This window comes from Oncorhynchus nerka, linkage group LG10 (genome assembly GCF_034236695.1).
Source record: "Oncorhynchus nerka isolate Pitt River linkage group LG10, Oner_Uvic_2.0, whole genome shotgun sequence".
Lineage (NCBI taxonomy): Eukaryota > Metazoa > Chordata > Actinopteri > Salmoniformes > Salmonidae > Oncorhynchus > Oncorhynchus nerka.
In genome coordinates, this window is record NC_088405.1 from 33257602 (window position 1) to 33401780 (window position 144179).

General features: G+C 42.5%; 4 protein-coding genes across 4 annotated transcripts in view; 2 read left to right on the forward strand and 2 right to left on the reverse strand.

Annotated features, from left to right (window-relative positions):
• The first annotated feature begins 1537 nt into the window (after positions 1–1537).
• LOC115135177 (collagen alpha-1(XIII) chain-like) lies at positions 1538–53918 on the forward strand. The gene is made up of 38 exons (XM_029669573.2): positions 1538–1560; positions 5433–5468; positions 8475–8501; positions 13140–13190; positions 16442–16477; positions 17278–17304; positions 17592–17618; positions 19384–19410; positions 19552–19578; positions 19719–19745; positions 21526–21567; positions 23948–24028; positions 24182–24223; positions 24335–24352; positions 24966–24992; positions 25487–25522; positions 26965–26991; positions 32042–32077; positions 32168–32221; positions 33048–33134; positions 33238–33264; positions 33451–33486; positions 33585–33641; positions 33743–33766; positions 33996–34094; positions 34248–34382; positions 35287–35358; positions 35546–35590; positions 35749–35799; positions 35921–35947; positions 36106–36192; positions 37201–37236; positions 38350–38403; positions 38531–38584; positions 39068–39103; positions 41636–41722; positions 49583–49621; positions 51753–53918. The coding sequence occupies exons 2-38, from the start codon at positions 5448–5450 to the stop codon at positions 51780–51782; spliced, it is 1716 nt and encodes a 571-aa protein (XP_029525433.2). The 5' UTR covers positions 1538–1560; positions 5433–5447; the 3' UTR covers positions 51783–53918.
• Positions 53919–56128: 2210 nt separating this feature from the next.
• Positions 56129–76264, forward strand: LOC115135178 (cGMP-dependent protein kinase 2-like). Its single transcript, XM_029669590.2, has 19 exons — positions 56129–56326; positions 56988–57524; positions 58835–59001; positions 59455–59568; positions 60411–60516; positions 61800–61863; positions 61960–62037; positions 62229–62323; positions 62714–62782; positions 64704–64802; positions 64979–65129; positions 67085–67221; positions 68643–68732; positions 68853–68994; positions 69090–69253; positions 69543–69665; positions 70317–70379; positions 73120–73186; positions 73295–76264. Exons 2-19 carry the CDS (start codon positions 57055–57057, stop codon positions 73388–73390), a joined length of 2295 nt encoding a protein of 764 aa, XP_029525450.1. The 5' UTR covers positions 56129–56326; positions 56988–57054; the 3' UTR covers positions 73391–76264.
• Positions 76265–84890: 8626 nt separating this feature from the next.
• Positions 84891–114683, reverse strand: LOC115135179 (uncharacterized). Its single transcript, XM_029669591.2, has 8 exons — positions 114291–114683; positions 104396–105231; positions 95552–95713; positions 91962–92127; positions 90956–91089; positions 90646–90767; positions 86979–87083; positions 84891–86787 (listed from the first exon to the last, which is right to left on the reverse strand). The coding sequence occupies exons 1-7, from the start codon at positions 114364–114366 to the stop codon at positions 87017–87019; spliced, it is 1563 nt and encodes a 520-aa protein (XP_029525451.1). The 5' UTR covers positions 114367–114683; the 3' UTR covers positions 84891–86787; positions 86979–87016.
• Positions 114684–143135: 28452 nt separating this feature from the next.
• LOC115136348 (uncharacterized) overlaps positions 143136–144179 on the reverse strand; it is a 10312-nt gene continuing 9268 nt past the window's right edge. Inside the window, exon 5 of the mRNA XM_029671936.2 lies at positions 143136–144179. This exon is cut by the window's right edge and continues 1233 nt beyond it. The gene's annotated coding sequence lies outside the window, so the exon portion shown is untranslated.

Here is a 144179-nt window from a genome sequence, read left to right on the forward strand (position 1 = left end):
CACTCAGTACTTGGCCCTGCACCTCACCTCAGCTCTGCCCCAGACCTCCAGGACCATGCAAGGTGCTCCACAGAAGCACCAATCATTAGGCGTTCTAACAGCAGCCACTTGATTCACTCCCCAGATCAATAAAATGTTGCTCAACTAAAGAAGATGAAATAACATTCTGAGAGGAGGTGGGGAGTGTGGTAGCATATCTTCCCTTTAGGATTTTCGAATGGATTGTTGATACAAGATGAATGACTTCCTGTCTGGAACTGTTGGCCAATAGTGGCCCACACACTCAGTATAGGAAGCAGACACAATCATGACTCTTGTTGGCTTTTCAGGGAAGAATAGAGTCAAAATGTCAGTCTGTAAGCCCAAGAACTCCTCCATAGAGATAACATACTCCTCTGTGGACAAACAATGGCCAGTGGCTTTGGGAAATGTCAAGGGTTCCTGTTCCGTCCGACCAGTAATTAGTTCTGTGTCCTTTGCTGAAACAACACAGACATAAGGGCTCTTGATTTATGTTTCCGTAGCTCACTGAAAACAAAACACACAATATTGGAGGAAATGTTCCTTTGGCAATATTGAACACCGTATCGGACATCCTTATGTCTTTGTTGGTTGTTCAAGACGCTAAGCCTAAGGGGAACATTTGTTTTCCATTCAACTTAGCCACCAGATGAATAAAGAACTTGCATAGATGAATCCATGGCATGCCTTCTTACAAGACCTGTCTTTGCATGCTTTTACATGCTGATTGAAATGCATTGAATTTATGGTATGTTCTTTAATGTTAATGAGAATCTACAGTATATTATAGATAGTGAATACCTTAAACTTCAACTGCTATGGTTTATGATTCATCCTCAACTTAAATAAGCATGTTATCAGCTCTTTAACCTGTTCAACTCTGACGCCCTCTGGTGGCATTTTTTAAATGATGCATAATATTGTATACTACCCTCATAAAGTACAATTAGGTTCAAAAAAAGTCCTACAAACACATGCTTAGTACTGTTGGAAAGAAATGTGGGATTCTGATAACGGTGTCCGACACAATGTGACTCATACAGAGCCTGAGATATAGCAGTCTCAATTGTTAAATGTTGGGGCATAAGAGATTTACAAATCTAGGGTTGACATAAAAATATGTCCCCAATTACTGTTCGAAAAGGACGTAGCTTTGAACAAAACAACTGCTCAGAGTTAAACAGGTTCAAATCAATTAGGTCTATCAAATGAAATGAAATGATGTATTGTTTGATTTGTTGTGGAATGGTGTGTTTTCTTTTCTTTTATGGCTGCTTGTTATAACTGACCCTGCCAAAATACAATGAGCACTGAGAAACACATTTTTTTAAATGATCAAATACTCTGCAATGAGAAAGTTAAATAATGACATAATACTGTAGAAAACTATCCAAAAACAATTGTCTTTTTTGACCATTTTATTCTGGCCTGGATCAGTGTGATGTGAACTTTTTCTGTAATAATGTCAAGTTCACTTTCTATTTTGTATCCATTTCTCTCACCCCTTTTCAGGGTCCACCCGGACGATCAGGCTTTCCGGTAACTGTCTTTTAACTGTCTGTCTTTCGTTCTGTCTGTGTGTTTTGAGATCTCTCTGATCGCTCTACTGAGAAGTTGTTTTTGTCCCAGGGTAATATCCCAATTCAATGAATGTTCATTGGAAACACACACATAGAGGACAATCAACCCAGGAGTTTGATGACTTCAAATGAATGAATCTGTACTGGGATCGACAACTTCTCAGCTAAGATACCTCGGAGATATCTGCTCAACAGAGGGACTGAGTGCATTATACACTCCTTTGTGTGAGTTTGAATACCTTTGTAGACATACAATGCATTCAATAAGATTTGCAGTTGTCTTTACTTTTACTACATTTAAAGATCGGACATATAATTTGCATTGAAAAGGTTATGCCCCTTTTCATGAACAGCCCATTAGAAACCCAATTGTATAAGAATTAGAGACTTCCACAGAGCATCCCAGACATAAGTACTGTAGTTTTGGTATCACCTCAGACCCTCTTTTGCCTAGCTCTTTGCTTACTGTGTCCCTGTCAGTTTCCTGGTTACCCAGCTCTAACATGACTAACTCCCAACCAGCCAAATCCACATGGTCTCCATCATAGAATGGCAACAGGAGGCCATCTTAGATCTGACCTTTGACCCAGCTACCAGCTCAAACCTGTGAACCCTCCTCAGTCCTTTCGGGCTCACTGGTGAAACAGGCCCATAAAACAGTCTGAAGTTGAATAGACGGCTCACAGGGCGAGCTTTTCAAGGGAGATTAGCTGACAGGTTTTGTCAAAGTTCAGATGTGATCCCTTCCAGTTTTTTTTGATTGATGATGCTGTCAAAGAACTGGTAATTATATCAGAAGTGCTCTCTCCTCTTCTTGGGAAGGATGTGGTTTTGGAGAGGGAACTTGTCTGCATTCGAATCAGTCATTTCTCCCCTTTTTCCATAGAGTGTTGTATGTATAGAGATTTGAGCTTTGAACAAAAGCGCAAAACCACCTTGTGTGATGTATGAACTCTAAGCGCTTTTTCCTTTTGTGATTAATCAAAGGACGTGAGCTCCGTACAGTCCTGTCACAATGACACTACACCTTTTTCTTCTTCTACTTCGAGCCTGATCTATTAGCACATTTCACAATATCGTCACGTAATTATCACATTAAGATGCGCGTTTACTCTCATAACACTTTTGAAACCCTATACATCCTCCTTCAGTCACGCCTCATCTAAAGTAATGCAGGGGTCTGAGTTGTGTGCGTGTTGAAGCAGAAGCCGTGCTAGCGGTGGCGAGGGGAGCCGCTATGACTGCGGTCAGTCTGGAGAGTGAGAGTGTGCTGGTCCCTAGGCTATAGTCCAGCTGAGTCTCATTACTCCTGCTAAAGGAAAAGTCCACCCAAAAACTATATTTTGGTATTTGTTTCATTAGTCCATTGTTGACATAGTCCCAAAATGTTTTGCTTGTCAGCAATCAAGTTTTCAAGTTATATGACTTTCAAAATACAGAAATCATCCCCGTATGGTGCATTTTGCATCATCTGCTGCTGCGTTTTGCGTCATATGATGCAGAATACATCATACGGGGATGATTTCTGTATTTTGAAAGTTACAAACTGTATCTTGAAAACTTGATTGCAAACAAGCAAAAGATTTTGGGACTATGTCAACAATGGACTAATGAAACAAATACCAAAAGATCGTTTTTGGGTGGACTTTTCCTTTAATACACCTGAGAGGCCTCCACACTGCACCACTGAGGCCCTGTGTAAATCCTCCTGTCCTGAATCCTGACTGTACTGTGTGGGTGGGTGTAGGGGGAGGTGTGTGTATGAGTGTGTTTGGAGGGGGGGTCAGCAGTGTGGTCAGAGACCACTGAATTTGAGACTGCCGCAGCCCCAGCAACTCTATCTCCCAAACTGGAAGTGACAGGCGCTGCAGAGGGAGAGAGAGATAGGGAACAGGGGGTGGTGTGTGGAGAGAAAGTGGTCGCTCCAACTCTTATCTTTTTTTTTTAGGGCAAAAGACTTCAACAATAGAAGGAACACACATTGAGTAATAGAGTGGGGAGCGTTCAGATTTCTGTCTGAGATTTCTCGGAATGCTGCCTAGCACAATAACAGACTTGGCCCTGTGCGCGATAGAGGTTAGAGAGCCGGCTGTTCATCTGATGCTCGGAAATCAACAGTTTGAGGGAAAGCACCGTTAAGTGACCATAGGAAATGGTTTGTCTCACTTTTGCTCGTTCTGCTCCTTATAAAGGCATTATAGTGAATCTGGGGGAATTTTGAGCAGTTATGATATTGCACGGCCTTGTCTTGAATCAGGACCTTGGACAGGGCATATAGAGCACTGCCTTAAACCAGCATATCTCCAGAGACCTGATAGCAATGCTCCCATATGGAGATCCTTGTTTTTAAATCACAGCGAGCTGTAGCTGTTTGTTTTTGTGTAATTAGGCAACTCTCTTTATTTCCTCAAAATAGCCATCACCTTTTTAAGGAGTGGAAGATAGTCAGCTTGATATTCAGATGCACTGAAAGATAGTCAGCTTGATATTCAGATACACTGAAAGATAGTCAGCTTGATATTCAGATGCACTGAAAGATAGTCAGCTTGATATTCAGATACACTGAAAGATAGTCAGCTTGATATTCAGATACACTGAAAGATAGTCAGCTTGATATTCAGATGCACTGACAGATAGTCAGCTTGATATTGATGAACACCCATGTTAGGTTATTAATTAGGTCCATACTATATTGGGGGGGGTGCAGAGAGTGGAAGTTCAACCCAGGCCTCTCCACTCAACACCCCTCACAGATTCAGGTATCCAGCACATGTTGCTGTGCCTTGTGATGACTTATGGGGCTGGCCCCAACCTGGAACTTGTTTCCGTAACACGTCATCGGAGTGAGTCGTCAAAAAGCTGTCATCGCCAGCCTACTCCAGGATGCCTGTCATGGGAGTGAGAGGGCGAGTTGCTCCTACTAAGAGGCTTTAGGAATGAACACCTTTTGCATAATAAATCATTTCAGCGCGTCCAGAGTTTACGGTCATTTAGAAGAGTGTGAACAAAGGTTATGCAATGGCAGATGGACAAGGGCATGACCTGGGGGAGGAAGGTCATTGTGGACTGTCACGTCCACTGGTGATGTTTACAGTGTTGCAAACAAAACAAATGGCTGTTAAACCCTATGTGTCCCAAATTGGACATGATACAGTATTTATGACTTCCACCCAGATGTCTTGTAACCCTCTATGGGCGAAATAAGAAAACGGGGCAATTATGTTCCAGCAATTTATTTAGTTATACATGAGGAACTAGAGAGTTCCATAGCTGTCACATAGGGAATGTCACTGTTAGTTGTGGCCTCCTGGCAAATTGAATCTCTGACAAGTATCTGATGTGTAAGTATTTAGTGAAACTAATACAGTATATTAGGTAGTTATGACATAATGTTTACCTTTTTGATTTGTTTCAAATAATCCCTGATGAGGCTTGTTCTCTGACCACCATTAGTTCTCTGCTGCACTGACTTCTTTCAAGGCCTGGCATACTGTAGCTAGCCATGGGCCTTAAGGGAACCTACAGTTCTGGGCATGGCTGCATCAAAATTGCTCATCCTACCATAATGTTTAGGAATAGTTCCATAGTTCCAAAGCTACACAGTGGCTTGACTTTATCAGACTTGACGTACAGAGCCCGACCGTCTGCCATCAATTTAGACACAAATACATACTGTAATCTGTGTTTGCTGAAACAGCATAATATTACATTTTGATGGCATGACAGAATGAAAGCTCACTATAAGTTAAGCTGTTGGCTATGATTGTAGTAGTGCTGGAGCATCTCATAATTTGTTTACCCCTTTCTTCTTGACTTTGCGTTGCTTATTAGGGTGACAAAGGAACAATGGGAATTCCTGGAAGATTGGTGAGTGACATGAGAATGTGCAACCGAGTAGTGTGTAGAAACAAAGGGACTTTGACCAAATAGAGGACACTTGAGTAATCACTTGAGTAGCATGTCTTCAACATTTTAAAGAAAAGATGGAGGAGAAATGGCACCAATGTTTAGGTTATGACCAGATAAAGATTTTTCAGATTTTTTTTCCTGACATTCTTTGTTAATTAATATATTGTTTAATAATGCATATGGGATTTTTGTGAAGTTTAGTACGGCCCATTGCAGAATGCAACCCTTGGTGCCCCTTCATAAATGATAAAAAACTGATATATGAGGAATGGGTTTGGTATAGTTTGCAATGCAAAGATGCAATGCATTCAGAAAGTATTCAGACCCCTTGACTTTTCCATACGTTTTTACGTTACAGCCTTATTCTAAAATTGATTAAATATCTTTTTACCCTCATCAATCTACACACAATACCCCATAATGACAAAGCAAAAACAGTTTTTTTGAATTTTTTGCAAAACTGAAATATCACATTTACATAAGTATTTAGACCCTTTACTCAGTACTTTGTTGAAGCACCTTTGGCAGCGATTACGGCCTTGAGTGTTCTTGGGTATGACGCTACAAGCTTGGCACCTGTATTTGGGGAGTTTCTCCCATTCTTCTCTGCAGATCCTCTCAGGTTAGGTTGGATTTGGAGCGTCGCTGCAAAGCTATTTTCAGGTCTCTCCAGAGATGTTTGATCAGGTTCAAGTCCGGGCTCTGGCTTTTGCCCCAGTCTGAGGTCCTGAGCACTCTGGAACAGGTTTTGATTCAAGGATCTCTCTGTACTTTGCTCCATTCATCTTTGCCTCGATCCTGACTAGTCTCCCAGTCCCTGCAGCTGAAAAACATCCCCACAGCATGATGCTGCCACCACCATGCTTCACCATAGGGATAGTGCCAGGTTTCCTCCAGACATGACACTTGGCATTCAGGCCAAAGAGTTCAATCTTGGTTTCATCAGACCAGAGAATCTTTTTTTCTCATGATCTGAGAGTCCTTTAAGTGCCTTTTGGCAAACTCCAAGTGGGATGTCGTGTGTCTTTTACTGAGGAGTGGCATCCGCCTGACCACTCTACCATAAAGGCCTGATTGGTGGAGTGCTGTAGAAATGGTTGTCCTCCCATCTCCTCAGAGGACCTTTGGAGCTCTGTCAGAGTGACCATTAAGTTGTTGTTCACCTCCCTGACCAAGGCCCTTCTCCCCCGATTGCTCAGTTTGGCCAGGTGGCCAGCTCTAGGAAGAGTGTTGGTGGTTTCAAACTTATTCCATTTAAGAATGATGGAGGCCACTGTGTTCTTGGGGACCTTAAATGCTGCAGAACTTTTTTGGTACCCTTCCCCAGATCGTTCCCTAGACACATTCCTGTCTCGGAGCACAATTTGGGTCTCATAGCAAAGGGTTTGAGCTCAAGCTCAATTTCGGGTCTCATAGCAAAGGGTTTGAATACATATGTAAATAAGGTATTTTTGTTTAAAAATATATATAAATATGCCAAAAATGTCTGAAACCTGTTTTTGCTTTGTCATTATGGTGTATTGTGTGTATATTGTGGAGGATTACTTTGTGTTTAATCCATTTTAGGATAAGGCTTAAAGGTAACAAAATATGTAAAAGGGGGAGGGGTCAGAATACTTTCCAAATGCACTGTATGTACAATAGTTGTACTGTAACTTGGCATGTTTGCATGATGCTGACAATTTAACTTCACAAACAAGGCTCTTATATACAGTAATGGCATTTATAAGTTGCTCATATAACCTAATATTTGCACTTGTAGTGTGTGTGGAAGTGACCTGCTTTTAAAGCGTTGTGTCATAAATGCCTATGACTGCTTATAAAGCCATTTAACAAACATTGTATCGTGTTAATGGAGCTGATTTTGTTACAGTAGTTACATACAAACATGCCAAATCACTGAAAAGTCTTAGAAATATCAAAAAGGCACCGATCGGAAAATGCTCCGTTTTTTTGTAAAACATCATCCACTATTCCATTACTCGCCCCTCCCCTCCCACCCTCTTTCACACTTGTAGCTTTCAATTTATTCATTAATTTATTAGAACACAATGATTTTGTTTTAGGCCAATTGTTTATCAGACATTTTAAAAATATATATATTTTAGAAACACAACTTCCCCATATTTCAATTCTGTTTCTTTTTTGCCTTGATACTGAATATATTCACATGTTTTTGTGATTCCATGTGTATTTTGTAGTTTTCTGAATGCCTTTAGGGAAATGTTCAAATCAAATGCTACTTGTTTACCCGATTTGGAATTGCCTGGAGACATTACATGCACACATTCTTTATTTTAAAGATGAGGAAAACAGGTTGCGCTGACATGTTGCACGCACACTTTTAGTTTTCTCATTTATTTAGATGTGTGTATTTTGGATATGGCCATATTTCAAGGCAATTTTACCACCGCAACATTTAGATAGATACCAGCACCTCGGTTCTCTCTGTTTTGCTCAGTCATCGTACTGGAAGTGAATTTTCACAAATCCGACTCCGGTTTGTGGGCTTGAAATTCTGGCTTTAAAAACACTCCCTCCTTCCCCAACCTGGGGCGTTCTACAGTGTCGCTCCAACTGTGAGGCCCATGCAGAGTACGCAATATTTCACACAGTGTAGAGGAGTTAAACTACTTTGTGGTCCTCAAGCGCCTCAAAGGAAGTCCTTTTTTCTGGCCTGTCCCTCGCTCCCAGGCTCACTGCCTCTCCCCTCCCTTCACTCACTACTACTTCTGTGAGAATGTACGTCTCGACACCAGACAGCTCCCCGTGGCCCTAGACTTCAGTCAAGCCCAGCCTCCTCTCCCCACCCCCCATTCCCTTCCCTTCCTCTCCCTGTGACCACTTCTGAGGCTGATGCATGCCCTGTGTCTCTCTGTGCCTGTCTAACCCCGGTTCCTCTCTCTCTGTGTCTCTCTCCTCCTTCACACTTTGCATGCGACTGTGTCGGCTGTGACTGACCAGGGGTTAAAAGGATACGCAGGGGAGAAGGTAAGTCTATAGGGACGTCAGTAGGAACAGCCACCCTCCAAAGCCTGCAGGAGACAAGGCGGGGAGAGAGGCTTCAGCAGACTTAGTGGGTGGTGGTGCTGGCGGTGGTTAAAAGCACACACTTGTTCACTGTACAGTAGTGTATGGAGGTTATAGTTGATTTATTTCAAGGGCCCTAGGTCTGTATTTTTAAAGGGTGTTAGGGTCACATTCTGAAAAGCATTTCCCACCCTGGTTGGATTACCTGTGCTTTTTTCTTTCAATGAAACAGAATAGCAAAGAATTGTCACATAAGAGTCTCGGAGTTCTAACTTAAGGCTCCCTCTAGAACTTTTATGACTTTTATGGAGATCATGGTGTCAGCAGATTCCACTATAGGTTTCAGAACCCTACGACTTGGAATTATATACAATGATGACAAATCTGCGTTGGTGGTGGTGCATTGCATCACCATGTGATCTTATTTCAATCTCCAAGATCTCAATATGTGTTCACTCCCTCGAATGGCCAATAGTAATCTGACCATGCAGACGTTTCCAGTCCACTAAATGGCCACATTTGCAAAAGAGATCAGATTTATCCACAAAGCAACCACTTGTGGATTCACTTTCATCAAACCTGAGGTGATTTGTGATGTGCAGAGCTGAATGTGTGACTAGAGGAGAAACATGCGTTGCATTCTTAACTGTCGTGCTGTAGAGAGTAGCAAGCTAGCCAAACAACTCCAATATGGCTCAGCCAGTCTGCCTGCCGGCGGAGAGCCTCAGGAGTTATGGGTAGACTAATGTGACCACCAAGACGTTAAACGGAGAACCAGACAACGGCACTGGCTTTGGGAGGTCTCAACAGATCTGGGTCCAAAACAATCCAATGGCTTTCCTCATATTTCTCTGCACCGATTGTTTTAGGAGTGTAATATTGTGGCCCATTTCCCTCTGTGTGTGGTTAGCTCTGGGTGCCAGGAGAGAGGATGAGGAAACACAGGGGTTAGACAGGGAGGCTTGGATGAAGATCTTCATTAAATATGAAAACATCCTCTCCAGAACAGACAGAGCCAACACAAGGGGAACTGGCAAAGTCCAGCTCCGGCTGGGCAGATTTTATATTCTTCTCTTAAAACTTTAAAACAAACGAGTTCTGTGGGTTTGGTGGTGGGTCGTAATGTATGAGGCAAGTGACTGGCAGATATACCAGAGAAAAGGAAAACAATGGTGAATTGGTTAAGTAGAGAGAGAACCACTTGGCCACTTACGGCTGACTTTATGGGTATGGGAGAATTTCATATGGGAGGAAATTAAATCTCAAAGGCAGTCTCTGTCCTTGGTGTTTCATAGGCCTTGGCTGTAAATGTATGTATTTTTTGGGGTGGTTTCTGGTCTTAGTCGTGATTTTGGGGCTCTTGAGTTTGACCCTTTCCAACACCAGTAATCTGACCGCTATAGAAGGTCATACATTTTGTTACGTTACAGCCTTATTCTAAAAAGGATTACATGTGTTTTCCCCTCATCAATCAACACACAATACCCCATAATGACAAAGCAAAAGCAGGTGTTTAGAAATGTTAGCAAATTTGGAAAAATAAACAACTGAAATATCCCTTTCACATAAGTATTCAGACCCTTTACTCAGTACTTTGTTGAAGCACCTTTGGCAGCGATTACACCCTCGAGTGTTCTTGGCTATGACGCTATAAGCTTGGCACACCTGAATTTGGGGAGTTTCTCCCATTCTCTGTAAATCCTCTCAAGCTCTGTCAGGTTGGATTTGGAGCGTCGCTGCACAGCTATTTTCAGGTCTCTCCAGAGATGTTTGATCCGGTTCAAGTCCAGGCTCTGGCTGGGCCACAAGGACATTGAGACTTGTCCTGAAGCCACTCCTGCGTTGTCTTGGCTGTGTGCTTAGGGTCGTTGTCCTGTTGGAAGGTGAACCTTTGCCCCCAGTCTGAGGTCCTGAGCGCTCTGGAGCTGATTTTCATCAATGATCTCTCTGTACGTTGCTCCGTTCATCTTTCCCTCGATCTTGACTAGTCTCCCAGTCCCTGCAGCTGAAAAACCTCCCCACAGCATGATGCTGCCACCACCATGCTTCACCGTAGGGATAGTGCCAGGTTTCCTCTAGACGTGATGCTTGGCATTCAGGCCAAAGAGTTCAATCCTGGTTTCATCAGACCAGAGAATCTTTTCTTCTCATGATCTGAGAGTCCTTTTAAGTGCCTTTTGGCAAACTCCAAGTGGGATGTCATGTGTCTTTTACTGAGGAGTGGCATCCATCTGGCCACTCTACCATAAAGGCCTGATTGGTGGAGTGCTGCAGAGATGGTTGTCGTTCTGGAAGGTTCCCTCTTCTCCACAGAGGAAAACTGAAGCTCACCTCCTTGACCAAGGCCCTTCTCCCCCCCGATTGCTCATTTTGTCCAGGAGACAAGTTCTAATAAGAGTATGTATGACCTCCCCACAATGCCTGGGCATGCTCCTGATGAGGTGGCGGATGGTCTCCTGAGGGATCTCCTCCCAGACCTGGACTAAAGCATCCGCCAACTCCTGGACAGTCTGTGGTGCAACGTGATGTTGGTGGATGGAGCGAGACATGATGTCCCAGATGTGCTCAATTGGATTCAGGTCTGGGGTACGGGCGGGCCAGTCCATAGCATCAATGACTTCCTCTTGCAGGAACTGCTGACACACTCCAGCCACATGAGGTCTAGCATTGTCTTGCATTAGGAGGAACCCAGAATACAACCGCACCAGCATATGGTCTCACAAGGGGTCTGAGAATCTCATCTCGGTACCTAATGGCAGTCAGGCTACCTCTGGCGAGCACATGGAGGGCTGTGCGGCCCCCCAAAGAAATGCCACCCCACACCATGACTGACCCACTGCCAAACCGGTCATGCTGGAGGATGTTGCAGACAGCAGAACGTTCTCCACTGGCGTCTCCAGACTCTGTCACGTCTGTCACATGTGCTCAGTGTGAAGCTGCTTTCATCTGTGAAGAGCACAGGGCGCCAGTGGCGAATTTGCCAATCTTGGTGTTCTCTGGCAAATGCCAAACGTCCTGCACGGTGTTGGGCTGTAAGCACAACCCCCACCTGTGGACGTCGGGCCCTCATACCACCCTCATGGAGTCTGTTTCTGACCGTTTGAGCAGACACATGCACATTTGTGGCCTGCTGGAGGTCATTTTGCAGGGCTCTGACAGTGCTCGTCCTTGCACAAAGGCGGAGGTAGCGGTCCTGCTGCTGGGTTGTTGCCCTTCTACGGCCTCCTCCACGTCTCCTGATGTACTGGCCTGTCTCCTGGTAGCGCCTTCATGCTCTGGACACTACGCTGATAGACACAGCAAACCTTCTTGCCACAGCTCGCATTGATGTGCCATCCTGGATGAGCTACACTACCTGAGCCACTTGTGTGGGTTGTAGACTCCGTCTCATGCTACCACTAGAGTGAAAGCACTGCCAGCATTCAAAAGTGACCAAAACATGAGCCAGGAAGCATAGGAACTGAGAAGTGGTCTGTGGTCACCACCTGCAGAACCACTCCTTTATTGGGGGTGTCTTGCTAATTGCCTATCATTTCCACCTGTTGTCTATTTCATTTGCACAACAGCATGTGAAATTTATTGTCAATCAGTGTTGCTTGCTAAGTGGACAGTTTGATTTCACATAAGTGTGATTGACTTGGAGTTACATTGTGTTGTATAAGTGTTCCCTTTATTTTTTTGAGCAGTGTATTTCATAAATAATAATGCTGTAATGTAACAAAATGTGGAAAATTTCAAGGGTTCTAAATACTTTCCGAATGCACTGTATGTAGATCTTCATTTGTCCAGTTTGGTGAATCTCTGTACGATGGGAGTAACTGTAGACCTCTGCACTGGAGCAAACCATTTTTCTTAATGGTTTGCCTTTTGGCCACTGTGAGGCACAGGCACCATCAGTCCATCTTCTCCAGTACCACTGCGAGGTGACAAACCCACCTAACCTGAGTGTGAAAACAAATTCCTCCCCTCCCCTCCCCTCCCCAGTAGGCATTTGTTGAGGAACGTTAAAATCACCTGCGTTTTATGATGGTTGGTTGGGATATCAAAGATGTCCCAGTGATAAGGTTTCTGGGGAGAATGCTAATTAGGGAAAGTGCTGGAAACCCGAGCAGGCCCTGTCTGGCCCCAATGGGTTCTGAGATTTTGCTGGAAGGGTCCGTAGGTATGGATGGGGCTGACACTGTGCAAATCACCCACTTTGTGCCAAAGGAGCCCAGAGGGTTTCCCCCTGTTTTTACAGCAGTGCTGCTGACCTTCTGAGCACTGCTGTCAAGGTTTAAAGTATGGCTCTGAAATGAGAACTTTTGACTTTGCTGGAAATGTATAGAAATAAGAACACTTTTGCTCTTAGGCTTGTTTCCTTAAAATGTGGGAAAGATTAAGTGTGTGTAGGAACCAGACTTGCTATATGTGTTACAGATGGTATTTAAAAAATAATTTTCCTAATTTACCATTGTATTCATTTGAGTGTTGTACATATTATACAGAATTACTAAGGAGAACATCTGGTGAGCTGACTAACACTTTGAGAGAGGTATTATTTTGTTCCACTGTTGGTGCGTCTTCTCAATGTCTGTCTGTCTGTCTGTCTGTCCATAGGGAGCGCCAGGGGAGCCAGGCCTGTCCATCATTGGGCCACGAGGATCTCCTGTAAGTGTCATCACTTCTTCCTACAACTAATAATACTGTGCATGACCTGTACTGTTCACTTCCGCTTTAAGTCTTCAGTTCAGTGACTCATGACCTTTCACTCTGAATAAGCCTGGCATGATAGTAATGTCATGAATTTGTCAACATGAAGAGTATATATTGTGAACCCCATACCCATGACCACATACTGTAGCACAAATACCAGAGATTCTACGTTTGCCTGTCAGGACTTTCCAGAACAAGTTCTTGAGCTTGTCCACCACCGTGCTAATGGAGATTGAAGACTGATATTTACAGGTTGTTTGAGAGTACTTTGGCATTTTCTGAGGAAACCAGAGCTTCGATTTGGCTGTAATCTGGATCATTCCGTGTTTCCTCAGCATGAGAAGTGAAAACATTCCTATACCTCTTAATAAAGTATTCCAGACACCAGAACCCAATGGTCCCTATTGTATTAAATAATTGATGTTCGTGAGATAAAATAAGACTTTATCCTGATTCAACTCCTTTCTTCTCCATTTCTCTTCTTTTTTTTATCAGTAGACAGACAAAAGGCTTACTGTGTTGGACCTCACTTTTGCAATTTCCTTTTTGATTATGCTGTGAAGAATTGGACATGTTTTATTTAGGTTTTCTTGTTCCGTCCTGGTTTTTGGACTGCGGGGTTACAGTACCTTGTTGTGGAGCCAATAAACTGGCTACTCAGGAGGACCAGACATCTGTTTTCCCAATTGACAATTAGCTACATACCTGTGTGCCCACTACCCTGGCCGGTAATAAGGCATTTCTAATGAACACCAGGCTACAAAGGAAGTAAAGCACAGCAGGAGAGTGAAGAAGGACACAGAGAACCAGTCAAGCAAGGGTACTTAAAAGGTGATTTCCCACAGCAGGTGAGGTCGATATGAGAGACTCACTCTTGACCTTAGGAGAGGGAGTGGATTTGGTGGCGAGGTGGAGAGAAAAGAGTGGAAATTGCAGCTTAGGTTGGCCAGGTGGTTCCTCTTATCTTGAATGACGACTCACCCTGCCATCCTAGAAGTTGTTTTTGTGACTTCAAAATGAGTGGCGTTGTACAAAACAAACTCATTCGCAATTGGATCTGTAACCAATAGGAGTATCAAAGTTGATAACATCGTCACGTAGGCCGGTTCTGGCCCAATCCATTGGTTTCTGGGACCAATCAGAACGGTCAGAATGTGTTCGCATTCTAGAAATCGTCGGGGAGGGACGCAAATACAGACTCATCGGGGAGGAGAAACATTAGTTGGCCAGAGCTATGTGGATGGGTAGCCAGGCCGCCTGTTATCTGCCCGTGTCCTGCACACTGTCATTTCACAGATGACTAGACAAGACCTTGTTCTACTGCAACCTGACCACAGGGAAACAAAGGGAAAGGACCCATGCAGTTGTTTCAGATTCTAACAGTGCAATACTGAAACACAAATAATCCCAAGAAAGTAAAAATGAAGAAGGAACAAAAAATTAAGAAATACCCGCACGAGCAATGTCTGGAATATAAATGTGTGTATAGACAGTATATACAATAAATAAGAAAAAGGTATGTACAGCAGTAGATATGTAGGATGAGCTATGTCGACAATACAAAATGTACAGTGAGCTACAAAGTATTGGAACAGTGACATATTTGTATTAGTTTTGGCTCTGTACTCCAGCACTTTTGATTGGGAATGATGCAATGACGATAAGGTTCAAATGCAAACTGTCAGCTTTAATTTGAACCATATTGGGTGAGCCGTTTAGAAATTACAGTGCTTTTTGTACATTGTCTCCCCATTTTAGTTTGCTGTGGATGTCACCATGATTACGGATAGTCCTGAATTAATTGTGAATAATGACGAATCAGAAACTTACAGAAGCACATATATCATACCCCAAAGACATGCTAACCTCTCAGCATTACAATAACATACTTTTTTTGGTGGGAATGATATTTGTGTGTCTAACTTTCTGACTCATCATTATTCATTCAGGACTATCCTTAGTCATGGTGGCATCCACATTAAGGTAGAAGTGTTTAGAAACATATTATATTATTATTTACAATAAAAGTGACTCCAAAATGACACAACACATTATTTACCATGCATTTCTATTGGGCACAAAATAATCTGAAACACAACCAAAACAAACAGCATCCAACAAATGTGTAGAGTCACAAGTTGGATGTAGTCATTGTGTGCAAGGAATATGGGACCAAATACTTTTTAGCACTTTATACACATATAACTGAATTTGTCCCAAGCCTAGTGGTTAGAGCGTTGGACTAGTAACCGGAAGGTTGCAAGTTCAAACCCCCGAGCTGACAAGGTACAAATCTGTCGTTCTGCCCCTGAACAGGCAGTTAACCCACTGTTCCTAGGCCGTCATTGAAAATAAGAATTTGTTCTTAACTGACTTGCCTAGTTAAATAAAGGTAAAATAAATAAATAAAATAAACCAATGATGAAGTCAGTTGACCATACATACAGCTCAACACAAAACAAGCACAAAACAACAGCAAGATTGAGAGAAAACGGTCCCATATTGTGAATAGTTTTTTTGATCAGTGTTCTAGATTGTCTGTAAGGTTCATGTGCAAAGCATGTCATAAGCCGTGTCCTTAACTGTCTTTTCAACACAGACAATCCCTTTCGGAGGAAAAACATGCATAGCCTCCAACAACTAGTCTGGTCTCAGACATATAACCTGTTTCATTAGGAAAGTTCACCTCTTCTTTGGAATTTTCTCCCAGTTTGTCTTTACTGCCCCCCTCTCTTTTTCCTGGGATATTGAATGGCTTCCTCTAGTCCCACAGGCCGGGTAGCATATCCACACCTAGTGCAGAATGTCTTCAACCAAAGCATTTTCATGAATCATTATTGACATTTACTCATTCAGTTTATTTGGCTTTTTCTCATTCGCAGTCGATCTTGATTCGATCAGAAAGCGCCATCCTTTGTTTCTTCCATTATTCTAAGACTTTTCAGTGTTGGGTTTCTCCCTCCTTATTTCCTTTTTGTTTTGAGAGTCAGTTGGTTTCCCCTCCACAACTCCCACAGCAGGCTCTCCCGGTAGTCTGCGGTAGCACTCGCCCTGTCAAGGTCAATTACAGCTCTGCCCAAATGTATTACTATGGAAGAGAAAAATGGCACCCTCTCACGCTGACCCTCATTCACCAGATTTTCACCTCAATCTTCCAGCAGAAAAAGAATCCCTGTAACTCAACATCTATTTCTGATTCACTTTAGGGACAGCCAGGAACTAGAGGCTTCCCAGGCTTCCCGGTAAGACTTTGCAGCTTCCCCAGTCTTTAAGTCTTTATAATCTGTGTTTTTAATGTTTTGGTTACTATTTTGCAAGTGGCGCTTTATTATGTAGTCGAAGCTCCCAAATGTCAAAACGTTAGAAATAAGTTGTTTCCTGGCTGGTGTGAGCAGATTCTGCGTAAACACGAAGTTGACCAAATTACTTGAGATTTTACTTTTGGCTTAACCCGAGATTCCCTGGCTGGTTAAGTGCATAAGTGCCTTGATTATTGGTCGTGTTTTATTCAAATCTGCAGCCGTTCTACTGTCTCCTTTATGCCTCCTAATCAGGAATAGCACCATGTCCAATAACAAAGCTTGCTCTTTATGTCGAGAGCTCAGGACTATAAGGTTCTATCTGCAAAAAAAATGGTTCTGATATAATTGGCTTTAAACTTCTCCAAAGCCTCATTGGTTTGAATGGGGTCAGCAATTGTTCTGTTGTGTTATTTTGAACGTATCAACATGAATTGGGGTATTTAGAGGACTATATAGGTAGAGAATATTGAACAGGACAAGGCTATGTCAACGACTCTATTTTGACAAAAATGCAGAACCTTGTAGTTCCAAGCTCTCTACGTTTTAACGTGCTTGTTTTACATTTTGTGTCAAGTTTGAAAACAAAACATGCTCTATTCTCCATTTTTGTTCTTGACCTGGAAATACCTCTCTTCCCTTCCTTAAGTAGGTTCATGTCAGTGCCATGGTCTGTGCAGCCATGTGCGTTATGACTGCTTATAACCTGCGTTGAAATGTCTTCCCCTCTTTTTTGATCCTAGGGTCCGATTGGGTTGGACGGCAAGCCCGTGAGTTTCGCCCCATTTCTGACAAATGTTGAATAATTGAGTAATTGAAGTACTTTAAGAGCCTAGAATCTATCACCTTATGATGATGATGAGGATAATTAAGTTCATAATGATTAGGGTCATGATTGTAATAAAATCTTATTAGTATCATTATTGATATTATAGGACGGAGGTAATAGTGTTATTTATATTTCAAAACAGTTTCCCCAAGCAATTCAAAGAGTCGGAGCTGTAGAAATCGATTTGATTCTTTTACCACATGCATTCACTCTTCTATGCACACACAGGGGCAGAACGGCTTGAAAGGAGACTTGGTAAGCATCGTTTTACAACACAGTTTTGCAGTTCATGTGAAACTGTAGGCATTTTGCAGTCTGTAGTGTAGACATACACTCCTGCACTTCCAAAGGACTCAAACACTGTCTTTATGCGTTTTGAATGCGTTGTAATCACCATACACGTGCACGTCGGTCAGTTCTGCTTAAGCACCATTTGTTATCCAAGTGAACCTCATAGCAGTTTGTTTACCTTGTGCCCTAAGTGTAGCCACTAAATCCATTGGGAAAACACTGTTGTGGCCTGATTTTTTTTTGTGGGGGGGAGTAATGGGCTAGCAGTGGGTTGCCTGTTTTAAGTGACAGGGAGAATGTCTGGCCGTATTTAACTAGATGGGGTTTTCAGCTGTAATCCACTCTCGGGTTCTCAATCAGAGGTAAAACTGACCGAGATAAAGCACAAAGGAGCAAAGGCAAACAATCGGTTGACTTGTGCATTTCATGCATATGGTGATTCCAATTCTTCGAGAGTCAAATTCTTTGGAAACACTTAAATGCACCTCTAAATATACAGTATAAAAGAACCACAAATAAAACAGGCAGACCACAGAAAGCATCAATTGTTGCATAAAAGGCTAACCATAAATATCTCCTCTCCAAAAGGATCACTCAAAAATGACTTATTTAGGCTTCAGAGATATACACATTTCTCCACTGAGGTGTCAGGGGATACAGATGATATATCCCATTACTCTGACATCGTTATAGGCCCACATGAATCCTGTGAGGCTTCTGAATGAGACACAATGACTGTTGAACGTCCCGTACCCCTTCACCTCCAGCCCTGTGACCGCTGGACAAATCTCCTCTAGGAGGTTGAATCCTACTTTTATTGATCACCTTTTTCTCCAATCTCCTTTTTAAATGGAGATAAAACCCAGTTCACCTAAAGACTATATTCTTCTTGGACGATGGTTGTGGTGCCCCTGAAGGCTGTTTCTACGTCTGGTCCTCCAGGCCAGCGGTCTGGCTTTTATCAGGCCAGCTGCCGGTTTTAGGGGCCTTTGTGTCTCTGTTAGAAAGCCATTACTCTTTGTTGGACTTGGAGAGTTATCACGAGGGGGCTTTGTTTTATAAGGGGTTATTCACGTCGGCTGTCTTTCGCTCGGAGCGTGTTTGGAGTGCTGCCTTCCTACAGAAGCTCACATGCAGGGAGCCGGCCTGGGCCAACACAAATGGCATGCCTGTCCTGGTCCAAGTGGGTGGATAATGTTCAATGTTGATTAATGTTAATTTAATTAGCCACTTTTCTTCTCCTCCCACACTCCCAAAAACTGTCAAACAATATTTGAACGGGTACCGAAGGCCAGTCTGTTAAATGCATAAATGATGTCTTTCCAGTCTCCACAATGCCTTTATGGAACTCCTATGCGCCAGGGTCACGGTCGTGGAGTGTGCTTGATGTGTCCAACTGTGCACTTTCCCTGGGTTCATTTATCAACTAGTCCTGCGCCACTGACAGATGTTAGACAGCTCTCCCCAGGCCTTGATGTGTAGTCAAACGGAGCAGAGCAGGCTATGACAAGTGGTTGGTGCTGCCCTTTGGTTGGTGTGCCTGTTGGATCTAGTTGAATTCTCCGCGTGTCCATTTATCCTCTTAAAACAAAAACCATTTATCCTCTTTTGTCACATGCATTGTACATTGAAATGAAAGGTTGCACTTATGAAATGGTGACAGTTTGAGAACATTATGTTTTAACATGGTTTTAATCTGTTGATTGATGTACTGTTTATGACTTTTTAGGGTCAACGTGGTCCCAAAGGAGTTCCAGTAAGTTTTTTTTCTCCCTTTCAGGTTTTGACAGCTTTTCTGTTATTTGACATCAGTTGATTAATGTGTCTGTCTCTCTTCACACTGATCTGTTCTCTCCACTCATTCCTCTCTCCTTCTTCACCTCTGTTTACCTACTAGGGTGAATCTGGTCAGAAAGGAGAAAAGGTGAGTTTTTCAGTGACATTTTCCAAAGCTGTGAGAGCTGGATTCACCCATAATGTTAAGTGGTATAATCGACTGTAAGCCAACATACAAGTGTTTATTACAAAATGAGTCTCTAACTCACTATCCGTCTCTCTCTCTAGGGCGTATGTGGAGACTACAGTCACAGGGTAAATGAATCATCTCATATTAATTCATGTACACCTTGGAATGTTTATAGAGTGACTCTAGATGACCATGCTAAACTGTAATCATTTTGTTGCTGGGAAAATTGCCCCTCGGCGATCGGTTACCGTAGCACCGCAGTGGATGGTGCTAAAATGTAATTGTATGCTGAGTCGGAGTCTCTGTGATGTGTTCTCTGTAGAAAATAACATTGTTCTCTTCACAGGTACAGACATAAACCAAGTTAATTGTGGGGTCTGCACTGTAATGGTAGTGTGTGGAGAAAAAAAGGAGGCAAGACAAATGAGTCTGATGAGTAGCACATGCAGCACATACTGTTAGAGAAAGGCAGCCCCATTATGCAAATCAGGCCTTCTCTCAGGGGCTTGGCTGTTTGAGTGAAAACAAGGCAATTACTGGTAGCCTGCTGGAGCACACACTACGTGATAAAGGTCTATGTGTGGGGGTGCCAAGAAAAATACTCTCCTGTGTGCTCAGGGATTGTTCAGATAGCCATTTCTAATGTCCATTTCCAATGTAATTCAACCTCCCATTATGTAATGCCTTCTGTGAAGTCTCTTGTTTCCCCCAGTAAAAAGCATACTGTAAGAATCAAAGAGCTCATGACAACAACTCAAAGCATGTGGGAAATAATGCTTATTTGATATACTCTGCAATGTGTTTAGGCTAAATAAACAAGTATAGCAGAGATTGTGTAGTTGAGAGGGAGAAGGTCAGAGCATTTGGGGTTGTTTAAAACCTTCAACCTGTGCTGGTGCCCCCGCCATACTGTGCGTGCATTGGATTGTTTTCATAAACGTCTCGGGGGCCCCCGGCACACACACTGCATGGGAGGTCCCTGCCAGCGGGTGGTTCCACTTGTCCTACAGGGGGAGCTGGGGGGGGGTGGGTTGGTGTTTTTAGTAGTGAGACGTAGATATCAACAGTTATTATATGTGGGTGTGTGGCCCATGTGGGTGTAGGGCCTCTTTGTACAGGATCGTCCAGTGAATACCCTGGCTGCTGTAATTTCCAGTCAGGCTCTGACGTTTAAGGTTTGCGGGTGACCCCAAAACTGTGTCCCAGTCGTGCTGCGAAGACAGCCAATGCTCCACTCCCAGGCGTCCCTAAGCCTCTGTCCTCCACCGGTGGGGTCAACAGTTTACAGTAGAGTAGTGCTGTTCTCCAAACCAGGCCTGGTTCTCACACTGTCCACTGTTTATCTAGATTCAGAGTGGACATATTATGACAGACATCGGCCTCAATTTTCAACTCTTTTCATTCATTATATTTCTGAATGCCAGAAAATGCAGCACATACTGTATTTTACTCTATTGCCACTGAATGTGGTGAAAATGGTTTTGTGTCAAAACGCCATTTTACGTCTACTTTTTGGGGAAATTTAAGGTGGTGCAACTTACGGCATGTGGGTGTGTACGGTGGATAGCTCCTGCAATGGTTCCTGTCTCTACTTATCAATAATCACATATTGTACATATTTCCGCATTGATACCTCAGCATATAATTTTTCTTGATCAATGTTATGTTAAATTTAGTTTCAAACGTCTTTGACACGGAAACATTGCTTTGGCAACTTCAGATAATATGGTGGGGACATAGCTTTTTTTTTAAACCGAAATATACCTTCCATCAAGTTGGAAATATATACTCTCTGTTAAAAGTAGTCAAGTTGTACAGATCAGGGTCTGCTGAGAAAGCAATGGGACCATACGTATTGTAGCCCTCTTTAAAGCTGTACTTGATAATGCTGGTGAATCTCAACAGAAGCGGCGTATTGTACAGCCCTGTGTTGGAGGATTGGCCACAGTAAGTCTGTACTCTCTTTGTGGCAAGACTGAATCCTGCCTGATCTCCACTCAGCTACAACAGGACAGGGGGCAGGAGTACAGTTGATCTGGGAGATTGATGTCTAAATAACTGCTGCTTTTATACAAACACCCAATGGGGCTGCTTATTGCTTAAACTGGCAGCATTTTATCTGATCAATTACCATGTTGTACAGTATTTGACCTGAAGTAAGGTAGTGTATATCGTGGTATGAGTATCCATTCTGACCATCGAGGGACATCAACACTCCCTTTTGACACCAACTCCTGGCCCCTAATTTGCACTGTTGTTACTTTGCTCGCTCTCTCTTTCTCTCCCAGCTCCTCTCTCCTCTCTCCCTGCCTTTGCATTTTCTTGCTGTTCACGCTCATGTTTTGTTTCTATTTCTCTCCTTCTTCTTCCCTTCCCAACCCCCCCCCCCCCCCCCCCTTCTCATTCTGCCCTGTTTCTTTTCCCTGGCCTCCCGGTGAACTTGTTGCCCTGTGACTTTCTTACACCGCTGGCCACCTGTGCTTTGTGACCTCAGCAGATGTTGCCCATCACCGTGCGCAACATGCCTCAAATAAACCCTCTAATCCTAAAGCGCCTCAAGGTACATTTCTCTCTGTCCCTTCCGGCCCCTTTCTGCCTTTCTCTGGATGCCAACCGCCTTCGACCTCCGCCAAACCCCCCGTAATCCTCTGTTAACCCTCTATGGCACCTGGTTGTCTCAAACCTGAATTCTGTGATAAGAGGACAAGGATAGAGTCTGAGATACACTTGGTAGATACAGTTGGAACCCCAAAAATAAACAAATCAATACTATTTACTTTGAGCATATTCGTGACCATAGAGGGTATATGAAGTGGATTATGTAAATGCCCCAGGCTTCAAGGCCAATTTAAATTCCATTAAGGTGAATGAAATGTAAAAAAATCCCAACTTGGCTTGTTACTTGGTCCAACAAATCCTGCTTTTCTGTGGGAAAAATGATTTTTTTTAGGCAAACATAAAAAGCCTAACTTCTATGATTTCCATAACCTTAGCAAAGATATGAAAAGAACAGGAAAGAAAAGTCATTTTTCTGGCAGGAAGTGAGTCTCCAATCCTCTGAAAGGACCTCAGTGTCCCTTCCTGTGCCCAGAGTCCAGCCTGCTCTGTTAGAAAGAGGGCCCCTGGCACAGGTGGACCTCTGTTGGCATCCCTCCTCCATTTTGTTTCCCCCGGTGTGCAGTCTCTCTGTGCCAGGATGGAATACCTTGTTTGGAGACAATGCTACACACTGTGGTAGATCCAACACTAAAGACTTAGAGGGGAAATGCCACTCAGATTTAGGCGGAATTGGCTCTGCTGTTTAAAATGAGCCCCTGGAATCAGCATAACGGAATGTGTTCATTTAATGGAAGTACACCTGGATCATAAATCATAGCTAGACACATCCGTCCTGCATGGAATTGATAAAATATGGATTTATTGTCGATGGATGTGTTCTGGGTTATCTGAGCCTTGATGTCCGGCCTGATCACAGAAGCTCAGCTTGAGCTAAAGACGTGCTCCTTGTAAACACGGTGCAGTCTACTCCACAGTGATTAGGAAGTGTTTAAATTCAAGGCCAATATTGTGTATTATGAAGTTTCTAAAGTTAAACCACATGTACAGTAATAAATAATATGTTTGCGTATTTTTTTCATGTCATATCTAGACAGTCCTTTGTATAAAATGGAAATTACCTTGGAGATATGGAGAGATATGGACTTAGTGTGTAAGACAATAAATACATTTCTAAGAAAGTGTATTTTCTGAGTTTGGTCAAATAAAGAAAGTAGATGTTTGAGACATAGGTCAATGGGATCGTAAGCTAGACATTGGAATATCAAGACATGGTTAGTTGAGGTGTAGGCCTCTTTCCTCTTCGTATCTGTTCCTCGTAAATATGTTCATCTTGATTTTGTTTAGTCTTCTATTTTGTGTTGGTTAATTCCCCTGGCTCACAGTTGAGTTTCTTCAGAGTGACACTAAAGAGAGATCAGTTGGCGCTTTTGGTGCCTTGAAGTTAACACGTCACGTCGAGATCGTAAGATGCTGCAGAAAAGACAGCGTGTGCCTTTTTTATTTCAATGAGTTGGTACTGTTGAAAACACAAACTGGTTTTTGACAGGATAAATCATTTGAAGCACACAAAAACACAAATATATCCTCATTTGAACTCAAAGTGGTATTCTCTCCAAACATGGTGCTTAATGAAAAGAAACACCCGATAAGTCTAGATTCTTGCTAATATTGCCCGCCATAAAACTCCCAGTATGTGGAGTGCTTTGATGTGTTGCGTTGGCATGGCCTAGCATCACGTAGCAGATGGTAACTGTAGGTCTCTCAGCAGGGTGAGCCTGGAGCTCAGGGCCCACCAGGACCTCCCGGCCCCTCAGGGACCCCCGGACTGAACGGTGCAAGTGGACCACCGGTGAGTCCCCTCAGCCAGCTGACCACCACAATCAGGACTGGACCAGCGACTGCATTGAGGCAAAGGCTATGGCCATGGAAGTGGAAATTCTATGAGTGTTTGCCCAGAAAATTATTGTATCGGTGATGTATATTTTTTCTTAATCTGGTGTAGGGTAAACCCGGTGAACCAGGAAAACCTGGAAAAGATCCAAGGGTGAGTTTGGTTTATGCCTCTTGCTATTTCCTGGACTTATGTATTTTCCTAATGGAAATTTGGTATTGACATGCTTGTGACTTCTTTATCTTCCTTTCCCATTTTCTCCAGCTCCTGCCAGGGATGAAGGTAAACGTCATTTCTATTCTCCATAATCAACACCATTATACATAGACTACATACAAGTGGACACGTATTACCACTACTTATAGCTCCACGTATGAAACGCAAATGATCCGTGATTGGCCCATATCTCTCGATTGTCACGTGTAGCTTCGTCATTCTGTATCTGATGTTCATGTTGGGAAGCCTTCAGGGTGTTTATTCCTGTTCTCTGTGTTGCTATTGGACTAGAGGACTATATTTCTCCTGTTTATTGCCATGGATTATTAAGAATGGGGAATTTAGATTGTGAAGCATGGAAACAGACAGGAAGGGCTTTTTTGTAGCAGCTCGCCCAACCAATTTCTCCATTAAAAACTAAACCAAGTTCATATCACAGCCAGAAGTTGAAAGAAGTGTGCACTGTATCTTTTGATTGGCTTTCACAACAAGGAATACCTTCCCTCAACTGGACTGTGGCAAGATATGGCCATCTCAACCAGTCTTTGAACTCCCCAAATTGAATTAAAGTAGTGCTTACTCTTTTGTTGACCTATCCATGTAATGAAAGAGGAGGCGTGTCTACTATACATGTGCTGTTTGTTACAGTGACTTTATATGAACCTTTTTGTCATTTTAGGGTGAGCCAGGCATGCCAGGAATAAAGGTAGGTTTTGGATCTCAATTTAAGCTTAAACACATAGTTCAATTGGAATTTGTGGTCTCTAGAAACTCACAAATTGTGCCGTGCATGATTTATAGGTATTTCACGATAGAGGAAAAGTAAGGACCGTCTATTTTTCCTTTAGTAGTGGAATTATTTTGTATTTATTATCAAGCACCTGCTGGGATTAAGGCACAACCAGAGGGAAGATATTTCCTTTAATCATCCCACGACTTGATGAATAAACACTCTGTTTGCTGCTTGTCAGAAAGGCTACATTCATACAGAGAATGTGCCGATCGCCAAAGGGCTGTGTTCTCTAGCACAAGTCACAGGAAGTCCAGTTGCTGAACGGTGGATTGGTAAAATCATTGTGACCTATCTGTCTTGCTGTCGTCTGCAGTTCTGCATCCGGTTACCTTTTCATTCATTCATTTTCACCCTCTTCTCTCTCATTCTGTGTCTCCCCGTTTGACCTCTGTGTCTTTCTTCCATAGGGTGATGTTGGCCCTGCTGGTCCCGAAGGCCCCAAGGTATTTTTTATGAACATTATTACCTGTTGATCAGTCTCATTTGACCTGTACCACTGACCACACTATCAGCAGGATCAGAAATCAGCATGCAGCCATTCCTGTACCTCAGTCTACTTCCTGCCTCACTGAAATAGCCCAGGTTTTGTATTAAGAGCTTAAACTACTCACAGTTAATTCTATTTATATACCCAGGCCCAACTGTAGCCTTTCTCCCCACTAAACATGGGCTCTTTCTCCCTCTGCTCTCACATTCTGCTTTAGTATTATACTATACTGTATAGGAAATCCAGGGATGGACACAGTCTCATACCATCATTGGTCAAGGGACCATTCTTCTCACACAAACCCATACACACTCTCTCCCACTGGGCTGCTGTCGGAGCTAACCTTGGCTTTGAAGTACTGTGGGGGCGGAGAGAGCCGTGCCTCTTAAACTCTCCACGTGCCTGTCCTTCTCCACCTTTCCGTGGCTTAATGGACTTCCTCTGGAGGGCTCACTCTCACAGCCTCTGCCCTTCACTGAGCTGGGTTCAGCCAGCACACAGTGTGACTGCACAGAGAGGGGGGGGGGGGGGGGGGGGGGATTGAGGGAGAGAGAGACCGCAACAGCCTGCATGGCTCTCACATCCCCCAACAGAACGGGGTCACATCCACACGAGCCTCTAGAGCAGGTTAAACGTCTTAGCCATCTGGGCAATGTCAAACTGTTTGGCTGTCAGCAAACCACAGCCCCTCTATGATCCATGCTCAAAGTCATTAGTACACTACCTCAAGTGATATATTGAAAGTTTGATTCAAACTGGGCGAGTTTGTAAAAATAGATATTTCTGTATGACAATTGCCATTTAATGACTTATGTTTGACCCCTATTTTGGGGAACTCTGGAAGAACCTACAGCTCCAAGCTCCCGGTTATGTTATAGCCTTGTAAACTCCAGCTTTCCTCAATCGCACTGTTTTCCCATGACAGAGCCTCAAAAAGCTCGGCCCGGTTTATGAGGAGGTTGGTCAACCCTACAGCAGGTTACCCGGAGGGCGACCAAGACTAAGGCCATGTCCATGTTCTTATGAGGAGCATTTCACCCCTTTGAAAGTTTGTAATTGCACTTTAGATGTTCCGAGGTGTTTGAGGTACTGAAATGTGAAGGCATTGAAATACAAACTCTCCCATGTTCCCACTGCACCCTGTTCCTTATGGAGGTCCAATACCTTTCTGTAGCTGCGACAAACGTTCGTTCACAAGTCCACTGCTTTCAGAGTCTATTGCACCACCTGGTGGCATTCTACAGGAGTGCAACTACATTTACAGAGGCAGAAGGAGAGAGGGTCGACCTCTCAACTTCGACTAGCTGTATGTTCGTGTATTAAAAAATAAATCAAAGGAATCCTTTATAATATGTAACTGTTTTGTGTGTATCTGTGTCGCTCTCTCTCCTTCCGTAGGGACTGAAGGGAGACCTAGGGCTGAGGGTAAGAGCCTTATTATGTCTCTCTCTCTCTCTCTCTCTCTCTCTCTCTCTCTCTCTCTCTCTCTCTCTCTGTGTTGTTGGTTAGATAGGTAGTATGAGCAATGGTGTCTCACAGGCTCAATGTCAATTTCTCGGACTGTCAAAAACACAATGTGGGAGTTCTGGCAGCTTATTGTTTAGCCAAACACCTGCTGAGGCACAAATGCACCCCAGAGACCACACCCCACTGGCTTTGGTCCGTTAATATATTTTCATGAATGGGCTGAATTGTCTCACGAAAAGCCTCATAGGAGAGGAACCTCCCAGTGAAAACATGTGGTAGTGGGTGTACAGCAGCCAGGTTGTTAATATCTAAAGTAAACCGGGAGTCTTTATCTGTAGACATAGACAAATCCTGGGCTGGTTCCTGAGTCTGGTCGAGATATCATCCCAGTTCAAAAAGCCCAAGTGGCACAGCCTTCTCCTGTGTAATTCCCTCCTGGTTAGTCGGGTGGAATATTCACCTCCCTCTTCAGTCAAGGGACCACCATGACAGGCCTCAGAGCCCAGAGGCTTAGATGCTGATGAGTGGAATACTTATTTCCCTTGGTACCATTGGTTGTCTTTTGATTTCCTCTATTTGAAATAGCATGATTGCTTTGCCCATGTATTCCTTCTGATGTCGTCTCCATCCACACTGTAGGGAGATGAGGGGAAGACAGGTCTCATAGGGGAGATGGGAGGGAAGGTCTAATGGAAGTCATATGTAGAGTGTGGCATCTTAAGAAGTTATTTTCGTCAATATCACCTCGCATGGCAAGATATCGAATGCAAGAATTTTAAAGAGAATTTGATCACTGTGGATGTCTGACTTGAGTTTGTTATTGCTTGTTTAAGATACTTACCCTAATAGAGTTTGCGCTGTTGAAATTGCAAATCGTCTTTAAATGATCTTACCGTTGATGCTTTCCTAAATCAGAAGGCAAACGTTTATTTCAGTCATCACAATATGTGGGCAAATGTGCATCGGATGATTGATCTTATACATCATGTCGTGCAATCAAAGAAACAGACCAAACAATCCTAGAATGAAAAACGCCTTGTCAGAGAAGGCGCCACATGTTGGTGGGAGGAGCCTTCCAGAAGAAATGCGTCTGTTTTGCCCATCGCTGCAGACCTCAATGCTTCAACAACAAAAACTGGGCTGCTCTCATCCACACCATTCCCCTATGGGATTTGAACACATGTGGCCCCCAGGCCTTCTCAGTCTCTCATAGACACTGGCCTCTACGTGACATGACCGACTGATGCAGTCCGGCCACTTGTTTTCTTATCTGTCAGCCCCCTGCCGTACTTTAAGTCCCACCCGTTTCCATGGTGAACATTCCCACACCCTCGTCCCGAGATGCCCGACACAGTAGTAGAAGACGGCGTGTGTTTCCCCCATTAGACTCCACATATGGAGGGATTGGGAAAGAGAGGGAAAAACACTTCAAGGAAGGGTGCTTTTAGCAGAGACACGGTATCCACAGCAACAGTGTTCGAGCCATTCCTCTCACAGTGGGTTGTGAGAGGAATGGCTCAAAAAACATTATACTAAAGAGAAAGTGCTTTTGCAGGCAAACACTTCAAAGCTGCACTAGATTCACCTTAGGATATGGGGTTTGCCTCTGCCCAGGGGAACTTTGTTCTATATTTGTACTCACAATGTTGGATCAGGATTACTGTATTGTACAACCAGATTGTAATAAAAAGAACAGGTAAAGGTTTGTGGCATGGGCCATCATCGTTAATGTCCACATGGTGCCGACCACAAGTCTGACCGAGCTATATATCTCTCAAGGCCCTCACTCAGCAGGTTACAGTCTCCAGGCTACAGTCGTCAGGCTACAGACGCCAGGCTACAGACGCCAGACTACAGTCGCCAGGCTACAGATGCCAGGCTAGACATAGAGGAAGTAGACAGGACAGCCATAGACCTCCTCCTCTGCTCTCCTCTGCTCCGCCTTCATAATGGCTAGCTCACCATTACTGTACAGTGGTTCGCCATTAGGCCTGTAATGACGGATGTCTCTCCCCCGGTCTAGAGGGCCGGTTGATTTAATGAGCCTGTTAGACTGTTAGAAAAGCCTGCTTTTCATCTCTCCCTTGGGTCAGAGCTGTGTGGGCACTCTGAGACGCTCCTGTCAAGGTAAGCAGACGACAGAGACCCAGAGACAGGATAAGGTGACAGTGGTGCTCAGAACACAGGGGGGGAAGAGGTGTGTGGGGAGGTAGGCTTTGCCAAGCCTAGCGTTTCAGACACAGACTGTCTGTCTGATTGACTGAATGGGGATCTTCCCTTCCTCTACCCTCACTCTCCCTCAAAATCAGAGAGCCCTAGACCAACACAGCTGGAAAGCACATTAGAACTGAGAGGAAGACAGAAAGTAGGCCTCTCTATTCACCTACCTAGTGCTATTATTCCTTTCACTTGCCTCAGATCCGCTCTGACAGTGCTTGTAGCTGCGGTGGCCATTCTAAGGCCATCTTACAGTATCTCACACTGTTTACGCCCTCTTTACTGGTGTATCAGAGGGATCATTACATTTTGTTTTGAACAGATGATGAATCTATTCCCCTGTTACCCTCAGGGCATTTCCTCTGAACTGGAAAGGCCATGTCCGCGTCGTTTCAATGAAGAGATTAGCGTATTGATAAATCAAGCAGCAGGCATGTCAGTCGACAGATTACGCCCATGGAGTATCATACACACACACACACACCGGTGTGAATATAGAACCAGGGGGTGGAGAGTGACGGTGACGGGAAGGGATAGCTAAGTAGATGGGAGGAATGGTGTGAGCTGATTGGAGAAGCAGGAGGATCAAAGCTTCCTGTTTCTGTGCTGTGTTTGCTGGGGGCCCCTGAGGGCCCCTCCATGTGATTAGAGCCGTCACCGCTCACCTGCCCTGATCCCACCCTGGTCAGGGTTCTGGACAGGAGGCCCGCCCGGTGCTTTCATCTTCCCAGAAACGGATGGACACTCTATCCCCACGTTTCGATCCCCTGACAGGTTGGTGTGAAAGCGTTCATGGGGCAGCTGGGCAGGCTGTGGCTGCAGGGCCGGGCTCTGGCTCCAGTACAGTCTGCAGTCTACTGACGCACCACCCTCACCCTCCCTCCGTGGTGAGCCCCAACCACAGCACCTGTCAGAGGCTCCAGCAGAAATGCACTTGCTGTGTGTCTGTCGGTCAGGAGGGGGAGAGGAGGGTAGGGGTTGCCAAATTGGGCGATGCCACCTGCCCCTTTGTCAGACCCTTAGGAGTCAGCCTGCCGCCTTTACTCTCTCCGCCAGGGACGTTCTATCACTCCTCCCTGTGTCTCTGTTCTTATTTGTTCATGTAATCAGGGTTTATTCTTAAGGATCTTGGTCATGGACATTGATCATTTGTTTTCATTACTTTAAAACATGATATGGCAAACAAAGAAGTATGTTTTGGTTGGTTGATGTGCTTCCAATTAGTATGTTTCATTTGAGCTTCAGTGTGTTTCGTCAACCCAAACATGCAATACTGTATGTGTGTTGTCCCGCATCTTGTTTGAGAACGCTGTGACTGTAGTTATTGATAATCAATGTGATCTCTTAGAGGGACTTTGGTATACCAGGAATGCCTGGGAAACAAGTGTTGAAGGTAGACCACCATGTGAAAGTAGCCCCTGACCTTTGACCCTTGTCCTAAACCATACAGTGTTTCTGAGATTAAATAATTGGGCCACTCCAGTATCTTCCTCCCTCCAGATTGTTCCTCCCCAGACTGGTTGATCTATGAATACTTTTGAGAATGCCTTATATACAGTTGAAGTCGGAAGTTTACATACACTTAGGTTGGAGTCATTAAAACTCGCTTTTTAACCACACCACAAATTTCTTGTTAACAAACTATAGCTTTGGCAAGTCGGTTAGGACATCTACTTTGTGCATGACACTACGGTTTGCAACTACACATGGAGACAAAGATCGTACTTTTTAGAGAAATGTCCTCTGGTCTGATGAAACAAAAATATAACTGTTTGGCGATAATGACCATCGTTATGTTTGGAGGAAACTAAACTGTATGCTTAAAGAACTACCAGCCTTCTTTCTCAGTATTCTGTTGGATTGTATTGTTGCCTGACAAAGCATTTCCTAATCCAACTGTTCCCTAAAATGCATGTCAAACCAATGATGAATAGTGCATGTCTTTTTTGGCTCTGAATAATACTCCCAGGTCCAATAGTTGTTCTTCATCTGGATTTAAGAACCATATCTTGACATTGATGATTAGTAATTTGAAATGGGGCATAAATGTTACGAGAGTAACAAGTCACCCTCGTAACTCTCTGTGACTTTTCAGTCTCAGCAAGCCAAGTAGATATAGTAAAAGCAAGCGAGAGAGACGGATTGTGTCCCAAATGGCACCCTATTCTCTATATAGTGCACTACTTTTGACCTGGGCTCTGGTCAAAAGTGGTGCACTTCATAGGAAATAGGGTGCCATTTCGGGCGCACCCACAACCTTCCATAAGCGCTATAAACCCATGTGGGTCCTGTGGTCACAGCTGTGACCGTACATCATCCGCCGTGCGTCCGCTCGTTAAGCTGGCCAATTGAAGAGGGGAGCAAACACAGAGATGAATTAAATAACTATCATGTGTTCCTTTACTATTTATAACAACCAATTTCTAGGGTTAATTGGCTTGCGGTGAGCTAGAAGCTCTTGACGAATGACAATCAGCGACAGTTCCATGTCCAAACCTAGACCAGCTATATGCGAGCATAGAATGCACCAACTCCAACATGCCTTTCCAAATATTGATCCCATTGCATGCTGTACTGAGGGAATTCTGTTCTTCCAAGAAAACTGACAAACACATGGATGTAAACAGGCCCGATGCTGTATCAGACTATTACAAAATGAATGAAAAATGCTTGTTTGGAAGATGTGGCATGGCTACTGATGAAAAGAGCCTTACTGAATAACAACTTTCCCTATTTCTGTCTTCTCTCATTTCCCCCACCTTTGACCTTTGTGCCATCTTGGCCACCGTAGGGAGAGCCAGGTTTTCCAGGCACTCCTGGAAGAAAGGTAATTTCCTTGAAATGGTGTGGCTAACACAGAGTGTAAAGGCCTATATTTATCTGGGTACTAAAACTCTGTCTTCCTTCCACTGTAAAGGGTCAAGCTGGTACCCCTGGAACACCTGGTATTCATGGAAAGAGGGGCTACAGGGTAGGCCTGGAATGGGCATTGTGTTTGTGCTCTGTGTCTGTCAATCATGAGTGTTCCCATAACAACCAGAGCTCCATCAAGTCAATTGTCTATTATCTTTTCATTGTTTGTCTTTGTGACCCACTAGAGCTGCGATTCGTCTTGAGTTGCTTCTTTAGCTTTCTCCTCTGTTAGGCTGCCCAATCGGTTTCTGTAGAATTACTTTGATCTTTGCATTACTTATGGACTGAAACATCTGGGCCTTTAATGGCTTTCTTACTATAGCTGCTTGTACTGCAGTGGTGTGGCGTCATCATAACATGTCCCATGTGACAGTGGAACATTTCAGAGAAGTCATTAACTAACATGACCCACACATTCCTGTTTCCAGAGAGTTTGCAAATGTGTGAAAACATTATCTTGTTGGAGAATGCCGTGATATTTTTTTTTGCAGATTTGAGTTTGTGCCTGTGTTGAGGGGTTGAGATCTAAAGCTGTGGACAAGAGGCTGTGCTGTTGGATGTTTTCATGTCATTCACTTTGATTTAGATCCATGTAGGTCCGTTGTGTCTTCTGTGAGACCAACCAGTGCTGCACTACTGAACTCCCATCAATGGCACAGTCAAATGGGGCAGTGTCAGTGTTATACACTAGAGCAAGTGTTGTCCTGCACACTGTCAAATTCAAATCAAAGTTTATTGGCTGTGTATACAGTTTAGCAGATGTTATAGCGGGCGCAGTGAAACGCGTATGTTACTAGCTAGCTCCTAACAATGCAGTAAAATGTCAAACAGGTACACAAATGATCCATTTATAACAACTCTGTCCATGTTCTGTTCTGTGGCAGGGTGACAAGGGTGAACCCAGCACAGTGGGGACTGGCATCAAAGGAGAACCAGGGACACCAGGACTTCCAGGCCTATCAGGATTCAAGGTACTATAGCTACCCAAATAGAGGCTGTAGAATTGTTATAAAAATACATCTTGGTTTAATAATATCACGGGGACCCCTTAAAATGATGTGTTCTCTTTACCAGGGTGACAAAGGCGACCAAGGTGTCAAGGTGAGATGGGAACGTTCCATAACCTCAGTTGACATTTTTGCACAACAGGAAATGTATGATCACTTAACATGATCCTCTCATTTGCTACAGTAACGTTGGATCCCATCCTTTTAGTGTTGAACACTGTGTTGAGGTTAATAATTGAAAGGAAAGAGGCTAACTGTCATACCTTTCATCACCCTCCAGGGGGAAGAAGGATCTGATGGCCCAGCTGGACCAAGAGTAAGTGCAGGCTCTGTCATAACGCATGCATTCATGTCAAAAGGAGATTTAGGAGATTTGCACCAAAACATTTGATTTTTTTCCCCCCTTAACTTTAGGGTCCTCCAGGTGCAGCAGGGGAGCCAGGAAAATCAGAAATCATCAACAATGAAAATGTATATCACCAATTATTTACTGCCTTATGTCAATTGTTTGATTCATGAAGTATTATAAATTGTTACAGGACTTCTATAACATTGTTTTTTTTTCTCCTTAGGATATTCGGAATGTACCTTTGATGGTGAGTGGACAACTCTAAAGTCTGTTAATGATGCATTAGAAGTGCATAGGCCTTCTTTATGCAGGTCGTTGTAACAGAAAGACAGCCATGTTGTCCGACAGACCATTTAAAGGCTGACTGTATTTTGCCACTGTAATTCCAATACAATGTTTGCTAATATGAATACAGTACTAGACATACAGCATATGTTTTCAATAAGTCATTCTGATCTGTTTCTTTATCGATCCAGGGCCCACCTGGACTACCTGGCCCTCAAGGAGGCCCCGGAACACCAGGAACAAAGGGTGAAGTTGGCCTTCCAGGCCCTTCAGGTCTTGACGGAGAGAAGGTCAGATCACCCTCTTATTGTCTATTCTTCAGTATAAATGTGCATTGTTAACCTGTCATGTATGATAAAACACAGCATCAACAACAACATGGCGATGACAATAATGATAAAAGTAAGGACAACAATGGCAACAATGTCTAATTTGTGTGCCAGGGTCCTCGGGGGAAGCCTGGAGAGGCAGGTCCTGTTGGCCCAGCCGGCCCTGAAGGCCCCAGAGGGGAGGGGGGCCTGATGGGTTTCTCCGGAACCAAAGGAGATAAGGGGGACATGGGCCCATCTGGATCACCTGTGAGTAACTGGGGAACCCCAGACACTACACACACTCCCACACCAAAGCCAGAACACTACAGTAGCACTGTCATCTGGCCTCCCGAGTGGCGCAGCGGTCTAAGGCACCGCATCTCAGTGAAAGAGGCGTCACTACAGTCCCTGGTTCGTATCCAGGCTGTATCACATCCGGCCGTGATTGGGAGTCCCATAGGGTGGGGCACAATTGACCTTGCCTCGTCCGGGTGTGGCCAGGGTAGGCCAAATAAGAATTTGTCCTTACCTGACTTGCCTAGTTAAATAAAGGTTCAATAAAAAGAATAATTCCCAGAAGAAAGGGACTGGAGCTAGCTCTTTGTACCACGTATTGTACCTCGTATTATCTCATTAGAAACCTTTTTTAGGCTTCAGTAATATACCTACTCCAGTACTGACAGTGGAGTGGGCTACACTCATCATACCATATAGCCAAAACACATCCCAAATACTGCAGCGTCTACGAGACTTTTCCTTCACCATTCTTGTATGATTATTTGTGTTAGTCATATCAACACACTCTATGTGTGGGTTTATTAACCATTAAATAACTGCTTGCGAGAAATTGTGTGATTGTCTAGCATCGTCTGTGTGTGTAGACACTGAGAAAGGATGGGCAGCATTGCGTCCCTCATTACCGGCAATTTCATGCCCTTACAGCCAGAATCTGTAGGTAACCAGACAAAACTAAAAAACTGTATGTGATATATTTGGTCAACGGTTTTGGCACATTCAAGATTAATGTTAACTTTTAACATCTGATTTTAAAAATGTAATCGTCTATTTTGTATTAATTGACACTCTGATATGGAAATTAACCAAAACCAATCCCTGATTTGAACACACTGACAACATTTGAATCACTATCACCCCTTTCCTTGTTCTGTAGGGTTTAGATGGCCCTACTGGTGAAAAGGGGGTTTCTGGGCCTCCTGGTCCCATTGGATTACCAGGCGCAATGGTACGCAATGGTGCCCCTCAGACTGCATCTGAGTATACAGTAGGCAGTGTCTGACCTGGCATTGGGTAGCAGCAAAATACTGTTCGCAATACTAGCCATCTGTACAGTGCTGATTGGGTGTACAGCGGTGTTTTATTCATGCGAGTAGCCTATGTTAACCTTGTATTCATGTGACTTGATGCTTCAGGGTCAGAAGGGTGAGTCCGGAGATAAGGGAGGAATGTCAGACATGGTAAGGGATCCCCTCCACTGTGTATCTCATTGTTTTTAATGACCCGTGCGTGTTTGAGTGAACTTTAGAGGGGTCAGATTCAGAGGACGTGATGTTTGAGTGAACCCACTAATGAGGAATTGTATGCATTGATGACGTTACCTGGTGTTTGTCTTTAGGTATACGGGCCTCCAGGTCCTCCAGGACCCCAAGGACCAGTTGGCCCTGCGGTGAGTACACTATTAGGCAATATAAGCCCTCAGAAATATCTATTAAACCTCCTGATAATATGCCATATTTACATGAAGTGATTGACATATCCTGACTGGAATTGTTTATTTTACCCCTCAGGGACCTGAAGGACTGGGAGGGCCAAAGGTAAGAGTTGATTGTGGTAACCTCTGTAATGTCTTACTGTACCTCCAGAATCCTTTGATACTGTAGTTGTCAGTACTCTCTCAAATCGGTGGTTTTAGTAAGTTGGTGTAATGCCTATGTAGTAAACGTGAATAATGTATTTTCTGTGCCTCTTTTAGGGGGAGCCAGGCATAGGCATACGGGGAGAGAAGGGAGCATCTGGTTCGAAAGGCGATAAAGGGGACAGGGGTCATCTTGGGCTTCCTGTAAGTACACCAATTTGATCATCTCTTTGACCATTTTGCCATTATAAGTTGTATTTTGACTCCTGGAAACCAAAGTAGAGTGGGTGTACTCTTTGTTCAGGCTTTTGTGTCTTAGAACCAGGCAGCATGACTGTTCTGATGTTGTCATGTCACTTTATAACTAGGCCTAACCAATGATGGTTTGATTGCTCAATGGTTGCATTAATGTTTTCAAAGTGCATGGATGGATGGTTGCTGCAGTACATAAGGGCAATAAAATCACTAATATGAAAACTAAAACATGTCATCTACAATATACATTACCATTGTCATATTTTTTTTTTTTAGATAACTCAATAATTATTATTATTAGATGGAAAGAGTTAATAATTTTCTTCATTATGCCAACTTTTGTTTAGTTTTCTGATAATCTCTCTGGAATTCTGTAAATATATATAGTTCTATATTTAATTGCATGTTAAGGAATAGGTTTGATATGAATCACTGGGGGTCTCTTCCTTACTTCTGGTTTACTTCTTGGGAGTCAAGGTCATTGTTGATATTCAGTACATGTTCTAGTCACATCGTCGATGGCTCAGTAACTCCTTTTATATGGAAATGATGAGGGATATTATGTATATGCTAATCAATGTTGGTACAAGACATGAAATTTGCAAATCATCATAGACACTTAAACCTTCACACTTCAAACTGCTTTCTATATGGACATCAACTATAGAAAGAAGTTGAACCATGCTTATGTTTCTGAAAAACACAATTTTATCAAATGTCAGGACTTAATTATTTGACAGTGATAATCAACTGCACCTATAAAAGGAGTAACTGTTCTCACATCATCACAACACAATCACCCTTCATCAACAACTGGATGTGTTTTTGAGTCACGAATCACTGCTTCACTCACTCACCCCTTACCCTCTCCCCCCTCCACACCTCCTCCTCCCCTTCTCCCACCACCTACCTTCCAACTCTCCATCTCTGCTCTCTAAATGTTTACACACTGTCCAGGGGGCTCATGGTTTAGACGGCAGGCCTGGTCCAGTGGTGAGTGGCGCAAGTCCTGTACCCACCCAACACACATTCCTCCCCTACCCCACCTCCCCTCCTCTGCTCCCCCCATGGCTTATTTGCATGTCTGTCTGCGCTGGTGTCTTGTCTGTCTGTCTGCTTGCCTTTCCTACATGCTTGTCCTGTCTGTCCTGTCTTGTAGTCTGTCTGGTTGTCTGCAGAGAGAACAGTTCTGTTTTTAGGCATTTTTTGAGGATTGCTCTGGCATAGGGACGATGTTCACATGACTGTGTCCCATGTCTGTCTGGCATTGGAACGTGTCATGGTCCTAAAATGGGCCCTTTGATGTTTCTCCTCTCAGTGCGTATATGTTTTGAAGTAGTAAATGGCAAGAATTAGTCCCACTTGTTCATTACAGCCTGAATCCTAACTTGAGATGTGCATGGGTAACCCAGACTTAAATCATGTGTTGACGTCAATGGAAGATCTATAAGGACATCTGAGTTCCGAAATCAGACCTCAAGATTCAGCCTACTTGCATAAAGTCATGACAAACTGAGGGTCCGAGTCCATGCCATTGCAAATCTTCAAAACATACCGTTGTAATTCTCCTATGATCATATGCAAGCAGTGAAATGCTTTGAACTGGCGTTGTGATGTCCTACCAGGAGAGCATGCTGGGATGCTCATGCTGCATGTTGATATGTATACAGGACGGTATGGCAGTATGGCTCTGTCAGGCAAAATGCTGTACATGCTGAACTATCTGTACATGCTGTAGTATCTGCCTGAGATGCAAGGTCCTCCTGTCGAATCCTGACTTCCACAGGGAGAGCGAGAGCTGCAGCTGACCTCTTTTACTAATCATATTTTTCTCCTTTTTTTGTTCCTGTTCATTCTTTAGCTCAACAAGCTTGGTGTAACATGCATAGTGGGGTAACCTAGAGAACACCAATACCTAATCAATCAATAGGCTATTATTTAATCATGACTAACATAAACAGAGTTGGTTAACTCCTCTTTTGGCACGTAAGGGCTCCAGAAAGCTTGTTGATCTATTGACGGAAATGCAATAATCTCTTTCCTTTGGATATCCTCCCATTGTAATGTCTGCATTCACTGATTGTCATCTTGTCCTTAAACTTAAAGGGCCTGATAGGACCAGTTGGTGTGGCAGGGCCAGCAGGACTGAAGGGAGATAGAGTGAGTACTTACAACACACACACTAAAGTAGCACACACACACACCACATAAGAGCTATCAGTCAAAACAGAGCTTATTTATCTATTTGAGATGAATGATTTATATTGTTATTTTTCTATTAATTCAGGGTTACAAGGGAGATTCAGGAGAACCAGGACCAATTGGGCCTCAAGGCATCCCTGTAAGTAGTTTGTCCAATTACCTAAGTCTCAAGAACATCAAATAAATACATTATTGCATTTACAATCAACGTTTTGAGCAATGAGCAATTTGGAGCATAGCATCATTAGTACCTTAAATAATCTCTTAATTAAGTCTGAGGGAATCGATAGATCAAATTGATTGACAGCACAAAGCTATTACCAAATCAGTGGCTTTGTGGTTCGCATGTCCGCCCTGAGATTGGAGGGTTGGGAGTCCGATCCCTGGGCGAGTCATACCAAATACTGTAAAAATGGGATCCGATGTGTCACTAAGGAGATGGATTGGGGGTAAGGCCCTGCAATAGCGTTCTGTCCGGGGGGTGTACTTGTACATCACGCTTCCTCTCACGAGAGATCGGCTCCTGCAAGACTACTTACTTCACTTACGAAGCTATTACTCAAGGCAATGTCTCTCAATGCTTGCACAGGAAATCATATTGTGTTTAACTTCCTCTTCTCAGGGTTTAATAGGACCACAAGGATTCAAAGGGAACCGGGTAAGATAACAGCTGATAATTATGTGCTTGTACTGCTTTCTTGGAGTACAATGTGCTTCTAACCAGAGGACAATAACATGTTCTCTGCTAATTAGTACTTCTGATAAACTATGGGATTTCAAATGGCTTCTGATCCTCCATGCTCCTACTTCACTCAACACTAGATATACTCCCAACCAAAATGAGCGAAGGTATTCTTCATTGAAAAGTACTAATCAAAAAGACTGTCATTTTTCATTTGTCTTTTTGGTAATAGTTCATCATCAATCAATCATTTGCAAGCCCATTGGGATGTCAAGTTTGTTATTCTTAAAAGCATGGTGGGCCTGTATTAGGTAATATGAGCAGGACCATGGTGGATTCAAAGGCTCTCTTAAGTAGGCGAATCTGAATCAAAATGTTATTTAAATATCAATAACCTCATCTTCTGAAAAATGTGTCCAAAATAGCCAATGATGAGTGTCCTTCAATTGTGATTTTGGTGATGTTTGAAAAAATGATATTCATATGTCCTTTGCCTTTCTGAGGTGAATGTATTTGTTTTGCAGTGGCCTTTTTACCTCAGAGTTCAATTCATCTAGTTAAAATATGCAAATATGACTGAGGTAGTATAAATTGAGACAGGGGATCAAAAGAGATTGAAGATGTTTGTACTTGATAATGAGAGGACTGGAACATGTGAATGGACACATCAAAGACCTTAGAAATTACATTCTGTTTTCTTTGAAGACAAGTCAAAAGGGTGTTCTCTTTTACATTGTCCGACCTAAGGTTACCTTGTACTGTCGTGTCTGAAAATGTTGTTCTTAAAGTAATCACATAATGCTACACTCCCATTTTGTAAAATAGCCACTGCAAAAAAAAAAAATCTACCAATGTATTAGAGATTATTTGGTTCATATACCCATGTCCCCCCTTCCCCTTGGAGAATGTTTCCTTCCTTCCTATTAACATCTGACTTAATATTCTGACTCCCACCTTAAAGGTCACAACATGTCATTGACCCTCTCAGCACTTCCAACTGGGTTCATGTAAATGTAAATGTCAGCAGGAAATATTTGACATTGGCAGTTATGGCTACTTCCTATCTGTGGATCAAATGTATTTGCTGCTCAAATGGGGTGTAAAGAAGGGGAAAGAGATTGATATTGTGAGGTATTTTGCTACACCAGTTGGAGGTGCTGTGGCCAGTTGTGGGATCGTGGTGCTGTTTTTACTCTTGTCCTGTCTTCCTTTGTTTCCGCAGGTCTTCCTATCCCCTTTTCCTCCCCTCCACCCTGCTCTGTTTCCCGTGGCTCTTTTTGCCGGGTCGTGTTGCCCTCTCTCTCCCTCTCACACACCCTGGCAACCTGCTCCTCCTGCATTCTAATGTCGTAGTCCCGGGTTCATCTTCTTCCTACTCCTCCTCCTCTTACCACTTACCTTCCCCGCAAGCCTGCCTGTAATTTCCTTTTACTTGGCTGACAAGTAATGTTCTCACAACGTTGCCACAACGTTAGCCAAGGTTGATGGTTTTCGGGCAACATTTGGGCAACGTTGTGAGAGCATTATATGTTGGCCAGGATTGATTATCCTTCCAATTCCAATTCCTTCTTGATAAACTCGTCTAGCCCCTAATCCAACCCCTTCAAAGGCCTTGATCTTGGTGAGCGGATGTTTGAATAATAATGTGGTCAGGTTTTATACATATACCCACATATAATATCTATAATATTTTACAAGGTTTGCTTTGGTTGGCAATATGATACAATAAGTACTAGCCTCTGAATTTATCGTAAATTACACATTCTCATGGAGGCACGATCCAATAGATCAACCGAATATAGGCTATAGGTGCATAATGTAACAATTCCGCGTGTAAGTACTGTAGCCCTTCACGTCCATTATATAACTGCAACTTCAGCAGTAAAGGAATGCCATTTCTTGAGAGAAAAATATTAGCTTTTGAAGATACTGTAAGTGGCTTGTTTACTTGTAGCCAGCTAGTAGTCAGTCCAGACACCTTTTAGTGTACACAAACAACAGCATACTTTTCCGCTGTATGGCTCATGAATGTTATGTTGTGTTAGGGCTAGTGATACCCTTGTAATATCCTGTAGCAGTTGATGAATCAAAATAATAATTTGTTCTTAACTGACTTGCCTAGTTAAATAAAGGTAAAATATGAATATTTTTTATTTATTTTATTAATCAGTGAAGTGTTTCTATCCCTGCAACAAGTCTGTGAAGGTTATCTCAGGCACTAAAGGAACCCGCTCACCAATAGCATTGGCCTGTATCCCTACTCACTAACTTCCTCCACTTACTTTCCCCGCCAATACATTCTTAAACTTCAGTACTCTTCTTCGTAAACCCCCAAAAAAGCACATCATCCTTACTTTTATGGTCTTCAATTATCTGTAAAATGTCTAAATTCCTTAGGTAAGAATACAAGCTTCATGATTTCAAAAAGCAAACATATTTGCTTACTGTGTGGGCGAGCCAGCCAGGAGGAACTAAAGCCTGTCTCTTGTAATGCACTGTTGTTTGCAGGGAGAGAGGGGCAAGAAAGGCAACAGGGGAACTAAAGGGGATAAGGGGGACCAAGGAGCACCCGGATTAGATGCCCCCTGTCCATTGGTATGTCCTGCGTTCAATGTGCAAGCCAGGTGGCAAAAAGAAGGAGCGACCCTCAGAATACCACATAACCTGCACTGACAATCAGGAATCTCTGTGTTCTGATCTTGACTTCCTTTTGCCTCTTAACCGACTCTAATTGACCCTGAAGTGGTTTTGGTCCAAGCGTCTCCTACAGTATTAGTCCAGAGATACAAACTGCATTCGTGATAATGATTTGGTATTCATTGAATGACTGGATGATTATTGGTTAAGAATGAATAATCACCCCAGGACCAGCGACCATGAACCATCTGAGGGGGTTTTCTTTTCAAGGGTAAGACTAACAGAAACATGGCCCACGTACTCCAGTGAGTCTGTTCCTGTCAGTCCCGGGCCGCCTGCATGTTTAGGTGTGCCTGTAGCTACAGGCTTTGGTCTGCGAGCGGAGCGGTAGCAGGTCCTCTCATCAGCCAGCAGGGTATAATGCCGGTAAAGGAGGGGCAATGTGCAGATGTTTACAAGGTTGATTTCACAAACAGGGTTTCCGAGGCTTTAAAGGAGAAAAGGGTGAACCGGGCCTACCTGGCCTGGACGGGCTGGATGCCCCTTGTCCTGTGGTATGCTTCCTCTCTCCCTTCCCTATCCAGCATGCCTTGGCTTTTCTAACCACCCCTTAACAATTCCATACATTTTCTTATTCACTTTACTTTAGGCATAAATAAGATCTAATATAATAGGGATGCCTGAGCATTACATTGAACTAACACAATAGTACCGTTAGTTATGTAAAAATATTTTTACAAATAAAGGCTGTTTTACGGGTTGCTGACCAATTCTGCTATTTTGTGGGGTTTCTTTTGTGCTGATCTTAACTTTTTTTGTACACAATGTTTCCACCATCGTCTCCTATGACCGAAAAAAGCTTTTGGACATCAGAACAGTTAACCTCAATTTAGATGAAGATTTCTACTGCAACGAGTTGGCAGCGCAGGACATACTGCTGACCCCGGACCAGGCCCTAATCCCCGACACTTGGAAAAGAAAGAGACGGCGATATAGAGGACAACATGTGGGCAACCTAATGAACCTACGATGGCGAGTAAATAAACCTCTGTTCTATTGGCGAATGTACAATCACTGGACAAACTGGACAAGCTCCATTCGAGACTATCCTATCCTATCCTCCTTCGTGCTTACAAGCAAAAATTCAAACAGGAAGTACCAGTGATGCACTAAATACGGAAGTGGTCAGATGAAGGGGATGCTAAGCTACACGACTGTTTCTCTAGCATAGACTGAAATATGTTCCGGGATTCATTCATATTCATACAGGAGTTTACAACATCAGTCACAGGCTTCATTAATAAGTGCATCGATGACGTCGTCCCCACAGTGACCATATGTACATATCCCAACCAGAAGCCATGGATTACAGGCAAAATCTGCACTGAGCAAAAGGTTAGAGCTGCCGCTTTCAAGGTGCGGGACACTAACCTGAACAATTATAAGAAATCCCACTACGCCCTCCGACGAAATATCAAACGGGCATAGCATCAATACAGGACTAAGATCAATCCTACTACACAGGCTCTAGCGCTCGTCAAATGTGGCAATGCTTGCAAACTATAACGGATTACAAAGGGAAATCTAGCCATGAGCTGCCCAGTGATGTCAACCTACAATACGAGCTAGACGGACCAGCTGGCAAGTGTCTTCACTGACATGTTCACTTCTTTCTGTCTCAGTCTGTAATGCCTTCATGTTTCAAGCAGACCACCATAGTCCCTGTGCCTGAGAACGCCATGGTAACCTGTCTAAATGACTATCACCCCGTAGCACTCTTATCTATAGCCATGAACTGATTTGAAAGGCTGGTCATGGCTCACATCAACAACGCCCAGACACCTTGGACCCGCTCCAATTCACGTACTGCCCCAACAGATCAACAGATGACACAATCTCTATTGCACTCCACACTGCCCTTTCCCACTTACACAAATGAAAAACACCTACGTGAGAATGCTGTTCATTGACTACAGCTCAGTGTTCAACACCATAGTGCCCTCAAAGCTCATCACCACGTTAAGAACCCTGGGACTGAACACCTCCATCTGCAACCAGATCCTGGATTTCCTGACGGGACGCCCCCAAGTGGTGAGGGTAGGCAACAACACATCCGCCAAGCTGACCCTTAACACGGGGGCCCCTAAGGGGTGCGTGCTTAGTCCCCTCCTGTACTCTGTTCACTCACAACTGTGTGGCGCGCACTACTCCAACACCATCATTAAGTTTGCCGACCACGGTGGTAGGCCTGATCACCAACGACGATGAGACAGCCTATAGCTGGGGTGGGCAATTCCAGTCCTCAGGGCCCTGATTGGTGTCACAGTTTTGCCCTAGCCCCAGCTAACACACCTGACTCTAATAATAACATAATCATGATCTTCAGTTTAGAATGCAATTCGATTAATCAGCTGTGTTTGCTAGGGATGGAGAAAAAGTGTGACACCAATCAGGCCCCCGAGGATTGGAGTTGCCCACCCCTGGCCTATAGGGATGACGTGAGAGAGTGTGGTGGAAACGGAGAGCTGAGCACGCCGCATTCACATCGACAGGGCTGTAATGGAGTGGGTTGAGAGCTTCAAGTTTCTCATTGTCCACATCACTAAGGATCTATTATGGTCCAAAAACACTGACATAGTCATAAAGAGGGCACGACAATGCTTCTTCCCCATTAGGACTCTGAAAAGAGTTGGCATGGGTCCTCAGATCGTCAAAAAGTTATACAGCTGCACCATTGAGAGCTTCTTGACTGGCTGCATCACCGCTTGGTATGGCAACTGCTTGGCATCCGACCGCAAGGTGCTATAGAGGGTAGTGCGTACGGCCCAGTACATCACTGGGGCCGAGCTCCCTGACATCCAGAACCTCTATACTAGGCGTTGTTAGAGGAAGGCCCTAAAAATTGTCAAAGACTCCCACCACGCCATAGACTGTTCTCTCTCCTACTGCACGGCAACCGGTACCGATGCACCAAGTCTGGAACCAATCCTGGTAGAACCTTGAACAGCTTCTACCCCCAAGTCATAAGACTGCTAAATAGTCAGTTAAATAGTTAACCAAATAGCTTCCGGGCTATCTGCATGAACTTTTTTGATTTTTCACATACTCAAACAAAGCCAGCCATGTAGCGGAGACTATTGCCATGCTCCCGGTCAACCTAAACACCTTCTTCGTTGCTTCGAGGAAAACCCAGTACCGCCACCGACTGTGAGCTGTCTTCGCCGTGACCGCCGTTATAGCAAGACATTTAAGCATGTTAACCCTCGCAAGGCTGCCTGCCCAGACGGCATCCCAAGTCATATCCTCAGAGTATGTTCAGACCAGCTGGCTGGAGGGTTTATGGACATATTAAATCTCTCCCTATCCTAGTCTGTTGTCCCCACTTGCTTCAAGATGTCCACCATTGTTCCTGTACCAAAGAAAACGAAGGTAACTGGACTAAATGGCTATCGCCCCGTAGCACTCACTTCTGTCATCATGAAATAACCTTATAACCTTACCTAACACCCTAGACTCACTCAGTCATCAAGTTTGCAGACGACACTATAGTGTACCTTAGGAGACAACTGAGAGAGTACATCCCCATCCACATTGACGGGGAGAGGGTGAAAAGCTTCAAATTCCTCGGCGGGCACTATCACTGACAATCTGAAATTGTCCATCCACACAGACAGTGTGGGGAAGAAGGCGCACCAGCGCCTCTTCAACAACAGGAGGATGAAGAAATTAGTCTTGGCCCCTAAGACCCTCACAAACTTCTACAGATGCAACGTTGAGAGCATCCTGTCGGGCTGATTCACTGCCTGATACAGCACTGTCCAAAACCGCAGGGCTCTCCAGAAGGTGGTGCAGTCAGCCCAACGCATCACCGGGGGCACACTGCCTGCCCTCCACGACATCTACAGCACCCCGTGTCACAGGAAGGCCAAGAAGATCATCAAGAACCTCAGACACCCTAGCCACGGCCTGTTCACCACGTTACCATCTAGAAGGTGGAAACATTGCACGTGCATCAAAATTGGATCCAAGAGACTGAAAAACAGTTTCTATCTTCAAGCCATCAGACTGTTAAATAGTCACCACTACCCGGCCTCCGCCCTGCCCTAAACTTAGTCACTGTTACAAGCCGGCTACCAACCGGTACTCAACCCTACACCTTAGAGACTGCTGCCCTATGTACATAGTAGAGGTCGACCGATTATGATTTTTCAACGCCGATACCGATTATTGGAGGACAAAAAAAGCTGATGCCGATTTTTTAAATGTATTTGTAATAATGACAATTACAACAATACTGAATGTACACTTATTTTAACTTAAAATAATACATCAATAAAATGAATTTAGCCTCAAATAAATAATGAAACGTTCAATTTGGTTTAAATAATGCAAAAATAAAGTGTTGGAGAAGAAGTTAAAAGTGCAATATGTGCCATGTAAGAAAGCTAACGTTTATGTTCCTTGCTCAGAACATGAGAACATATGAAAGCTGGTGGTTCCTTTTAACATGAGTCTTCAATATTCCCAGGTAAGAAGTTTTAGGTTGTAGTTATTATAGGAATTGTAGGACTATTTCTCTCTATACCATTTGTATTTCATTAACCTTTGACTATTGGATATTCTTATAGGCACTTTAGTATTGCCAGTGTAACAGTACAGCTTCCGTACCTCTCCTCGCTCCTACCTGGGCTCGAACCAGGAACACATCGACAACAGCCACCCTCGAAGCAGCGTTACCCATGCAGAGCAAGGGGAACAACTACTCCAAGTCTCAGAGCGAGTGACGTTTGAAACGCTATTAGCGCACACCCCGCTAACTAGCAAGCCATTTCACATTGATTACACCAGCCTAATCTCGGGAGTTGATAGGCTTGAAGTCATAAACAGCAGAGCTGCTGGCAAAACTCACGAAAGTGCCGTTTGAATGAATGCTTATGAGCCTGCTGGTGCCTACCATCGCTCAGTCAGACTGCTCTATCAAATCATAGACATAATTATAACATAATAACACACAGAAATACGAGCCTTAGGTCATTAATATGGTCGATTCTGGAAACTATTATCTCGAAAACAAGACGTTTATTCTTTCAGTGAAATACGGAACCGTTCCGTATTTTATCTAACGGGTGGCATCCATAAGTCTAAATATTCTTGTTACATTGCACAACCTTCAATGTCATAATTACGTCAAATTCTGGCAAATTAGTTCGCAATGAGCCAGGCGGCCCAAACTGTTGCATATACCCTGACTCTGCATGCATTGAACGCAAGAGAAGTGACACAATTTCACCTGGTTAATATTGCCTGCTAACCTGGATTTCTTTTAGCTAAATATGCAGGTTTAAAAATATATACTTCTGTGTATTGATTTAAAAAAAGGCATTGGTGTTTATGGTTAGGTACACGTTGGAGCAACGACAGTCCTTTTTCGCGAATGTGCACTGCATCGATTATATGCAACGCAGGGCACGCTAGATAAACTAGTAATATCATCAACCATGTGTAGTTATAACTAGTGATTATGATTGATTAAGTTTAATGCTAGCTAGCAACTTACCTTAGCTTCTTACTGCATTTGCGTAACATGCAGGCTCCTCGTGGAGTGCAATGAGAGGCAGGTGGTTAGAGCGTTGAACTAGTTAACCGTAAGGTTGCAAGATTGAATCCCTGAGCTGACATGGTAAAAGGTCATTCTGCCCCTGAACAAGGCAGTTAACCCACCGTTCCTAGGCCGTTCTTAACTGACTTGCCTAGTTAAATAAATATTAAATAAATGTGTAAAAACATCATAATTAAAAAACGGCAAAATCGGCGTCCAAAATGACCCTAATTAATCGGCCATTCCAATTAATCGGTCGACCTCTGGTACATAGTGATTGAACACGGGTAACTTTAATAATGTTTACATACTGTTTTACCTGTTTACATACTGTTTTACCCACTTCATATGTATATACTGTATTCTAGTCAAGGCTCATCCTATATATATATAGCTACTGCTGTACACACCTTTTATATTCATATACTGTCTATACACAGCATCATATACATATTTATATTCCGGACTCGGACATTGCTCATTCTGATATTTCTTAATTCCTTTCATTTAATGTGTGGGATTTGTGTGTATTGTTAGGTATTACTGCACTGTTGGAGCTAGAAACATAAGCATTTCACCGCACCTGCAATAACATCTACAAAATATGTGTACACGACCAATAAAATTAAATGTCATTTGATTTTGATTTGCTGCTACTAATACTGTTTACTATCTGCTACTTTATTCGTAGTTATATGTACATATCTACCTCAATTACCTCATACCACTCACTGCTCATCGACTCCGTACTGGTATACTGTATATAATTACATGTTTTACTTCCCTTTATTTCTCTATTTTCTTTCTCTGCATTGTTGGGAAGGGCCCGTAATTAAGCATTTCACTGTTAGTCCATACCTGTTGTTTACGAAGCATGTGACAAATATTTGATTTGATTTGAGAAGAGCAATGCCTTTATTTACAGAGTAGACATGCACACACTTGGAGCTGTTGATCAAGCTGTTAACTACAATTGTACTACTGTTTAGATAAACTAAACTAACTAATAATTGATTTGCTGAGAATTGTATTTTTTCTTGCAAGGGCAGCAGAACACCAACAGTAATTAGTGGCGTGCGACAGAATCTATTTTCTTGATCATAATAACCCATTAAGTGACTTTAAATACTATTTTTTTTTCAAAGACTCTTGAAAGTTATAGCCTTACTTTTCTTATTTGTATCCCTGTCTTCTCCACTACCACTCGCATGGCACCTTTTCCCTCCGCCTTATCCTTTACCATTTTGGGCAACAGAACTGTATTGAGAAAGATTCTCTTGGGGAAAAAAACAGGGCCTCCTCAATGATTTTAGTTTAATACTGTTTTGTTTATGTATTGAAAAGGAGAGCAAAAAAGAGGTTGACGGTTTGATTCATTCATAGAAGATGCCAGATGAAAGAAAATAACAGCCCAGTGGCTGTGTTTAAACCCTATTGCTAAAAGTTTGAATTCATTCAGACGATGGAGTCATATTTTTTACAAATACACATCTACTACTGTACCACTAGTTGTTTGGCTGGTTGTTGATGCTTTTTAACACAATATGCATAGTACATTGCATAAATATTATACACACACAATAGTATTTATTCAACAGTAAATTGCATTGTGTTTTGTGTACATGTTTGCGTGTTTGCATGGTTATACTGTACAGAAAGTCACATTCTACAGTTTTAGCAGTTTGAGTAACACTTTATATTAAGTTAGTCTGTGTCAGAACAACTTAAACGAATAGTTCACACAAATGACCAAATTACACATTGGTTTCCTTAACCTGTCAGCGGTCTATGGAGAAGGTATGACAGCAATCCATGCGTTGGTATAGTTACCCTGGCACTTCCCACATGCTAACGTTTTAGCGTTTGTGGCACAAATCTCATTCAAGTCATGGGACCAATATTGTCATTTTCCGCGCATCTTGTCCAAATCCTCCCAAAGTATCTAAAATGGATTGTGAAACTCAACAAAGTCACTTATAGATTTTGAATATGATGTGTGAAAATGTTTAATATCGGTCCCATGATTTAAGGGAGATTTGTGCCACAAATGCTAACATGTTAGCATGTAGAAAGAGTGTGAGGGGAAACTAAACCAAAGCATGGATTGCTGTCATACTTTGTCTATAAAATGTAATTTTGTCATTTGGGTGCACTATCCCTTTCATGTAAAGCATTACCTCAGAGTGTGTATGACTCCCTCCCTCTCTTTCTTTCCTTAGGGGGATGATGGCTTACCAGTATCAGGGTGTTGGAATAAAGTAAGTGAAAGAGTTGATATCCTGCTGTGAATGTACACTATCTGCATCTTGGGCTGATTAAGTGCTTGGTAGTTCTGCCTTTTGTATTATCCCCGTGCCAGTATAATCAACATCATCTGTCATTACTTCATTAATACTGTAGAAAAGTGCTTAGTTGTATTCATGTTCATTGTATCCTCAATGAACATTGCATGAACTAATGTGTGTTTTTTTTTTGCCTTCTCTTTGCAGTAACGATAACTTCGGGGTGGCATGTGTGATTGTACATAGAATATTTATTTTTGTACTTTTTATGTGCTCTCTTATACTGACGAGAAAAAAAAGAAAATCATAAAAATATGCCAGGTTCTTTGTACAGAGTGTTTATTTGTATTACTTGTAATAATGTTTATGTATTGGATTTAATAGCTATGCATTATGTCAACATGTTTGGATAAGGAAGAAATGATAATGTGGCTACATATGCATGATATTTGTGCATAATGTGAACAGATATTGCCTACTAACTTATTGTATCCTGTTGTTTTGTTTTGTTGTGACCATGCTGCACTGAGTTGTGGGGCTGGAAAGATGAAGTGTTGGCTTTTTAAAATATCTTAGTTGAACCCTCTTTGTAGAGATCAAAATGATGAAAACCTACAGCCCCGCAAATGTTCCTGTCTAAATATGTACACAACTCACGTCATGGTGACAGACAGCACTGTATTTAGTCTGCACTGTACAGTATAGCCATTTTAATCACTGGTGCACAGATGCCCATGGTTCTCAACGCATCCTCTTTGAACCGTTTAGGGTTCTGCTATCATAAACCCATAACGTATCCTGAATATCCAGCATGCCACACTAGCACATTTTGTCGTTGTCTCTAAAAGGGAAACATTTTATCTCATGAAGGGGTTTCAACTGAGATTGCCTGACCAATTGAAGCTTTAGTTGTTTCCCCCTAGGCAAAACAGCAATTTTGAAACAGAGAACAAATACTTAGCATTCGCTGCTCTTTCACTGGCTGTGTAGTTTCACAGCCAGAATGACCAACCATTCTAAGCTACAGTATAGCTTCACGTATAACCTGGCCTCAATTTCTCCAAGTCATCTGTAAATATCTTTTTTTTAACCAACTCTAAGGGGCCACATCATCCTGCTTTTTGACTATCAGGCTCTATTTAACTGTAGTTGTTTGCCTTTTTTGTTAGAACTTTATCAAATTGATACAAACCCATGTAACAAGCTTTCTCTTTGATGACTGAAATATTGCTGCTGACCCTTAAGGCATCCTGCTGCCACATTGCCTCTACGCCCAGTGTAACGCATCCATCTACTTATATGAAGAAAGCTATTAATGGACAATGAAGATCTTGTTAAGAAATACCAGACTAGTTATTTGCAGCTGTACTTTAAGAGGGAGTGACCTACGTCCCCCTTGCTAACTGTGTTTATGAATCAGTATTGAAGAGATGGATGAAGGGGACTGGAGTAGAGTTGGTCCACTGCTCATTGTAAAAAAAAAATGGTGTTCTCTTTGTGTTCTGATCTGCCTGGAAATGTATAGCTAGATTAAGAGATTACCACCTTTTAATAAAGTCTTCATCAGGTTCTTATACCTCATGCTAACGTGTGCCATGTTCCCCTGCCTTGCTCTCCTTGTTATAGGTTCCACCCAAAGTTCATGAGAAATCATTGAGAATCTGTTCAAATTGACATTTAAATGTTTGTTGACCTTTTATATGTTCAAAATGACAATCAGAAATAAACCTTCTTTTTTTTAATAGTACATACAGTACAGTTGTGTGCTTTAAAAATAACATATACCTTTTTATGGCATCCCTTTCATTGAAGACCATGCAGAGTTTGGGATCTGGGGATGCATTTTAGGAGTGTTGTATCATGCTAATGTTTCATTTCACATGAATTGTGTTAAGTGTGCATTGAAGTCTGCTATTTCCATTGCTCTGCTATGGTTTGTAGTAACCTGAATGTGCGTGTGTGCCAAAAGCATGAATTGTGCTGTTTGAGGTGAGTTCTTTGAACTGGCATATACAATAAACTATGCAGGAATGGTAAAAAGCATATACTATAGATTGCTAGTATGGAAAGAGTTATCCCTTGACACAAACCTCTTTTTCTTTGAAAGGGTCAAAATCCTTTCCAACTGGCCAAGTAGTAGAGGTTCAGGAGATCTGCTCAACAACGTTTCACTCAAAGCTGCAGGATGGAAACTTGAAGGCATTTGGAGATATCGTTGAGTTTTGACCCCACCTGGGGTTGTCATTTTACTCACACAGATTTTCCAGCCGGCTGAACACAGGCAGTAATATTGGGGGGCTCCAGTCGCTAGCAGTGAGCAGACTGACTTCAATAAGACTCAGAAACAAAAGGATTTCAGTTTCCTTTGCAGTTCTTTGCTGAAGGCTCCTCGGGTTGGACAAGCCATCAAAGCCACAAAGCGATAGACGCATTTATTTGAGATATGTGCTTTTCTTTGAGATATATCTTTATTCACTATGTGAAAGTGAGACATTCACTTTTTATAGTGTACAATTTCCTGTTTTTTATTTGACACCAACAACTGTGATTCAAGAATTCAGAGCAGCTCGCAGAACAGACAGATGTAATCTCTCTGTGTTCATGTGTTTCCAAGACAAACCAAAAAACAAAGGGAAATGCTTTTGATGATTCCTGATATCAAACTCACTGCCTTCTCTAATATCCTGGGTGTTGCAGGCATATAACATACTGTTTATGTAGCTATGTGGCCTGACCTGTGCCCAAGGAAGAACTTTATTACCAGCATTTTGTTGGTATACATTTATACATGTCTAATAGACGTATATTACATTTATTCACATTCTTGTACCGAGATGTAAAACTCACCATATATCAATGCTGTAAGAGTAAGTATTGTACAGTAGGAGAGTGTTCACACACTTTTTTAAAGCGCTGACTCCATGTTCTTGAATATATTGATGTGACATGGGAGCCTCTCATTTTATCCCAAAATGTTTTTACTCAACATAGATACCCTATCGTTTTAGACTGTCTTAGATAATACATGTCTGCAGTCATACTGACAACTTTTAATGAGTATTTAAGCAATAAGGCCCGATGAGGTGTGGTATATGACCAATATACCATGGCTAAGGACTGTTCTCACGCACGACGCAACGCGGAGCGCCTAGACACAGCCTTTAGCTGTGGTATATTGGGAAACCCCCAAGGTGCCTTATTGCTATTATAAAATGGTTACCAATGTAATTAGAGCAGTAAAAATACATGTTTTGTCATACCCATGGTATACGGTCTGATATACCACAGCTTTCAGCCAATCAGCTTTCAAACCACCCAGTTTATAATCTGGAATAACCTGATTCATATCAGTTGGTAAGAGCCAGAGTACCATAATCTAATTTACCTTAAAATAAGATTCCTGAGGAATGCCACACTAAATGCAAGTCATCATGAATCAAATTGAGCAGCTAATTTCAGCAGGAATAAGTTCAACACCTTTATCCTGTCTGTATGAATCGGTGGGCTTCGGTGTAACTGTTTGTCACCTTTGAAGTCAAATATTAACCATAAAGAAGGCAGATTTTTATCGTGGGCAAATATTTATGTCAAATGTTGACATTATACAGCTCCTCTAAACATGTTGTGTCATGAAAAATGATGCTTTCATACTGATGAAAGAAAACCCCTGTTTTTGAAGGTCTTTTGTTTAGGATTGTGTGACGTGTCATGGCTGGAGGCACAAGACCAGTTTTGAAGCTATTGGACAGCTGGTAACCGACGCTTAGAACCATTTTAAATCCAATGAATTGCTTATTTAGGTCGCTATGACATTTTGACCTTGTGAAACTCATTTTGATTTGAGCAGTTGGGGTAAAGGTATTTTATTACTTTCTCTTCCAAAAAATGTAGCAACAATTTCATAGCATTCTTGTGTGAAAACGAAGTCCGACGACTGAACTGACAATATGTCCATCTTGTCAACGACTATGATATCTTGTGCCTTTTACTATGTTTAACACAACAGAAGCATTCCTTATGTCATGTTGACAACTGTCTTCTAACCCTCCTCACACCTCAAATCAAAATGCACATACGATAATAATTTGAATATTCAAAGTGGTGAATACAACACGAGTCCATATTCATATCCAAATTGTGTATTGCAAACCAGGGTCAGTTATTGTGGTTGTTCTTTAGATTTGATAAAGGCCACATTGACCTAGGCAGGCAGTGGGGGTGGACGATTGAGACCACTCTAGCATTACTGACACGAATTGGTAACAGAAATGTAGTCTAAAGGCAAAAGGATCTAACCATTTTAGATAACATTCTGATAAAAAAAAAAAACATTTTTATAGTTAATTTGTTTGGAATGTTTGCCTGAGAACTAGGCTTTACGCTGCCCCTGTTGATTATGAATTTGAATTAACATGTAATTACACACGAACAGCTCCTATAACACGACCTTTATATAAAAGGGGATCAAGTCAAGTGCTGTTTCTGTATTAAAGTAATTACTGTAAATGCAAATTAATGTAAAGTGTTGCCTTATTGTTTTCTTTAACAAAGGTGCTAAACAAGCAGCCTTCCTCCCAAGGATGTAAATCATTCTGGAAACATGTTTATTTAGTGGAGCACTTTCGTGCAATGACACATAATGGACGTGTAATTAGGCCACTTTAAAGGTTTTCATTTGATCATAAGATTATTTGGTTCACCTCAAATCTTTCAAACCATCGTCCCCAGTAAATGTGTCACATTACCGCCCACAGTCCTTTATTAAGCTGAGTACTCCTATGAAGACAGTAGCTATATTCAAAGAATCATTCATTCTCTTGTAAGAATGTATTCAAAACACTATTTCACCTTAGTTGATTTACTGTAGGGTCGGTCATCTTTGAAAGTTTGTGTGAATTTAATGTCTGCTTTTTCTCACTGATATTTTGCACAATGGCAGTACTCTTTAGTTTTACAATATCTTCTCTGGTCATTATTATTACATGTTTGTATTATATTTCTTGGTATACATTTCCCAGTTGACTTTTGTCTTCATCTTTTACTGTATTTATATATGAAGTGTACTCTTCATGTAATTATGCATACTTCATAATATAACTATTTAACACATAATATCTTAGAACATGTCACTCGTGAAAAACACTTAACTGATGATAGGTCATGTGAAGTTATTTCTGGACCTGAGCACGAAATGTGGTCCTTTGTGAATATTTGTGTTTCTACTGAAAAACACTTCACAAAAAACCCTCTTCAATTCATTCTTGATTTTAGTCAAAGCCAATATACAGTTAATGCCTTCTCATATGAAGAGTACACAGATTTGTTTGAGGAATGATGTTGTATCCACTGTGAAGTTATTTGATTCATCACTTTAGTCGACATTACAGATATGTTTATGCCAGTCTATGATCAATGCATTCTGTTTCGTATTAAGTGGATGTATCACTTCTTGATGTCATCACCATTATGTGTATTTAAAGCAGTTTAGGAGAGAGATAGTTAAGGTCATAGAAACCATTTTAGAAGGCCGTTATAGATTACTGCGTTATAGTTAACCTGGCGTTGGCATTCATTGAGTTGTTTTCTTAACTATCTACTATGTAGTGTGCTAGGTAGAAATCAAGATGTATAATATTATAAAACCAGTTTGTGTGATAATCAGTTTCAGTAGCTAACTGAGAACGGATATGAGGGCATTTATTTCAATGCATTTGATGTAAAAACCATCTGCATGCTGATATTTTTGTTTGTAAGCGTTATTTACTATTTGACAGCAACAGTGAAATTTTACAAACTTATGTTCTGTTTCAGCAAAATACTTATGGGAATTTATTTGATATGCCATTTTCTGCACAAAATTAGGAATTATGTCAGTTAAGTGACCTTTTATAATTTCCTCTGCTGTTACAGACTCTTGAAAATGAATGAAATGTAACATTTGAACATTGAATTGAGGTGTCAACATTTTGTTTCTTGAGAGTCAATGTGAGTCGTCAGTAAAAAAAAAATGTATAACAGAGTTAAGTATGCTGTCTAAGGTGCTGTTTCTTTCTTCCAGAAACTGTTTTTATAAACCATAAATGGCAGCTTTTGTCACTGATTGCCAATCATTATTTCCCTGTTCAATACATTTTGAGAATATTGTCAATAAAAATAAAATAAAAAAAAAGTGAATTATTATCATTTTAACCCTCGTCGCTAGAGGCATCTCTCAATTAAACCTTGTGGAAATAATCTCCAGTTGCCAGACTTTTTTTGGTATAGAGCATTTATTCTGATAAACCTGGTCAAAGGTAGGCTAATAAACTGAGTTTGAGAGAAGTAATCAAGACATTCGCCTATATTTAAATTTACAGTATCAGTGCAAAGTGCGAATATGGCCAGTATTTAATAACTGGTTCTACGTTGATTAACACCATGCAACCACCAGGGGTAGCCACCAGAAGTAGCCAAATTCAAAACAGATGTTCGCTTTTTTGCCGTCATTGGACTGAGTGAGAGAAGTACTATTATTACCACGTCAGTACTCAACATGACGAGAAAAAGCTTTTGAGGAGGATGTCACAGATTCCAGTCCATTCACAGGAGAGGACCTTCTTTTATGCAGGTGTTTGAATACCTGAAGAGGCTCGTTCATAGCTTTTATGAAAAAGTCTACGGCATTACATTTCGAGAAATCGGGTACGTATTCCACGATATTGTAAGTAAAATAGCAGCTTGCTCTCTAAAATTCGATAGCTATGGTGTTGTTTTGGAATATTGTGGTGAAATTACATTTAGGCTATGATAGAAAACATGATGTGACTGTGAGGTGAACTTATCTAATGGCTTACATATATGATGACTGTGATGTGGTTGTCTCACCTGGCTATCTTCAGATGAATGCACTAACTGTAAATCGCTCTGGAGGATAAGAGCACTTGCTAAATGACAAAAACAATTGACACGTGGCATTTTTATTCAGCATTATTGTTGTGTTGATGCAGCATATGCATGTCAGTGTTTCAATATCGTAGAAATAGAATAACATTCTCAAGATATATTGATACATTGTATCTCAGTTATGGCAGCATGTATGTTATAGGATATTGTATCAGTTCTGTGCAATGAATGCAGAAATCTAGGCTTCCTTATTTTCACAGTCATTAACCCAATTTTTTCCAAGTTTCATTCATTGGAGGTTGAACCGAATTCCATTTATGCTGTTATGTTCTTAGTTGTTGAAATATGATCATAGGGATGTGTCTCCTGTGGATTCAAGATTCTCTGTTGCACATCACATCTCTTTGTATTCCTAAAGGCATTATAGCAGAAAGCATAACATAAATAAATTCCTCCTCAGTGAGAAAATACTTTTCACCGGGTGGAGACGTATCAGTGACTAGACGAGGGTGACCAAGAGCTTTCCTATGGTGGCCAGCCAACAGCTGGCCATGGGCAACGGTTCAATCAAAGCCCCACGGCCAGAGGACAGCTTCCTGGCCTCCAGCCTCAAGGTGTGTGACACGGAGCCCTTGAGGCTCAAGATAGCCCACCTGGAAGAAGAGCTGGCCCAGAGGGACCAGGAGTTAAAATCCCAGGAGCTGCAGCTGCAGAGCCTGCAGAGAGAGCTGGAGGCTAAAGTCTCCCAGATAGAAAAGCTTCAGGATGCCATCGGCTACAACAGCCTAGGCCGCTCCCCTCTGACTCCCAACTGCCACCGCCTGCTCAGTGTCATCAACCAGGGTCCCACCCGCTTCCACAGGGTGGCTGTGGAGGTCCACCGTAGGCTCAAGGCCAAGGAGGGCGTGTCGGCCGAGCCCACCTCAGGGCACTTCTGCGGGGGTTTCAGAGTCCACCATGTGTCCATAGAGAGGGCACGTGTTCGCAAGGACTCCAGGTGGGTGTCAGAGATCAACAGAACCACACAATGTTGTTGAGGTTATTGGAGGTTTAATAACTCCAAAACAGTTCCATGTAGTGGTGGACAGCCCCGACTACTTGTTCCTATTCTCTTGTTTTCCCACAAAGGCCTGTTCTTTACACATATGAACCCAGTTGCATTGTAACGTATGTGATAAATAGACACATGTCATGACATGCAAGCAGAAATGTTCGCCAAAGTTTAAAAGCATTCAGCTGGATCTGTGATAATAAAGCCTACCTTGAATCATTATTTGTGCTCAGCGGAGTCTGGTGTAGGCTACTGTGCATGCACAGTTTTCAATCCGATCACGCTTTGTCCGCAATGCACGTTTTAAAAGCAATGTCCCCGCGTTTGCGGAGAACACATTCAGGGTAAACACTGCCGGCTTAATCGTAAATGACCTTTAAATGGCACATTGTCCAAATCGGATTGAATCGGATTGAATCCCGGCCCAATCCTCCTCTTGAAAGGATAAGACGGTATGGAGCTCTGTCCAAGCCTTTGTAGTGTCTGCCACTCCAAGGAGATTTGAAAGCCTGTATTAGCATTGGGGATAATAGGAAGGCACACGGGGAAACAAAGGCCTGAGCATCTATATGCAATATGCATGGGCTGGATCATTATGGCTTTAATTAAGCAGACCTCGGTTGCCAGCCCCCTACTCTCCTGCTTTAGTCCATTCACCAGGTCCATTTTAGGTTAATGGACTGGCCCTCGGCTGTCTGATGTAATAATTAGAGGCCTTATAGTTAAGAGGGATGCAGGGGGAAACTGACACGCCTAATGGTACTACATCAACCGTTTGTCTCCTTCTATGTGACTGGTTTAGAGACTAGGGAAAATATAGTGCTTTGTCCATCTATGAAAATCAAACATGAATACGGTAGTAAAAATACAGTAGTAATGGCCTGATTACTAAGCTCTTACTCATGGTGGTGCAAACTCAACCACCAGTTAGCATCCCCGACTGTATGTTCGGTTTAGGGGGCTGTTTAAGGTGAAATAATGTGAAATCTGCATTTGAGGGTGTTATCCAGGACACTGCATGCATTGTTACTGTACATGTGTAATATATTGACTCATTTAGTCCAGAAAAGTTAGCCAGAGACAATAAAACGACATTATTCAAAATAAAATTATGATATTTGATATCTGATATTTGGCGTACAACGTTGGATGAATATTGATTTGTAGGTGAAGTAAACCTTTGACCTCTAAAAGTACAGAGTGTCTACTTGGAGGTGTTTCTCTCTACCTCTTATCTGTGCTCCTCTTGCTCCCAGCACCAAGAAGCTGATCAATGATGCCATCATGAACAATGACTTCCTGAAGAAGTTGGATCCGCAGCACATGAGGGAGATGGTGGACTGCATGTATGAGAGGATCTACACTGAGGGCCAACTGGTCATCCAGGAGGGAGAACCAGGGAACTTCCTCTATGTGCTGGCAGGTCATATCAACTTTATTAATCTCTGTTAACTCAGAAGTAAAATATTGCGTAATTTGGTCTGCTGCGTGATTGACTTCTGTGTCCATGTGCGTTTGAAATGGAAAGTTCCGGCAAAAAAGTCTCCACCCTTGTAAAGGGGAACTCTCAGCCCCCCCCCAAAACACCTTCTGATCTATGCAAAGTCTTTGAGGCAAAGCAGTTTAAGAACCTCCTTCGCCCAATCTTTTCCAAATAATGTGACGAAAACCCGCAAACCGGAACTAATGCTGCTCATTATCTCATGCATCCCATTCAGTCCCGGCAGAATCTTCGGTCTACATGCAGAATCTTCCCATAGGAGATTACAGCTTTAGTAACTTCTTCACAACAGGGTTGTCTGTGGGTTGTAGCACGAACACAGCACATACCGTATTTAGCTGTTTGTCAACACTCATGCTAGGTTTTTGTCTTCAGATGGCCTGCTAGAGGTCATGCAGAACGGCAAATTGCTCGGAGAGATGCATCCCAGGACCGCCTTTGGAGAGTTGGCTATATTGTACAACTGTAAGAGAACTGCAACAGTGAAAGGTGGGTTTGAATTTAGTCCCCTTTGAGATACAATACTTCTCCACACACATCATAAACCAAGTGTTCATACTCAAGTGCAATCATGCAACAAACCATGCATATGACATACAAAAGTATCCATGTATGACAAAAAGCAGCAGGATTTTCTGAGAAGTCACCAAGGGACTATTGCATCCTCATTAGAATATGCAAACCATATATCACAGTCTCCTAGTCAACAGCTGATTCCTCTAATCTTGCATAGAATAGTATGTGTGTGTGTTTATTAAGGATCCCCATTAGCCTGTTGCCAAGGCAGCAGCTACTCTTCCTGGGGTCCAGCAACGTTGAGGCAGTTATAGAATTTAAAATATTACATGACGTTATGTTTCATAACACTTTACCCAATACATGAGTGTGTTCTCTCAGGCCCACTACTCCACTATCACATATTTACAACACATATCCATGTGTACGCGTGCGTAATACTGTGCACCTCCCATAGTCTGTTCTGGACTTGAGGATTTATGAAGAGACCTTTGGTGGCATGTCTTGTGGGGCATGCATGGGTGTCCGAGCTGTGTGTTAGTAGTTTAAACAGACACCTCGGTGCATTCAGCTTGTCAACACTTATTACAAAAACAAGTATTGATGATGTCAATCTCTCCTCCACTTCGAGCCATAAGAGATATATACGTTTACAATCCAGGGTTACTCCAAGCAGTTTAGTCACCATAACTCTTTCAGACATTAAAATGAGTAAATGTTCATGGAATGTTTGGCCAACTTCTATAACATTATAAGAGTATGAATGTCTGATCTTATATGGTGTGTTGATTGGACTTGTAATTTCCAATGCCCAGCTGTATCCCAGGCTCATATCTGGGCTCTGGACCGGCAGACCTTCCAGAGTATTATGATGAAATCTACACAGGCTACGCAAGAAGAGTACTTCAGCTTCCTACGCAGGTACATGTAGGAGCTTCATCAAGCCTGAAACGGGCATTGATTTAAATGGACGTTTGAGGGACAGTTTGAGTTGCGAATGCATTTTTTTGCACCCCTTGATAAAGATGAGCAAAACATACTGTATAAAATAAATAATGCAAATAGTAACCTATATTGTGTCATCACAGAAATTGGAAAATGATATTATTTTATTCTAATACAATTTCTCAGAGAAAGAGATTTTGTTAAACAAGTTATTGCCCCCCTGTTTTCGAAACCTTTCAATATCTCATCATATTTGCACTTTTTTCTAAAATGTTCTATGAGATTAGAGAAAAACATTGGGAGGGATCTTCGACCATCCCTCCATACAGAATATTTCCAGATCCTTGATATCCTTTGTCTGCCCTCTTCAATTCAAACCACAGTCCAAAGACTGAGATGGCCATAGATTTTTTTTTATTTGACCTTTATTTAACTCGGCAAGTCAGTTAAGAACAAATTCTTATTTACAATGACGGCCTAGGAACAGTGGGTTTAACTGCCTTGTTCAGAACTACAGATTTTTACAGATCTGGGTTTCATTTACTGGCCCAACGTTCTCAACACCACCTGCCACCCACATTTTGACAGTAGGTTATTGTCTTTCTGGAAGATTTTGCCAAGTGTCCCCTCGCAACTAGGTTTTTGCATCCTTGGGTAATGTTCATGATACCGTTAACCTTAACAAGGGCCCCAGGACCAGTGGGAGCAAAATAGCCCCAGAACATCAAAGATCTACCACCATATTTTACAGTAGGTATGCATGGCCAAACCCAGTTGCATGGCCAAAGAGTTATACTTTCATATAATCTGACCATAGCACTGATTCCAATCCAAGTGCCAATGACGTTTAGAAAACTCCAGGCATTTACATTCGTTGGATGACATGAAATTAGAGCTCGTTGGCCATGCACACCAGTGGTGGGTTTTGTGTCGTAAAGCATTGAAAATAGGAGTGCCAATTATTTTGACCCCTATCTTTTTGAGAAAAAATCTCTTTCTCTGAGCAATTGTATTAGGATAAAATAATATAGTTTCCCAATTTTGGGGAGTATACGATATAGCTCTGTATTTTTAATATTTTGTTTTCTTCAGTATTTTTATTTTCATCTTTATCAAGGGTGCCAATCATTTTCCACCTGACTGTATCCTATTAACAAGGTTATCTTTGAAGTTGTTGGCAATATGTCACAATGCTAAATCCACATTATTAGCCGCATAGTTTTTCCCAATAACTATCTCTGTGTACTTATCTTGTACAGTGTATCTCTGCTGAGAGACCTGCCAGAAGAGAAGCTTGCCAAAATCGTTGACTGTCTGGAAATTGTGAGCCTTTACTGTTTTTCTAACCAGACTTTTTCATAACTGGTGATTTGGGAAGATTTGTTGACGTATAAAGTTAATATTCTGTCTCATTCCTAGGACTATTTTGATAAAGGAGAGTATATCATTCGGGAGGGCGAGGAAGGGAACACTTTCTTCATTATAGCTAAAGGAGAGGTAAGAGAAAGGACCCAAATCTCATTGTTCATCTTTGTTGCTGAAAAGAGTCACATTCCTCTCTGGCATTACAGAGAAGTTAAAGCTGTTATCAAACCATGATAGATCATGCAATCTTATTGCAGACAGGTCAGCCATTTTGGATCAAGGGGTAAAAAGATAGCACTTAACATGCTGTGTTTTCTGCCCAGGTGTGTGTCACCCAGACCACAGAGGGCTGTACTGAGCCACAGGAGATAAAGACTCTGGGTGTGGGCGACTACTTTGGAGAAAAAGCACTCATAAGGTAAGATCTGTTTGCTGATCTCTCTAACCATCTCAAAATGTTCAATGGGAAAAATCGCTCTGGCCTGGTTTGTCTTGAGCACCAAGTTCAAACACACTTGTAACATAGTACTTTGGGTTCCCTCTTTCTCCCATGTTAAAATGTATTTGTTCTGCAGTATATCAATCAATTCTTAAGGCTAGCCCCCTGACTGACAACCCACACATTTTACCACCGCAGTTTCAATCAAATTCTTTCACAATATTGTAGAGTAGTGGGTCGTGGAATGTTAGTCTGGTGACAAAGACATGCATTATCAAACAGCTATTGTATGATTCTGTAGTGAATTTCAATTGGTTTCAGTTCTGTGTAGTTCTGCTGATTTAAATGTGTCTTTCTGTCTCTTTCCAGTGAGGATGTGCGTTCAGCAAACATCATCTCCACTGAGAATGACACACAGTGCTTGGTGGTGGACAGAGAGTGAGTAGCTTCAATGCACACGCACAGACGCATGCACACACACACACACACACAAACATTCATACACAAATACTAACATGAAACAACAGTCATGTGTTGAAAACATTTGTATTGCTTTGGTACTATTTTCACAAGAACGTGGTGAATTTTCAAAACTCTTAGTACAAAGCTCCAAACTGGTAACACTTGCAAGGCAGCCAGTCTTTCAAAACATTTCACTGTGCATCCATTTTGTTTGGAGACATCTTTCACCACATAATCACTGATCCAAAATATCTGTTTACTGTGAAATATAATGAGTACATTGGTTTAATCACCAAAACAACATAATGATATCGTCTCAATTTAGCTGTTTTAACAACCATTATATCCAATAGGACAAAAATACAAGATACATGTTTCAAAATTGCCTTTTGAAGTGCTGAAAGTAATATGCTATAGTACTGTAAATTGCTGTACATTACACTGTTTTCACATTAGGGAATATACTTGCACTACCCATTCAAATTGACTGAATCATTTCTATCCCATGTGTGATCAAAGGTTTGATAATTGAAGACACCTTTAACAATATAATCAAATGAAAGAAACATAATGTTTAGCAGGCACTGGTTTGCCTCAAGCCTGTCTTAAGCATTTGTCCAACGGTTCTCATCCACATTGCAGTGTATGTCCTCATTGTTCATGCACCTGGGGAAAAACCTTTTGGCATGGCGAATCCAAGTCTGACATTGATCAGGGTTGATGTCATCCATGGCGCCTGAAGGAGGGTGGCAGGCTCATGTGGCTGACAATCATACAGTTTCCACCTCCATGATGATCATCATTTCCCGATAGGGTTGAGGAAAGGAGAAAACGGGAGCAGGTAAAGGGTCAGGAGGTGAGGATGGGCCCAAAACCATGCCTGAACCACCACCTCTGCATGGTGGAACCTGACATTGTAACACACAATGACATACATGACCCTTTCACCTTGACAGGCCTGCTCAATCTCATTGAGGAACTCAATGAGGTGTGCAGCATTGTAAGACCCAAGTATCTATGATAATCATGTATTGCATTTTACAGACTTATCTATTGTAGGGATCCTGTGTGGCTCAGTTGGTTAGAGCATGGCACTAGCAACACCATGGTTGTGGGTTAAATTCATACGGGGGTTAAATACAAAAATGTAGGGACTTACTGCTGTCACTTTGGATAAAAGCGTCTGCTGTGTAAATGGCATGTATTACAGTACTCTGTTGGCCAATGCAATTTGACTAAATCAGTGTAAAAAAAACCCTCAGCAGAAGACCCCAGCAACTTAATGTATACTGTATAGGGGATGTATTTGTTACATACAGTACATCTCTGTTCTTGTCAATATCAGATTTAGTTTAAAATTAGTGTAGAGTCAAATCATATTAGTCATGATCATAATTGTACATTACAGTATATATCATCATTTATATGTTTATACTTTGCAAACATACATTTTAGTTATGTAGTTATGTAGTAAAATCTCTATATAGTAGACAAACCAGTTTAAAATCTATAGATTTACCCAACGGTTAAGTGATTATCAATTAAGAGCAGTTGGATTAAGTAATAGTAAAAGCTATTTTAAGAAATGAGAAGACAGTCATAGCAAAAGTGATATGAGAATTCAATTCTGAGAGGCAAGTACTTTATATGAACATGTGTTGCAATGCGAAACATGTATTTCTAGATGAAACACTGATTAAGTTTGGTGAAAAAGTGACTGTATGATTTTTGTGTGTTGTACTCAGTCAATTGATAATGTTTTTAGAGTTTTGACAGAACTGCTTTTTTTGATGATCTATTTCGAGTTTTGTACTGGGAGTTGTGAAAAAGTATCACATTATTTGTGAAAATTGCACCAAAGCAATTTGGAGGGGAAAAAACTATGCTTCCCCTCCAGCAACTTCAACCAGATGGTGGGCACTTATGAGGAACTGCAGGCATACCTGAAGGAATACGTTGAAGAGCTCTCCCGATGCGACGAGAGAAGAAATGCACTGTGAGTAGCGGAGGCCACAAAATTACTGTTACCATACATAATTCAAATAACAAATGACAGCAACATTTACAAATACCCACCCACCCCAGGGGCCTCACTGTGTGCAGAAACAGATATTTAGGAGTGCACCATTAAACCCAAATGATTCCCCCTGCCTTCTCCCCTTCCTTCCACAGGCCCCTTTCCCCCCTTATCGACTCGTCCCCAGAGGCCCAGGAGGTGTGTCGGCTCAGGGAGAGGATCGCCGTCATCCCTACGCATGACCCCTTCCAGGACTTGGAGGTCATAGCAACACTGGGCATGGGCGGCTTCGGCCGAGTGGAGCTGGTGAGTGGCCGGATGTTTGGGTCACACCCCCGAAGCAATGTCGAAAACGACAGCATAGGGCATAGGCCTTCAGTTGCTATAAAAACAATTTAACATTCTGAGTGCACAAAACATTAAGAACACCTGCTTTTTCCATGAAAGCAATGATCCCTTATTGATGTCACTTGTTAAATCCACTCCAATCAGTGTAGATAAAGTGGAGGAGACAGGTTAAAGAAGGATTTTAAAGCCTTGAGACAGTTGAGACATGGATTGTGTATGGGTGCCATTTTGAGTGTGAATTGACAAGATAAAGATTTAAGTGTCTTTGAGCAGGGTTCAATTCTCAGGCCGACTCTTTTCTCTGTATACATCAATGATGTCGCTCTTGCTGCTGGTGATTCTCTGATCCACCTCTACGCAGACGACACCATTCTGTATACTTCTAGCCCATCTTTGGACACTATGTTAACAAACCTCTAGACAAGCTTCAATGCCGGTCAGCACTACTTCCGTGGCCTCCAACTGCTCTAAATTGCAAGCAAAACTAAATGCATGCTCTTCAACCGATCGCTGCCCGCACCCGCCCGCCCGTCTAGCATCACTACTCTGGACGGTTCTGACTTAAGTGGACAACTATAAATACCTAGGTGTCTGGCTAGACTGTAAACTCTCCTTCCAGACTCACATTAAGCATCTCCAATCCAAAATGAAATCTAGAATTGGCTTCCTATTTCGCAACAAAGCATCCTTCACTCATGCTGCCAAACATACCCTCATAAAACTGACTATCCTACCAATCCTCGACTTCGACGATGTCATTTACAAAATAGCCTCCAACACTCTACTCAGCAAATTGGATGTAGTCTATCACAGTGCCATCCAATTTGTCACCAAAGCCCCATATACTACCCACCACTGCGACCTGTATGCTCTCGTTGGCTGGCCCTCTCTACATATTTGTCGCCAAACCCACTGGCTCCAGGTCATCTAGAAGTCTTTGCTAGGTAAAGCCCAGCCTTATCTCAGCTCACTGGTCACCATAGCAGCCCCCAACCCGTAGCACATGCTCCAGCAGGTATATTTCACTGGTCACCTGCAAAGCCAACTCCTCATTTGGCTGTCTTTCCTTCCAGTTCTCTGCTGCCAATGACTGGAACGAATTGCAAAAATCACTGAAGCTGGAGACTTATATCTCCCTCACTAAATTTAAGCATCAGCTGTCAAAGCAGCTTACCGATCATTGCACCTGTACATAGCCTGTCTGTAAATAGCCCACCCAACTACCTCATCCCAATGTTGTTATTTATTTTTTTGCTCCTTTGCACCCCAGTATCCCAACTTACACATTCATCTTCTGCACATCTTTCACTCCAGTGTTTAATTGCTAAATTGCTATTATTTCGCCACTATAGCCTATTTATTGCCTTACCTCCCTAATCTTACTACATTTGCACAAACTGTATATAGAGTTTTCTTTTGTGTTATTGACTGTACGTTTGTTTATCCCATGTGTAACTCTGCTGTCTGTGTCACACTGCTTTTCTCGATCTTGACCAGGTCGCAGTTCTAAATGAGAACTTGTTCTCAACTGGCCTACCTGGTTAAATAAAGGTGAAAGATATATATATATATTTTTAAAACAGGGTATGGTAGTAGGTGCCAGGCTTACCGGTTTGTGTCAAGAACTGCAACGCTGCTGGCTTTTTCACACTCAACAGTTTCCTGTCTGTATAAAGAATGGTCCACCACCCAAAGGACATCCAGTCAACTTGACACAACAGTGGGAAGCATTGGAGCCAACATGGGCCAGCATCCCTGTGGAACGCTTTCGACACCTTCTAGAGGCCTTGCCCCAACGAATTGAGGCTGTTCTGAGAGCAAAAAGGGGGTGCAACTCAATATTAGGAAGGTTTTCCTAATGTTTGGTATACTCTGTGTATATGTAAACAATATGAGTAATTGTTTTATTGCAGGTGAAACTGAGAGATGAAGATACCACATTTGCTCTGAAGTGTATTAAAAAGAAGCACATTGTAGACACAAGACAACAGGAGCACATCTACTCTGAGAAGAACATCCTTCAGCAGACCAACTCACACTTCATAGTCAGGTCAGCGTCATGTGCTCATGCTGCTCTCTGATCCTCAAGGTTTATCCTCAGACAACAATGCCCATTACAGAGTCCCCAAAGCATTGTAAACATTCAAAGCGTTTTACTCATGCTTTTCTTCAAGCTTTGACATTGTTTTCCCAGTGTACTTTACACGATACCTGTTTGTAGCAGTGTGAATGATCTCCAATATACCCAATCATCCAGACTGCTATCACCTGGAATGAAACAGTGAAATGGACCTTATCACAATCACGTTCACCCCAAGAGCAAGAGGGAGACAAGCCATATTGATGTTTACAAGGCCTCCCATGTAAAACATCTCATAGGTTTTGCACTCTATTTTCTTTCACCAATTGCTTTTTGAAAGATGCTCTTGTACTGTTTGAGGAAAAAGGACATACAATATCATGCAATCGCAGTAGGTCGATTTATGCAAAGTAGGACCTCGTGTGTCCGCTGAATGCATAAATGAACTGTTGAGTGAAGGACAAATTCATTGTGGTTCAGATCTATGAAACAGAGAAGAGAGTGATTGTTTTTAGTCACAATGGAAATTAATAAAGCATGTATTGTATTCATCTAGTATATGAATAATGCATGTTTAGAGTGCGGTTTCAAACAGAAAGTCAAATGTGTAATATAAATGAGGCAGTAGTCTTCCCTACAAACTTTTGATGATTTTTAAGATTTGTATGATTTTTTACTAATATTATGCACATGATCTTGAGTTTTTTTCCCAAGCGATATGGTTCCATTGCCATGACTCCCATGACTTGAAAGTGAAAGGTCTCATTTCACTGAATAGCCTATACAGACAAGCCTTTGTATCTTAGGTCAGCTCTCAGATTAATAGGGGACTGTGGAAGTGAAGGGTGTTGACCTTGAGACAAGAAGTGGTTCATAAAAGAAAAGTTTGAACTTTTTCCTCTTAAGAGAGAGAGATGCCCCTCTGCGTGTTCTATGGTCCGGGAGGAGTTGCTAAGGAGTCCCTTTAAACAATGTCAGTTTGTTTTGTGTCTCAACGTTGAGTGTAGACTGAGGATTGATTTATTTGCCCTCTGACATTCAAGGACAAAAGTCCTGGGCAAACACAGCTTCCAACTGCCACCCAAAAAAGGAAAGTTCCGTTTGATGGCCATCACCATCCTCACACGTCTCTCTTTTCCCTCTCTCAAAATGGTCCTTTCTCTCCATCTGCTTTCCTAGAGTTGTTCTTTGGGCCTCAATTGACAAACAGATCCAATGCGAAACAAATGGCACCTTAAATGCTTAAAAGTACATCATCCAAAGAAATATACTGCAGAGCAGAAGACCTCTGTCAATAACTCATGTCTTTAAGAACTCCAGAACAGTAACGTTAGTATTGTTCAGATGGTCCTTGTGCACTAAGTCCTCTTAAATGTCACTTTGTGTTCTAGGTTGTTTCGGACATTCCGAGATGACAAATATGTGTACATGCTACTGGAGGCCTGCCTGGGTGGGGAGCTGTGGAGTGTACTACGGGACATGTGAGTGTAGGTTGTTTTACATCTGCGAAAACACCCAAAAGCCTGGAATCAATGATGCCAATCAATCATCAGTATTAAGTCCTAGTATGTGTCTGAATGTTGGTCTTGACTATGATACAGGAGTTCCTTTGAGGAGCAGACAGCCCGCTTCTGCATTGCCTGTGTCCTGGAAGCCTTTGACTACCTCCACGCCAGAGGAATCATCTACAGAGACCTGAAACCTGAGAACCTACTACTGGATGCAGAAGGCTATGTCAAAATGGTAATAGACCTTCATTTGATCACTGCTCATTTTCAGTTGTTTGTCCATAGTCATATACAGTATGTTCGTGTTACAGTATCTGTCTGTTTCCTTAGGCAGACTTTGGTTTTGCTAAGAGGATAGGCCTGGGGAAGAAGACATGGACGTTCTGTGGGACCCCAGAGTATGTGGCTCCAGAGGTCATCATGAACAAGGGCCATGACTTTGGAGCTGACTGTTGGTCTCTGGGGATCCTCATCTTTGAGCTACTGACTGGCAGGTGAGTCACTATGACAGTCTGACATGTGGCTCACAGTACTAGTAAAAATGGTGCTGCTCTTGAATTTGTCTCTACGAACACTTCACTTTGAGAGGAACCATTAGGCATTAGGGCCCCATTCGGCAACCATGGTAACCAGCTTGACATGGCGAGGTTGAGTGTATGAGAGACTATTTGAGATAGACAGCCCAAAAAGCTAAGTGTTTCCAGTATGTCCATGAAACCATTATTTTTTTTATATAGTCACCATTAACAGGATCCCTAAGTTTCTGTTTTGTACGTATTTTAGTCCACCCTTTTCCGGAACTGACCCCATTAAGATCTACACCATGGTCCTCCATGGGATTGAAAAGGTTGACTTCCCCAAGAGGATCAGCAAGCGCCCCGATGACCTTATCAGGAGACTCTGCAAGTATGTGGTTGTAGCATTACAAACTGCTGCTTTGCTTGCCAATAGAAGTGTTGTCAGGGACAGCTTACTATTAGTCATTTTTATTAATCACACACATACAAACACACACTTTTTGGGGAGATGGGAATTTTGAGATTTTAGGCTATGCCTATTAACCCAGTAGGGGATTGTGCCTCTGATGATAAGAGGCTGTAGTTGAATGAACTAAGCAGTGTATCTGTCTGTCTACATTGTTTGAGGTAAAGCCAACACAAAAAACAATACTATGTAGTGCAACCCTTATTTGCATCACCATTTCAGATGACAAAATGACATGTTTATATTGTACCGATAGGCTACTGGATAATGCTAGTGAGCACCATGTTTCAAACCCTTTGGCCAGCTCAGTCACACAGCAATTGGGCCTGTAGTAATTGACCAGACAAAAACCATTGCGAGTAATTGGTCCATGAGTGGCCTGCATTGATGTCATCAGGAAATCACATGTCAAACCAGACCAGCTCTGAATCAAACAGTCTGCGTCATATCTACTGTACAATATCAATCTGCTTTCATGTGTATACGGTATTAGCTGCAATCACATTATCAGCATTCTGTTTGTCCAGATGGTTGTCAACAATAACTGACCCATGCATCATTTCCTTCTCCTAGGCTTAACCCTGTGGACAGGCTTGGTAATAAGAAGAACGGCATCATCGACATTAAGAAACACAAGTTGGTCCACTTCTTATTAATGAAGCATCATCAACACCACTCCGCACCTAGACAGATCCAATATCCTAGACACTCATCAGCTATTGTGATACTAATTATGCACCATACAGGGATACAAGCACTATTGAAATATATCATTTGTCATTGGTGTTCTTTAACGGATTAATCCATTGATGGATTTCTGGTCCAATGCAATTCGAATCCAGCTCAGGTTTAACAGCTTGCTCAGTGGTGCCTTCATAACCAGTAGGCTACCCAGCTAGCTGATTTGGTTCCTTGGAAGTTGTGGGAACGTATGTTTTTGGTTTCCCATTGGTTCTCGGAACGAAGTCATGTGTTTCCTGACCGATTTAAAAAAATAAATACAAATAAATAAATAAATTCTAAGAATGGAAGAAAATGTTGCTTGTCCTGGGAACAAAAGTTTTAGGTTGCAGGGAGGTTCTGAGAACATTTTACTATGGTTCCCTGAAAGTCTTCCTGGGAGATATTATGTTTTATTAACCTTCTGAGACCAGAAAAAGTAGGTTATTTGAAGGTAAGTAAATAACGTTTTAAGAACATTCTCAAAATTTAGTGAATATTTTGAACAAAATGTTTAAATATGTTTACTGAATGTTTCAATTACACTGCTATCTTAGTTTAGCTGTTTTGAACTCCAAGCAGAGAGAGAAATTCATTTGTAATGCAAACACTTATTTTTGTATTGTGACACAGCGTCAGTGAGATTCAAACTTATGATTTTCTGTTTTCTATCCATGGAATGAGTCCACTGCGCCACCAGGATGGAGCTAACATACAATGTTTTTTTTATTCATACAAAGCTGTTCATTTTAGTCTCTTCAAACAGACCCCATTTCAAAGGAAACGAGCACTCATTAAGATCAGCTGTGGCCAATTAGGGGCGCAGCCAACACACCTGAACACCCTTAACAAGAGTGAGGATAGAGTTTTGCCGAGAGGGGAATGTATATGTTTTTAGCATTCTTAGAACATTTTTTAGAACGTTACTGTTTTCTTGTGTTTTTTTATTGAAAGTTTACATAAAGTTCTGATTACTGTTTTTAAATAACATTCTTAGAATGTTCTCTGAACTAGAGATGTGCACGGTTATTTGAATAATAAAATACTCATGTGAGCATTTATTTTTGGGCCCAAACATGTATAGACCTATTTTAACACTGAAAATTAATATATGCATGTGACATTGTTACAGACAAGGATACAGTATATCATGACATTTCAAATAATCAATTTAATAAAACAACAAACTTTTCAATGTAGTTTTTATGACATGCGCCCCATAAAAAAGACCGGTAGCCATCCGGTAGCATTCACGTGTGTAGCTAGTTGTTTATGTTGGCCAATCAAAGCATAGCAAATGTAGTCCGAGTTCACTAATGCAATGCAAGATGGAATAAAATTACGTAATTAAAAGTTAGCGAAATGAGGAGTAGGCTACAACGAGCAACCAACTGGTTAGCTGTTGTTTTATATGAATGGGGTTGGGGAGAAAGTGCAAAATGTAGCCTTAATCAACCAGTCTGGCTAGGCTAGTCCAGTCAATACAGGCACTATTATATGGGATGATAACTTGACTTTATATAGAACTGGGAGGAAACCTGTAGGAAATGTTATGCTTAGGTACTGAAATTCCCAAGGAAGAATGTTGTTTCTTAATAACATTTTCTGAACTATTTGAGAACATTCCCAATGTCAAACTAATTGGAGAACGTTCCTAGAACATGACCAAATATGAATTTAAATGTAACCATGTTTGACCTTTTAGAAACGTTCTGATAAATTAATGAAATACCAAGAAAATTACTTTTTTGTTGTTGTAAAGTTCCTTGAATTTGCTGAGAATGTTCCAAAGCCAAGCAACTGTCCTGCACCATACCCAGAACGTTGTGGGAATGTTGTATGCAAATAACCATAGGACAACCACACTCTCTAAGAAACATATGGTTCTCAGAATGGTATGTGCTAGCAGTCACTTAGAGACATTGGACTAAATATATCAGAACCGTATTAAGACTTCCATTGGTGTCAAATTCTCACTGCACTGTGCAAATAATTGTGTGATGAGCACCTTTCCCTCCCTCCTCTTCAGTATCATGTCACAACACGCAGTATTGCATAACAAACAGCACTTTCACCTGGGAGCAATTAGCTGTGAGAATGGGGGGTGCAGTTGTCCCCCTACTCAGCAGAGTAGAGCCTTAATAGACCATAGGACTGGCAGAGCTGGCTTCTTCTCAAGTCATCAGGGCACTAATGTTTGAAGCAGGAGGAATATGGTTTTGTTTTCAACTCACTGAGCAAATGATTAAAATAGCTAGTGCCATTTTGACTTATGTTTTGTGTTTGGACAGATGTTCTGTGTAGGCGAATGATATTTGTTAGAAATGGTATGAAAACATTAGTGACCCTATTAGCAGACTGACGCCATTCTGTTTTTGGTGTTGCTATGATTGCATTCTCCTGTGTGTGTGTGTGTGTGTGTGTGTGTGTGTGTGTGTGGCTTCCTGTAGAAGACTTGTATTTTTTTCCCACTGCTTGAAACAGGGTCCTGTAGGGTGAGAGCTGTCTTTGTGGAGTAACTTGTGCATGTATGCAATATCTACAGTATACAGACTGTGCTGTATTGTATTGGTTCTGGTGTAGTGTGTGGGCACTGGGGGATGATGGGATCTGTAGTTCTGAACATGAATAGCTGCCTCTTTGTGACATCCTGCAGGTGGTTCCAGGGCTTTAACTGGGAGGGGCTGAGACGCCAGAAGCTCATATCGCCACTGAAGAGAGAGGTGATGTGTAATATTACATTTACCACAAAAAAAAGACTACATGGCTGCTAAAGAAGTGCTTGGATGTGACTGTATCTGACTGGTGTTCTTTGCTGTTCCTCTTCCCAGCTGAAGGGGCCGATGGACCACAGCCACTTTGACATCTTTCCCCCAGAGCTGGAGGAGACACCAGACGAGCTGTCAGGCTGGGACAAGGACTTCTGAGGTGCCCCTGGAGCCTCTACACCCTAAAGCCTTTTGTCTATATAGGTGGTGTACCTCTACTACCTGACGCTAGTGTTCCGCCAGTGCAGTGACCTGTGCTATCTGCCTTAAAAACAATCAACTCCACAGAAGCAGCCATGACTGAATACTGTAATCCCATCTCTTCCCTGTGGTTGCCGTACTTGCCATACATTTGACATCATGACTGCCTGCCTGTTACTGCCTTTCTTGCCTGCAGACGGAGAAGATTGCCTCCTTAAGAATTGCCTTTTAGGTTTTTGGCCGGAAGAGCAGTGTGTGAAGTGCCACATGAAACTCTCATGAGACAACAAGGACATTCATCAAGTGATTGAAAGACTGAGTGCCAAAAACCCTCATCTCAGTCCATTTGGTTATTTCCCTCAGACAGCAACTGATGGAGGACAATGGAAATAAATAGAAAAGCTTATTTATTGTTACAGTTAAAACCAATGCGTTCTTGCTTTTGGCTTTCTTCAAGGTTTTTAAAGAAGTGAACCAAAATGAGGTTTTATACATTTCAAAAAAGCCTCTTATGGACTCGGGGACCAATCACAATGAGAAAAGCTAAACAAAATATGATGTGATTAAATGAGTAGCAGAAATCAGACCAATTGTCCTTGCCATATCACACTCAATACATACCACAGACAATACTTTTGTAAAAACCCTGAAGCAGGCCAAAAGGCAAAACACATTGGTTTGACAATAAAAAAGCTTTTTTATTTACTTCATCAACCAAGAGTTGCTGAATCTCCTTTCAACTTCAGTTTGCGCCTCAATTCATTCACCTTAGTTGGTGAGCGAAGTAGCGGCAGTGTTCCCTTCCCTTCTTTCCCTCAGAGTGATGTGCCTAATTTGTGTCCTTAACAATAATGACAACCTTCGAGGATGTTCTCAGACTTCCAAAATGTAGATACATTTGGCCATGTAGTGTATGTGGACACCTGTTCATCGAAACATCTCATTCTAAAATCATTGGCATTAATATGGAGTTGGTCCCTCCATTGCTGCTATAACATCCTCCACCCTTCTTGGAAGACTTTCCACTAGATGTTGGAACATTACTGCAGGGACTTGCTTCCATTCAGCCACAAGAGCATTTGTGAGGTCAGGCACTGATTTTGGGCGATTAAGCCAGGTGGTGTTCCAGTTCATCCCAAAGGTGTTCAAAGAGGTTGAGGTCAGGTCTCTGTGCAGGCCAGGCAAGTTCTTCCACACCGATCTCAACATACCATTTCTGTATGGACCTTGCTTTGTGCACAGGGGCTTTGTCCTGCTGAAACCGGAAAGGGCCTTCCCCAAACTGTTGCCACAAAGTTGGAAGCACAGAATCGTCTACAATGTTCCCTTCACTGGAACTAAGGGGCCTAGCCCGAACCTGCCCAGGGACTGCGGTTGAAAATTAGCCGGCTGGCTAAAACGGGTACTTACTGAAATGTTGATTACTGTGCACTGTCCCTTTTCCTGTAAAAGTAAAATAAACTCAAACAATGAAAAACAGCCCCAGACCACTATGCATTGGGACAGGTAATGTTCTCCTGCCATCAGCCAAACCCAGGTTCACACGTTGGACTGCCAGATGGTAATGCGTGATTCATCACTCCAGAGAACGGGTTTCCACTGCTCTAGAGTCCAATTGCGACAAGCTTTACACCACTCCAGCCGACGCTTTGCATTGCGCATGCTGATCTTAGGCTTTTGTGCGGCTGCTCAGCCATGGAAACCCATTTTATGAAGCTCCCGACGAACAGTTCTTCTGCTGACGTTGCTTCCAGAGGCAATTTGGAACTCGATAGTGAGTGATGCAACCGAGGACAGATGTTTTTTTATGCACTACGTGCTTCAGCACTCGTCGGTCCTGTTCTGTGAGCTTGTGTGGCCTACCACTTCACGGCTGAACCGTTGTTGCTCCTAGATGTTTCCACTTCACAATAACAGCACTTACAGTTGCCCGGGGCAGCTCTGGCAGGGCAGAATTTGACGGACTGACTTATTGGAAAAGTGATGGCGCCACATTGAAGGTCACTGAGCTTTTTAGTAAGGCCATTCTACTGCCAATGTTTGTTTATGGAGATTTAATGGCTGTGTGCTCGATTTTTATACACATGTCAGCAGCGGGTGTGACTGAATTAGCCGAATCCTCTAATTTGAAGGGGTGTCCACATACTTTTGTCCATGCAGTGTATGTTTATATTTAATTTTTGAAATTGTGCTCCAAATGTTGATCAAATGTATAATCAGACCTCTACACATGCTTTGTCCTTCGATCATACCTTATCTGCCTGGTGTGGTCTTATCAAAATATCTAATATAATTTCTCTCACTAATCCTCAGGACAGCCATTATTGTGTTGTTATATAATAGGTTTGATCCAGCTTAGCTGGGAAAACAGTGCATTAAGTCATGAATCCACTTTATTCCCAAAGGGGCCAGTTTAGGGAATTAGTTGAGTAAAATTTCACAAAATACAGTATGGCATGTGTACAATTGTATCACTAACTGATGGAAGTCATTATGGTTGTAAATGATCTATAAATGAAAATGCATTGTACTGTAGATACAAAACAGAAAGATGGGCCCTATATTTAACCGAGACAATAATTAGTCACATTGCATTGAATGTACTGGACATTTGTGAGTAAGGATATATTTCCCTTCCATTCATGTTAAACAGTTGTTGGTACTAATTAAAAACATGTTTTTTTAATGCAGCCATTACTGTATTTTACATAACTCCTAAACTAATGTGCACTCTTAACTTATTGAGCAAAGCTCTATTGCAGTATATGGTTTTGTAGATGTTACCAAAATGAACCCAATATTTATTCTGTTTATAATAAAACATATTTTCAATACCTGATACCTCTTTAAATTTGACAAGGTTGTTGTTGCTCTTGGATGTAGTCACATAGCCATGGCAATGACATCATAATCAATTGAAAAAACAACAAATATTTCAGATGCATGACAGACTGACAACCTTTTACAGCAATATCATTGCATGTCATTTTGGGGTGGGAAATTACTTGTAATTTCGTCATTGAATTGGCATTATTTGAAAATGTGGCTTTGAAGAAATATTGTTTTGTAAACCACTGAAATTGTACTTTACAAAGATTTAAGGGAAGCAATGACACCCTCATCTGACCAGCTTCATGAATCGCAGCCATCAGAGGTCCAGAGCCAAGAGAACAATGCCTCTAAACAGGTAGTCAAAAATAAAGATTTCAACCTTTCTTTGGGAGAAAAGATATCGGTGTAAAATTGTAACATCTACAATGTAAGAGAAATCAGGGATCCACAAATAGAAAACGGAGACCCGTGATTGATGTTGTTTTGTGTTGCTTTGGAGGGTCCCAGAGACAGGCCTGTGGTGCAAGCTCTATGGCACATGGCCCGGAGGGGAGCTGAGGCTCTCTGCAAAACTCTGACTGACTCAGAAAGAGAAGGTATTGTATACAAGGCAAGTCCTAATACCTTTAGGAATGGAAGGAAGATGTGAATTCTCAGGTAGTGTGGTCCTTCCCAATACATACAGGTTCAGATGAGGGGATGCCCCAGCAAGACTCAATCTCAGAGGAGATGTATTTCCCTTGCTATGAGGTACGAGGAGTCAGAGTTGGCCCAAAGACACGTTATACTGCATTTATTCAGGGGATGTACTGTTGTGACCTTGTTAAACGACTGTACCTTCAGAGCAGTGGGTGCTTGGAGAGAAGCTTCTCTTTGGGCGACACAGATGTGAGAATGTACCCAAACTCCTGGAGGTGAGTGTTCTGCCAAGAATTGAATCAATAGTGCTCAATATGTCCAAAGATGATATACTACCTTGTCTCTTTGACAACCAAGCTGACAAGCCAAGCATGACTCAGGAACATTTACACTTGGTGAAACGTCCCGTTGTACTCTTTATCACAGACCCTACCTTTCAGAAAGTGAGGATGATGCCTTCATCAACATCAAGCTCAGTGCGATCCGTCAAGCATTTGAAGTAAGCAATCCCCTGACTAGTCATTTGTCAGCCAGAGACACATAGAGCTGAACAGAGCGTCACTCATCCATGTCTGTTTCCTGTACCAAAGCTCATTCTCAGAGACCCGGAGGCCAAACACTTCCTGAAGGAGACAGGAAAGAGCCTGATAGGAGGGCTACTATCTTTAGCAGGGAAGGTATGTAGCTTGTAATATATCCACCACACCCTCTGAAATTTACTGAACAAAAATATAAATGCAACAATTTCAACGAGTTACAGTTCATATAAGGAAATCAGTTAATTGAAATAAATTCAATGGGCCCTAATCTCTGGATTTCACATGACTGGGCAGGGGCGCAGCTATGGGTGGGCCTGGGAGGGCATAGGCCCACCCACTTTGGAGCCAGGCCTAACCGGTCAGAATAAGTTTTTCATTTACATTTACATTACATTTACATTTAAGTCATTTAGCAGACGCTCTTATCCAGAGCGACTTACAAATTGGTGCATTCACCTTATGACCTCCAGTGGAACAGTAGTGCATCTAAATCTTTTCAGGGGGAGGGGGGGTGAGAGGGATTACTTTATCCTATCCTAGGTATTCCTTAAAGAGGTGGGGTTTCAGGTGTCTCCGGAAGGTGGTGATTGACTCCGCTGTCCTGGCGTCGTGAGGGAGTTTGTTCCACCATTGGGGGGCCAGAGCAGCGAACAGTTTTGACTGGGCTGAGCGGGAACTGTACTTCCTCAGTGGTAGGGAGGCGAGCAGGCCAGAGGTGGATGAACGCAGTGCCCTTGTTTGGGTGTAGGGCCTGATCAGAGCCTGGAGGTACTGAGGTGCCGTTCCCCTCACAGCTCCGTAGGCAAGCACCATGGTCTTGTAGCGGATGCGAGCTTCAACTGGAAGCCAGTGGAGGGAGCGGAGGAGCGGGGTGACGTGAGAGAACTTGGGAAGGTTGAACACCAGACGGGCTGCGGCGTTCTGGATGAGTTGTAGGGGTTTAATGGCACAGGCAGGGAGCCCAGCCAACAGCGAGTTGCAGTAATCCAGACGGGAGATGACAAGTGCCTGGATTAGGACCTGCGCCGCTTCCTGTGTGAGGCAGGGTCGTACTCTGCGGATGTTGTAGAGCATGAACCTACAGGAACGGGCCACCGCCTTGATGTTAGTTGAGAACGACAGGGTGTTGTCCAGGATCACGCCAAGGTTCTTAGCGCTCTGGGAGGAGGACACAATGGAGTTGTCAACCGTGATGGCGAGATCATGGAACGGGCAGTCCTTCCCGGGAGGAAGAGCAGCTCCGTCTTGCCGAGGTTCAGCTTGAGGTGGTGATCCGTCATCCACACGGATATGTCTGCCAGACATGCAGAGATGCGATTCGCCACCTGGTCATCAGAAGGGGAAAGGAGAAGATTAATTGTGTGTCGTCTGCATAGCAATGATAGGAGAGACCATGTGAGGTTATGACAGAGCCAAGTGACTTGGTGTATAGCGAGAATAGGAGAGGGCCTAGAACAGAGCCCTGGGGGACACCAGTGGTGAGAGCACGTGGTGTGGAGACGGATTCTCGCCACGCCACCTGGTAGGAGCGACCTGTCAGGTAGGACGCAACCAAGCGTGGGCCGCGCCGGAGATGCCCAACTCGGAGAGGGTGGAGAGGAGGATCTGATGGTTCACAGTATCGAAGGCAGCCGATAGGTCTAGAAGGATGAGAGCAGAGGAGAGAGAGTTAGCTTTAGCAGTGCGGAGCGCCTCCGTGATACAGAGAAGAGCAGTCTCAGTTGAATGACTAGTCTTGAAACCTGACTGATTTGGATCAAGAAGGTCATTCTGAGAGAGATAGCGGGAGAGCTGGCCAAGGACGGCACGTTCAAGAGTTTTGGAGAGAAAAGAAAGAAGGGATACTGGTCTGTAGTTGTTGACATCGGAGGGATCGAGTGTAGGTTTTTCAGAAGGGGTGCAACTCTCGCTCTCTTGAAGACGGAAGGGACGTAGCCAGCGGTCAGGGATGAGTTGATGAGCGAGGTGAGGTAAGGGAGAAGGTCTCCGGAAATGGTCTGGAGAAGAGAGGAGGGGATAGGGTCAAGCGGGCAGGTTGTAGGGGCGGCCGGCCGTCACAAGACGCGAGATTTCATCTGGAGAGAGAGGGGAGAAAGAGGTCAGAGCACAGGGTAGGGCAGTGTGAGCAGAACCAGCGGTGTCGTTTGACTTAGCAAACGAGGATCGGATGTCGTCGACCTTCTTTTCAAAATGGTTGACGAAGTCATCTGCAGAGAGGGAGGAGGGGGAGGAGGATTCAGGAGGGAGGAGAAGGTTGCAAAGAGCTTCCTAGGGTTAGAGGCAGATGCTTGGAATTTAGAGTGGTAGAAAGTGGCTTTAGCAGCAGAGAGAGAAGAGGAAAATGTAGAGAGGAGGGAGTGAAAGGATGTCAGGTCCGCAGGGAGGCGAGTTTTCCTCCATTTCCGCTCGGCTGCCCGGAGCCCTGTTCTGTGAGCTCGCAATGAGTCGTCGAGCCACGGAGCGGGAGGGGAGGACCGAGCCGGCCTGGAGGATAGGGGACATAGAGAGTCAAAGGATGCAGAAAGGGAGGAGAGGAGGGTTGAGGAGGCAGAATCAGGAGATAGGTTGGAGAAGGTTTGAGCAGAGGGAAGAGATGATAGGATGGAAGAGGAGAGAGTAGCGGGGGAGAGAGAGCGAAGGTTGGGACGGCGCGATACCATCCGAGTAGGGGCAGTGTGGGAAGTGTTGGATGAGAGCGAGAGGGAAAAGGAAAAGGATACAAGGTAGTGGTCGGAGACTTGGAGGGGAGTTGCAACGAGGTTAGTGGAAGAACAGCATCTAGTAAAGATGAGGTCGAGCGTATTTCCTGCCTTGTGAGTAGGGGGGGAAACAGGCTTTATTACAGACAGAAGTACTCCTCAGTTTCATCAGCTGGCCAAGTGGCTGGTCTCAGACGATCCCGCTGGTGAAGAAGCCGGATGTGGAGGTCCTGGGCTGGTGTGGTTACACGTGGTCTGTGGTTGTGAGGCCTGTTGGACGTACTGCCAAATTCTCTAAAATGACGTTGGAGGCGGTTTATGGTAGAGAAATTAACATTAAATTCTCTGGCAACAGCTCTGGTGGACATTCCTGCAGTCAGCATGCCAATTGTGCGCTACCTCAAAACTTAACCCATCTGTGTCATTGTGTTGTGTGACAAAACAGCACATTTTAGAGTGGCCTTTTATTGTCCCTAGCACAAGGGGCACCTATGTAATGATCATGCTGTTTAATCAGCTTCTTGATATGCCACACCTGTCAGGTGGATGGATTATCTTGGCAAAGGAGAAATGCTCACCAATAGGGATATAAACTAATTTGTGCACAATCGTTTAGAGAGAAGCTTTTTGTGAATATCTAAAATGTATGGGATATTTTATTTCAGCTCATGAAACAAACACTTGTTGTGTTTACATGTGGAGTTTATATTTTTGTTCAGTATAGATGTTCCGCGAGAATAAATGCTTCAGTAGGTATTCAATACTTGCATCCATTATATTAGCTGCCATCTACTGTAAGAGCTTGGCATTTATCGAGACAAGCCCTGCAGTGTTTGAACAGTAGCTGTAACTCTCCCTGCTATGTGACCTTGTGGGTTTAATAGGCCTGTATGTCTCTCAGTGGGTTTGTTCATAATTCTCTATGCATCGCACATTTGTTCCTGAATTCTTCTGGAGGTGGACAATGGAAAACAGCCTATTTTCCCCAGAAACCCCACACAGTGAATATCAGATCTGTCCCATGTTGGAATCATGCCATTAGAAGCCTCTGAGTGTTTGTTTGTTTGGTTGTGTGTTGATCTCTGTAGAGCTCGGAGGGCTTTGGTCTGGTATGGGAAAAGCTCATGGCATTCACTGAAAATCCAACAAACTGGCCAGACATCGTTGACGAGTGCCAGGAGGCAGGGGTGAGCTGCTGCCATGGAGACTCATTATATCAGTACCATCCAAGCTCTCACTTTTATAGGACCATATGCTATTGTAATCATGTTATAACATGAATACCCACTTTCAATTCTTCTCTTTTTAATATTACTGTTAAGTTCTATTTTGTTGTCCATCCCCCACATAGCAATACATCTGGCTGTATATGTCTGTTAAATATTGTTCTTCACAGCACCATGTGAACTAATACTAAAGTTATTAGACCTACTTGTACTGTTGAGTCTGTGAAAAACTGATTTAGACGTGAAGGGAACAGTACGGTTTTCCCTGCTGTACATCATCCATACCAGAGAAAATGTCCCTCCATATTTCACTGAACAATGGCTCTGCTCCCTGCTTGCTATCTCTAGATGCACACCGTTGGCTTTTATGACATATTTTACGAGTCCATTGTGCTGAAGGTGCTGGAATGCCAGGAGTACATTCCAGCCATCTTAAAGCCAACTCTACGCACCCCGTGGATCTCAGAGGGCACTAAGAAAACAGTACGCTTTTTAAAATTCTCATAATCAATAGCAAATAAATGTTGTAACTGATACGTGCACTCAGCATTGATTTATAATGAGATTACTAAAGAGGATTTAACATCCTATCACAATGATATACCGTATGTGTGAAGGTGAAATCTTTATGTTCACGTTCAACATGCAATAAGGTGAACCCAACCCTACAGTCACTGTCTGTTTTAAAATGTCTTCACAGACTGTGATGTTCTATGCCTGGTCACAAATTAAGAAGAAGAGGGAGTGTTTAATGGTAGGATGGAGAAGAAAAAAACTGTTGCATGGCTGTTGTCTGTATTTTTATTATCAACACCGGAAAGGTGTGGGCAAAAATACATTCAAGTAGTATTAATATTTTTCATTTATCGTACATGCATTACCACATATTACCAGGAGATGTCATCTTGGTTCTGATGTAATGTATCCATGTGTGTCCGTAGAGGCCTGATGCGCTGTACCACCATCTGTATGAGGTGTTTGACTACACAGACCCAGTGATCCTGTGGGCAGCCTATGGACCACAGAGCAAGACCAAAGAATTCTACATCCTTCTTAGGGTATGTGACTTGTCATTTGGTATTTTATTAGGATCCCCATTAGCTATTGCGAAAGCAGCAGCTACTATGGAGTCCACACAGAACAAGACATAATACAGAACAGTAACAGCTCAAGGACAGAACTACATACATTTAAAATAAGAATATAGAAATAAAAAAAGGTCTTGTACTGACAAAATACTGAGAAGACCGAGAGACCCTCTTGGACAATGGTTCCCAAACTTTTTATAGTCCCGTACCCCTTCAAACATTCAACCTCCAGCTGCATACCCCCTCTAGCACCAGGGTCAGCACACTCTAAAATGTTGTTTTTTGCCATCATTGTAAGCTTGCGACACACACACTAGGCAATACATTTATTAAACATAAGTATGAGTGTGAGTTTTTGTCACAACCCTGCTAATCTGAAGTGACAAAGAGCTCTTATAGGACCAGGGCACAAATAATAATATAATAACAATCAATCATTTTGCTCTTTATTTAACCATCTTACATGTAAAACCTTATATGTTCATCGAAAATTGTGATTAACTCACCACGGGGTAATGAGAAGGGTGTGCTTGAAAGGATGCACATAACTTTGCAATGTTGGGTTGTATTGGAAAGAGTCTCAGTCTTAAAATAATTTTCCACATAGTCTGTGCCAGTATTTAGTTTCATGCTAGTGATGGCCGAGAATCCACTCTCACATAGATACGTGGTTGCAAAGGGCATATCAGTGTCTTAACAGCGTGATTTTCCAAGGCAGATACTCTGAGCACAGCCCAATTCAGAAATCTGGCAGTGGCTTCTGATTAAGTAAAATTTTCACAAAACTGCTTGTTGCAATTTCGATGAGGCTCTCTTATTCAGATATCGGTAAGTGTACTGGAGGCAGGGCATGAAAGGGATAACAAATCCCGTTGTTTGTGTCATCTGTTTCGGGAAAGTACCTGCGTAATTGTGCACCCAACTCACTCAAGTGCTTCGCTATGTCTCACTTTTCATTGTTCGTAAGCTTGAGTTCATTTGCACACACAAAATCGTACAATTTTGTTCTTGTTAATGCAGACAGAGAAGAGCTCCAACTTCTTAATCATATCCTCAATTTTGTCCCGCACATTGAATATAGTCCCTGTAATCCTAGATTCAGACATTCAGGCGAGAAAAAACATCATCCAGATAGGCCAGTCGTGTGAGAAACTCGTCATCATGCAAGCAGTCAGACAAGTCAAAATTATGGTCAGTAAAGAAATCTTTAAGCTCGTCTCTCAATTTTAAAAAACGTGTAAATACTTTGCCCCTTGATAACCAGCGCACTGGTTATGTGTGCTGGTTATCAAGGGGCAAATGTTGTAAAAGCGTTACATGGTCAATGTCCATATCATTGCATAGTGCAGAAAATACATGAGCGTTCAGGGGCCTTGCTTTTAACAAAGTTAACCATTTTCACTGTAGTGTCCAAAACGTCTTTCTTGCGGTCAGGCGCATGCAAGCCTTTCGGTGGATACTGCAGTGTACCCAAGTGGCATCATGAGCAACTGCTTGCATGTGCGTTACCACTCCACTATGTCTCCCTGTCATGGCTTTTGCGCCATCAGTACAGATACCAACATGAGCAGCAGCTATGTTTGGCTACATACAGCTACGTTTGGCTACATCAGTGGAATTCTCGTGAGACAGTAACGCTTAATGTGATTGGATGTTAATTATCTGACTAGACTATCTGTATTTCACATTGTGTTATTTCGCTGAACACTAGATGGTTTAATTTTATTTTTGTCAGTGAAACGAGGCTACTCGGGCGGGGGAAAAAACCTCACCCAAATGTATAGCCCCGTGAAAATGTAAAGGAATTTTTATTAACAGAAATGTGAATCACATTTTTATTTGGCGTACCCCAGTTTGGGAATACCTGGTATAGACCTGTTTGTTGTTGTCCTTCTCTCAGCTGTGAGTGAGTTAGCTTGCTTTGCTCTGTATGTTGTAGTCATTTAATATTGTACAGTATCCTTTGATACAGTATCCTTTGATACAGACCTACTTTACCATGATGTGGCGATCAATGAGTTTCCCTTCATCTTCGCTATAGTGACAGATACCCTTCTGTGTTTCCAGGGTCGGATTCTGTCTTTTATCCAACAAATGTTCAGCCTGGACAGAAAGAAGTATGAATCTCCCGAGTCACTGGCTGTGAAGGTCCTCTCTAATTGGAAAAGGCTGGTCTGCTTCCTGCAGTTCTTCCTGGATGAGAATAAGTATTCATTACTTATTAGTATGAATCATAAAGAGAGGGGAATCTCTGTCTAAGCACACACAGTTGAATGTATCTTTCCACTTATTTGCAAGATCAGCTAGTTTCTACTGAGGTAGTGCTCTTTACGTCCTTCTCTCTATAAGAAACATGATTTGCTTCATATCCTGTGAGGGGTCAGTGAGTGATTTAAAATGAACTAAAAGCACAGAAGCACACCACACATTTCATGTCTTAGGAAATGTCAACTTTATTTTGAAAAATAACTTTGAATAATGATGCAATATGCATATTGAGATTTTTCATCCATTGCAGTAAATTGTACAATATACAATATACAGATATCACTATCTTTTGTCTTTAGTTACCAGCCCGACAAATGTATCATACATATCGACAGCCTTTACTGCCTCTCAGTTGCAACACATTTATATTCTACTTGATTAGAGTATTTAGAGGTACATGAATTCAGTATGATACAGTTAGAGAATGAGTACATTATTATTTTAATAGGACTACATGATGACATTATGTAGAACTCATTAGTGTTGTACTACACTCTAGTTCACGTTGCTGAAGTACATACTGGATAACTAACTATTGTTTGCATTCTTTCTGTGGGATTAGTGTCTTGTAAAATTGGATTAACTCCATTCCTGTCATTTACACAATTGACAGTTTTGAGCAGTTGAAATTAGCTGCTGCTGTTTTTCAGGTAGGTGTCAAGGCTTTAAAGCCAATTTAATAATCATTTCCAAAGTTTTTGTGTGAAACTTACCTTCTCTAGTTGCCCAGTGAGATTTCCAAAGCACTGTGGCACTTGTTTCGCCTGTCTGTTATCAAATAACCTCATAGTGATGTAGAAAAGCTAAATCACTGTTAGCTAGTCAAACCAGACCAAAAACAATATATATCCCGACCAAAAACAATATATATCTTGAAGATGAACAAGCAACAGCAGACTCTGGTAAATCACATCTTGTAGTCATATCAATTGATATAAAAAATATATATATATTGACTGTTTTTTTAACAAATGTTTGACAGGAACATTAAAATACCTTAGGGAAATGCATCAAAAATGTCATCGTAACATCTGACAGCAGATGATTTTATTTTATTTTATCTTTAGGGATCTTGAACCTCTCTCTCCAATAATGATAACTTTCCATCATATAGACATAGGAATTTACAGACAAAACTCCCTTCCTGTACAATCATACTGACTGTACACACACTACATGAACACGTGTTATGTACAGCACACAACATATATACCACAATCTGTCATCCATGTATGGTCCATATTGCAAACACCTAGCCTATATAGGCCTACGCTCAAAACAAGAAGATAAATCACACTAAATATGTTGTATAGATTCTGCAAGTACAATTCTGAAATATGTACGATATGTGTACGATATGTGTATGTTTCACATTTGTTCATGGGAGCATGACTTGTCTTACTGTAGACTTCTCTCTCACATAATGGATCACGAGACATTTGTAAATAATGTTATTATGCAGCAGCCATGTTCAATTGGGAGCAGACTTGACCATAGACGAAAGCACGATTCAACAAGCAGCCTTTTCTAACGTACTCTATCTAATCACTGTCAATGATAATCCAAGTCTTTATTTCCACCCCAGAATATTGTCTATTTCTTCGATGAAACTACCACATCAAAGAGTTGTTGTTTGCTCCATCAACACACAGTATTGAAATGTCAGCCTGAATGAATAAACTACATTTAGAGAAGACATTAAGCTACCATATGAATTGTATAGAAAACGAGGATAGTACAAGATTAAATCATTTATATCGTTTTCATGTACGTTGTGGAGTAAATGCATCTCTATTCTCACATACATACCAATGTTCCCTTATTTGAAACAATAAAATCCCTTATTTTAGAATTGTATCGCAAGAGAGAGAGATGTCTATGACCATCCATCTTTTTGTTTTCTTTTCACTCCTCACTCAAATTTTGTCATCCATCACAAGTGTTCTTTCTCTCATCCCTCCTTTCACACTCATCATATCCCAGTCCAGTCAAGAATCTGTTAAACTTCACTTTGTCCTCCTCTTCAGGGCTGTCTCTTCCCACTTTGGGCCATCTGTTTCGTATCTAGGTAGAAAACAAAGACGTTCAGTGTTTAAAAAGTGTTGCCTCTTCACCTCTATGGATAGCTTTAAGATACGCTGGTCATTAATCATATGATAGCTGCTAAATTAGTTGTGCTTGTACGTTCACAGCATGCTTCCAACATGTTTCACTACACGTTAGCAATATTTTGATTGTTTCAGAACTTTGTGTACCTTCTTTGTTATTGGGGCCACTGGAAGTCCAGTTTGTTCTAATGGCCCAAGGCGACCATGGAGTTCCTGTTTCTTCCTGGCAGTTCCACTGGTCCCAGGTCAGGGCTGTATGGAAATTGGGCATTGTTATTGGTGTGCGCCAATGCTGTTACAATGAGCTATGCACAATGCTTGAGACCAGGATGTTTTTTTCCACATGCATTTATTTCCAAGAGAGGGTCTCCCTTTAGATAAATTATGCATAGCATCTCTATATCTCATTGGACCACTGTGAAATACATTGGGCCTCAAACCTGACACGGCAACCCCTCCGCTCATCGTCTGTGTCCGTGCCAAGCTCCCACCCTCTGTCTGAGGAGTGCCCCATCCAGCATGTGGAATAGGTTGAAGGGCCAAAGAAATAGCTGTTCTTTCCTCAAGCCCTGCAACTCCCACCAAATTCCTATGTTCTACAACCTTCAAACAACAGAATACCACAATTCTTCCTCTGACGCGCATTAATAAAAAAGATATCTGGAATGATTTGCCAAGAACCTGTCATATAGTTTTGGTGCTTCCAACATTTTCTAACCCAAAATATCCACATCTTTTTTAAAATATCTACTCCCATTATGTTGACGTAGATTCCTGTGTGTTAAAAAAAAAAAAAAAAGCTGACACGTGAATTCAGTATGATACAGTTAGAGAATGAGTACATTATTATTTTTATTTATTTTTTTACCCCCTTTTTCTCCCCAATTTCATGGTATCCAATTGTTAGTAGTTACTGTCTTGTCTCATTGCTACAACTCCCGTACGGGCTCGGGAGATACGAAGGTCGAAAGTCATGCGTCCTCCGAAACACAACCCAACCAAGCCGCACTGCTTCTTAACACAGTGCGCATCCAACCCGGAAGCCAGCCGCACCAATGTGTCTTAGGAAACACCGTACACCTAGCGACCTGGTCAGCGTGCACTGCGCCCGCCACAGGAGTCGCTAGTGCGCGATGATACAAGGATATCCCTACCGGCCAAACCCTCCCTAACCTCTCGGTTTGCGGCCGGCTGCGACAGAGCCTGGGCTCAAACCCAGAGTAGACCACTGCGCCACATTATTATTTTAATAGGACTACATGATGACATTATGTAGAACTCATTAGTGTTGTAGTACATTGTGTTTTGTTCAACAAATGAGGTAGGTTGGAGCCACATTGGTATTTATCTGATTTAAATAGCCATATTAAAGTAATTTTATTTAAAGATGCTCTATGCTGAAATCGCTCCACCATTTCCCAACCTGGTCTCAGAGCATTTCGCATTATTCTCTACGTAAATCCGAGACACTCCCCTTTAGTACGATATGCTACGTTTCGTAAAGTATGTATTAATTTGTGGCTGTCCATCACCCATTTCGTATGAAATATTGCGATTTACAATTTCTGTTAGTTTTGCAAAATGTACAATAGGTTACGAATTTGCTAAACGTTTGATATGTTACGAAATCTACCTAGGTGGGTAGGAGTCTAACATTAGCTAGGCTAGGGGTCAGAGTTATTTTAAAGGGTTAGGGTTACGGGAAGATATAACTAACATGCTAGGTAGTTGCGGGAAGATATAACTAACATGCTAGGTAGTTGCAAAGTAGCTAAAAAGTAGTAAGTAGTTGAAAAGTTTCAAATTAGCTAAAATACTAAAGTTGTCCGAGATGAGATTTGAACTCACGATCCTTTGAGTTGCAAGACATTCAAATTATACGACAACCTATCCACCCCGTAAAACCACCCTCCTTTCATTCATTGCCTTAAGTAACCATCTGTCTTATGTAACCATACCAAACATGGATTTACTTACAGAATAATACGAAATGCTCTGAGACCAGGTTGCATTTCCTGGTTGCTAAAATTCTAATAGTTTGCCTAATTTCCATTTATGTGACAAAACAAGCAATTATAGCTTAGAGAATTGTTGTACCATCGAAACCGCGGTGAAATATATTTTCCATAAGCAAAAATATTGTATTTTGTACAAAAACAAAAGTAAAAGACGCAAAAACGAAACTTAAAAACGGGCAGCATAGAAATAGCACATACAGAACAGATATACAACTTCACAGACTTGCTTTCAATGAGAATGACAGATATACAGTACCAGTCAAAAGTTTGGGCATGCCTACTCATTCCAGGGTTTTTCTTTATTTGTACTATTTTCTACATTGTAGAATAATAGTGAAGACATCAAAACTATGAAATAACACATATGGAATCATATAGTAACCAAAAAAGTCTTAAACAAATCAAAATATATTTTATAATTTGAGTATCCACCCTCTGCCTTGATGACAGCTTTCCACACGCTTGGCATTCTCTCAACCAGCTTCACCTGGAATGCTTTTCTTCGACCATAAAGGCCTGATTCACACAGTCTCCTCTGAACAGTTGATGTTGAGATGTGTCTGTTACTTGAACTCTGTGAAGCATTTATTTGGGCTGCAATTTCTGAGGCTGGCAACTCTAATGAACTTATCCTCTGCAGGTAACTCTTGGTCTTCCTTTCCTGTGGCGGTCCTCATGAGAGCCAGTTTCATCACAGTGCTTGATGTTTTTTGCGACGGCACTTGAAGAAACTTCCAAACTCCTTAAAATTCTCCGTATTGACTGACCTTCATGTCTTAAAGTAACGATGGACTGTCGTTTCTCTTTGCTTATTTGAGATGTTATTGCCATAATATGGACTTGGTCTTTTACCAAATAGGGCTATCTCCTGTATACCAACCATCGTACCTTGTCACAACACAACTGATTGGCTCAAACGGATTAAAAAGGAAAGAAATTCTACTTTTACTTTTAACAAGGCACACCTGTTAGTTAAAATTCATTTCAGGTGACTACCTCATGAAGCTGGTTGAGAGAATGCCAAGAGTGTGCAAAGCTGTCATCAAGGCAAAGGATGGCTACTTAGAAGAATCTCAAATATAAAATATATTTTGATTTGTTTAGCACTTATTTGGGTTATGTATTTCATTGTTTTGATGTCTTCACTATTATTCTACAATGTAGAAAATAGTAAAAATAAAGAAACCCTGGAATGAGGGTGTCTAAACGTTTGACTGGTACTGTATACCTCCACGTTCGATGCAAATTTTGCCCATATTGTAGCTTTAAGTAATTATCTCTAAATGGTAAGATGATATCAGTTGGTCGGACATTTTCAGTATTTTCAGTGTTTTTCTTTCTAGAAAGCAGGAGTTGAGTCATTCTATAAACACAACCTATGACCTACTGCCAATGACAGTCTGAACTCCTCTTTCTACAAAGACTAAAGGATTTAAGTTAGTTAAGTTAGTAGGTGCACACACCCACAAAAGATGATGAAACTAAAGAGAGCTGTGATTAATTACAACTTAACCTCTCTGTTCATGATCAGTTCAAGATGTTCACACAACTTTGAAGGACCAACAAGCTCCAACTGTTATCTTTAGTGACCTTGTTTTAGTTTCTTCAGCTAGAACAGACAATCTCAAATGGCTGACAAGTTGAGACAAGTCCTAATTGTTATTTTTTGTGGACATTTCCAATGTGGTATTCATAATGTTTCTTTGTGTGTTTATTAAGAAATACTGCACTGTAAATACTGTATTAAGAAATACAGTATTTTTTTAGAAAAGACTAGAGTATAGAGAGGTCCTCACCAGTAGAGCTGTGGACAGGATCTCTTCAGGGAGGTGGATGTCTGTCCCAGTCTGCTCTGGTTTCTCAGCTTGGTCTTCTTCACCAGATCCTTCATTCTGCCCCATGTGTAGTTCTCACTCACCTACACAACCAAACACACATATCTCAGCATGAACAAATAGGTTCTTTCCCCACTGTTTGATCAGGACAGTGTGTTTTTAAATCTACTGTAACATTGTGTTGTGCAGATGTACATATTTGGACCGCAAACAGGGGTTGAGGCTGTTGTGCACAGCCCAGTGAGTCAGAGGAGGAATGTTTGTGACTCACCCGTCTGTGTGGGGCAGAGAGACCCTCTGTACTGTCAAAGAGATAGGAGCGTGTCTCTCCCTCTGTGTAGCTCCTCCGATTCAGGCCCCTCCTACAAAGGGGCACCAGGGGCTGGTTATTACCTTGGTCACTCTCTATAGAGAGAAGGAGAGAGAGATATGATATGAATTAGTGTCATGAGGGCTGGAACCACTCACTACTCATAGTGGGGGGAAACTATTATGACACATGGTGATGTGAATCAGCTGTCCCAGAGGACACCCTGTTTTCGCCCTGCCACCACTTCCCACTCAACCTCCCCACCCCCTCAATCTGTTATCGCAGTACAGGGAGGACCATTTGCCATCCCCCTACTTCCCAGCTCCAGTTTACAGAATCCTGCCTATTGGAGGAGCAAGAAATTCCTAAATCCATGGTACGTTATATGTTCCTTCCATATGCAGAATGCCAGGAATTTCCCTCTCCTGCTCAAGTAATAATTTAGCGATCTCCTCTGGACCACGTTACTGTCACCCGCCCACCTGTGGGAATGTGACCTGCACGAAAACAGGAGGGTAAAAACATTTGGCGAAATGACTCTGTTGCTGGGTGACTAGCATTCCTTGGAATGTTATGTGAGATGATAAGGCGAAAACACACCTTGGGTGTCACCCGGTCACGTTTTGAAACCTAAGATTCACTCATAATGTTTTAATAAACCCATTAGATCTGTTTCAGGAAAACGTTGGGGAAACATGTATTTTAATTCGGTCTTATGTCATTGTGTGTGACTGAATGAGGCCCGCAGGAGCAGGTTATTAACTGCTAATCTACCTGCCAATGAAATAATACACTGGTTTTCTGAGGGAAACGAAAAGTTGCGTAGAAAACATCTGATGAAATGACTGTCAAACTGCGCCAAAAACACTTTTTGAGAATGTATGGCATATTCATTGGATTTTGAGTGAGGAGAGTTGACTGGATGTTGATTATGGGTTGTTATCATGTTATTAAGCAGTTAACTGACCTCTCATGGCTGTGAGTCCTGTGTGACGTGTGACCTCAGGGATGGTGGAGAGGTCAGAGAGGGTGCCACTCATGGATGTGGTCAGGAACTCACTCCTGGAGTGTCTTTTCTGTTCCTGAAAGGCCAGACCGGCCGTTCCACAGCTACAGTGCTGCAGGAAGAAGTCCTGGGGGACAGACAGGAAGAGAGGGTACAGGACTGTGAGTAGGAGGGACAAACCACCACATCAAAACAATGAGAAAACACTGCATATTAAATGTATTTGCAATCAGAATCTAGTTTTACTGTTTTTCTCACTCGTGGGGTCAAGGGTCCTCCGACAGTACTTACTTGACTCAGGCAGCAACCACCTGTTACAAAGAGTGAAAATGTGCTTTGGCCATCACAATCTTGCATTTTTAGGCCTTTTCTGCTGCCAAAATGTTATTTTCTTCTCATAAGCCTACAACATATGCGCTATGCAGTTACATGTGTGGTAGTTCATAGAAAAATCAGAGAGACTTTCCAAGTCATTGTTTAGAGTTGGAAAAAGTTCCCATCCGTTTATCCCAGCTGAGGAAACTCTGGACGTCACATCCACGCTCACGTAAAATCCTGTTGAAGTTCAAACCACGCAGATGCCCAGCAGTAGCATAAATGGAATAAGATGAAAGCCTGGAGACGAGAGTTGTTTTTTCCTGCTTCATTGTTAACAATGAAACTTGCAGTGTCACTTTTACAGTAGGGGAACATTTCATCACGTGAATGTTACACACTCGCCACCTGCACAACTTCAGAACCCAGAGCTGTAACCCAAGTGACTCATTTAGGTGAAGTCATTTCCTAATCTTGTGCAAAATAATTTCATTCTCCGCACTGAAGTTAACTCTATCCTGGACACATGGTGCAAACTCTACACTAAAATAACCATTTCTGGACAGTGCTCTCTCCCGGAAATCCTTATTTGAACTCTGAATGGCCTGTTATGCAACCACTAGACGTTTATACCGAAACATGGGTAAGCATGGCATGATGAATCACCACTGAAGTCCTGCTCCACTGCTTTGTTTTAGTTTTTACTGAACTTTGACCACAGTCTGATATCCCCGCTGGACCCACAACCACACTCTCCCCTCTGTGAAGACACCCTCTCTACTGAGAAGGGGTGGTCTTTGCCCTCTCCAAGGACCACCCCATCTGTGTGTACTTAGCCCTTAGAAGGAGGCAGCTCCCACCTTTGGGGACTCAGAGGGCCGCCCACACCAGGCATTTGACCTCTGACCAAAAGAAGAGGATTAAACTGTTGGAGGCATTATGTCTCTGTGCACTCAGGGGAAAAGGGAAGGTCCAGAACACTCCGGCTCTGGAATGTTCCCTTCATCACATCCCGTTTCTCAATAACCCAGGGACTGCCTTCGGACGGCTCCTTTGTCTGAGGTAGTACTTATTTTAGAATAAGGAAAAGGGGAGCTTGAGGCCTGACAAGTGAGCTCACATTCATTGCTCACATTAGAAACTTGATTTTTAGTTTTCTTCCATTCTAGTATTGATTCTAGATATTTTTGTGCGTCTCAGTTCATCTGACTGATCGTAAGAAACCCCAAACCACCCTGGTCGTGGTAGGTTGGCTCTAATGCAATTGTCTGTGTCTCTGTGTTTATAATGAGCCCAGCAGTGACCCTGGTGCTGATGTGAAAGGTTGGGTAGATGGGCCTAGGCACAGGGAACCATAAGTGTCAGCACCACCATTCATGGGGCTTAGATGTGCCCCAGCTGACTTGCTCATCCTTTTGATGTGTCATCTACATGTTTCACGTTGTGGCCTAAACATAGAAACACTCACAGCAGGGGAAATGATTACTAAACGCTTGGGAGGACAGCTGGTGTGGTCCTCAAAACCATCTGAAAATATTGTGCACATCTTTCAAGACCGGATTGGGCCCAGAGAGAATGACACCCACATTATGTCCGTGTATCTTACATTTGAATGGAAAGTTATAATTATCGAGGTAAAATCATATCCGAATTTGGTGACCTTAAAGAATTGTAAGTCCTGCTAAGATTGTTGAAGAGTTTTTAGTTAGAGAGCATGTGGTTGTTTTTGAAAGAGCACTTTTTGGGATCTCTTTCACTGTCCCTCTCTCAATGCCCCTTTCTCACTGTCCCTCTCACTGTCCCTCTCTCACTGTCTCTCTCTCTCTCTTTGAAGACTTTGAAGTGTAGGCTCCTGCTGGGCTCACCCTTTGCTTCAGTGGAAAGCTTTTCCGGCCCCCAGGCCCAAACTGACAGAGCTAGTTTGGAACAAGCTCTCTGAAACCCCCTGAACATAGCCGCTCCGGTATTGTGCCAAAGTCTCAAAAGGAAAGCGAGACATCCACACAATGCCAAAGTACTTTTCTTTAGAAGCACAGGCAAATGTCACAAGAGAGGGGGCAAAGTTGAATACAATGCAATAAGGTGTCACCCAAATCTAGTGCCTGGGTTGTTGTTTTTCAAATCCAAGTTGAGTTTTTTTTTCTTGTGTTGAGCTGATTCCGAAAGACTAACTATGAACACTTGTTGAGTTGGGTTCAACCGATACTGAAACATAAAATTGAGGTAGTGTTAGGACTCTAAACTATACATTCCTAATTTTCTATTCAATTAATGTTTTATTCATTTTCACCCATGTTCCCATGTTATTACCATACAGATTTTTTAAAACAACGGCACAACTTTTTTTTAAATCCATAAATAACCAATGGTATTTTCTCTCTCTGGCGTTGGTAAGATTACATTCAGAGCCAATTTATTCATCTTGTTTGGGAACGGAAAGCAAGAGTGAGGAGAGCTGGCCTTGGGATTTTATAGGTTATACATTGTTAACTGAGAAGATTTTTAGCTATTTTATGAGAGTTTACTGGAATGCTACTCTTAACTGGTGCTTGCTACAGAGAAACAAAAAAACGTAAATTGCCGTATTTTAATGCTGACGTTGGCCTTGCCTTTGTGCATTTTCATAGCCACATTTGTTTGAACCTTTACCTATATCTAATTTTGAATAGCTGTGAAGACCGTGATATTACAGCTACATAATATGATTAGCTAACATGGACATAATTTCAGATATAAACAGATTATTCTTGTTTATTTTTCAATTCCGGTAAATCATCTTGTTTGTATGATGTTGCTGGGGTTCGGATGTTGATTTTTCAGGTAGTCTAGTTATCATCAGAAATGATGCACCATTGTCCCAGCCACAGACCCTAACTCCTCTGCTCTCTCTAAACAGGTGTCAGGAAAAGCTTCGTAAATAAGATAAATCATAATACCCTAACGTTAAGAACATTCACGTTGTTAACTCATTGAGAGCGATGGTTTGGCCATAAACCAGCTTTATCTCAGTGCTTCCTCTCTTCGCCCTCCCTGATCTGACAAGACTGGATATGTTATGTAAAAGCAATATGGCGGAAGCCTATTTTTGATAAGAAGCTTTTTTTTTTTTTTTTTAATAAGACAATACACCCAATCCAGATGCTTTAACCTAATGGAGATTCAACTCCAAAGACAGGACTGTGTGAGTATGCTGATGATGATAGTTTATAGTACTCTCTGTACAGTATGTGACTCACCTCTTTGTTCTTGGCCATCTTTCCATCCTTCTGCAGACCACAGATCTGCTTCTGCAGCCTGAGGTTGTGCTCCTGGAGCTGACCAATCTTCTCGATGAGCTGGCAGATGTGCTCCAGGTAGCCCAGTCCGGAGCCCAGGGGGTTGGAGCTGGCCTGTTGGACCTGAGGAATCAAAGAGAGGAGGGTTTGGTGAGCTTAGTGAGGTCATAGGTCTCTGTAGGGCTGCTAATTTAACTTTTGAGGTTGAGAACTAGATGTGAAATGTGCAGATTTTGTTTCAAGACACTACCACATGTTCTCTGAGGAAAGGTTGTAAGAATGTGTTGTTTGTATAGTTCCTTATCTTTACAATGTGTAACCAGTAAGCAATGGGATTTACTGGGCTACTGCTTGTAGGTAATTCAACTGAGTTTTTATGAGGGGAAGAGAGAGAGAGAGCTGTAATCTATTGTTGAGGTAAACGGTCAAATGATTTCAGTGGTTTATATCGCTCTGTCATTCCTTTGTCATGCCTAATAAAAGGCTAAACCATTGACTGGTCCCTAATCCACCAAAAAGTTAATGTGTGATTTAAAAAAAAAAACATTAGGTCCTCTGAAATTCTTGGGTCCAGTCATAACATCACCTTAAAGGTGCCGCATCACATGCCTAAAAGGATCAGTGGATTTAACAATAGGGTGATGTTAGATGATGTAACCTGCTGGGGAGGATATCCATCCTCTCTGGTATTCAACACATTTCATTTCATTACATTTTTATCGAAACAGGAATGTTCCTATGGGATATTTTACGACCTGTTACATGTTAACCATATCGGTTGAGTTTGTTTTACTACTAAATGCATTCCCCTGTTGCCGTGGGCCACTAAGTCTTTCCCTAGCTTCATGTCAACATTGACCAGGAGGAGTCGACTCTGGAAGGGATTATGTGACTCATATGAATTTATGTTAGGGTCTAGCCTCATCCTGACTGTCTTGCATAATCTCTCGTCATACCATAGTGGCACTGCATACGTTTGTAGTCGTTTGATTGATGGCAGTGGTGGCTGGATGTTCATCTTAGACATGGTGATGTCAAAGGTCTGGGAAGAACAGACGTAGTGCCTTTTTAAGAGGGTTGGAGCAGAAGTTCAGTGATTGCCGATTTTGGTCAAACTTATGACCGCACTGGTGTGGGAACACAAAGACATGGCTGTGTGCCATTGTTTGTATGTTTGTTTTATGGTGTGACCGTTAGCCCGAGAGGCGCAGATGTTCACATTTGCAGAAATATGAAAAGGACATTTTGAGCAAATATTTATACAATCGTCCACATTTCACACAGTGTCCCAACAAAAGCAGGAAGTAAGCTCAGTTTGAAGCCTTTCTCCCCCCAGAAGGCTTTTCCGTGCAACTTCTGTGAAACTCCAGTAAGGAACCTATCCACTAATGGAAACGCAGGCCAAATAATGGGACACAAATTCATAACAGTCAGGAGAACTGAAATTACTCCTTCCCACTGACAGAAAAAGGAACATTCTGCCCATTACACACAGTCTTGACCGGCTACTCATTTCCCAGACAGTGGTTTTGAAACATTTGTCAATGACTCATGGAGAAGTCCAGTACTGTCCTGGCTCTCCCCTTATCTCCCCAGACATGCAGGTGTCTGACCAGGGCCTCAGCGATGATCAGTCGGGTGGACAGTGATCAGGTGCCTGTTCCTTTAGTCTAGCCTGTAGCCTGGCCATCCCAGCTCTGTTTTACGGGGGCTCATTAAGATAAGGAGGAGATTCCTCCTCACACACAGTAAGTCATGGGCCAAGGATATGAGACCGGTAGCAGTCTTCAAATCCATTTTTATTTGTCACATGCTTTGTAAACAATAGGTGTAGAATAACAGTGAATTGCTTACTTACAGGTCCTTTTTTAACAATGCAGAGTTAAAGATGAAAAATAAATAATTGAAATAGTGGCGTGAGGAATAAATACACAGTGAATAATGAAAAACAATGATGAGTAAAAATAATATGGCTATATACAGGGAGTACCAGTACCAGGTCGATGTGCAGGGTTACGAGGTAATTGAGGTAGCTATGTGTATATATAGGTAGGGTTAAAGTGACTAGGCAACAGGATAGATAATAGACAGTAGCACCAGCGGGTAGAGATTTGATTAGCTATTTAGGAGTCTTGTTTAGCAGTCTTATGGCTTGGGGGTAGAATCTGTTCAGGGTCGTGTTGGTTCCAGACTTGGTCCATGGCTTGGTCCAATTTTGTGGGCCTTCCTCTGACACTGCCTGGTAGAAGTCCTGGATGGCAGGGAGCTGTACTCACTACCCTCTATAGTGCCTTGCCGTCTGATGCCAAGCAGTTGCCATACCAAGCAGTGATGCAGCCAGTAAAGATGCTCTCCATGGTGCAGCTGTAGAACTTTTGGAGGATCTGAGGGCCCATGCTAAATCTTTTCAGCCTCCTGAGATGGAGGAGGCGCTGTCGTGCCCTCTTTAAAACTGTGTGGGTGTGTGTGGACCATGTTAATTCCTTAGTGATGTGGACATGAGCACACACCCCTGAGGGGCCCCGGTGTTGATGGTCAGCATGGCAGATGGATTGTTGTCTACGCTCCGCCTGGGGGCGGACTGTCAGGAAGCCCAGGATCCAGTTGCAGATGGAGATATTAAGTCCCAGGTTCCCCAGCTTGGTAATGAGCTTGGAGGGGACTATGGTGTTGAATGCTGAGCTGTAGTCAATGAACAGCATTCCAACATATTCCGTCCAGGTGGATGAGGGCAGTGTGGAGTGCAATAGGGATTGCGTCATCTGTGGATCTGTTGGGGTGGTATGTGAATTGGAGTGGGTCCAGGGTGTCTGGGATGATGGTGTAAATGTGAGCCTTTCAAAGCATTTCATGGCTATAGATATGAGTGCTACGGGCGATAGTCATTTAGGCAGGTTATCTTGGCATTCTTGGGCACGGGTAATATGATGATCTGCTTGAAACAAGTTGGTATTGCAGACCGGGTCAGGGATAGTTTGAAAATGTCAGTGAAGACATTTGCCAGCTGGTCAACGCATGCTCTGAGTAAGCGTCCTGGTATTCCATGTGGCCCCGTAGCCTTTTTTAAAGGTCTTACTCAGATCGGCTACGGCGGTGATGGACGCAGGGTGGGACTGATTTTATCACCGCTCAGGGTCCCGGGAATACCCCCACCCTTTTTCAGAGCTTCTTCTGGCCCCATGGGTTGTGAGGGGGTAACAATGTTTCAAACGTGGGAATCGCTGGCTAGCAGATAAAATGCCAGGCTTTGGCCTAGTTAGAGAATGAGTTCTCACTTGGCTCTTTCCTTCAAAGTTGTGAAAGTGTGAAAAAGAGATATAGGAGAGGTGCATTTGTTAAAATGAGACCTATGGGGAGGTCTTTTCCGAAGCCAATACACAAGACCAACCGTTTCCTTGACAATGACAACAATTTGAGGTTGAGGATTTGAATATTATTCTAGCTAAACATAGAAAATGTGAGCATGATATGCTGATATCAAAGACTGTGGTGAAGAACTGAGGCTCTCCTCAGGCCTTGGTTCTGGAGATTTCCACTGTCTGCCGCATCAAAAAATACTTTCCTAAACATGACAGTGTTGGAAAGGAATGTGGTGCCAGATGTGAGGTGCACACAGAGATAGGGAGAAAGATACGTGCTGTACACGTATACTGCTTTTCTGTCCAGAAGACCCATTTGTTTTCAGCACACACAATCTAGGGAGAGAGTTGTATATCTCCATTGGCACTCTATGGGGAACACACTGTGTGTCTGTGCTGACAGGAAAAGGGGGTCTTGAGGATTTACAGAGACAGAATGTATGGCATAGTGCCATTATGGGTCAGTGGTGAGATTAACTACCCCAATGATGCTAGCTACCTCTCTCTGTTAGCCACCAACAACACCTCACTAAGACTCTGGTCTACCTAAGTTTATCTTACTACCTGCCAACAATAACCCATGGAAGTACTTGGGTGTCTACCGTAAATTTAGCAGCTACATTAGTCATGTATGGCCCATTGCAATCCCTGACATTGGACTTAAATATTATTTACAGCACCTATCACATACTCTACAGAGGTCTTGAGCACCACGATCAACACAGGTCAGTTCATCATAAATAGATGAATCAGTGGAATGAATATGAAACCCCTAGAACGTGTGTTTAGTACTGTATATCATGTGCATGCTTATGGGCTGCAGCTGTGGAATTCGACAGGACCACCATTTCAATTAGCAGGGCTTGCCATCTTTCCCCTCGTCTTTATTCTTTTATGACATCATATTTCACAGTGTTCCACACATCCTTCAACAGAGGGGGAAATATAGCCTGACGACTCAAACAAAATGATTTCTGCTGCTCTGTTGTTCGCAACATAATGCCTGGCTGTTCTGCCACCCCTAGGGGAGAGGGAGAAATATTTTTCTGCCCTCGTATTCCCCACATATCTAGAATATTCACAGTAAGCAAAATGTTGTTGAAGAGACGTCTGAAACAAGTATTTTCCAGACATTTAGGTTCTGAATTAAAGGTGAAAATACATATTTTCCGGACGTTTAAAATATAAATTTTCCGGGTGTTGAAATCGGGTTCATTTTCAATTCTGAATGAAAGTTGAAGGACGTCATTTATAGACGTCTATTTTTGGACCAAATCAAGGCCTGTCCAGACCGGACCAAATCTGAGCCAAACATCGATGTCTATGATTGGTTAAGATTTGGTCCAGACCGGTACAAAAATCACAGTCCGTGGACGTTTAAGTCAAGTCTGGTCTGACCACACCAAATCTGAACCAAACATGGACATCTATAATTGGTTCGAGGCTGGTCCTGAACGCACATAAAAAAAAGACGTCCGGACAGGATTAAAGAAAAAGACATCCTAAAGACGTTGGCATCTGTCTGTGCTTATTGGGGTGTAGCCTAAAGTGTCAGCCCGCAATGGAATTGTATGAATGTCCATCCATGTAGTTGGCCTACCATTTTGTAAACCAGGCAGTTGCATTGGCTTTATTATTCCTGATTTGCAGTGATGCAACTCTCCAACAGCATCCTGGAGAGACACGCTGGGAATGGACAAGACAAAACATTTATGCCCCTGCCTGTGACAAAGTAGGCACTGCTTATCACAGGGCGGCATCAGCGCTCTTCAAAAAACCCATATGGCACATGTTGAGAGAAATTGTCATTGTTTTGGGGCAGAATTATGTGGGGTTTTATGTGTTGTTGAAGGTGCGTCTTGGTCAGTTTAGCTCGGAAAATGCCGCCCCCGTCAATCTGCCGCCATAGACGGCTGCCTAATCCTGGTCTGAGACTGCCATCATTGAAGTAATTTGTGGTGACGAGGGGCACTAGGGGGGTTGTACAAAATAAAGTCATCAGCTGTGGATCGTCTCTAACCAATCAGAGTATCAAAGCCAATAATGAATTTCAAAACCTCCGTGTTCTGGCTCTGGCCCAACCCATCGGTTTCTGGACCAATCAGACAGCCCTGAATGTGTTCGCATTCAGTGAAGGGTCAGAGAGGTACTGAGATCCAGACTCAGTGCGGAGAAGAAATGGAGAATAAACTAACGTCCATGGGCGTGGCATAGAGTTTGGCCGGAGGAAGGAGTCTGGGTAGCCAGGCAATGCAGTGCAGAGAAGAAATGGAGAATAAACTAACGTCCATGGGAGTGGCATAGAGTTTGGTCGAAGGAAGGAGTCTGGGTAGCCAAGCAGCTCAGTGCGGAGAAGAAATGGAGAATAAACTAACGTCCATGGGAGTGGCATAGAGTTTGGCCGGAGGGAGGAGTCTGGGTAGCCAAGCAGCTCAGTGCGGAGAAGAAATGGAGAATAAACTAACGTCCATGGGCGTGGCATAGAGTTTGGTCGAAGGAAGGAGTCTGGGTAGCCAAGCAAGGGGAAATATGCTTTGAATGTCATGTGGTTCCCCCTAAGGATAGAGGCCTGCACGCATGAGATCAGACGGATAGCTAAACACATCCATATGATAAACGTTTTCTCTTTATGGTGAAATACAGTCAGTTCCAAAATGATTGGCACCGTTGATAAAGTTAAAAATATTACAAATACTGCCCTATATTCTATGCACACAAAAATTATTATATTGTGTTATACTAATACAGTTGTTCAGAGAAAGATTTTGTTCAATACAATTCAATACCTCACCTTGCAAGGATAATGGCACTGAGCCTTTCTATAAGACGTTTTGTGAGATTGGAGAGCATATAGGGAGGAATCTTAGACCATTCCACAGAATCTTTAGAGATCCTTGATATCCTTTGTCTGCACTTATGGACGGCTCTCTCAATTTGAATGATAGGTTTTCAATAAGGTTCAAGTCCATAGACTGTTGATTTTATGGTCAATAAACCATTTCTTTGTGGATGTTGTGCTTGGAGTTATTGTCTTACTGGAAGATCCACTTGCGGCCAAGTTTCAGCCTCCTGTCAGAGGCAACCAGGCTTTTGGGTAAAATCCCCTGGTACTTGCTAAGGGTCATGATGCTGTTGACCTTAACAAGGGCTCCAGGACCAGTGGGAGCAAAATAGCCCCATAACATCAAAGATCCACCACCACATATTTTACAGTAGGCACGGAGTTATTTCCTCATATGCCTTCCTCCTTCGAAGCGAAACCCACCTCTGGTGTGTATGGCCAAAGAGTTATACTTTCATATAATCTGACCATAGCACTGATTCCAATCCAAGTGCCAATGGCGTTTAACAAATTCCATGATGATGAATAGTTTAACCACCGGACTGCCTGTCAGCAATGCACCCCTAAAGTAGAGCACGGAGGGGCCCCACAAAATAATCGCCACCCGCCAGCCAGTCGACTGGTCCGTTAAAGGGGCCCTGATGGCTATCAAAGGGTTTTATCTGGGTAAATATGTGAGTAATTGGAGCAATTTGACACCTGTGTGATGCGTCTAGGTAGGACGTCCGGCCCTGGTTCCAGGGAGCGGCAGGAACCAGATGAGAGAGAAGGGGGGTGGGAGCTGGCTGGTTATCCAGGACAATATCCCCACAGCCAGATGAACAGGTGCTGTGTGACATGCGGCAGCATGAATAAAGCCCCCACACTGTAACACATGCTCTCTCCACCTTTTCCTTTCAGCCTGTATGCAACCGGGCCCTGTGTTTAGATTCCCCTACTGTATGCCATAATACAACCTTGTCTTGACTGGGTCTTTTGAACGTGACATTGTTGTGAAAGGTCTTTGAGGGAGAGATGGGGAAGTATCTGTTAAGAGATGTGGGTTTTGAAGTCGGGCCTAGTTTTTCTAGTTTGGCCACCTCAAATTGTGTAACTGATTAGTTGGCTCATTTATTAATATTGGATTGTTGAAAATGGTATGTTTCATGTAAAGGATTTGAGATCAACTACCAGCTCTGGTGTCATCCAAGATATGATCTGAAGAGAGAGCCATCTATGTCCTGGGAAATTGTCAAAAGGTCATAGATGTCATGGGCATCACTTTCATCTTGGCTTGCTTGAGACGGCACACCAAACTGTCCCAGGCTTACTTAAGCCAACAAAAATGTTAACTTTTGTTGCACATAGTATCACTTATTGCCTCATTAAATCCATGACTGGCCTTCTTACAGTAATATAAATGTTATGCAAACATTCAAAAATGAATAACACTTTTTTTTGGAACAACATCAAAGTGTTTCAGTCAGATGAACCGTTTCACTATCATGATTCTCATTTCCACTCTAAATCAAAATCAGCAAGACATTCAGATGAAGGTGCATGTTGACGCCGTATGAAAGACGGTGCTGAGAGCTGATAGTGATGAGTTGAGCAGCACATCACACAGGTTAGTATTGGTTGGCAAAGCTCCACAGCTGTCGGGTGCAGCACCGCAAGAGGACACTGTTTTCTCATTTGGAACATGAAAAATAATACTTTTTTTTTTTTCCAGACATGAATGAAAACACCGCTCTCATTGGCAAGCTTTCATTATGGGAACGTGCCTCTACTGGCCATTATGAATGGGTCAAGTAGCGTGTTGTTGCTCAGCTATCACACTAAGGAGGTCATAGCCCCATGGAGGTTCAGTATGAGAATACTGTATTTCTTTTTTTTACCCATAAAGAGGGGTTTAAAATGAGCCACTGTTCCCTTTTAATCTTATAACAGTATGACATTCTCATATTGCAATAATGTGACGTGGTCTACACCTTTATTGCCTAATTTAGTGTCTTTTAGAGGTTTGATTCACCTTAGTTTTAATCTAGCACGCTCTTGAAATCTCAAAGACAATGTTGATAATTTCTCTCAAAATACACACAATTTCCCCCAATTTCCTGCCCATAGAGAGAGCTTCCTGGAGACTTGTTGTCGTTAGAGGTTCTGTGATTAGCTGGTGACATAGAGGCTGGGAAGGGTTGGTAATTAGGGATAATGACAGGGAGTGTAGTAAAGATGTTTGTTGTCCACCACCCAAAAGGGGCCTTTCCTCAAGTCCCTGCCGATTTGGAGGAAGTCAAAACAAGCCCTGCTAATTGCCGTCGCTCACTGACTTTGTAAGCACAAAGACAGCAGGAAATGTGTTAAATATAAATAAAAGGAAGCACAAGGTACCTGCTTCTGTTCAACAGACCTAATGTTGCAGATGAGAGTACACAGATGGCATAGCTACAACAGCACTAAGGCATCGCTCTGTGTCAGGAATAGTTTCCTCATAAATAACACTTTATGGTTACTAAATAAAACAGAATATAAAACATTAGAAATATCTGTGGGCTTACATGCAGCCCTGGGAGAAGCCAAGAGGTTGTGAGTAAATAACAAGTGGGCAGGGAATATCTTTACCTCACTCAGTCTGCAGCATTCCTCCATATACTCCTCCAGGCTGTCACTCGTCGTGCCTTTCCTCAGAGGCCGCTGCTCAAAGTCAACCCCTGTCATATCGTCACAGGCCCCTGTAGAGCACTGTCTCCTGGGCTTTGTGTTCTCTGAGTTGACCCCCTCAGTTACAGCCTTGTTTTCATCCAGCTGCTCTGAACCCCCTTTACCGTCCTCAGTGGGGTCCCTCAAGGCTGTGTGCTGGGCCCTCTCCATGTCTATGTCCTTCTCATTTATATGAAGGTCTACCCTCTCAACTTCTGTGTTGAGTTCAGCCCCTGACTCCACCATATCACACTCCTGCACAGCACTGTCTGCAGTCATACATGGTGTGTCTCTCATATCCTCTGTTTGTTTGGTGTCAGAGCACTGGTCAAATGTGAGGAGTGGTTCTGGGGTAGGGACAGGAGTGTTGAGGTTACAGGAGTCATAGGAGGGTTCCCGGCTGTGGACCACAAAACTCTGCTCCGAGCCGGTGGGTGTGGAGGGAGAGTTGGTTCCACTGGGCAGTTCCACCCCAGAGTCCTCTGACTCAAACTTGTACAGCCTGGAAAGCTGAGAGTTTGAGAAAATGTTTGACAGGTAGTCTGAGCTTGACTCCATCAGGGACTGTCCAGGCATGTTATCCAAGTCAGGATTCCCCTCCAAGCCTTTGACAGGCTCTGAGATGTCCTGCTCAGATACAGACATGGAGATAGTGGATGAAGAATCAACAGCGTTGTTGAGGAGCTTCTCATGGAAGTTGTTGAAGAGCTTCATCTTGGTCAGGATAACCTCATTTTCCAGCACATTGTCCCCCTTTCCTGTGAATAATGAGAAGCATTATTAGTAAAACAGCCTTTTTTTGTGCATTAGCAGAGTTGCCTATTTCGAATGTTCCCACAAGTCACTTGAATTTCACTCAGTTATCCCCAATGAAATGAAATAAAATGCAAAATAAATACTTGAGTGAATGCCAGTTTTCAAGTGTTGCATAGCAGTACCCTAAGGGCTTCGAAAATACCATTGTCAGAATGCTAACTCTTTCAAAGTTAACTCTTTCTGATTAAAAAAATGTACCTTTATTGACAACAGACAGAATATCTGTGAACATCCCTAACACCTAATTACAATATCTCTTTCCTAAGGAGAGTGGATGTCAAAGAGTAAAATGTAAGACACAGAAGTTGAGAGGGTAGACTCAAGCATTTGAAAAAAGTCTCTCTTCTTGTGCATGCGGGATGATGGTGTTTTTATTCCAAAAGACTCACAGTTGCATGACCAATTCCTGTGACCATGAATGACACAGATGTACTGTCAAAACATAGATCCAAGAGATTTTTGAGGATCTTCCTGTGAAACCTGAGGACTGGTTTTATACCATCAAGCATTCTTCAACTCAGAGGTACACAAATACCCTAGGGCACATTATTTGCCAGTGCCCCACACTGGGCTGTCCAGCTTTGATCTTAAGGTCCAGTTAATACCATTATGGGGCACTCGTATGTGACATCTCCGCTTTCTCGCCACGTGCAATCTGATACTCATCGCTGTCAATCAAACGTTCTTTTTTTCACTTACCTTGAATTCCAGAACAACAAACGTACATACCACCATATCCTTGAGCAGCGAAGAGGTTTTAATTAAATATTAGTATTACTCAATTAAAAAGGTTTAGTCCTGTGCTGCAAATCTAGCCCATAAACCTTTCTGGTATAACATAATAGTAGATTGTTAGATCAAACTTCAACAATAAAGAAGGTTTGGGGAATAGCCGCTGTTTAAATTGAATATCTGGCCCATAGAAATGTGAGATTAAAAAGTTATAAATCCAGTGATTTCATCCACTTTAGAGGGAACTTTATTAAGGGGGTGGGGGTTGGAGGACACGTTTGTGAAAACTAAAAGACTAGTAAAACTAAAGTATTTTGAGTATCAATATAAGTTGAATCCCAGTACCGCTCACAGAAACAAAACAAAACGTTCTAACATAATGCCTACTTAAGGAGTTGTGGTGGGTCATTTAAGTATAAATACTAATAGGGTAATTGCATCTCTGGTTGTTAGGAAATGAGGCAGGCGGACATTGTGATTGGAGGGGAAGAGACATGGGTAGGATGATAAATAATGAAATTCACAGGAGCTCAGGCTGCATTATATACCCGAAACCTATTTGGCAGGAAATGAGTCATTGAGCTGAGTACACAAAACTGATTTGAAGTAGGTGTAACCACCACAATTTATTAAAACATCAACTGCCAAACTATTTGGAAACGGTGATGTGTCAGATTTAATGGCAGCCAGTCCATTACATTGTAATAAATCATGACAGTGATACGGTTTCCCTCCTTTTGAAGTTAAATTAATGAGTTATTGCTTTATTTAATGATTTTAGTATGGAATTAAGTTTGAATTTCAGAGGGGTATATGAGGTGGAGATACCTCTACCATGTTTGTTTGCAGCTTTTTCTCACAAAACAAAGCCCGTAGTTTTTTTTATTTCACTGTGAATAACATCCAAATCAAAGTGCACCCATGTTTTTCATGAGAAAAAAAATCTGTTGTGATAATATTGTTTTGGGAATGGATAGTGGCTCTGCCAAAACAATGATAGCATTTCAATCTTATTTGGTCCTATCAGACTTGGTTCTGGCTCAGGTCTCTTCCCATTCAAAATGTCTGTGTTTTCCCAATTATTTTACATGTACCGAAATTGGCCAAAGCTAGTGGATCAAGGTATTGTGGAAAAGTTAGGTGGGGTTTTCCAGATCACAAAGTTAGCCTCTTGAAAAGATTCATAAATGATACTGTTGCTCAGTGCTGTCAAGGTGGGCATTAACTTTAACATTAGTATCAGAAGACAATACTTGCATATACAGTAAAGCATAGCCTACATGTGTCGTCTCATTCAAATCCCCAGTTTTATGTGTTCAACTAAAGTACATTCAGTCAAAATCCCAATGTTTATTTAGCTACATATCATGAATTCCTATTAATCCCCATAATTCCATGTGTTGTACATGCGTCATTTGGTATGTCTCACCTGATTAGAATGAGATGTGTATTTTCTTCATGCCACTCCCATAGTGCTACTGTTACATGTGGAAAGAATTGCACTAGCTCAACTCAAGACATCGTATTCCCAAAACAAATTCTTGCAGAGGAGGCAAGGAAACGTATTTCCTGTTTCCGTCAAATGTAGCACATTACTTTTTCCACCGTGGTCAGAGAAAAAGTACAACTACTTAGACACTGTTCAGGCCCTATTGTGCCCAAGATGATCAAACAACATGAGATAAAAGACTAGTATCAGTGTGGGTTATTTCTGAGGTAAGTCGTTCTTGAACATGTCCCTGGAGTATACAGCCTTTGATCCAGCATGTACACTAAGTCCCAAACCAAGCTCATATAGGATCATATGGTGCTTCCCTGAATAAAATAAATAAATTAATAACACATTTAAAAACAAACTGAAATACACATTTAACCAAGCCCTGTCGCTCCCAGAGGAACACACAGCATGGACACTCCTGAAACCTCAGCAGTCCAATCAGAAGTATGTAAATGGTTGTCTAGGATGGTCCTCAAGGTATGACTGTACTGTAAAACAACTAAGAAATATCACATATATACCCGTTTACAGCAGCTCCCTAAGCCTTGATAAGGCGGTGGTCCCTTGGGGGAGATACGAGAGACTGCAGTCCATGTGTAACTCCAGCAGCACAGCCCTGACTATCTCTTAATTGGCTTTATCAAGTCAGTCTACAGTCAGTCGTGTTATCAACAGGAGTGTAATGGGAACTGGTGTATCTCACACAGTGGTAACAGATAAGAAGGAGTAGATAGTTAAAGAGCAACACTAATGATCTCCTGCATAACGACTACTGTGCTGCACTTCATCTTATATACTCTCAGAAAAAAAGGTGCTGTGTAGAAACTTAAAGGGTTCTCCGGCTGTCCCAGTAGGAGAATCCTTTGAAGAATCCTTTTTGGTTCCAGGTAGAACCCTCTTGAGTTCCATGTAACATGGAAAGCAAAAGAGTTCTACCTGGAATCGAAAAGGGTTTTCCTATGGGGACAGCCGTAGAACCCTTTCGGAACCCTTTTTTCGAAGAGTGTAGACAGACATACTGCACAATATGTAGGCTGTTGTATTTTGGGTTGAAAGTTACAACATTTTTGTATTTACTATACTGTAAACTAAAGCTCCCCAACTGCCCCCCCCAAAAAATAACTCATCCGAGCTTGCTTTAACATGCAATAAAATTGTAAACCACATTGCCTTAATGTTTAGCAGCTAATATATTACTCCCACAAGCAGTCATTTACTCTATACGTAAAAGTTCCCTGACCTCCTAGGTTCCACGAAATATGTGCCTTTTGTGTCCTTCTCATATTTTATGTAGAACTTGTGGACAAGTATTACATTTTAAAAGCCTGTTATATTAAATGAAGTGCCCTTTAATATAGACCACATGGAAAATTCAATAAATCAGATTTTGAATATGAATTAAGACTTGCTAACGTGCCAAAATCCTGCATTTTGATATGTCCCTCTGTACATCCTACTGTATGTGAATTCTAGGAGGATTTTAACCCACTTAACCCCCAACATTTCTCCATGTTTTCACCACCATTGTAAAGCCCTAGGTATTTTGTTGTGAGTTAAAGCAGGTGAGCTGGTTCTACTCTTTTTGGCCATTTTCTGGTATTTTGTCGAGCATAACACATTAACCCTGTTACGAATAGAACGACAGGCTAGAAATGTTTTTGTGAAGTTTGCATTCAATTGCCTCTCCCTGTTGCACACAAAAAGCTTCCATTCTCCCTGTCACAAGGGGATTTATGGCTGATTTAAGATAAAGTCGTCAACCCTGTTACTTTGTTTGGCACTTATTATAGTCATTTTTAAATGTAACTTATTCTTATTAAGTGAACATATGCTCTTTATGATAGTATATTAAATGTAGGTGAAATAAAGCCTCAAAAGGCACCTACTTGGTGGAACAACCCAGGTATTGATATCCACTAGTCTTTAAAGCAGTGCTGGGCTTGTAATTGAGCGCAGGGGTTTGCTGAAGAAGAGACATGTTTGCTGTTGGCCATGAGGAGAAAACAATCTAATTTTCAATTAACGACCTAGAGACCTGGCTCTCTGTTCAGAGAGATCAAACAGCACCTCGCCCAGCTCCAGGCAGCTTGGAATGTGAATAATGCAATATATTGTAAGTAACCAGGAGTGTGAACATAGTGGAGTTATGTGTTTTGACAAATACAAAACAAGATACTGTTGTGTAGAGACCCTATTTTCCATTCTGTTTTCCTCGACCACAAACTCTTTATTCAAGAACTTATCTTTCAGAAGAAATATTGGAATGACTGAGTTGGAGAAGTTTACCAGGTTTTGGTCAACTGGTTTTGGCTATAGGTTTTCACTCAATAGCCAACCGAAGTGGTAGTGTAGTGGTTAAGAGCGATGGACCAGTAACGGAAAGGTTGCTGGTCTGAATTGCTCCTGTAAGTCGCTCTGGATAAGGGCGTCTGCTAAATGACTCAAATGTAACATCAATCATGCAAAGGTTGCTATGTTTCAGGTTGCCTACACAGAATAAGCTTAGAGTAAACCATTTGTGAAGTCCCTTTTATCCAAGCCATCTTTTCTCAATCAACAACATTAAGAGAAAACGGATCCATTTTTCTGTGACTGAACACACCAGGAATTTATTTTCAAAACCAAGACTGTGGAAATTAATAAAAGCTGGAGATGAATAAAAAAACATTCTGTAATGGATTAAAGTAAATAGAGAATTTTGTTCAAGAAATGAGAATAACAATATTTCTTTGAGAATAAACTTTTTTCTGTTTTCTGCTCGGTATATGCTGTCTTATCATACATTTTTGTATAAATGCAGTAATTGCCAGTTCCTCTGAATTAGCAGCAGACAAAAACATGGGACCAGAGTGACTTTAATTACACACTGAAGTCACCTTGCTTATTCAACCACTTAATCCTACTACTGCCATTGTGACACAATCTGCTTGGTTTGATCCCACAAATCACCAGGTCTTACACCCAAGCAGGTGTCAACATCTCCCAGGTGTCATCATAGGAAAGACAAAACAGATCTGAAATCCTACACTGTAATTGAACAGGCTCAGTGGAGTCAGCCTGTTTCCAGCAAGGCTGAGTAACCCCACACATGTAATTAGGCTACACACTGTCCGCCCCTCTCGACTCGTATTTAGCCTCCTTTCTGTCAGAAATGACAGAGTCAGACGTTTTGCCGCAACATTAATTTAACATTCCAAACGTGTAGTATAATATTGTCGTTCAGGTTGGTCAACCAAAAAAAGTCATTTGAAAATCAACTTTACAATGATCTCACTAAAGGAGAGTTTCGATAAAGCAGATGGATTGCCCTGCTGCCCTCCCAAATGCCTGGAGCCTCCACTCTGCTGTGAGAACAAAGGTTTAAGCTCCTGGGTGGCTGTCACTCCCTCACAGAGGGAAAACACATCCAGCCAGCACCAGTGTGTTGCCAGAGGCTGGTGGGATTGGGAGTGGCTAAAATATGTGCTGTAAGGAGAGGTGACATCCGTCCCTCTTCTCTGCGGTGTGAGTGGGTGTGTGTGTGTGATGTGGGTGTGCGTGTGTGATTGTTTCCTCCATTAGATATCACAGTTCCTCCCTGAGGTGTGTTGACCTGTGTACGTGCAGACTCAACATTCCACTACTGCTCTCTCCCTCAAGGGTAGAAGCTGGAATCCCAACAAACAGATGATTTATAACTAGAGCATGACAGATTGTTGTTAGGCTGAGCATATACATTTGAACTGAAAGTCTCCCATTGCTTCAACTAGGCCAAGAAGAGCTACAACTGAAGTTTTTTTTCCACTCACTGAAAAGTGCGTATTCCTCAATAACTTTATCTACCCAAGCAAGTGTGCTCTTCATAATGGAAGGGCAGGGCACATGAGCTCCCCACTGGCAACACACTGGTTGAATCAACGTTTTATCCACCACATTTTAATGAAATTACGTTAAACCAACGTGGAATAGACGTTGAATTAACCCAGTGGGTCAGGCTCTGGGCGATGGCATGTGTAAGCCCTGGGCTAAACTGTTCATTCCATAAGTTTCTTGGATTCTAAGTGGAAAGGTCATAAACAGGCTGTGACAAGCCTGCCATTTTTACAGCCGGGGGGTTTAGCAGAATGTCCATTCTCTGTTAGCACTTTGGGTGGTCACAAGCCTGCTGATAGACCTTCATACCCACTACTAGTCATTAAGTCACTATCATCATTTTCTTTTTTTGCAAGTTTCACCCTTAAGTTGTTTATGAAGTAATGGTAATTGGAGGTGAATCCTCAAGTGCCACATTTATAATTCTAGGACAACACAATTATAATTCAATTGACCCATGGAAAACAACATTTTCCAACATAATTTCCACTGCAGTTCAGGTGACAGAAACCATGTGTCCTATCTGGTGAGGTGTGAAATACCGCCAGACAACTTCCATCTCACTCCTTCCCCCCATCTCTTGCCCATCCTAAACCCAAGGAAGCCAACCAGGTCTCTTCTCGGCTGCATGTCTCTCAACACACAGGCCTGGTATCTTTTCTCCCTTTCCACCTCTTCCTTGGACGTGGCGTCGACCCTGAGGAGGGATCCCAGACTCCCTTTATCAACGTGAGCTAGGAGGTGCAGGGGCCCCGCTCCCCACTCCCCACTATCGGACGCCCTTAGGATAAGACAAGAATGTGCAGGAGAGCTAACGCAAGTAAAGTCTCCTTGGGGCCAGTTTCCTCCGACAGGAGGTCTGGAGTTTGAATCCTCCCATAAATCCCCCTCACCAACCAACTCAGTTTACCTCTTAATTGAACGCAAATCAACATGAATATGTTTTAATAGGTAATTCCCAATTTTGTTGGATGAATGAATCCTATATTGACACAGCCATTGGCTTTTTAACCTCTTGAAAAAGAAAAGGATGATTTTGCTGACCATTACATCCTCAAAAGTAATCCACGAAATGCAGATTTTTATGACCGATAACCCTATGAAATGGCATTTCATCCAACCACTAACAGGCATAGGTGTGTTGTCACTGTTGTGATCATCATTCATTATTGTGGCAGGATCACACTGGAAAATGTGTAGAGTACTCTCTCACTCCCTTCAGGTTCTCAAATACCTCAGGATCTGAATCATTCCTGTCACCCTTTCCAAACAGGATGATTCCATAGAGCAGTGAATTCCACTATGTGCCGTTCTGCCTGGCTCTGAGTCAGGGTGATGAATATGGGGAGAGGAAGAAGGGACAATTCATTTGTGGAATGCTACAATGTAAAAGAAAAAAAAAGTCAAACATTACTAAGTATTTGCTCAGGGAAACTCTGCACAAAGATAGAGCCAAGGACGTTTTCTCAATGTTAGCTCCTTTTTCCCGAGAAGAATTACAATGTCATTGTAATTCACAATCAGTTTTTGAGACAATCCTCTTGCTGTGAACTAAACAGTGATCAAATGACAACAATAGGACATCACAAGAATAGACCAATAAATGCCTTGTCTTTATGTACTGTTCACAATGTGAGCGTTATCTTTACAATGGGCCTTTTCTTCCAATCCAAGGATCATGACAAACAACGTGATTCCTGCCAAGGAGGGTCTAAGCTCTTTCACATCTACAACAATGCTGGGAATTTTCTGTCTCAGGACAAAACAAATTGAGGATCTGGGGGGGGAACAATCCTTCCCAACAGGTGTGGAGGACATACTGTACATAAGCTGAGATCGTTATCTGATAGAGGCGCATTCTTGGAATGCAGAGAAATGAGAAGTGGAAGAAAAATGAGGAGTTACACTGTATCACAAGGGCCCCATAGATTCTGTGACTATCAACAGGTCCTAAAAACAACATCACTTGGTTTTTGTGTCAGGGTATTTTGAAACTTTTTTTTCCTGAAACACACAACATAAAGCTTTTAGTCTGCTGATTACCAATATGTAATCTAATATTCTCCAGACATGAGGATGAGGATTGAACATGTTTTACAGTCCTGTTTAGAACAGATCCACAGCACAGACTTTTAATGTCCCTTTTCCGTTAGGTTTTGTTATTTCATTACACTGCTCGAGTTTTGAAAAGTCAACCTACTTGTTCATGGCACGTCTGTACAAGATGCCTCGCTTTAGCTTGGGGCGTATATAACAAACAGATGGTACACAAATTAGGATTTTTTTGTTTAAATGTCACTCCCCAATGGTAGCAATTACATTTATTGACATTGGAAAGCAAAGTAATTGTTTTGTCTGGGCTTCAAAATAGAACCATGCTAGGCTGTGTAATAAAAGCGTATACTCTGGCTTATTCTAAATCAAGAGACCATTTATACTGTATCAAGTCCAGTTCTCTTCCGTCAGTAAAGTTCTGAATTTAGCACCTGCAGATTCACAGCAAAGCAAATGTGTTGTCTTGCCCTTGCAACCTTTTAAGTCTACCACAAAATGCATCCTTAGTCCTTAATAGAACTACCAAAGAGGTAACACGGCCACTTTACTCTCCTCAGTTTACTGAGAAAAGTCCATGTGGATGTGAGACAAAATATGTTTGCTTTTGGATATGAGGAGTTGTTCATGTGATGAGACAATTTAATCTCCTAAAATCCAGACACCATAAAAGCCCACTGCTGTTAACTAAAGACACCCTCTACCTTCAGGCTGAAATTACACCTCTGTCTCCAACCACAAAAACACATCCAGCAGACACTCAAATGACAATTTCTGCTAGCAAATACAGCTGCTATAGACAGCTGGTAGGATGAGACATCATGATGGCATAAGAGATAGAGACAGGTTACATGAAGTGTACTATACCTTTCCTCCAGGGGGTCAGAATGGCAAAGGACTTCTGCCAGCTGAATACCATGCTGGCTTTCGTCTTCTGGCTCATGAATGGAATTCCACAGGTTCAGAAAGTGCAGAAAAAGTTAGTAAAATACTCCCTCCTCCTCAGCCTAAACAACAGCAGTCAAGCACTCCTCATCCCGTCTTGTTATTTGTCTTATTTTCTGCTTACTCCAGCTCCCCTGAGGCTCTCAAAGTAAACTTCAGTGTTCAGTTCTGTGGTTGGCATCTGTTGTCACAGGTCACAGAGCTGAGGCTGTTCCCTGTTTGGGTCATGTTGCCTGACTGCTGCCTACCTGTCTGCCAGTCTGTCTGGTAGCCTGCCTGTGGCGTGTTGCGTCTGAGTGTGTGTCAGTGAGCTTCACTCCTCCATCAGAGGAGAGAGAGGGGGCCGGCCTCAACAGACAACACGCACAGAGTCGCTGGGAGGAGTGGCAGCCAGCCAGAGGGAGGAGGGAGGGAGGGAAGAGAGGGAGGAGGGAGGAAAGAGTGGTAGGAGGAGGGGGGAGAGAGAGAGGATGGAGAGAAGAGAGGGAGGAGGGGGGAAGAAAGAGAGGAGGATGGGGGAAGGGAGGGAAGATGGGAGAAGGAAGGGGATGGGAAAAGACTATGGAGAAGCCAGGGACTCCAATTCATCCTGAGGGTGAGGGGATAGAGGGGATCAATTGGCAGATGTAGTATTATTCACTGAAATATATAGAAGGATGGAGATTTTCTTAAATGTCCAATGCAGCCATTTTTATCTCAATATCAAATCATTTTTGAGTAACAATTAAGTAACTTGCGGTGATTGTTTTCAATTAAAATTGTCACCACTTTGTCATAGGAAAAGTGAGGAGGGGGGGGATCTGCATCATGTGTCAATTATGCTATCATAAAACAGGTCTATTTCACTTTTGTCTCTCGGGTATAGAGACAGAATGGAGAATGTGCTTTTCTGTCTTTCATTATTAACTCTCACATGGTCCAGGAAATACCAAAGCAAATTAATATGGATTGGATGATCCAGTCTGCCTCACAGTAGAGTTCCTAATCTTCTTTGACAGCAAAATAATATCTGCTAAAATATTCTTCATTTTATCCCACAAGCTAAGTTTTCATCCAACTGGCAACAGACTTGTTGCGGATAAAAGGCTGTGCGTGATGACATAGTACAGATAAAAGTACATTTTGCGGTTAAATTCCCATGTACCGAATGAACAACACAAGTCAAATGGGTTTCCATCACATTTTCAACTTTACTGATGGTTTTCTCACAAAAATGTTTGCATTATATAGAGAGTGTGCCCACTCTGGTATTGGCATGTGTGCTTTAGACAACAGCTCGCGGATACAGTGCAGATATAGCCTACCTGATGAGATTAGTATGGACAAGAGAACAAGCTCATTTTTATTTGTCAAATGGCAGCCAAGCATCGATGATCATGTCACCAGAAAAAGACTCTCGATAATTATTGGAAATAAAATAAAATCCAATTGTATTTGTCACATGCGCCGAATACCACAGGTGTAGACCTTACCATGAAATTGTCACATCCTGATCTGTTTCACCTGTCCTTGTGATTGTATCCACCCCCCTCCAGGTGTCGCCCATCTTCCCCATTATCCCTTGTGTATTTATACCTGTGTTCTCTGTTTGTCCGTCTTGCTTGTCTTGTCAACCAGCGTTTTTGTGTCTCAGCTCCTGCTTTTCCCAGTCTCTTTTTTTATCGCCCTCTTGGTTTTGACCCTTGCCTGTCCTGACTCTGATCCCACCTGCCTGACCACTCTGCCTGACCCTGACCCTGAGCATGCCTGCCGACCTGCACCTTTGCCCCACCTCTGGAATGTTGACCTCTGCCTACCCTGACCTTGAGCCTGCCTACCGTCTGGTACCAATACCCCCACCTCCGGTTTACTGACCCCTGCCTGCCTTGTTCTGCTTATTGCCTGCCCCTGTTGGAGTATTAAACCATTGTCAATTTGACATGTCTGCATCTGGGTCTTACCTTGATGCCTCATAGAAATGCTTACTTACAATCCCTTAACCAGCAATGCAGTTTTAAGAAAATAGAGTTAAGAAAATGTTTACTAAGTAAACTGAAGTAATAAATATAAAAATATAACAGTTAACACAATAAAATAACAATAATGAGGCTATATACAGGAGGTACCGGTACCGAGTCAATGGGCGGGGGGAAGGGTTAGTCGAAGTAATTCGTGCATGAACTGTAGGTATGGGTAAAGTCACTAGCAGCAGTGTAAAAACAAAGGGGGGGGGGGTCACTACAAATAGTCCAGGTGGCCATTTGATTAATTGTTCAGCAGTCTTATGGCTTGGGGGTAGAAGCTGTTAGGGGCCTGTTGGACCTAGACTTGACAGTCCGGTACCGCTTGCTGTGCAGTAGCAGAGAGAACAGTCTATGACTTGGGTGTATGGAGTCTTTGACCATTCTTTGGGCCTTTCTCTGACACTGCCTAGTATATAAGTCCTGGATGGCAGTAACCTTTGTCCTAGTTATGTACTGGGCTGTACGCACTACCCTCTGTAGCGCCTTACGGTCAGATGGAGAGAAGTTGCCATACCTGCGTGGATGCAACCGGTCAGGATGCTCTCAATTGTGCAGCTGTAGAAGTTTTTGAGGATCTGGGGACCCATGCCAAATCTTTTCAGTCTCCTGAGGGGGAGAAGGCGTTGTTGTGCCCTTTTCACTACTTTATTGGTGTGTTTGGAACATGATAATTTGTTGGAGATGTGGACACCAAGGAACTTGAAACTATTGACACGCTCCACTACAGCCCCATTGATGTGAATGGGGGCGTGTTCGGCCCTCCTTTTCCTGTAGTCCACGATCATCTCCTTTGTCTTGCTCACGTTGAGGGAGAGGTTCTTGTCATGGCACCATACTGAGAGGTCTCTGACCTCCTCCCTGTAGACTGTAGACTCCCTGTCTCATCGTTGTTGGTGATCAGGCCTACCACCGTTGTGTTGCCAGCAAACTTAATGATGGTGTTGGAGTTGTGCTTGGCCACACAATCGTGGGTGAACAGGGAGTACAGGAGGCGAGTAAGCACGCACCCCCGAGGAGCCCCCGTGTTGAGGATCAGCGTGGCAGATGTGTTGCTACCTATCATTACCACCTGGGGCGGCACGTCAGGAAGTCCAGGATCCAGTTGCAGAGGGAAGTGTTTAGTCCCAGGGTCCTAGGTTTAGTGATAAGCTTTGTGGGCATTATGGTGTTGAACACTGAGCTGTAGTCAATGAACAGCATTCTCATGTTCCTTTTGTTTCATGTTCCTTTTGTCCAGGCAGTGTTGAGTGCAATTGAGATTGCGTCATCTGTGGATCTGTTGGGGTGGTATGCGAATTGGAGTGGGTCTAGGGTTTCCGGGATAATGGTGTTGATGTGAGCCATAACCAGCCTTTCAAAGCACTTCATGGCTACCGACGTGAGCGGTACGGGCGGTAGTCATTTAGGCAGGTTACCTTCACTTTCTTGGGCACATGGACTATGGTGGTCTGCTTGAAACATCTAGGTATTACAGACTCGGTCAGGGAAAGGTCTTGTGAATGTTGACCTGTTTAAAGGTCTTGCTCACATCAGAGAAGAGCGTGATCACACAGTCGTCTGGAACAACTGGTGCTCTCATGCATGCTTCAGTGTTGCTTGCATTGATGCGAGCATAAAAGGCATTTAGCCCATCTGGTAGGCTTGCGTCACTGGGCAGCTCACGGCTTTGTTTCCCTTTGTAGTCCATAATAGTTTGCAAGCCCTGCCACATCCGACGAGCTTCAAAGCCGGTGAAGTAGGATTCGATCTTAGTCCTGTATTGATGCTTTGCCTGTTTGATGGTTCATCTGAGAGCAAAGCAGGATTTCGTATAAGCATTGGGATTAGAGTCCTGCTCCTTGAAAGCGGCAGCTGTAAGCTTTAGCTCGGTGCGGATGTTGCCTGTAACCTATGGCTTCTGTTTGGGATATGTATGTATGGTAACTATGTGGACGATGTCACTGATGCACTTATTGATGAAGCAGGTGACTGAGGTGCCATTGGATGAATTCCGGAACATATTCCAGTCTGTGCCAGCAAAACAGTCCTGTAGCGTAGCATCCGCGTCATCCGACCACTTCTGTATTGAGCGAGTCACGGGTACTTCCTGCTTTAGTTTTTGCTTGTAAGTAGGAATCAGGAGGATAGAATTATGGTCAGATATTTCAAATGGAGGGTGAGTGAGAGCTTTGTACGTGTTTCTGTGTGTGGAGTAAAGGTGGCCTTTAAAGCGTCGGTTTGTGGTGGTAAATAGAGGGCTATAAAAAGGATCTTGGTAGATAGTGTGGTCTACAACTTATCATAACGTATTGCTCACCGTCCTCAAGACTACCTTAATATTAGACATTGCGCACTAGCTGTTATTGACAAATAGGAACACACCCCCACCCCTCATCTTATCGGACGTAGCTATTCTGTCTTGTCAATGCACGAAAAACCCAGCCAACTGTATATTATCTGTGTCGTAGTTCAGCCACGACTCGGTGAAACAAGATATTCCAGTTTTTAATGTCCGGTTGGTAGGATAGTCTCGAACGTAGCTCATCCAGATTATTTTCCAGTGATTGCTCGTTGACCAATAGAACGGATGGTAGAGGTGGGTTACGCACTCGCTGAAAAATTCTCACAAGGCAATCTGATATTTGGCCCCTGTAGTTCCTTCTTTTCTTCATGCGAATGACGGGGATTTGGTCCTTGTCCGGGAGCAACATTATATCCTTCGCGTCAGACTCATTAAAGAAAAAATCTTCGTCCAGTTCAAGATGAATAATCACTGTTCTGTTATCCAGAAGCTCTTTTTGGTCATAAGAGACTGTAGCATCAACATTATGTACAAAAGAAGTTAGAAACAATTTGAAAAAACACCCAAAATAGCACAATGGCAGCCATTCTTGAAAGGAGCATCACCTTGCATGTTCACCCCCCGTTGAAGTTCATCATCATTTATTTCATCTGTAGCCTAATAACCCAATGTCTATCCCACGTTGGTTCGATGTACTTTCGTTGAAATTACGTGGAAACAACATTGATTCAAGCAGTGTGTGCCCAATGGGAAACTGCATGCTTTCCCGACGAGTCATAGTGGGAGGACCACACAGCATCTCATCATGTGACTCCAAGTTTACTTTGATATGATGGTTATTCTATCAATATTTGCGCATAAAAGCATTTCCACTGACATTTATTGCATAATTAATTTTACACACAAAGAGACCCCCCCCCCCCCCCCCCCCTTGTCTATCCTATTTTGTTAAATCAACATTTGGAAGGTTTACCGACAAGTTTTCTACTTCCACCAGGCCTGTCATGACATTTTTTATCCAACATGTACTTTACTCACATAAGAAGGTTGAATGAAAGCTGGTTAATGTTAAAGCCAGACTGTATTAACATCCGCTAACATATAACATCTCAACAAAACAATGGATCTGTAAATATTTTACTACACTTCAAGCCTGCTACTGTACTATTGTTAATCAATGATAGCCGAAGTGAGATATTTCAAAACATTCCAGAAATATATGGATGGATTTCCAGTCTTGTTGTTTGTTGCTCCTTTCCTGATATTATTAGATGATCATATTACTTAGAAATATTATTGACACATAATTGGATACCATCCAGTCTCCCCTTATTAAAACAAGTCTTATCCTGTTTTTCTTCTATCGGGAAAACAAAACAAGGTGATGGAATTCAGACACACCCATACACTTGCTGCAGTCAGCTAGGCCACAATACAAGACTTATCCTTTAAACTTTTCTCTCTCTTTCGCTCTCTGCAGAGGGATGAGGGGGTGGATTAGCTTTTTGTCTGTTGAGACACTAATGATACTTACCATGAAGCTTTTCTTTGTTCTGGTTTGAACAAACTAAAGCCTTGTAGTTGTTGGGATAAATAAGCCAAGCGTTTGAGTGATTGTTGGGAGGGAAATGTTGAGTAGATTCTAAATATACCAAATTCCTTTTTGAGACAGATTAGGCCTTTGTGTTTTGACATTTTTGCTCCAGTGCTGGCCATTAACAGTGTTTTGGTAAGGGACAGGTGGAGAGGTTAGAGGAGAGACAACACAGGGGTGAAATCCCTCCAGGGTGTGGATGGAAATGAGTGGGTGAGTACTGATAAAGCTTGTATTACTGGATAAGGATAGCCCATCCTTTTCCACCTTTTACCATACCTTCTCAGAAGCTGTGATTTGCATCCGATTTTAAGGAAGGGGATGCAATGCAATCTATATCCTATAGTAGGCTAAGTACTCATTGACCTTATAGCATTTACACACTGGGGTCACCTACATAACTTCTGAAGTCACACTGTCATCAGTATAAACCATGTAATTGCTGGGCAGATTTCTTATGATGATGTAATTGATGACTTTGCATCAAGGAAGGCAGAAAGGTCCGCGTTTAGATGGCAGTTGTGCAATTTAGTTTGTGTGTTTCTTGTTTGAAGTGCAATAGTGTAATAATTAGGTTATCTTCTTTACAAGTGTGTTATTCTATTTGTGTATTTGTGTGATATAGGATTTGTGCAATTTAGTTGTATTTGTGTGTTTTTTGTTAGCAACAGGGTAATAGTGTAATTGGTAGCGCTTAAACAGGAATACTTTCCCACATATATTATTGTGATGGGAAATACCCATCTTTCCCATGTCCTCATCTATCCTCTGTGATATTTTTTAACACGTGGAAAAACAAAAGCGCTCCACTCACTGTTGGGGACATTGTCACAAGTGAGATAATGAGATGTACAAGCGAGTGTTGGAGCCAATACAAATAAGATTTTGTTCATGGTGTCCACAAGATAAAACTATTTATGCATACTGATGCGGAGTTAGCAAAAAAAATGTTTGCTTGGGATTTTTTTCGACTGGGCTTTTGCGAACGGTCTTGTTGGTCTTGGATCTGAATGGGAACTTTCTCTGCAGGCTCGATACTGATCCTTTCCATGTGTTATATAATATAGACTTTTAAGAATTTGCACAGGCTCACCGCATGCTGTTTTGGACAATCTTATGCATTATTTTGAAATATCATAACAGGGGTTCCTTTTCAGTCAGCAGATGAAGAAAAATACAAACATCAATCTGGGGCCTCATTAACACCTCAGAGCCAAGTACAGACCAAGGGCCATGTTCAGTCCACCTACAGTAGATTATACATCGTTTTTTTATTTCACCACTGTTGATACGTGTGCTACTACAGATGTAGGATCTTAATTTGATCACCCTGTTGCAGGAGAACTTGTAGTGTATTTGAGATTTCAAAAGGTTTCTGAAGTTTGTCATTTCCACTTTGACATTTCAGACTTAATTTCCCCTTACGAAACATGTATCAACCCCTACAAAAAATGTTAATCAATTATAATACACATAATAACTTCCTGATGCTGCGGGATCATTTTCCTGCTGTAGAAAACCGGCTCAAATTAAGATTTTCCATCTGTAGGCAATCACATGGCATGTTATTGTTTTGATAGCCTACAGTTACTATATTAGTCACGTGTCGAATTCTGATGGCACATGGTAAAGGAAATGAAGACTAATTCTCCAAAGCAGAGGTTAATAATATTCAGGTTTCAGCAGTGACACATTCAACTGTTGTTTCTTCCTGCCAGTTTCATTCCAACCATGACATCACACGGATCAGGTTGACTCAAGCATTAAAACATATAACTCACTCCATTCCCTCAGACTGTTCTATCCCGAAGAGCTCAGACAGGTCTCTCTGCTACTTCTGGCAAAATGTTGTACCATGTGGGTTTGGTTATCACCGTTACTGTTATGTAAAGTTCAAGACACTTGCTTTACGGTATGAAATGGCCTGCTTAAAAAAATGTAAGGGGGAATAATTGTCAGATTCACACTTCCAAAGTATTCCTGGTGCTGTTTTTAAAACAATAACATGAGAAAGTAAGGAAGAATAATATAAAATTAGAATACAAACACATGTTTCCCGTATTGGGCAGACTCAGTTGGAGCCATTGAGCACGCCACTCTCCAGACATGACTTATCTGAAGGGCTTGTCAGAGCTACAATGTGGGCCACTGATAAACTACACTGACGGTCAATGGAAGTTGGGGTAACATTGTAGATACCGAGAGTCTATTGAAGAAAGACCTGCTATAAGGGAGTTGACTTTACAGGAGAAAATCTGTTCCTTCACTATATTGGCACAGGGAATTGATGGGCAACGAGGTACAAAGGTGAAGACAACATTCTACTTTCGAATTGCATGAGCTTGTCTGGCCAGGTATTCTATAATTAGGTGTTGATGCCCGGGAACTGAAGATGTCTGAGGGGATGTGAAATGTCTGAGAGGATGCCAGATATCTGAGGGGTTCCAACAGAGATGTGATTCCAGGAAAGAGGATCTAAATGAAAGAGGAGAAGAGCGCAGCCCCAAAATGTTGGGTTTTGACGAATCACATTCTCAGAAATTTTGCCATTGTGCTGATCTTCATAATGAGCCACCAAAAATGGTGACATCTCTAAACTGTCTATCTCTATCCTTATTTTGCTGTTTTCCTCCAACTAGTCAGCTTTAACAGTCTGTCCTCTGGTAACACTAGCCCCAAATAAATCATTTTCATTAAGGTTGGCGTGTGGCAAAGGTTCTGTAATATCGGTAGTACAAGTTCTGTAATATAAGTTAATCCGTACTTCTGAGAATCCTACTTCTGAGAAAACACTAGAGACACTAAGGTTTAGAAATGACTTGGAAGCTGTATATCTTGGCGTTTCTATAAAATGATTACAGTCGGAGAAGATTCTTGGATAAATAAAACCATATGGGTCTCTAAATGTGCCCTGTTCTTTTGAATTAATACTTCTTTAGCTGATGAAATAATACAGGCCCATCTGGGTCAGATCAAAAAGGATGATTTATTCAATTAGACCTGTCTCCACCTTTTTTTCCAATCTTTCTGTTTCTGTGTTATCCCTGAGTTTGGTGTAGGACTCTGAAGCACACACCATGAAGAGGATACGGAGTATTCACAGGTGGCATGGTTGAAACATGTACACATTTAGTCCCACAAGACCCTGCCATTGTTTCACTGTGTTGCTCTTATTGTATAATTTCCCTTCTTCCTCAGATCTTTCCTACATGAGGTCAGAGCGACAGCTACTGCGGAAACGTATGGTGGACAGCACGTTCACTGTTCCAGACCCCCGGCTGCCCTTTTCATCACGAGCAGAGAGCCGTCCTCCCACCTGATCCACAGCTTTTGTCTATATTTCCTTTGATTGAGAGACTTTGACAAAGCCATCAATGGGACAGACACCAAGTGAAAGCATAAGGGCACACTCATCCACCTCCACTCCTGCAGTATGCCAATGACATGGCCTTCACCACACACATCTAAGCCTTTCGCTTTGTCACTAACATTTTGTTTTTCCCAACCTCGTGTTTGGAGGACGAGGGAGAGACATCATCTGTGATCATATCTGCTTGTTAGAGTCAGACTGATTTTCTTGGGAGAGCTTTTGGACAATTACTGGATGGACATAAAAGGATCTGAATGCTGACTAACCTAAGAATGACCCATTTTAGGGTAATTTGCTTCTGGTGGTCAGAGGATCAAAGAGAAGGGCCATTGAGTTGTTTTAACGAGCCCCCACCCCATCAACATTTCCACATAAACTCTGTTTATTTGAATTTACTGTCAATCCCTGATTACCTTCTTGGATGTCCTTTTTTGGGGTGTTGACTTAACTTACTATGTTTGGCAGAAACTTACCGGAACTGGGTCAAAGAGGGGGGGTTTGGGGGAGAGGGAGGGTTGGTTTTATTCCAGATCACGCTCTCTTGAGTAGGGGGGATGACCTCAGTAATCTGATTATTGTCTCTGTTATCATAAGGCATTCCAACTACTTTTAATAACTCTGACTGCGTGCCTGCAATGGCTTTGCAGCTAAACAAACGTATTAGGTGTGCCTGAACTCTAGTAAAGTCAGAGGCTAAAAGCACTGGGATGCATTGTTGGACAGTGACGCACCTCCTGAAGCAATAGGATAGTCCAATATGTGACAATTCATTGTGAGGGCAATGGTATTGGTAAATCATCACTAAAGTGGTATGACTCATATGTCAATCAAGGCAACAACCTTAATCAGATAATATACTATAATAATAATATATATATATATGATAATATATACTGTGTGTTGTTTGATTCATGATTTTATGTGAACAAAATGAGAAATGGTCATAATAGCGCCCACATATTCTTTAGTGGAAATGAAATAGGTCTCTCTTTTTGACAGCACACTTGGAATTGGACACAGTTTTGTATTTAATACCCGCTGATAAAAGTGTGTGTTGATTTGGAATTATAGACGCTTCCGCCCAAATACCAGTTCAAGTTCTGATCCAGCCCTGTTTTGTCTTGAACTTTACACAGCATTTTGAACTGCATGTGGCCTTTATGAGATTAGGTTATGCACACATGATAAAGATTACAAATGTCAACAAAAAAATGGCTGTACTTGTTAAGGCGTGTGTGACTTGTGCTGTGTCTTTCAAAGTACTTAGAGTGCAGTGTTTTCCACATGTAGTATGTGGACAGTTGGAATTCATCGTTGTCACTACCATTATCATTATCACTGGGAAATAATTGGTGGTCTGACACTCAAAAAAAACGAAAGTCCTCAGCTTTATCAATGAATGATAGGGCAACATTTTGATCTCTGGCCGTCTGTGACCAAGAGAACGTGGTCCTAGTTCAATTCTATGAAATGTAGTATTAGTATTTTGTCATGTTGAGAGCTCTAGAATATGACAGCGAGATGAAACTAGTATCACTGCATCCGTTACATACTGCCATTTCATGAGTTTCACAGACACAGGAAATTGTTTCTTTGTCTAGATAAGCCAGAAAATGTGACCTGTCATTCCCTATGCAAATGTGGGGTCTGAAACTTGACACTTCAAGTCAGTCCAGCTGGGAGAGTGGGAGTGGAGAGCAGCGAGATGGGGCTTTCTTGTGCTATAAGACACGGACCCTACGATGTTCACAGAGCGCTTTGTACCAGAACGTCAGTCGGGAACCGGTCCAGAACCGCTCAATGTCTCCCAAACAGGGAACATAACATCTAAGAGGTTTTAAAGTCTTTATAAGCATAAATAATTTGATGCTTTTAATGCTTTAACAGCTAGCACTGTCTTCGATACATCTATTGTTTTATTCAGATTTTGTGAGACATTAACGATATGACCTGAGAAATCCTTCAACATGACATATTTCAGGAGATATCCCATCCGAGAAACAAACAGTGACTGAGGAAGCAATTGTAATAATTCGCCAGGGTACACCAAGGTCAACCCCCATGATTCACACAGTGAGACACTGGCAAGGAGTCCTATGTAATACTGCCATGTATAGATTACAGCGTATTTACTCCTCACACCTTGAATACCACATCGCCACATGAACACTCTCCCCTGTAATTTGAGCCTGCTCGACTCTCAGACAGTGTGTAAGTCTATACTTACTGTGGTTGACGTGATGGAGGAGGCTTGCTTCTTAGCCTCTAGATTTATGATGAGGAGGGCCTTGATGTGTCCACAACAAAGACCCAGACAAGTCGTTTCTTGCATGTTGCTCTCTTGGTTGAGTGTACAGCGAGAAAAACAATGTCAAAATGAATCCACAATGAGCCTTTGATGAAAGTCATTGCAACATGGCGGGTTGTAGGAAACTTGGTGTTCACGACATTTGGTTATATTTTTAACAGTAAAGCGGAGAAACAGTAGCTCTATAAAGTCTCAAAGGGTATAGGAACATGTACAGGTTTTTTCTTTATAAAGCAGAAAACTTCCCACACTAAGGATCACAAAGAAAACATAGTTGAGGAGCCTTTTGCTAAACTAGCAGATGGGGAGATGAAATGGAGGAAATGGGTTAATGGGTAGTTTCCATATGTTTACAGCTAGCAGAGTCTCATTGATAACCTCACAGATAACCCAGGCATATTTGTGTGGACCTGAAGCCTACACGTGCTGACCCAAGGTCTGCTCTTTAGCTCGGGGGTTGTAGTCTAAAGCTGCCAAGTCATCCTGGGTTTATAGTATTGTTTCACAGTTGATTTCTTATCCGTATCCCACACTGGCATAACTCACCCCATTTCTGATATCTTACCAAAGGTCTATTTGTGGTTGAATGGGGTGGCCAATGTGACCCCAGTTAATAATGCAGAGCCTGTATAACATTACTAAATATACCCTTCCTTATGCACTTTTCTTTCCCTTGGATATCAGATAATCTATGCTTTTTCACATTTGAAAATCCTCTTAGATTGAGCAACATCAGGGATTGTACAAACATCAGCATACCAAACTCAAACAAAAACAGTTTTGCTCTTGAGGACCTCTTCACCACAGATTTTCACAACATTGTTAGCTAAACCCTAGGCACAACACCCAGGAACACAGCAGCAGCTAGTTTACACCATTTACAAGTTTCCACAAACGTTCTCCCTGTCAAGTAGCCTATCACCTGAAGTCTAATGGTCAGTGATTGAACAATCAACTGATAAGGTTTACGACCAGAAATAACAAGAACTGTAGCGACCCTGTGTTTATAAACGTGAATATTTACTTTGCTTTTGTGGCAGAGCCGGTGCCACACAGGGCTATAGGCCAGGAGGCTGAGGGTTCATTGACCACCACTTACCTGTTTCGTTAGTTCACTGATCAAAGCCGGTTGCAGACAATGATCAGTTAGGGGGAAATCAGATTTTCAACATTTTAATGCCATATTTATAATGTTTGTCACGTCCTGACCATAGAAAGCCTGTAGTTTCTATGGTAGAGTAGGTCAGGGCGTGACTAGGGGTTTTAGTCTAGTTTATTATTTCTATGTGGTGTTCTAGGTTTAATTTTCTATGTTGGTGTTTGTGTATGATTCCCAATTAGAGGCAGCTGGTAATCGTTGTCTCTAATTGGGGATCATACTTAACTTGCATTTTTCCACCTGTGGGTTATGGGATATTGCTTGAATGTATGTGTTTTGAGTTAGTGCACATAGCATCTCTGTTAGTCACGGTTCGTTGTTAGTTTATTGTTTATTTGTTTTTGGTCATTGCTAAGTTTCACTTTATTCATTAAAATGATGTGCCTTGGCCCGATATTCATTCCAACGAACGTGACAATGATATAAAATATATGCAATGAGTTTTCCACCAAGAGGTATCTGTGCCAATGCACCACACAACTAATAAACAAAACATACCGACATGGTTTGCGTTTTTACCACAATAAATAGACTGTCAATCTCGACAAACAGAAAATACATACCTCCCTACCTTGTAGACTTACCTAGTATTGAAGGCTTGGCTTGACATTCTCTGAATGTCATGAAACTGGTGTTTTGTAACAGATGTCTCTTTCCATTCATCAAATGTGCCTCTGCACTGTTTTGCTTGATTGATTTGATTTGTCAGTTAAGAAAATACTACACACATCATTTTTAAAGTGAACGGGATTGCACAATAAAGTCGGTATCAGGTATGAAGGTAAGACCCAGATGCAGACAACGTTGAATGAACAATGGTTTAATAATCCAACAGGGGCAGGCAAAAGACAGGACAAGGCAGGCAGGGGTCAGTAAACCAGAGGTGGGGCAACGGTACCGGACGGCAGGCAGGCTCAGGGGCAGGCAGGCGGGCTCAGGACAGGCAAGGGTCAAAACCAGGAGGGCGAGAAAAAGAGAGACTGGGAAAAGCAGAAGCTGAGACAAAAACGCTGGTTGACTTGACAAACAAGACAAACTGGCAACAGACAAACAGAGAACACAGGTATGAATACACAGGTGATAATGGGGAAGATGGGCGACACCTGGAGGGGGGTAGAGACAATCACAAAGGCAGGTGATTAGGGTGTGACAGTCGGGGGACTTTTTGGTCCCTGCATTTGCTGCAGCATATGCTACAGTAATGTAAGGACTGAATGCACATCTAATTTACACATCTCCATCTGGTTTCGGGGGTTACCTTATTTTTGAACATAGCTACATTTTGAACATCTATGGGCTTTTATGTTTTTCTGTTGTGCATAATGTGCTGTAGCCTATATCAGGCTATGCATTGAATAACTTCACAATCATTTGGGCTTTTTTGGGCTTGGGCTCATAAAATGTATTTAATGCATGGCTCATCAGGCTCAGGTAGCATCAGACTTGAATTTTCATGCCGTTCAAAGCTCTAATCAAATCCAGACATGAATATGTTTTTTTATACTGTCTGAGTCAGTTGGAGCGCTGGGGCACACTGCCTTCATATCATATGCTAAAGCTTAATAATAGCCACACCAAACCTTCACAAAAGTTTCTAAACTTTATTAGGGTAAGATCAGAAGTAAGTTGTTTATAGTGAAAATAGGAGCAGACTATTATATTGTGGCAAACGCAACATTACATTTGGAACTTAACATGGCCAAAGAAAAATGGCTCAACAGAATTAAACAAAACAACTAGCGAACTGGTTCAAACCTTCACAAAGGTTTTGAACAGCCTATATTGCAGAAATTGCCTACCATTCCAAACAGATGACAGAAGTAGGATAATGTTATTTATTTTATAACAGACCTACTTATATATGTATATAAATAAGTAGCACACAAATACATTTTGCCAATGGAAATGCCTTAACAGAATTCAACAAAACAGGTTTTGCATATTTAAAGAACTGGTTTTGACTAATAAGTAGGCTTACAATAATAACAATGATATAAAATAACAATAATAATGATAAAACAAATTACTATAAATGTAAGATTCAAAATTGCATCCTATCTGAATATGGAGTAGCACAGTAGCCTTTATTCTTCTCATCTTAGTCCACTACAATATTAAAACTTATATTAAATTCCCCTTGTAGGCTTTAGGCATACTCTTTTTCCTCTAACTTTTGTTTTACTTCAATGAAAAAGGCCTCCATCTTCTCAATCGGCAGTAGCCGAGGCGAAGGCTCCTCTGTTGCTCTCTCTGTCGTCAGCAGCAGGCGCACGTGAGCGCAAGGCATGAGAGAATGGTGCTGATGCAAGAATTCAGGTTGTAGGTTATGATAGACAGCCTCTCCTGGACAATTTGGCCTGCTGCAATTTTAGTTATTGGTTTTTCATTCTTTTTTTTTTGTCCAAATGTAGGCAATTACTAGCTAAGGAAAACTCGGCATCTGTTAAGCTTTCCTGAATAACTGGGCCTGCCTGGAGCACATGTGGCCACATTATTATAGGACGACTTGGGAGAATGATGATCTGCAACAGACAGTGCATTCAGTATCAGAAGTCAAATACAGCCTTTTTAGGCCTTCTAAACTGTTGGGAGTAAACCCACAACTGATCAAAATCGAATGAAACATTCAAATCACAGGGCTTTTGCTTCGTTATTCAAATGACATTTTCACCGCAGCTTAGTAGGCTAGAATGTTGTACTCACTTGAAAACAATAATGCAATTATTCATTGCATTGTGGTGTTGTAGGTTATTCTCGGTAGGATCATTGTATTGTACGATAACACGATCAATAGGGGAGATTTTTGAGTTGTATGTCTCATGTCTTCACTGTTCTTTTATGCACAATGATGCACCTGGCCTCTCTGCTGCCTATCAGCTATTCCAATTTGTTCTTGTTGATTCATATTTTAAAAATTATGCAGCTTTGAATGTTTTTATGTTTGGTATGATTGCTAGTTAGCCTATTGCAGAACTGGAAAAATAATCAACTTACCACTATTGTCACTATGAATGGTGGATGCAGGGCAGAATAGTCCATTAGACTGGTAGACTAAACTGACCTCTGGTATAGTAAAAGATAGCACGTGGAAAAGCGTAGTTCACAAGGGATGTACCAAAACACCTTGATATATGGGAGGCGCATGCAGGCAAATGGGGAAATTTGGCTAGGATAGAATAAATTAGTAAAACCTGCAAAAGAGCAAATGTACACTACCGTTCAAAGGTTTGGGGTCACTTAGAAATGTCCTTGTTTTTGAAAGAAAAGCACATTTTTTGTCCATTATAATAACATAAAATTGATCAGAAATACAGTGTAGACATTGTTAATGTTGTAAATGACTATTGTAGCGGGAAAAGGCTGATTTGTAATGGAATATCTACATAGGCGTACAGAGGCCCATTATCAGCAACCATCACTCCTGTGTTCCAATGGCACGTTGTGTTAGCTAATCCAAGTTTATCGTTTTAAAAGGCTAATTGATCATTAGAAAACCCTTTTGCAATTATATTAGCACAGCTGAAAACTGTTGTTCTGATTAAATAAGCAATAAAACTGGCCTTCTTTAGACTAGTTGAGTATCTGGAGCATCAGCATTTCTGGGTTCGATTACAGGCTCAAAATGGCTAGAAACAAAGAACTTTCTTCTGAAACTCGTCAGTCTATTCCTGTTCTGAGAAATGAAGGCTGTTCCATGCGAGAAATTGCCAAGAAACTGAAGATCTCTTACAACGCTGTGTCCTACTCCCTTCACAGAACAGCACAAACTGTCTAAAACCAGAATAGAAAGAGGAGTGGGAGGCCCCGGTGCACAACTGAGCAAGAGGACAAGTACATTAGAGTGTATAGTTTGAGAAACAGATGCCTCACAAGTCCTCAACTGACAGCTTCATTAAATAGTACCTGCAAAACACCACTCTCAACGTCAACAGTGAAGAGGTGACTCCGGGATGCTGGCCTTCTAGGCAGAGTTGCAAAGAAAAATCCATATCTCAGACTGGCCAATGCAAAGAAAAGATTAAGATGGGCAAAATAACACAGACACTGGACAGAGGAACTCAACGTTGTCTAACGTTCTCCAAAAACAAAGAAAATTACATATTTGACACACATGATTACATTGAGCATGTTCATTGTTCCACATGGGATTTGTACAACCTCGTGGTTCACGGTACTCCAATCTTCCCGCTACGCCACCATCTCTGTCTCAGGTGTCAGTTAATACATTAGTTTTTCTTGAGTGTACTTTTAAAATTGGTGAGATTTACTTCAAAGTGCATTTACCCTTTTACTTACATCTATCAAGTTGTTTCATCTACATGCCTAAGGAGGAGGGGTTAGGGTTTCTTATGGCCCAAAAAGCACACTCTCTAGAGGTATCCCTTATTGGGAGAGTGGTTAGAGTTTTTGTCATTGTTGCTGGTATCCTGGGTTCAAGACCTACTTGTGGAATAACAATACACTTACATTCTTAGCAATATATGTTTATTTCTTTATTTGGCAACAGTTACAACATACCTATCTGACAACACACCAGAAGAAAATGGTGCCACAGAAGAAAATAGCGCCGACGGACAGGGCCGCCATGCTTCTAGCTCTTAGGAAACTTTGCAGTATTTTTTTAATGTGTTATTTCTTACATTATTAGCCCAGGAAATACAGCCGAGAAGAACTTCTGGATATCAGAGCAGCGGTAACTCACCAGCATTACCAGCATTACGACCAGGAATACAACTTTACCAAATCTAATACTTTATTCGTACACCTCCAGGCCAATTGAACTGATTCCAAAGGCTGTTCCAAAACACATCGGCGGAAAGAGGTACTCGGAGAGGACTTCTAGTCCGACTCAGGAGGCGCGCACACCACCCATCGCTTCCGAGCATATTACTCGCTAATGCTCTGGATAATAAAGTTGACGAGCTCAGAGCAAGGATTTCCTTCCAGAGAGGGATTGTAACATACTCTGTTTCATGAAAACATGGCTCTCGGGAAATACTACTGAGTCCGTTCAGCCAGTTGGGTTCTCAGTTCATCGCACAGACAGGAATAAATCTCCCTCCGGCTCCCGGGTGGCGCAGTGGTCTAGGGCACTGCATCGCAGTGCTAGCTGTGCCACCAGAGACTCTGGGTTCTAGCCCAGGCTCTGTTGCAGCTGGCCGTGACCGGGAGGTCCATGGGGCGACGCATAATTGGCCTAGTGTCGTTAGGGAGGGTTTCGCAGGTTGGGATATCCTTGTCTCATCGCGCACTAGCGACTCCTGTGGCGGGCCGGGTGCAGTGCACGCTAACCAGGTTGACAGGTGCACAGTGTTTCCTCCGACACATTGGGGCGGCTGGCTTCCGGGTTGGATGCGCGCTGTGTTAAGAAGCAGTGTGGCTTGATTGGGTTGTGTTTTGGAGGACGCATGGCTTTCGACCTTCATCTCTCCCAAGCCCGTACGGGAGTTGTAGCGATGGACAAGATAGTAACTACTAACATTTGGATACCACGAAAAGGGGGTAAAAAAAAATATGCAAAAATACAAATCTCTCTCTGGGAAGAAGCAGGGCGGTGTTGTATGTTTCATGTTTACCTACTCATGGTGTGATTGTGATAATATATCAAGTCCTTTTGATCACCCAAACTAGAATACCTCACAAATGCTGACCGTATTACCTCCCAAGAGAATTCCCTTCCGTGTATATTCCCCTCAAACCGATACCATGACGGCCCTCAAAGAACTTCACTGGACTTTATGCAAACTGGAAACCACATATCCTGAGGCTGCATTTATTGTAGCTGGGGATTCTAACAAAAGCAAATTTGAGGAAAATGTTACCGAAGTTCTATCAACACATTGACTGTAGTTCTCGCACTGCTAAAACACTCGACCACTCCTACTCCAAATTCCGGGATGCCTACAAGGTCCTCCCTTTGGTAAATCTGATCACGACTCCATTTTTAGCTTCCCTTCCTATAGGCAGAAACTCAAACAGGAAGTACTCATGCTAAGGACTATTCAACGCTGGTCTGACCAATCGGAATCCACACTTCAAGATATTTTTGGTCACGCGGACTGGGATATGTTCCAGGTAGCCTCCGAGAACAACAAAGACGAATAAACTGATACGGTGATTGAGTTTATAAGGAAGTGTATAGGAGATGTTGTACCCACTGTGACTATTAAAACCTACCCTAACCAGAAACCATGGATAGATGGCAGCATTCGCGCAAAACTGAAAGCACGAACCATCGCATTAAACCATGGGAATGTGACTGGGAATATTACTGAATACAAACAGTGTAGTTATTCCCTCCGTAAGGCAATTAAACAGGCAAACATCAGTATAGAGACAAACTGAAGTTGCACATCAACGGCTCAGACATGAGACATATGTGGCAGGGTCTACAGACAATCACGGACTACAAAGGAAAAACTAGCCACATCGCGTACACCGACGTCTTGCTTCCAGACCAGCTAAACACCTTCTTCGCCCAATTTGAGGATAACACAGTGCCACGAAAAACTGTGGGCTCTCCTTCTCCGTGGCCACGTGAGTAAGACATTTAAGCATGTTAACCCTCACAAGGCTGCCGGCCCAGACGGCATCCCTAGCTGCATCCACAGAGCATTCAATCTCTTCCTATCCCAGTCTGTTGTCCCCACATGCTTCAAGATGTCCACCATTGTTCCTGTACCCAAGAAAGCAAAGGTAACTGAACTAAATAACTATTGCCCCGTAGCACTCGCTTCTGTCATCATGAAGTGCTTTGAGAGACTAGTCAAGGATCATCACCTAGATCCACTTCAATTTGCATTACCGCCCAAATAGATCCACAGACAATGTAATCGCCATCGCACCGCACACTGCCCTATCCCATCTGGACAAGAGGAATATGTATGTAAAAATGCTGTTCATTCACTATAGCTCAGCATTCAACACCATAGTACCCTCCAAGCTCATCATTAAGATTGAGGCCCTGGGTCTGAAACCCACCCTGTGCAACTGGGTCCTGGACTTCCTGACGGGTCGCCCCCAGGTGATGAAGGTAGGAAACAACACCTCCACTTCGCTAATCCTCAACATTGGGGACCCACAAGTGTGTGTGCAGTCCCCGCCTGTACTCCCTGTTCCCCCTTGACTGCGTGGTCACGCATGCCTCCAACTCGATCATCAAGTTCGCAGATGGCACAACAGTAGTAGGCCAGATTACCAACAAAGACAAGACAGCCTACAGGGAGGAGGTGAGGGCCCTGTGAGTGTTGTGACAGGAAAATAACCTCTCACCCAACGTCAACAAAACAAAGGAGCTGATTGTGGACTTCAGGAAACAGCAGAGGGAGCACCCCATCCACGCCGACGGAACCGCAGTGGAGAAGGTGGAAAGCTTCAAGTTCCTCGGCGTACACATCACTGACAAACTGAAATGGTCCACCCACACCACAGTGTGGTGAAGAAGGCACATCATACAGAGTCAATGTGCGGGGGCACCGGTTATTTGAGGTAGTATGTACATGTAGGTAGAGTTATTAAAGTGACTATGCATAGATGACAACATAGAGTAGCAGTGGTGTAAAGAGAGGGTGAAGGGGGGGACTGCAAATAGTCTGGGTAGCCATTTGACTAGATGTTCAGGTGTCTTTTGGCTTGGGGGTAGAAGCTGTTTAGAAGCCTATTGGACCTCGACTTGGTGCTCCGGAACCGATTACCGTGCGATAGCAGAGAGAACAGTCTATGACTAGGGTGTCTGGAGATTGACCATTTTTAGGGCCATCCTCTGACACTGCCTGGTTTTGAGTTCCTGAATGGCAGGAACTTAGCCCCAGTGAAGTACTGGGCCGTTTGCACTACCCTCTGTAGTGCCTTGACATCGGAGGACGAGCAGTTGCCATACCAGGCATTGATGCAACCAGTCAGGATGCTCTCAATGGTGCAGCTGTAGAACCTTTTGAGGATCTCAGGACCCATGCCAAATCTTTTCAGTCTCCTGAGGGGAATATGTTTGTCATGCCCTCTTCACGACTGTCTTGGTGTGATTGGACTATGTTAGTTTGTTGGTGATGTGGACACCAAGGAACTTGAAACTCTCAACCTGCTCTATTGCAGCTCGGTCGATGAGAATGGGGGCGTGCTTAGTCCTCCTTTTTCCTGTAGTCCACAATCATCTCCTTTGTTTTGATCACATTGAGGGAGAGGCTGTTGTCCTGGCACCACACGGCCAGGTCTCTGACCTCCTCCCTATAGGCTGTCTTGTCGTTGTCGGTGATCAGGCCTACCACTGTTATGTCATCAGCAAATGTAATAATGATGTTGGAGTCATGCCTGGCTGTGCAGTCATGAGTGAACAGGGAGTACAGGAGGGGACTGAGCGCGCACCCCCGAGGGGCCCCTGTGTTGAGGATCAACATGGCGGATGTGTTTTTACCTATCCTTACCACCTAGGGGCGGCCCATCAGGAAGTCCAGGATGAAGTTGCAGAGGGAGGTGTTTAGTCCCAGGGTCCTTAGCTTAGTGATTTGAGGGCTCTATGGCGTTGAACGCTGAGCTGTAGTCAATGAATAGCATTCTCACATAGGTGTTTCTTTTGTCCAGGTGGGAAAGGGCCGTGTGGAGTGCAATGGAGATTGGGTCATCTGTGGATCTGTTGCGGCGGTATGCAAATTGAAGTGGGTCTAGGATTTCTGGAATGATGGTGTTGATGTGAGCCATGACTAGCCTTTCAAAGCACTTCATGGCTACAGACGGGAGTGCTATGGGTCGGTAGTCATTTAGGCAAGTTACCTTAGTGTTCTTGGGCACAGAGACTATGGTGGTCTGCATAATACATGTTAGTATTACAGACTCGGACAGGGACAGTTTGAAAATGTCAGTGAAGACACTTGCCAGTTGGTCAGCGCATGCTCGCAGTACAAGTCCTGGTAATCTGTCTGGCCCTGCGGCCTTGTGAATGTTGACCTGTTTAAAGTTCCTACTCGCATCGGCTGCGGAGAGCGTGATCACACAGTCTTCCGGAATAGCTGGTGCTTTCATGCATGTTTCAGTGTTATTTGCCTCAAAGCGAGCATAGAAGTAGCTTAGCTCGTCTGGTAGGCTCGTGTCACCGGGCAGCTCTTGTCTGTGTTTCCCCTTGTAGTCTGTAATGGTTTGCAAGCCCAGCCCGGAACATATTCCAGTATGTGCTAGCAAAATAGTCATGTAGCTGCTGCTGAAAAATGAGCTCCTGTATATATTGAGATTTAAATGGTTTTTTAGAGTGAAGTACATCGAAAAAATCAAGAGAAAACTGCAAGACTCAATAGAAGACAAAACAAGGAACAAACCAAAAAGACAGGCTTTTGAAGAAGTAACTATTTTTCATAAAATTGTACAGTTATCTTAGCTAGCTGAATTGCTAGCTGAATTGTTTACTTGTTGCTAAGCAGTTGCTAGGGACTCTCCTGGAAGAAGCTAGCTAGCTTACAAATAATAACAACAAAAAATATCTAGTTAACAGAAGAAAGGAAGACAAAATAAGGACAGAAGAAAAAGGAAAAGAAAAAGGACAACAAAGTGAAACCTCTAAAGAAACAAGAGACCATAATACAAGAAACAGCACTATAGAGAGATAGAACAACAACAACGCAGCCACTGCCAGTTAGCCTACTTCAGCAGTACTGTATCATTTGAATTATTTTAGTCAATAAGATTCCTGCTACGTAAGCTTAACTTTCTGAACATTCGAGACGTGTAGTCCACTTGTCATTCCAATCTCCTTTGCATTAGCGTAGCCTCTTCTGTAGCCTGTCAACTATGTGTCTGTCTATCCCTGTTCTCTCCTCTCTGCACAGACCATACAAACGCTCCACACCGCGTGGCGCGGCCACTCTAATCTGGTGGTCCCAGCGCGCCACGACCCACGTGGAGTTCCAGGTCTCCGGTAGCCTCTGGAACTGCCGATCTGCGGCCAACAAGGCAGAGTTCATCTCAGCCTATGCCTCCCTCCAGTCCCTCGACTTCTTGGCACTGACGGAAACATGGATCACCACAGATAACACTGCTACTCCTACTGCTCTCTCTTCGTCCGCCCACGTGTTCTCGCACACCCCGAGAGCTTCTGGTCAGCGGGGTGGTGGCACCGGGATCCTCATCTCTCCCAAGTGGTCATTCTCTCTTTCTCCCCTTACCCATCTGTCTATCGCCTCCTTTGAATTCCATGCTGTCACAGTTACCAGCCCTTTCAAGCTTAACATCCTTATCATTTATCGCCCTCCAGGTTCCCTCGGAGAGTTCATCAATGAGCTTGATGCCTTGATAAGCTCCTTTCCTGAGGACGGCTCACCTCTCACAGTTCTGGGCGACTTTAACCTCCCCACGTCTACCTTTGACTCATTCCTCTCTGCCTCCTTCTTTCCACTCCTCTCCTCTTTTGACCTCACCCTCTCACCTTCCCCCTCTACTCACAAGGCAGGCAATACGCTCGACCTCATCTTTACTAGATGCTGTTCTTCCACTAACCTCACTGCAACTCCCCTCCAAGTCTCCGACCACTACCTTGTATCCTTTTCCCTCTTGCTCTCATCCAACACTTCCCACACTGCCCCTACTCGGATGGTATCGCGCCGTCCCAATCTTCGCTCTCTCTCCCCCGCTACTCTCTCCTCTTCCATCCTATCATCTCTTCCCTCTGCTCAAACCTTCTCCAACCTATCTCCTGATTCTGCCTCCTCAACCCTCCTCTCCTCCCTTTCTGCATCCCTTGATTCTCTATGTCCCCTATCCTCCAGGCCGGCTCGGTCCTCCCCTCCTGCTCCGTGGCTCGACGACTCATTGCGAGCTCACAGAACAGGGCTCCGGGCAGCCGAGCGGAAATGGAGGAAAACTCGCCTCCCTGCGGACCTGGCATCCTTTCACTCCCTCCTCTCTACATTTTCCTCTTCTGTCTCTGCTGCTAAAGCCACTTTCTACCACTCTAAATTCCAAGCATCTGCCTCTAACCCTAGGAAGCTCTTTGCCACCTTCTCCTCCCTCCTGAATCCTCCTCCCCCCCCCCCCCCTCCTCCCTCTCTGCAGATGACTTCGTCAACCATTTTGAAAAGAAGGTCGACGACATCCGATCCTCGTTTGCTAAGTCAAACGACACCGCTGGTTCTGCTCACACTGCCCTACCCTGTGCTCTGACCTCTTTCTCCCCTCTCTCTCCAGATGAAATCTCGCGTCTTGTGACGGCCGGCCGCCCAACAACCTGCCCGCTTGACCCTATTCCCTCCTCTCTTCTCCAGACCATTTCCGGAGACCTTCTCCCTTACCTCACCTCGCTCATCAACTCATCTCTGACCGCTGGCTACGTCCCTTCTGTCTTCAAGAGAGCGAGAGTTGCACCCCTTCTGAAAAAACCTACACTCGATCCCTCCGATGTCAACAACTACAGACCAGTATCCCTTCTTTCTTTTCTCTCCAAAACTCTTGAACGTGCCGTCCTTGGCCAGCTCTCCCGCTATCTCTCTCAGAATGACCTTCTTGATCCAAATCAGTCAGGTTTCAAGACTAGTCATTCAACTGAGACTGCTCTTCTCTGTATCACGGAGGCCCTCCGCACTGCTAAAGCTAACTCTCTCTCCTCTGCTCTCATCCTTCTAGACCTATCGGCTGCCTTCGATACTGTGAACCATCAGATCCTCCTCTCCACCCTCTCCGAGTTGGGCATCTCCGGCGCGGCCCACGCTTGGATTGCGTCCTACCTGACAGGTCGCTCCTACCAGGTGGCGTGGCGAGAATCTGTCTCCTCACCACGCGCTCTCACCACTGGCGTCCCCCAGGGCTCTGTTCTAGGCCCTCTCCTATTCTCGCTATACACCAAGTCACTTGGCTCTGTCATAACCTCACATGGTCTCTCCTATCATTGCTATGCAGACGACACACAATTAATCTTCTCCTTTCCCCTTCTGATGACCAGGTGGCGAATCGCATCTCTGCATGTCTGGCAGACATATCAGTGTGGATGACGGATCACCACCTCAAGCTGAACCTCGGCAAGACGGGCTGCTCTTCCTCCCGGGGAAGGACTGCCCATTCCATGATCTCGCCATCACGGTTGACAACTCCATTGTGTCCTCCTCCCAGAGCGCTAAGAACCTTGGCGTGATCCTGGACAACACCCTGTCGTTCTCAACTAACATCAAGGCGGTGGCCCGTTCTTGTAGGTTCATGCTCTACAACATCCGCAGAGTACGACCCTGCCTCACACAGGAAGCAGCGCAGGTCCTAATCCAGGCACTTGTCATCTCCCGTCTGGATTACTGCAACTCGCTGTTGGCTGGGCTCCTGCCTGTGCCATTAACCCCTACAACTCATCCAGAACGCCGCAGCCCGTCTGGTGTTCAACCTTCCCAAGTTCTCTCACGTCACCCCGCTCCTCCGCTCTCTCCACTGGCTTCCAGTTGAAGCTCGCATCCGCTACAAGACCATGGTGCTTGCCTACGGAGCTGTGAGGGGAACGACACCTCAGTACCTCCAGGCTCTGATCAGGCCCTACACCCAAACAAGGGCACTGCGTTCATCCACCTCTGGCCTGCTCGCCTCCCTACCACTGAGGAAGTACAGTTCCCGCGCAGCCCAGTCAAAACTGTTCGCTGCTCTGGCCCCCCAATGGTGGAACAAACACCCTCACGACGCCAGGACAGCGGAGTCAATCACCACCTTCCGGAGACACCTGAAGCCCCACCTCTTTCAGGAATACCTAGGATAGGATAAAGTAATCCTTCTCACCCCCCTTAAAAGATTTAGATGCACTATTGTAAAGTGGCAGTTCCACTGGATGTCTTAAGGTGAACGCACCAATTTGTAAGTCGCTCTGGATAAGAGCGTCTGCTAAATGACTTAAATGTAAATGTAAGCATAATATGTAACAGTTTTTAATTTCCCGTTGGTAGTTTAATCTTCTGCGTAACTCGTAAATTTTATTGTCCAAAGATTGCACGTTTGCTATCAGAATGGAGGGAAGTGGGGGTTTATTTGATCGCCTACGAATTCTCAGCCCCTCTTTCTCTGCCGAACTCTTCACGCAAATCACGTGGGTCGGGCCTGTCCTCGAGGAAACAGCGTATCCTTCGTGTCGGGCTCATCAGAGTCGTGAAAGGAAAAAGAAAATTCTGCTAGTCCGTGGTAATCGCAGTCCTGATATCTAGAAGTTATTTTCGGTCATGAGAGATGATAGCAGCAACATTATGTACAAAATAAGTTTAAATAAATAAGTTACAAACAACGCAAATAAACAAACAAACTATCGGCTGGGTGCACGTAAAATATCTGCCATCTTCTCCGCCGCCATCTTACATTCTATCCTATTCTACTGTATCTTAGTCTATGCCGCAATGACATTGCTCGTCCAAATATTCAGATATTTTTAATTCCATTCCTTTACTTTAGATTGTGTGTATTGTTAGATATTACTTGTTAGACACTGCACTGTTGGAGCTAGAAACACAAGCATTTCGCTACACCCGCAATAACATCTGCTAAACACGTGTATGTGACAAATGAAATTTTATTTGATCTAACTTAAATGAATTTCTCAATGACACATTTGTAAATGGTGTATGTGCTGTATTGTTCTTATTTTACATTTTTATTTAACCTTAATTTAACTAGGCAAGTCAGTTAAGAACAAATTCTTATTTACTGTCACGCCCTGACCTTAGAGAGACGTTTTATTTCTATTTGGTTAGGTCAGGGTGTGATGTGGGGTGGGCATTCTATGTATTGTTTTCTATGTTTCTTTATTTCTATGTTTTGGCCGGGTATGGTTCTCAATCAGGGACAGCTGTCTATCATTGTCTCTGATTGGGAATCATACTTACAGTGGGGCAAAAAAGTATTTAGTCAGCCACCAATTGTGCAAGTTCTCCCACTTAAAAAGATGAGAGAGGCCTGTAATTTTCATCATAGGTACACTTCAACTATGACAGACAAAATTAGATAAAAAAATCCAGAAAATCACATTGTAGGATTTTTAATGAATTTATTTGCAAATTATGGTGGAAAATAAGTATTTGGTCAATAACAAAAGTTTATCTCAATACTTTGTTATATACCCTTTGTTGGCAATGACAGAGGTCAAACGTTTTCTGTAAGTCTTCACAAGGTTTGCACACACTGTTGCTGGTATTTTGGCCCATTCTTCCATGCAGATCTCCTCTAGAGCAGTGATGTTTTGGGGCTGTTGCTGGGCAACACGGACATTCAACTCCCTCCAAAGATTTTCTATGGGGTTGAGATATGGAGACTGGCTAGGCCACTCCAGGACCTTGAAATGCTTCTTACGAAGCCACTCCTTCGTTGCCCCGGCGGTGTGTTTGGGATCATTGTCATGCTGAAAGACCCAGCCACGTTTAATCTTCAATGCCCTTGCTGATGGAAGGAGGTTTTCACTCAAAGTCTCACGATACATGGCCCCATTCATTCTTTCCTTTACACGGATCAGTCGTCCTGGTCCCTTTGCAGAAAAACAGCCCCAAAGCATGATGTTTCCACCCCCATGCTTCACAGTAGGTATGGTGTTCTTTGGATGCAACTCAGGATTCTTTGTCCTCCAAACACGACGAGTTGAGTTTTTACCAAAAAGTTATATTTTCGTTTCATCTGACCATATGACATTCTCACAATCTTCTTCTGGATCATCCAAATGCTCTCTAGCAAACTTCAGGCGGGCCTGGACATGTACTGGCTTAAGCAGGGGGACACGTCTGGCACTGCAGGATTTGAGTCCCTGGCGGCGTAGTGTGTTACTGATGGTAGGCTTTGTTACTTTGGTCCCAGCTCTCTGCAGGTCATTCACTAGGTCCCCCTGTGTGGTTCTGGGATTTTTGCTCACCGTTCTTGTGATCATTTTGACCCCACGGGGTGAGATCTTGCGTGGAGCCCCAGATCGAGGGAGATTATCAATGGTCTTGTATGTCTTCCATTTCCTAATAATTGCTCCCACAGTTGATTTCTTCAAACCAAGCTGCTTACCTATTGCAGATTCAGTCTTCCCAGCTTGGTGCAGGTCTACAATTTTGTTTCTGGTGTCCTTTGACAACTCTTTGGTCTTGGTAACTATGATGAAAATTACAGGCCTCTCTCATCTTTTTAAGTGGGAGAACTTGCACAATTGGTGGCTGACTAAATACTTTTTTGCCCCACTGTAGGTAGCCCTTTTTCCCTCCTTTCAGTGTGGGTAGATGTCTTTGTTAGGGGCACTATAGCCCTTGTAAGCTTCACGGTTGTTTTTGTTGTTTCTTGTTTGTTTTTTTGGCGACATTTTGAATAAAAGAAAAATGTACGCTTTGGTCCACTTCTTCCCATGACGGCCGTGACACTTACAATGACGGCCTACTGTGGTATAGATTTTAAAAAAGACAATAGGCTTCTCTTTGAGATGCTCAGCTATATAGAACTAATAACTAATAATAATATTAATAATTAAGTAGGTATCGGATATGTGGTCATAATTCGTGCTCAGGGGAAAATCCTTCATATTCCCATCTTTCAATGAGAAACTGATTTGAATTATATCTGATAGGTGTGTTGTAACTGTTGCCAAATAATTAAATTAACATATTTTGCTAAGACTGTGGTAGTATGGTGAATGCGCTAGTGGGTCTCAAAACCAGGCCACCAGCACCAATGACAAATGTCCTAACCACTGTCCCAGTAAGGGACATCTCTAGGATGTGCTTGTTGGGCCAGTCTAATTAGGCCCTGCTCTGTCCTGTCCAGAAAACACCCAATACAAACAAGTCAGTAATGAGCTCACTGTGTCAACCAACGATGACAGCATCCTGCGAGGCAACAGGATCGCCACAACCACACTATTATCATTTGGATAGTGTTATGATAAGGGGTCATATGTCTTGTCCAAGCAAAGTACACAGTAATTACATTCAGATGTCTTTAGTTACTAATAGGTTATAGTATCATGAACATAGCCTATGATGAACATTTACTATGAAATATTTACAATAATAACCAACAACCTAATATATTTTGCTTGTATATACTGCACCTCAGGAGATCAGGAATTTTTATACAGAATGCACTCCACAAAGCTCTTTAGATGAGATATTACTTTATGGTCTGTTGTTCACAGAAATGTGCATTACGTAGAGAAAATACAATGCGTAAAAAAAGGATCCATAACAAAAAGAGAAACTTAGAACTTCTCATAGTACCTCAGAATGGTAAATTAGATTAATGCTGAACCAACTGGTGTTACAGTAAAACAAATATTGAACAGTGTCCACAGCAGGTGAAGTGGTTCAGCCATTAAATGTAACTTTCAACACCCATCGTGTGGTACCATCTTGTGGTAAAGAGAAGAAATTACATTTTCAAAAACTGCCTATGAGCATTCAGCACTAGTCCAATAGTGATTTTGTAAAAACAGTTACTACTGTGTTGGAATAGTTATTCTGTGTTGTTACAATTATTTCACAAACAATATGCTAATACACAGTTGACCTGTAACTACTCAATTTTCTTTGCGCTGCAGTGGGCTACACATTATTAGGCAAGTGGTTTGATATGGTGATTGGTATCATCATTGTAGAGTTCTAAGCCCTAAGGGAAGTGTGGAACTCTAATGGCTACTTGAAATACACAAATATATACAGTGCCTTCAAAAAGTATTCACACCCCTCGACTTTTTCTATATTTTGTTGTGCTACAGCCTTTAAAATTGATTAAATTGAAATGTTGTATCATTGGTCGACACATAATGCCCCATAATGTCAAAGTGGAATAATTGTTTTCTCAAAATGTTCAACATTTTTAAAATTAATAAAAAATGAAAAGCTGAAATGTCTTGAGTCAATAAGTATTTGTTATGGCAAGCCTAAATAAGTTCAGTAGTAAACAAGTCACATAATAAGTTGGAGGTTTTCCAATGCCTCGCAAAGAAAGGCACCTATTGGTAGATTGGTAAAAATGTGAAAGACAGATATTGAATATCCCTAAAGACAGATATTGAATATACCTTTGAGTATGGTAAAGTTATTCATTACAGTTTGGATGGTGAATCAATACACCCAGTCACTACAAAGATACAGGCATCCTTCCTAACTCAGTTGCCGGAGAGGAAGGAAACCACTCGGGGA

Bases quoted from the DNA above. Each gene is read 5' to 3' on its own strand.
- LOC115135177 (XM_029669573.2), top strand. From the start codon at position 5,448: ATGGGAATTCCTGGAAGATTG. The intron at 33,642-33,742 runs GTATATCACCAA...TTTTCTCCTTAG, and splicing joins AAATCATCAACAATGAAAAT to GATATTCGGAATGTACCTTT. The intron at 38,404-38,530 runs GTGAGTACTTAC...CTATTAATTCAG, and splicing joins CAGGACTGAAGGGAGATAGA to GGTTACAAGGGAGATTCAGG.
- LOC115135178 (XM_029669590.2), top strand. From the start codon at position 57,055: ATGGTGGCCAGCCAACAGCTGGCCATGGGCAACGGTTCAATCAAAGCC. The intron at 60,517-61,799 runs GTACATGTAGGA...TATCTTGTACAG, and splicing joins TACTTCAGCTTCCTACGCAG to TGTATCTCTGCTGAGAGACC. The intron at 62,038-62,228 runs GTAAGAGAAAGG...TTTTCTGCCCAG, and splicing joins TCATTATAGCTAAAGGAGAG to GTGTGTGTCACCCAGACCAC.
- LOC115135179 (XM_029669591.2), bottom strand. From the start codon at position 114,366: ATGAGCCAGAAGACGAAAGCCAGCATGGTATTCAGCTGGCAGAAGTCC. The intron at 91,090-91,961 runs GTCAGTTAACTG...TTCTCTCTATAG, and splicing joins AGGACTCACAGCCATGAGAG to AGAGTGACCAAGGTAATAAC. The intron at 90,768-90,955 runs GTGAGTCACAAA...TTGGTTGTGTAG, and splicing joins TCTCTGCCCCACACAGACGG to GTGAGTGAGAACTACACATG.